Source organism: Pecten maximus, chromosome 16 (genome assembly GCF_902652985.1).
Source record: "Pecten maximus chromosome 16, xPecMax1.1, whole genome shotgun sequence".
Taxonomy (NCBI): domain Eukaryota; kingdom Metazoa; phylum Mollusca; class Bivalvia; order Pectinida; family Pectinidae; genus Pecten; species Pecten maximus.
Genome location: NC_047030.1, coordinates 25,547,728 through 25,686,817, shown reverse-complemented (window position 1 = coordinate 25,686,817; position 139,090 = coordinate 25,547,728). Strand labels below are relative to the sequence as shown.

Here is a 139,090-nt window from a genome sequence, read left to right as displayed (position 1 = left end):
TAATAGGGTCAGAGTTCTTCATAATGTATGATAAGAGCATTTTTGATGATTGAAATGATTCCCTATACACACCAGAGTAAGGATTTAAAGGCTTGTCAAATAGTATTTGATATGCTATTAACATGAGGCTTAACCTATACTACAAATTAACGTGCATATAACTGTGTAATGTACTTCTTTACATTGGATATGTTTGGGGGGGGGGGGGGGGGGGGGGGGGTATTTTGTATTATTATTATCAATTTTTCTTTCAGTTTTTTTTTAAATTTAATTTGATTTTTCTTTCATTTTACCTGTTTGCATAAAACATAAATCATGTCTGTACTTTATCGATACCGAGAGAAGAGCCAAGGTACACATCTTCAAACTTCTGTGGATCTTTGTGAATGTGTTAGAGTTGGTCCGTCTGTGGCAGAATGCGTTAGAGTTGGTCCGTCTGTGGTAGAATGCGTTAGCGTTGGTCCGTCTGTGGTAGAATGCGTTAGCGTTGGTCAGTCTGTGGTAGAATGCGTTAGAGTTGGTCCGTCTGTGGTAAAATGTGTAAGAGTTGGTCCGTCTGTGGTAGAATGCGTTAGAGTTGGTCCGTCTGTGGTAGAATGCGTTAGCGTTGGTCCGTCTGTGGTATAGTGCGTTAGCGTTGGTCCGTCTGTGGTAGAATGCGTTAGAGTTGGTCCGTCTGTGGTATAATGCGTTAGAGTTGGTCCGTCTGTGGTAGAATGCGTTAGATTTGGTCCGTCTGTGGTATAATGCGTTAGAGTTGGTCCGTCTGTGGTATAATGCGTTAGCGTTGGTCCGTCTGTGGTATAATGCGTTAGAGTTGGTCCGTCTGTGGTAGAATGTGTTAGAGTTGGTCCGTCTGTGGTATAATGCGTTAGCGTTGGTCCGTCTGTGGTATAATGCGTTAGCGTTGGTCCGTCTGTGGTATAATGCGTTAGAGTTGGTCCGTCTGTGGTATAATGCGTAAGTGTTGGTCCGTCTGTGGTATAATGCGTTAGCGTTGGTCCGTCTGTGGTATAATGCATTAGTGTTGGTCTGTCTGCGGTATAATGTGTTAGAGTTGGTCCGTCTGTGGTATAATACGTTAGAATTAGTCCGTCTGTGGTATAATACGTTAGCGTTGGTCCGTCTGTGATATAATGCGTTAGAGTTGGTTCGTCTGTTGTATAATGCGTTAGAGTTGGTCCGTCTATGGTGGAATGCGTTAGCGTTGGTCCGTCTGTGGTATAATGCGTTAGAGTTGGTCCGTCTGTGGTATAATGCGTTAGAGTTGGTCCGTCTGTGGTATAATACGTTAGAGTTGGTCCGTCTGTGATAGAATGCGTTAGAGTTGGTTCGTCTGTGGTATAATGCGTTAGCGTTGGTCCGTCTGTGGTAAAGTGCGTTAGCGTTGGTCCGTCTGTGGTATAATGCGTTAGAGTTGGTCCGTCTGTGGTAGAATGCGTTAGCGTTGGTCCGTCTGTGGTATAATGCGTTAGCGTTGGTCCTTCTGTGGTAGAATGCGTTAGAGTTGGTCCGTCTGTGGTATAATGCGTTAGAGTTGGTCCGTCTGTGGTATAATGCGTTAGCGTTGGTCCGTCTGTGGTATAATGCGTTAGTGTTGGTCTGTCTGTGGTAGAATGCGTTAGAGTTGGTCCGTCTGTGCTATAATGCGTTAGAGTTGGTCCGTCTGTGGTAGAATGTGTTAGAGTTGGTCCGTCTGTGGTATAATGCGTTAGCGTTGGTCCGTCTGTGGTATAATGCGTTAGCGTTGGTCCGTCTGTGGTATAATGCGTTAGAGTTGGTCCGTCTGTGGTATAATGCGTAAGTGTTGGTCCGTCTCTGGTATAATGCGTTAGCGTTGGTCCGTCTGTGGTATAATGCATTAGTGTTGGTCTGTCTGCGGTATAATGTGTTAGAGTTGGTCCGTCTGTGGTATAATACGTTAGAATTAGTCCGTCTGTGGTATAATACGTTAGCGTTGGTCCGTCTGTGATATAATGCGTTAGAGTTGGTTCGTCTGTTGTATAATGCGTTAGAGTTGGTCCGTCTATGGTGGAATGCGTTAGCGTTGGTCCGTCTGTGGTATAATGCGTTAGAGTTGGTCCGTCTGTGGTATAATGCGTTAGAGTTGGTCCGTCTGTGGTATAATACGTTAGAGTTGGTCCGTCTGTGATAGAATGCGTTAGAGTTGGTTCGTCTGTGGTATAATGCGTTAGCGTTGGTCCGTCTGTGGTAAAGTGCGTTAGCGTTGGTCCGTCTGTGGTATAATGCGTTAGAGTTTGTCCGTCTGTGGTAGAATGCGTTAGCGTTGGTCCGTCTGTGGTATAATGCGTTAGCGTTGGTCCTTCTGTGGTAAAATACGTTAGCGTTGGTCCTTCTGTGGTAGAATGCGTTAGAGTTGGTCCGTCTGTGGTATAATGCGTTAGAGTTGGTCCGTCTGTGGTATAATGCGTTAGCGTTGGTCCGTCTGTGGTATAATGCGTTAGTGTTGGTCTGTCTGTGGTAGAATGCGTTAGAGTTGGTCCGTCTGTGCTATAATGCGTAAGTGTTGGTCCGTCTGTGGTATAATGCGTTAGCGTTGGTCCGTCTGTGGTATAATGCATTAGTGTTGGTCTGTCTGCGGTATAATGTGTTAGAGTTGGTCCGTCTGTGGTATAATACGTTAGAATTAGTCCGTCTGTGGTATAATACGTTAGCGTTGGTCCGTCTGTGATATAATGCGTTAGAGTTGGTTCGTCTGTTGTATAATGCGTTAGAGTTGGTCCGTCTATGGTGGAATGCGTTAGCGTTGGTCCGTCTGTGGTATAATGCGTTAGAGTTGGTCCGTCTGTGGTATAATGCGTTAGAGTTGGTCCGTCTGTGGTATAATACGTTAGAGTTGGTCCGTCTGTGATAGAATGCGTTAGAGTTGGTTCGTCTGTGGTATAATGCGTTAGCGTTGGTCCGTCTGTGGTAAAGTGCGTTAGCGTTGGTCCGTCTGTGGTATAATGCGTTAGAGTTGGTCCGTCTGTGGTAGAATGCGTTAGCGTTGGTCCGTCTGTGGTATAATGCGTTATCGTTGGTCCTTCTGTGGTAAAATACGTTAGCGTTGGTCCTTCTGTGGTAGAATGCGTTAGAGTTGGTCCGTCTGTGGTATAATGCGTTAGCGTTGGTCCGTCTGTGGTATAATGCGTTAGTGTTGGTCTGTCTGTGGTAGAATGCGTTAGAGTTGGTCCGTCTGTGCTATAATGCGTTAGAGTTGGTCCGTCTGTGGTATAATACGTTACCGTTGGTCCGTCTGTTGTATAATGCGTTAGGTTTGGTCCGTCTGTGGTATAATACCTTAGCGTTGGTCCGTCTGTTGTATTATACGTTAGCGTTGGTCCGTCTGTGGTATAATGCGTTAGAGTTGGTCCGTCTGTTGTATAATGCGTTAGGTTTGGTCCGTCTGTGGTATAATGCGTTAGCGTTGGTGCGTCTGTGGTATAATGTGTTAGAGTTGGTCCGTCTGTGGTATAATACGTTAGAGTTGGTCTGTCTGTGGTATAATGCGTTAGAGTTGGTCCGTCTGTGGTATAATGCGTTAGAGTTGGTCCGTCTGTGGTATAATGCGTTAGCGTTGGTCCGTCTGTGGTAGAATGCGTTAGCGTTGGTCCGTCTGTGGTATAATGCGTTAGCGTTGGTCCGTCTGTGGTATAATACGTTAGAGTTGGTCCGTCTGTGGTATAATGCGTTACCGTTGGTCCGTCTGTTGTATAATGCGTTAGGTTTGGTCCGTCTGTGGTATAATACGTTAGCGTTGGTCCGTCTGTTGTATAATACGTTAGCGTTGGTCCGTCTGTGGTATAATGCGTAAGAGTTGGTCCGTCTGTTGTATAATACGTTAGCGTTGGTCCGTCTGTGGTATAATGCGTTAGAGTTGGTCCGTCTGTGGTATAATACGTTAGAGTTGGTCCGTCTGTGGTATAATGCGTTAGCGTTGGTCCGTCTGTAGTATAATGCGTTAGAGTTGGTCCGTCTGTGATATAATGCGTTAGAGTTGGTCCGTCTGTGGTAGAATGCGTTAGCGTTGGTCCGTCTGTGGTATAATGCGTTAGCGTTGGTCCGTCTGTGGTAGAATGCGTTAGCGTTGGTCCGTCTGTGGTATAATGCGTTAGCGTTGGTCCGTCTGTGGTAGAATGCGTTAGTGTTGGTCCGTCTGTGATATAATGCGTTAGAGTTGGTCCGTCTGTGGTATAATGCGTTAGCGTTGGTCCGTCTGTGGTAGAATGCGTTGGAGTTGGTTCGTCTGTGCTATAATGCGTTAGAGTTGGTTCGTCTGTGCTATAATGCGTTAGAGTTTGTCCGTCAGTGGTATAATACGTTGACGTCCACTCCCTTTTATAGCATTGCAAAAGAGCCTGATGATTCCATTGTCAATATGGAACCAGGATCTTGTCTGCGGAAAAACGTAATACATGAAATGACTTATTTGCATATTTAAGGGTCATTAACAACTTATAACATGTAACCCGGACGCTGTATAGACGTCAGAACCCCGACGTTATATAGACGTCAGAACCCCGACATTGTATAGACGTCAGAACCCCGACATTGTATAGACATCAGAACCCGGACGTTGTATAGACGTCAGAACCCGAACGTTGTATAGACGTCAGAACCCGGACGTTGTATAGACGTCAGAACCCCGACGTTGTATAGACGTCAGAACCCCTACGTTGTATAGACATCAGAACCCGGACGTTGTATAGACATCAGAACCCTGACGTTGTATAGACGTCAGAACCCCGACATTGTATAGACGTCAGAACCCGGACGTTGTATAGACGTCAGAACTTCGACATTGTATAGACGTCAGACCCCCGACATTGTATAGACGTCAGAACCCGGACGTTGTATAGACGTCAGAACCCCGTCATTGTATAGACGTCAGAACCCCGACATTGTATAGACGTCAGAACCCCGACGTTGTATAGACATCAGAACCCCGACGTTGTATAGATGTCAGAACACCGACGTTGTATAGACGTCAGAACCCCCGACGTTATATAGACGTCAGAACCCCGACGTTGTATAGGCGTCAGAACCCCGACATTGTATAGACGTCAGAACCCCGACGTTGTATAGGCGTCGGAACCCCGACGTTGTATAGACGTCGGAGCTCCGACGTTGTATAGACGTCAGAACCCTGATGTTGTATAGACGTCAGAACCCCGACGTTGGATAGACGTCAGAACACCGACGTTGTATAGACGTCAGAACCCGGACGCTGTATAGACGTCAGAACCCTGACGTTGTATAGACGTCAGAACCACGACATTGTATAGACGTCAGAACCCCGACGTTGTATAAACGTCAGAACCCTGATGTTGTATAGACGTCAGAACCCGGACGTTGTATAGACATCAGACCCCCGACATTGTATAGACGTCAGAACCCCGACATTGTATAGACGTCAGAGCCCCGACGTTGTATAGACGTCAGAACCCCGCCCTTGTGTAGACGTCAGAACCCCGACGTTGTGTAGGCGTCAGAAACCCGACGTTGTATAGACGTCAAAACCCTGATGTTGTATAGACGTCAGAACCCCGACGTTGGATAGACGTCAGAACCCGGACGTTGTATAGACGTCAGAACCCCGACGTTGTATAAACATCAGAACCCCGACATTGTATAGACGTCAGAACCCCGACGTTGTATAGACGTCAGAACCCTGATGTTGTTTAGACGTCAGAACCCCGATGTTGTATAGACGTCAGAACCCCGATGTTGTATAGACGTCAGAACCCCGACGTTGTATAGACGTCAGAGCCCGACGATTTATATTATAATAGAAAATATTGATACGTCCCTCAAATAAAATTTTATAGACCAAACTGACACTCATATAATGCCCTGTACTTACAATTTAGAGGGAAGTGCAGAAAATCTTACATTTTTAGGTCACCTGAGATAAATTCTCAAGTGACCTATTCTAATCCCCTTTTGTCCGTCGTCGTGCGTCGTGCGTCGTGCGTCCGTAAACAATTTACATTTTCGACTTCTTCTCCAAAACCTCTAAACCAAATTCAATGAAATTTGGCTGGAAGCTTTTATGGCTAAAGGTTAACCAAAATTGTGAATTATATGGTTAACATTATCATCATGGGATGACAGTTTGATGGCATGCACATGTTGGCCCTGACTGACCCCTAGGGGTGATGGGTGGGGTCAAAAAGGGTCAATTAAATTAACCGAAATATTTCAAATCACAGGTGACCGTTAAGACCCATGGGCCTCTTGTTATACTTAATTTTATTGGTTATATTTGTGATATGACAAAACATAAATGAAATCAAGAGGATTATTTAGCATTAATAAGATACGAGCAATGCCCTGATAGCAATAGAAATCCGAACATAAAAAATCGTCAAAGGCTCTGAATTACCATTCCATCAACGACAATGACAATGACAACGACAATGACAGAGCCAATTACAACGACAATGACAACGACAATGACAATGACAATGACAACGACAATGACAATTATGTATTCTCGTTAACAGTACAGTGCAGGGAATTTGAACATTAACAGATGGATAACAATATTACATGGTAAAACATGATGGACATCAGCATTGTGAATAAATTAATAACAAGTTCTGAAATTTTAATTTTCAGTATCTAATGTAAGTTTTGTTTGTCTTATTATTTGTTATTTACGTCCTCGGAACAGAGGTCATATGCAGACGTCATCCATTGGGTGACAGTGCCTCTGACGGACGGTTGACATATAGTGTTATCACACTGGAATGTAACAACATACTTGGTCAAGGTCGCATAACACTCCGTCTGGGCAGGTTATACATACAAAGGACAAACAAGTCCTCACTACAAACTGTTAAAACTGACTGTCGAGAAGACAGACGTATGTACCAAGGCATTAGAAAAATTAAAAACAAAACCAGGGACTCAATCACTGACATACAACAAATGGTAACAGAATATGTTCAATCTCATACACGCAGTGGTATTGAATGCTGATATTTATATTACACAAATTACTGTAATTTTCGCCTATTTCGCGAATATTAATCGCCGCGAAAAAGTTTCAATCGCAGAGGCCATTTTATGACTGTAAATCGCGAAATTAAACCGCCACGAAAATATGTAGGTTTGCAGTAAAATGTGTTTCCGATATACAACCAGTGAGGAGAATTCTTAGTCAATTTATCAATAGTGATAGAAAACATAGATACAGTAAGAGTAGTGTTTTTGATAGTAGCTGAAATAACAACCATGAACCCTTAGGCTGACGGTCCACGCCAGTCACAGATATCACATGTTTCTCACCACGCAATTTGAAGTTACGGCGCAATTTGTAATCGTTGGGTTTTGGACCATTAATGTAAAATATTTTTTCCATCTAGGCAACTAAAGATAAAAAAAAATCTTACATGAGTCTTTTTTTTCAGAAGAGTTTACAATTAATGAAAACAAATGGCTGCTGATGAGGGATTTAAACATAAATATAATTGTACGCAATTCCTTTTAAAAACTAAGCGACGTCTTTGTTTGCTACAACGTATGGGGACTGTATTCAAACACATTCTTTAATCACTCTTAATTGTTGATAATTGCAATACTTTATTTTGACTTAGTAAAGGTCCTCAATAATGATCGGTCTTGACCTCTGAAAAATGTATATACATATACGATATAAAATGAAAAAAAGATGTGTCCTCGTGGAGTTGGTTAAATAAAAATTTATAGGAAAAGTAGCAAACTTCGACAACCAACTTACAAGCAGCTTTCGCCCTTTTCGTGGCTCTTCAAGTCCCGAAAAGGGACGACAGATCCCGGAAAAAGGGCGATAAAGACCGGAAAAGGGCGAAAACTGCTCGTAAGTTAGTCGTCTAACCGTGTTATTGTTTTCTGTAATAATCATGATAATGCACTGTATATACATATACTATATATAGATATATATGTCCGACCAAATAGGAGTCACTTTCATCCTTCTTCGTATGTAGTGATTTAAATATCACATCTAAAATGTCTTAATCTGATGAAAGCTTGGAATAGACAGAATGACACGATGTGATAACAAGACAGTTGGTGGACGTCGCGTTGGTTTGCTGCGGCCACAAACTAATAATTATCACATTATATAAATTCTCTCCTGTTTATCGCAAAGAAATTCCTCTTTCGATAACATTTCATCTTGAACAACAAAATATGTGAATAACAATATTTTCTATGTGCGATTTGATCAGGTCCGAAGTTTTTTGTTTTTGTTTGTTCGTTCGTCATTCTTCTTTTTTTCATGCATCAGTATTATCCATTATTTTCATTCGGTTTCAAAATTTCACCATTAATCCGCTAATCTCTTTCTAGATCGTTGAAAACCAGATCACGCCTTCGCAGATGTTTCGGAGAGGTTGTGTTACTTTAATTCCGGTATCTCGCTGTATATTATATTTCCTTATTGAGTCTGTATATGACTGTCAAAATTTACGGAATTGGTTGAATAATTGAGTTTACGACTACTTAAGACACGTTATGTGTATTTGGACTCCTACTGTCTCTTTGTCTCTAGAATGTTAAAATTATTAACAAAATTGAGCTTTATGATTTTGGTCTCTGGGATATGATATGTGATTATACTTTTAATCAAATGATGTAAGCTAGTATTGAATTCAGCTGAGCAATTCTTTACAAAAAACTTGGGCTGGGGAGCAATATAATGTGGACACAACCCAGTGTGTTTAGAACGGCAAACCGTTGTGGAAAAAACATACATTTATTAATATGACTCATTTATTGATATTAATACATGTAATTCATGTATTTATATCAATAATTCATTTATCAATATCAATGAAAACTGGTATTTCTTTTATATTTCTTTTATTTTTTTTTTTTAAATATTTTGCATGATAAACAACAACAGGTTACATTTCACAAGTACAATTATATAATTACTCACTCACAATTTTCTTCATTTTCTCATTTGAACAGTTTACTGATCACACTAATACTTATGTTAGATCCAACCCACCTTACATTCACACTCGCATACAACAAGAGGACATATAGAATCGGTACAAAACACAAAGAAACAGCAGAACAAAAACATAACACATATAAAAAGAGCTATAGCGAAAGGAAGAGAGAGAAAAGGGAGGGCAGGGGGGGGGGATGATGGGGTGATGGTGATGGTGTTTCTTAATACCAATAATTCGCTTATTGATATGAATAATAAATGAATTGACATAGAGAGGGTCCACCCACCCCGTGTTCCGGGCCAGCGTCGGCGAACAAAACCAGGTAATCGTTTGGTATTTTTGTTATTTCAAACTCTCAGTCAGCTTCAGACCAAACCCATGTCCGTCGGTTGTGGAGGAGTCTAAAAATCAAAAACCAATCAGCACTTTGTGTAAATGTAAGAGAATTTTTTTTTTCATATTTGTTAGTAACTTATTTCTGGATGAGTTTTTAGCTATGTTTGTCGAAATAGAGCTTGTGTTGCGCGTGTTATGCATATTCGACAGTAAATAAAGATAGTGGATGACCTGTAATTGTCTGGAAATGACAGTACTGGGAGTACAAGAAACACCTTTTAGAACGACACATTTAAAATTGTAGGTGAAAGACATATTTTTAAGAATTATTTTTCTTATTACTGAATTTCCAATTCATATCACATTGTCATGCAGGTGACGTTTTTACTGTCAATGAATGAAAATCTGAGATCTCTGTTGACATTTTCAAACAGTAAAAACAGTGACGGATTTAAAAAAAAAATTATCACGATTTTTTAATTTTTTTTTTACATGTATTGAGAGTAAAAAGCTAAATGAAATACTAAAACGATGCGTTCATCTACGGAAACATCTTACTACAGATCAAACAACGTACGGTACATTATAATAAACATTCTTTTCCGGAAAATCTGGTGTTATTAGTTTATATACTGGTGTACGTTTCCGGTTTCTGTGTAAACAATATGGCGGCGCCCTGGTAGAGTGGCATATGAGAATATTATGAGCTAGAGCGTACTGACGAACAGGACTTCCACGTAGGCTCATTCTTACCACCGGGATAGCATATCAAGTGTTACCATGAAAGGTGTTATATTCCAAAGACTGAACTCGAAATGCATGCCGCTAGCATTGTGCCTCGGTCGAAATGTCACCGGAATACATTGTTACGTAAGAAATTTTGCAGACATTTTTATAACCTCAATCGCTTGCTCATGTATGCACCAACATACCGGTATATACAGTTCTCTTTCGTCGACTTAGTTACATTCAGACTGAAAGTTACCGCTGTCGTATAAAATAAATATATATGATCACTGAAATAATTTTGAAGAACGTAGTTTCTTTACGATCGTCCTTGAACAAGCACTACTTGCTAAAATGTATATATAACCTAGAATGTAGTTCAATACACAGGTGACAGAGAACGAAAATAACAGGAGAATAGCAATCACAAGTATACCTGTTAATTAATCATGCTGGAGTCCTAGTATTCATAATGTTCTACAATATTTTATTAAACTTAGGATTTTAGAGAGGCAAATAAAAAAAACAATTTAAATTTTAGACCTATATTTTGACCTTTTCATACTAAAGCAGTCCGTCTTAAGTTAAGCTTTTTTTTCAACACTCTATGACCATCTGGAACTCTCCAAACCTTGTCGCTCTTTTTTCTGACTCTGAATGATCATGACTTCAAAGCAAGGCTTCGTGGTGCCTGTCATAAAGTTCTTGCCTAGAAGTTGTCAACATCTAACAGTTCTGCTGAGGTTCCATTGGCCATTTTCTTGATACCTGATGTATGTCTTTGCACATCAACGCGTTGTAGATACTCACATTGTCAATGGCAGTTAAAACCTGGAGTCAAGTGTTCAGGGAAAAAATGTTACTGGTTATTTATTACAATCATATGAGGCCACAGTATCAGTCATCAATTCTAGGGTTACAAGAGACATCTTCATGCAGAGTTGTTTGAGGGAATTACTGGTTATTAAGTGCAGCTGGGGGTGAGTTCAAGATTCAGGCATTATATTGCCCAGGTGTAGCCAACAGGATGCCAGATATGTTGTAAAGGCAGGGAACTAGACACACTATAGAAATTAAAACTATTTCCAGTTTTTAACCTTATTTTCATATTTAAGCAAAATGTCCTCTGTTTGGTCGAGAGCTTCAGACTTAAAGTTTCTCATTTTAATTGATATATATTTGTACTTCTCTGATAATATAAAATCTGTGTCCAATATATATTTATACCCCCGCAATGTAAGAGGATTACACGGCAAGAATTTGTTATGGACGCCTTGTGAAGTTGAAAAAATCTCCCTAACCCAGAAGGGGACAAAAGAAATATTACAATATGTGCAAAAAGAAAACAAGATCTACATGTACATGGATGTATAGTTTCATGCACATGTACAAATTAACAAAATTTTATTTAAAACAGTATTGATAAACAATTTCACCTGTGAACTTTGATGACCTATATATATGGTTAATGTTTAGCCAAGAATGCCTGTGCAGCGGACCTTATTCACCAGAAATACGAGCCTGCTCACAAGAGTACTGCTGAGGACACCGAAGACAGAGATACGAGGGGCAGCTACTGAAAAGAAAGGAAATGTAAGTCAAAGCTGAAGTGTAAAATTAGGAGAAATGGGGACCGAACGGAAATTGGGTACCGAAGGGAAATTGGGGACCGAAGGGAAAATGGGGACCGATGGGAAAATGGGGACCAAAGGAAAATTGGGGACCATTAGTTACTTCTATTATACGTACAGGGGCAATACTGATTTATCTTTTGTTGTAAACTCGTGTTATCTGTAGGCTGTATGGCTACATGTAGCCATGTAATAAAGCCACATGATCTAATAACAAAGTCGCAATGAATAGTTTGTTTTTTGTTTGCTTTGCTTATTGTCCTGTGAACAGGCAGGGTTATTTTGAGGCAGTCTTCTTGTAGTAGTTGGTGACTACTTCACAGAACAACATACAGGAGGCCTGTCGCATGCCATCCAGAGCAATTATATATAAGGTAAAGTGTCTTTCCGAAAGACAACCACTACAGCACAGGCCGCGGTCAGGTTTTACTGACCCCTTATATAAAATATCAATATCTTCCATACCCTCATATTTACAAATTTATTATAAGAGTCTTTAGAATTTATGTCTGCATTTAAAAAAATACCAGATGAGAACATTTTTATATTTGTCATTGCTTCTTTGGAAGAAATACTAAGTAAACAGCATGGTGAAGCTGTTTCGCCTATATTCGGACCCAAATGTATAGGCAGGAAAAACACTGTGGACTGTCAAATGTCTACATCCATAGATATTGACTTTTTCATCAAGCATATGGTATCGAACTGTACAGTATATTAGAAATATACATCAACTGACATAGCAACTTTATAACATATACATGAGTGGTTGGATGACACAGTGGTAACAAACCTCCTGAGGGAGGAAGTGGATCATGTATACCAAGTTTGAGCATGATACAATAAATTAGGGTGGATGATTAGGCTGGTCGGATAGTAACAAAATTGCCTTTCACCTATACACAGCCGGGGTTTGATTCCCCATTCGGATGTGAAAAGGTATGGGGTCACCTGCCCGACCACGTGGGTTTTCCCCGGGTACTCCGGTTTCCTCACACAGTAACATAAGACCCTTCATGCACTTCCATCCGGGCAAGCATGATTAATATAAGTTTATATAACTTGTTTTGCAATTGATTGTAAAATATACAAGAATTACATTTTTGCATTTTACATTTCAAAACTTTATAACAGTGTTGTGTATTTTAATATATGAATACAATTTAACACCTGTAATAATCTAATTAATTAAACTCTATACATTTGTATTTCACTTTCATTTTTACTAACAGAAAAATGTTGCCTGGGCTGTGGCACTGGCATTGACTGGTGTATGTGGCATCGCATTCTACGTCATGGATAGTATGGATCAGAAAAGAAAAATAGGTAGGAGCTAAAAACGGCGAGTCCAACACGGAGATTCATTCATTGATCCGATTTATCAGAGAGCATTGTTTACATGTTTCGGCTATAGGGTATACGTAGCTGTCATCAGAACAACCATCATTTCTGATGCAGCTGCCCTTCACCCGAAATACGTCAACAAAAATCTCCAATAAATCGGACCATTGAATGAATCTCTGTGTTTGGCTTCATTTCATTTAAAAAGATTCTTTAGTTTCTCTGTTTAATAGGACACAAAATAAAATTATTTACAAAAAAAAAAAAAAAAAAAAATTGATTGATTGAAATTTTGGAAACAGGAATACCGGTATCAACAAAACACAAACCATATGATAATTTGAATTAAAAGGTGCTTTTACAAAATTCTGATTATATTTTGTTAATACATGTATGTGCTTGTGTAGTTCTCAGGAAAACCATCATTGGATACCCACGGGTGATTGCACTATGCAAAGCTATACTGTAGTACATGTATATAGCATAATTCATTCAACCGTGGGTATCCATCGATGAGGAAAACGGATACCAACTGTAACCACCTAAAGATGTAGTATTCCTTGTAAGCTAACATACAGCTAAGATAAATCTTTTTTTTTTCTTTTTTTTTTTTAAAGGTAAAATAAAGCAGAATATAGAGAGCAGTGGTAATATAGAAATAGGAGGAAAGCCCTGGACACTCACTGACCACAATGGCGTGGAGAGGACAGATAAGGACTTTTTAGGACAATGGGTTTTGTTCTACTTTGGGTTCAGCCACTGTCCCGATGTGTGCCCGGAGGAGCTGGATAAGTTGGCTAAAGTAGTGGAGGCCTTCAGTAAGTATACAGATGATTGGAATCAGAAAATAAACTTTGATTTTAGATATATGGATTCAGTATACTATTCCTAGGGCTATACCAGATATAGTGGTGAGGCCCATTTGGAGGAAATAGATGAATCTGACATTCATGACTGAGACTGTAATTTCAAGGGCTATACCTGAAATAGTTGTGAGGCCCATTTGGGGGAAATAGATGAATCTGACATTCATGACTGAGAAAGTAATTTCAAGTGCTATACCAGATATAGTGGTGAGGCCCATTTGGGGGAAATAGATGAATCTGACATTCATGACTGAGACTGTAATTTCAAGGGCTATACCTGAAATAGTTGTGAGGCCCATTTGGGGGAAATAGATAAATCTGGCATACATGACTGAGCCAGTAATATTTCAAGTGCTATACCAGAAATAGTGGTGAGGCCCATTTTTGGGGAAATAGATAAATCTGGCATTCATGACTAAGACAGTATAATTTCAAGTGCTATACCAGAAATAGTGGTGAGGCCCATTTTTGGGGAAATAGATAAATCTGACATTTATGACTGAGGCAGTATAATTTCAAGTGCTATACCAGAAATAACAGAGGTACATACAGGCTTGCAGATAAATCTGACATTAGCACAGTGCTTCAAAGGCTTAACCAGAAACAGTTGACAGGCCTTTTTTTGGCAAACACAACCAGACATACAGTCATATAAATCTGACATATAAACAGTATTTCCGGGCCTTTACCAGAAATTATCGGGCCCATTTCAGGAAATAGTTTGATAGATTTAATATAGATATAGTATTTCAGGGTTAATAACAGAAATAGTGGTGGGGGCCCATTTGGGGGCAGTACAGTCTAATAAATTTGACATTATTTTTGGCAGTATTTCAGATACTACACCATAAATGATGAGGCCCTTTTGGGGAAATGCGGTGTAATATATTTGACATTATTGCAGTATTTCAGGCGTTCTACCAGAAATAATGGTTTGGCCCATTTGGGGAAGTATATATGGTTTAAATAATTTTGAATCTTGTTTGGAGTATGTCGGACAAAAGTTGATATGTGGTATGCCCGTGTGTAATTTTCTCTGTATGTGTTAAGTTTATAGACAAAACTTTAATTAGTCTAATTAATGCAGAAATAACCTGATAAGACTGATAGACTGATGCATGTATGTGTTCCTCTTAAATATTTGATACAGTAAACCTGACTTTACTGACCTCTGACTTAAATGACATCTTGTAACATCCGACCCTATCCACTAGAATGGTGACATGCTTCACTGTCATAGCCGACACAGTCCCATATAGTGTCGTAAAGTCAGATCATATTTCGTTTCCAAAACTGTTATCTAATGATCTTCTGATTTCACTGATATGTTTAATTGGATTTCACTGTCTGTATATATAGATATCCATCAAATGATACAAAAATAACAATTTCGCTTTATTTTCCGTTGATGAAGAGTTTAAGCCTTGTATTTTAATGTTCCATTTTGTTGATGTTTACAGATGAACGAAGCGATCTCCCAAACATCCAGCCTTTGTTTGTCACGATTGACCCGGATCGGGACACACCAAAGGTCATTAAGAAATATTGCAAAGGTAGGCTTGATATTAATCCACCTAGTGTATATATCCATGTAACTGGGTAGCTTGGTAGACTATCACTAGTATGTGTATACTCAGAGACAATTTTAGACACTGCATGGATGCCATGCAATCTGGTACATTAGTAATGGCTTAACATGATTTAGAGGGAGAAATTTTTGAAAAACGTGAGATTTTGTCTCACGCCATGTGAGAGGGGTCTTTGTGAGAGAAAGCTTTCAATATCATGAGTCTCACACCGAGAACTTGAGAGGTGGCAACCCTGTCCTCTCCCATGTTGTGAATGATAGTTGTGTTATAGTTGTGAGTGATCACAATCGCTGTACTGTACACTAGCCTTTGTATCTATCCAATCCCCTCACTCCACACCTGACGGCCACCCAGCACGCACCTGGCTCGCTGGTAATAACTTATTCTATATTTCATAGATGTTGTTCAGCTAAATATAATTTATTTCCATTTCATCAGTTTTTTTTTAATTTATTCTATCATTTCGTACATTATAATGTACTGATTGCTAAGCAATACATTGTATTGCAGGTTCCTGTTTAACTGTGTACAATTGATACGTATCGATGAACCATATTGTATCTGCGACAGCTACAAACACTTTATTTGATTGTACATTACCTAGTTAGGTAAAAGGTATCTAAAAAATAACCTTATTAGATCAAACAGAAAACAAACATCTGCTTTAATTTTATGGCTTCCATGTAAACATCTTACTTTGTTCAGAAATACTGTGTAAAAATCAAATGCCACATGACCTGTCCACCATCCAAAATCAGATGTGCATAAACTTTTCAAATTTCAAACTTCTCTAAGTTTCACAAGTAGGATTGATCCTGAGATGGTGCTGTCCAAGTGTTCTTATATTTGGGTTGATCTTAAATCCAAGATTGCCATCATCTTAAAAACAAAGTTTAAACTTCTTGTAAAGTTCCACTGGTGCCATTGAGCTTAAAATTGGTTAAGAAAGAGAAGTGGACACAAAGTTCTTCACTTTTGGCCTGATCACAAGTTTAACATAACAGTCACAATGGCCATTTTGTAACATGATTGTGCAATCATGGGTTTCTTAATCAAAATCAGTAGACCATGATGTTTAATAGTCATTGAGACACATAGGCATCTTGTTATGTCTCAGCAAGGGATCCATAGGTCTCTTGTTCTTGACACTGCTATGTCTCGGCCAGGGGTCTGTAGGCCTCTTGTTATAGATACTGGTATGTCTCGGCCAGGGGTCTGTAGGCCTCTTTTTAGCTCACCATCATCAGATGGTGGGCTATTCAAATCGCCTTGCGTCCGTGGTCCGTGGTCCGTCCGTCCGTCCGTAAACAATTCTTGTTATCGCTATTTCTGAGAAAGTGCTGAAGGGATCTTTCTCAAATTTCATATGTAGGTTCCCCTTGGTACCTAGTTATGCATATTGCATTTTGGGACTGATAGAAAAACAACATGACCGACAGGCAGCCATCTTGGATTTTGACAATTGAAGTTTGTTATTGCTATTTCTGAGAAAGTAGTGAAGAGATCTTTCTCAAATTTCATATGTATGTTCCCCTTGCTCCCTAGTTATGCATATCGCATTTTGAAACCAATCGGAAAACAGCATGGCCGACAGGCAGTCATCTGGGATTTTGACAATTGAAGATTGTTATCGCTATTTCTGAGAAAGTACTAAAGGGATCTTTCTCAAATTTCATATGTAGGTTCCCCTTGGTCTGTAGTTATGCATATTGCATTTTGGGACCGATCGAAAAACAACATGGCCGACAGGCAGCCATCTTGGATTTTGACAATTGAAGTTTGTTATTGCTATTTCTGAGAAAGTACTGAAGAGATCTTTCTCAAATTTCATATGTATGTTCCCCTTGGTCCCTAGTTGTGCATATTTCATTTTGGGACTAGTCGGATAACAACATCGCCAACAGACCGTCATCTTGGATTTTGACAACTGAAGTTTGTTATTGCTATTTTACAGAAGGTACTGAAGGGATCTTTCTCAAATTTCATATGTAGGTTCCCCTTGGTCCGTCGTGATGCATTTTTGGACCAATCTGAAAACATTGTCGACAGACAGCCATTATCGCTAAATCTCAAATTTCATATATAAGTTTCCCTTGTTTAAAAAGCACTGGAGAAATGTTTCTCAATTTACACAGATTAGTTACAGGAAGGGTAAAAAAAAGAGAAAAGATCAATCTGACATGGAACCTATAAAGATCATTCAATGGTGGGCGCCAAGATCCCTCTGGGATCTCTTGTTTTAGGCTCTGGTATGTCTCCCCCAGGGGTCTGTAGGCCTCTTGTTATAGACTCTGGTATGTCTCCCCCAGGGGTCTGTAGTCTCGACCAGGGGTCTGTAGGCCTCTTGTTTTAGAGACTGGTATTTCTCAGCCAGAGGTCTGTAGGCCTCTTGTTATAGACACTGGTATGTCTCCGCCAGGGGTCCGTAGGCCTCTTGTTATAGATACTGGTATGACTCGGCCAGGGTACAGAAACCCAAAACCTTCATCACAGAGGCAAACACTCAACTAAAGGCCAAAAGTGAGTCTGTGTTGAGGGAGATACGAGGAAGAGAAAGATTATTTGGAAGAAATAGAAGTAAAATGATCCCAAATTAACTTGTCTCTTATGAAACAAGAGTTAATATCCACATAACTATTGGTTGGGGAGCAGGGGGTATAAGTTTGATCTGTCCTGTTGTCCCATTAATCACAGGTTTTATGACCTATGACCTTTATTTCAGAGTTTACACCAACACTACTTGGTTTGACTGGAACACCAGAACAATTAGAAAGTATCAGAAAGACCTACAGAATATTCTTCTCTACCGGACCAGTAGACGAAAATGGAGATTATCTGGTAAGGGTGTATAATAATTCAACAATTAGGACTCAACAAGGTACATATAACATACAGGTAGGATTCAACAAGGTACCATACAGGTAAGATTCATCTAGTCAGCATACAGGTATACGTAGGATTCAACAAGTTAACATACAGGTAGGATTCAAACAGGTAACATACAGGTAGGATTCAAACAGGTAACATACAGGTAGGATTCAAACAGGTAACATACTGGTAGGATTCAAACAGGTAACATACAGGTAGGATTCAAACAGGTAACATACAGGTAGGATTCAAACAGGTAACATACAGGTAGGATTCAAACAGGTAACATACAGGTAGGATTCACCTAGTCAGCATACAGGTAGGATTCAAACAGGTAACATACAGGTAGGATTCAACAAGGGTCAATAACAAATGATAACTTGTTAAAAACAACTTTCACTCTACATAAACATGTTTGCATGAAGTATTTAATATGTTTAATGTAATCAGTTTGTATCTTGTCTTCAGATTGACCACAACTTTCACTCTACATGAAGTATTTAGTATGTTGTAATCAGTTTTTATCTCTTCTTCAGATTGACCACGCCATAATCAGTTACCTTGTGAAGCCAGATGGATCGTTTGCAGATTATTATCCAAAGCGAGTAAATCAGAAGGGAATGATCCAACAGATTGAAATTCAGATGAAAAAATATGAAAAAGAAAAACAGAAACAATAAGTTTAGCTTTAGATTTCAAAACGGAAAAGAAAATCCAATTAAATTCAATTCAAGCAGAGCTTGAAAAATAGAGAAAAGACAAAACAGAAGTGAGAAAAAAACTGGACTGCTGTAAAAATTATGAAAATGAAATATTATTAAGATAGATACTAAATGTACCTACCTTTATAAAGGGTTATAAAGATATCTTATTTGCATAATAATGTAATATTATCATTACATGGAGTGTATTCATATATTTCTGTACCATATTTTCAAACTTTTTCGGATATTTGTAATTATGTTAGAGAAAGTCAACATCATGCATAAAGTCTGAGTTTGTAAAACTGGTTTATAATTTATGTATGTGTCAATTAATTTAAGCTCCTGCTGTTAAGTGTAAGATCTAATGTTATGGTCACTGTCAGAAGCTACTTTCCTAAGCATATACAGAGTTATTGTCATACTTTGTTTTGTAAATATATCTTAGATTATGATAATCTGCGTGACATTTCTTAATCTGTCTGACTTTGTATTCCATTGCTTTTATAGGTGTTTAATATAAACAGAATATCCGAAATATGAAATGCATGATACATGCATGTGTGTCTTTGTTTTTCAAGAAGATTTTAGTTGTATGGAAGATAATGGCCACTTTGTCATACTTGTGAAAATAAATGAAATGTATTTTCTTAGTTCCAATTTGTTGTTTTTACTGAAAAAGATTAGAAATAGATTAGAAAGAAGCAGAGGAATTTGATACAAATTTCCTTACTTAACATTCTATATATGATTATAACCTTGGTAAATACAAGCCGCGATATACCAATCGCCTAGAGAGATTTTATCTGATCTTGATCAGTTGAGCGTAAGATTGATACAGTTATCCCGAGGTACCAGGTTTGATCCCTAGCTGAGGCAGTGATATAGATTTAATTAATCATTCACTTTGTTTCATGATAATTGTTATATCTCTCTCTCCTTCGAATGGAGGGAGACATATTGTTCCAGTTCTTCTGGTTCGTCTAATAACTTCTTGCCCAGTCAACAACTTCTAAACCAATAAATATATCTTGACCAAACTTGCAATACAATTGCATCACATGAAGCTGATGTGCAGTGCACTGCTGTAAGATCACTGTTCAAAGTTCAAAGGTCAAACAGGTGTATTTTTTTCCAATAATTCTTGTCCGGGTGATAACTTTTGAAACGTTAAAGATATCTTAGCAAAAAATGCTGAATACTTTTATCATCAACTGACAAAGAGCTCTGATATTGCATTAATGCTACCTTCACCTCAAGGTCAAAGTTGACATAAGTGTTTTTTCCCCAAGAATATCTCCCGGCGATTACTTTTAAACATTCAATATATTTTACTGAAAGTTGCTGTTTACCTTGAACAGCCAGTGAAAAAGTGCAGTGCTTTGTCTTTAAATCATTGCGACCTTGACCTGAGCGTCGAAGGGCTACCTTGACCTGAAGATTAAAGGGCGACCTTGACCTGAAAGTCAAAGGACACATAAGTCGAAATTTTGTCCAAGCCCCAACTCCTAAACTGTTGAAAACATCTTTACAAAACTTGCAGTATACACGATGTACTTGTATCGCAGCTGTTTTTTGCAATACTTTGATCCTTCATTTTCAGGTAAAAGGTCAATTGAGTCAAAAATATTAAAGCCTAGCTAGTAAATGAGAAGGGGAGACATATATGTTGTAGTTATAAGATAATTCCATATAGATGTGATATACACATTACATATTAAAGGGTTCCTTTGTCGTTAAATGCTTGTCACATTTTGATATTACTGGGCTTTTCAAATAATCTATGTCCATGGTCTGTCCCAAATCCGACCGTAAACAATCTTACAGTTTGTCGCTATATTTCTTAAACCTGATATATAGGATCCACTCAGTCCTTATTTGCGCCCATAGGATTTTGGAAAAATAATATGGCCGACAGGTGACCATCCTGGATTTTGACAGTTGAAGTTTGTTATCGTTATTTCTTGAGAAGTACTGGAATGATATTTCTGAAACTTCATGTGTATGTCCTAACTGTTCAATTTTGAGACTGGTTAGGAAAAAGAGGAATAGTCGACAGGCAGCCATCTTGGATTTTGACAGCTGAAGTTTGTTATCGATATTTCTGGAGAAGTGTACTGCTCTTGTTCCCTTCAGTCCCAAATTGTGTTCATTCAATTTTAAGTTTGATCAGGAAAACAAAATGGCCGACAGGCATGCAGCCATCTTAGATTTTGAGAGTTGAAGTTTGTTATCGCTTTTTCTTGTTCACTCAAAGTTCTTTGATCATGGGCTTTCTTACATCTGTGTTCCATTGTTATCAAATGATTAAGTGGAAATTAGGAACGAATGGAAAAGTTGAGAAAAGATCAGTCTGACATAGAACCAATAAAGGTCATTCAATGGTGGGCGCCAAGATCCCTTTTGGGTGAACTTGTTTATTTGTGGGACTATTGCAGCTCCCCATCTTGTATTTTTTCATCTATTTTAAGTTGATTCCATCGCCGAATGGGTAAATGTATCAATAAGTTAGGTCATTAGTATCACTGACGATTCCTAAAAGAACGAAACAGCTGTATGATATCCCTAGCATTACTGCAGAGTCCTAGAAAAACGAAACGGCTGTATGATGTCCCTAGTATCACTGACGAGTCCTAGAATTGCGAAACAGCTGTATGATGTCCCTTGCGTCATAGAAGGACGAAACAGCTGTACGATGTCCCTTAACATCACTGACGTGTTCTAGAAGGACGAAACAGCTGTATGATGTCCCTTGCGTCACTGACGAGTCATAGAATTGCGAAACAGCTGTATGATGTCCCTTGCGTCACAGACGAGTCCCTAGAAGGACGAAACAGCTGTATGATGCCCCTTGCGTCACTGACGAGTCCCTAGAAGGACGAAATAGCTGTTTGAGACTAGACAGCATCGTCACATTCCATTTAAAAGTTTTCTTTTAGATCCTTGTTCATTGTGGACATTTCAACACGGCTTTCATTTACTGAATTTATCTGGATTTTACGGTCAGTTGATTCTGGAAGTTAGGAATGCTGGGGATTTGGACTTTTCAAAGCTCAAAAAGTGATCGCTGTTATCACAACAAAGCCCAGAATACAGTTGTAGTGTTGTAGGATTGCGTAACTTTTATTATTATCAAACTTATCATTTAGTGTATTTTGTAGTGGAAATCCTCCCATTTCGTGAAACTGACGTCACATCTTATATCTCCCTTCATTATTCGTGTCTTTCTGAAGACTGGTGACGTTGAGTATTCATTTTAGGATTATTAAGTAATTTTGAAATTTAATAAAATGTTCACAAAACCTCAATCATCCATTACAAATATAAACCAATATAAAACAAAATTTTGATAAATCATTACAAATATAAACTATCCGAAAACAGACGAACAATCATCTATTTCAAATATATACAATTAATGCATCAACCCAAAAACCTTGCCATGGCACCAATACGCGAATTTTAACTTTATAAAACAAAAAAATTTGACTCGCACCAAAGCACGCCGGGGAGTTGCGATTGAAGCAAAGCCATACGTTAGAACTTCTCCTCACCAAGTGTTTCGGCTATTAGGACGGTTTCTTTTGCTATTTAAAGAGAATTTAAGTCACAGACAAGAGTATAAGAGGTGGTCAAAGGTGATTTCGAGGTCATCTTCCAAGTGACCTCACAGGCGTCCCCGCGTTTCTGTCTGGGGATTAAGTATATGTAGTAGTACCGGGCACCCCCCTTTAAGTAAGATTTTAGTATTAGTAGCTACATATGTACGTCCCGCGTGCAAACTGGATCTGTATAGATTGATGGATTACATGGAGGGGTTATCCATGCGGTATTTGTGCAGCTATATATATATGTATACAAGCAATGCATTAAAAAGCTCGACATCTTCCGTTACACATCTGATGCACAGCGACCTGAGAATTTGTTACAGTCTACGTATTTTTGGATCTTCCCTCGTGTAAATAACATATAATCAGACGTTTTTGGGGCTAAATCTAAATTCTCTAAAATTGACACCCCCGGTGTTCATTAAACCAGGGCTGTCAGTTTTACCTAATTTTAATCTAGCCCCCCTGTTGTTTATATTGGATACTGGGGCTGACATTTTTACCTAATTTTAACCTAGCCCCCAAAACGTCTGAAAATGTTCTACACACACTATATCCAAATACACGTAGACTGTAATAAATTCTCAGGTCCCTGTGATCTGACGTAGCTACTTACCAAGTAAGTCTGACACAACCTAAAATATCCGTATAAATAAATACATGTACATTTGTATATGATACAAAACACATGTATCTAATTCATTGATTTATAGCATACAAAGATAAATACTTAGTAATTAACTCTCTACATTGTACGTTAATGAAAAACGGACATTTATCAACCGCAAAATACAGTTGGACGTCGGCATCTTCTCATCATTCTTTAAAATTATTATCGTTATAAAATTTAATCATAAAAGTCTCAATATTGCTGCCCTTTATCAAATCATCATTGTTGTGTCGTCCTGTTCCCAGGAAGTCAACATAATGGCGATGGTAGCCCCAATACTACATTGAACTACCGATTCGGTGCTTGATAAAACTGCGTCACATACATGTACATGTAGCTGTTCCACTCGTCAGTACAATTCCTTCCTTCCTGGATGTCTCAGATCGAAATATTGGTACAGTAGGTGACATTGATATGTTTAACGTTCGTTTCCTACAAGTTTTGTACTAATAGATATATTAATTTATCTTCCTGATATGATTTACCTGACAGTTATATGACCTTGGTCTGTCGTACCTATACCAACCATTAAAGCCCCATACTCCCAAAGAAATACATATGTGTTTTGACCTCTTTACAGTTTCCAGACTTAATATATACAGTCCGGCTCACAATTCCAAATTTACAATTACAAAAACAGGAATAATCGCGAATCAAAACCGGAGGAAAGTGTGTATTTATAAGCTTTAAACAGTATGTAGAATTCAGAGTCATATATTCTATATACCCTAGTCTGACAAAATGATAGGTCTAATTTCTCTGTGTAATGTTCGTGTTCTATCTCATGTTAGTAGATATAGGTTTGCAGTTACATGTTTGCTTGTAAAAGTATATTAAAGCCACATACTCCCAAAGAAATAAACAAATGTTTACATTTTGACCTCTTTACACATTTCAGACTTAATATATACTTAACAAACTATCGCGAATCAAAATCTGGACGAAAATGCGTATTTATGAAAGTATACCGGAAATTCCCAGAAATAATATCTGCGTCCGACGGAGCAAGTTTCCATGCAAGTTAGTCCCACAATGCAACGGGTGGGTTATCAGCCAACACAAAATGGCGGAACGCCGAAAGCGCGGGCCTACCAAAACGCAGACAGATTCTGCCATAAAGAAACGTAAAAGGAACTTGAATCGGCAAAACCCCAGGATTTCCTTAGGAAAAGAATTGATTTGCTGTAACTTAGCAAGAAAAAAAAGGAATAGACTCATATTCCGATTTTGTCGGACGTCTATTGGATTGCTGGTGTATAGCTTTTTCCGTAGATCAGAATTTATCGGTGTTTTGTTGTATACATATGGTTGTATGTTTGTTTATATAGATCAGTTAATAATAACTCGTAATATTACGAGAATGTTTTGGTAATATGTTCAAATGAAAGCATTATTAGGCAAATCCACGTATACTGGATATGTAAACAACGGTCATGTGTGTAGTTTATGTGCATGTAGTGCCTCGTTCTCGGTTCCGTGACAAATCTCGCGAAAAAAATAAATGCGACGAGTTATTTTTATACACTGATATCACAAGGATTTCCCCGGTCAAGCGTCCAGTCCAACGGTCATTTTAATGTTAGGCCAGCGTGAATGAGCATCTTGGATTGCCTTTAATATATGTGTGCAACTAGAATTTTTGGTTATGTGCGAGTATGCGGCTTTAATTCGCTGTTAAACGGTCACTTACCTATATTGTTATCGCTCACAGAACCGGTTGGTCAGAGGTCAGCCACATATGGTACCAATATTATTTCAATTATATGATTGATATATGTATCCCTTTTAACAATGGCGAATCGTCGGCTCCCTTGTAGAGACGCCACGGTTAAGTGGACTTGTCAAAAGCTTGAATTCTTTTATGATTTGATGGCAGACATCGCTATTGGTACCATCAACATCCAGGATTAACACTGTCATTATTATATGTTATCCTTCAGACAAAACCAGCTAGATGACATGTGAGTGTACAAGTCATATTGTAGGAGTGTTTTGTTAGAGATGAAAAAGAAATTACGCGATCGCGTAGCTGTCAAATTGGCGGGATTTTTATCAATCTATAATCAGCATAGCGATTGGTCAGTTTTTGATGCCCGAACCGAAGTTGAATTTCATTTTGGATTCAGCCAAACAAAAAGAAAATACAATACACAATACGTTACAAAATACAATGCACAATACAATACAATACAATACAGTACAAAATACAATACAAAATATGATATACATGTAATACACATTACAATACGATACAAAACAAAATACAATGCAAAATACAATATAATAAAATACAATACAATGTACAATATGTTACAATTCAAAATATAATATAATACAAAATACAATATTTTACAATACAAAATAAATTACAATACAATATACAATATGAATATGATACAATACAAAATAAAATACATCGCAACACAAAATTCAATACAATAAATTTTATTAAACGTTGGATATCTAAAACATACAATATTAATGATTAAAAAATGTATGAAGGGAACGTATATAAATTTCAAAACGAAAGGGGAAACATCATGAATGCAAAACCGGAAGTGTGATCAGTAGGCCAGAAAGGGTTTGTTCCCAGTAACACTGACGATTTTTGATTGACTTACGTGTAACTTTTAAGTGCGGTATACATAGCTGTAATACAGACCAGGATTAACCGAGTTTTCTGATGTTCGTCTTTCTCAATATTTAATGAAAGGGTACTTGTTTACTTCTTATTTCTAGTGGCTGTTTTAGACCGGATATGGATAATGCTGTTGATTACAAACTCGTGACGAAAGCTAGACAGGGCAGGGACTACGTCATAGTTTACTACAGACAGGTGTGGCTGGAGGAAAAGGCACCGAAACCATTTTAGATCGAGGCTCGGTACCGAATCCACCCAATTGAAGTGTCTGACAAGCTATCACTAATCTTGAACTAGTTAAACAATCTTCCACATTAAATTATGCATACAATTTCCAACTTTAATTTTGATTAAGTTGGTGCGGTACATGTATAAAAGAAACTTCATCTCTAAGAGATGCTATATTAAAGTAATGGATTGATAAATTCAAATGATATTCAATCTTTTTTTCTTCTTTTTTTTTTCGTTGCATATAATATTTTATTTTGATATTTTCGAGATTACCATCGTCAATAAAAGTGTATTATGTTGTAAAATATTCATAATTATCACCAAAGGAAAATGTATGAAAACACATTTTATCTAATATATAATACAAGTTATGAAACTGGATTAACCTAGCATTACTTGTAGAGGGTGGCGTACGTACTTTAAAGCGATGTCACCAACATCGCGCGTAACGTCGACATGTTTTCATCGAACAGATGACGGATGCGATACTGTACGGCAGTACAGAAAATAATACTCCCTTTGAAACATGTCATTTCATATTCGGATTGTAGCCTTAAGTATGTTTGTACCAATTTGACTTTGTACCGTATGACCTTGGCTGGCCTTGGTTTTATCAACTATCCTGATCCCTTACTGAAGCAAACGAAAGCATTTATGGATTTACGGGGGAAATCTCAATTAAGGAACTTCTGAAATCAATTAATCCTATGGTCAAGCCTTAGTTAAATGATTTCCAGTTACGAAACATTGATGAAACCGAGGCCAGGCAAGCATGACCATTAGCCCGAGTTTCCTCTGGCCCGGACAACACGTCTGGTGTACTAGACATGGTGTCAGGGCCAGAGGAAACTCGGGCTACATGGCCATCTGTGTATCCTACCTGTATGTATATACATGTCATCGGTAAGGTTCAGGACAATTTTCATAAAAATATTTTCAACTTAATTAATTAAATTAAATTAATTTCAGCAATGAATATTTCAATTCTAATTTGTTAACTTGTTATCGTGGTGCCATTTTATAATGCACATGGTTAATGAAATCTAAACATTTTCAAAAAATAGTGCTGTTACGTCATAGATTTAATTAAATGGTCGCCGCTCTGCTTTGTGGATATGCTTCATATTTCCTACTTTAGCCGTATTCTAATTAAATACGAATTCGATAAACACAATAATCACAAATTATTATCTCTATAATTTCATGTTGTTTCTCTTTAAACTAATTCCATACTGGTAATTTGTGTTGATATACGAACGGATATTATTCCAAGGCTGACCTCTGAATTCATCGAATGTTGAAGGATGAGAGAGATGGGCTCGATAGTCAGAAGTGGTTCGGTTATAGAACCTAGGGGGGTGGTGGGCTTTCTGACGATCATTACTGACTCATGTATATTCCTGTTTCAGAGACATAATTTACTCTCGCGGTAACCACAGCGTCGACATATGAATATCCCTTTGAGATTTCACAATCTCCCCTGCTGTCCTTCAAGTGCTCGACTGTAAAAGCTGAACGAGTTTTACCTCCGTTTGTATAATTAGTACTGTCAGCGACGGAGTGCCCAGTACATCAAATAGCCGGACCGTTAAATGAATACTCCAAAAAATGCCTGAATGAACTATCATGAAATATTCAACTAACGGGTTAAATGTTAGCAGAGCTATATATATTGCTGGAAATGGGAAAGTCTAACTCCACGTGGAATTAAATAACGGTAAGTTTATTATTATTATTATTATATATATAAGAAAAGGAATTTGAATTATCAACTTTTCTGACATAGAAAGTCTTGCATGTGTTTTATATAAGTTCTGTTTTACCGGGTTTTCGGCGAGGTAAAATGAAAAATTATTCACGCGTGGCAGAAATATCATAAGAAATTGAACATTCTATAAGATGTTTTTATCATAAAAACAAAATTAATATTTATGTAAATATGTGATTTTTTTGTCGGCTGATCTAGAATATAAAATATCAACATTTTGCGGTACCATGCAATCATTTCCATGTGTCGCCATACCGGAAGTTGATATATTGTGCGCTAAAAATGATAGAAAAATTAGCCATTCATAGTTTATGTAGTAGGATTCACTGTTATTAAACGTACAAATGTATATTGATCAATATGATTGATAATGTAACTGGGTAGTACGACGTCTTTTTAATTATTTCAGATGACCGTATCAGGGTAACGATCGCGAGATATAAGTACATTGTCCGAGGAAAATTATATCTGTATAGCAGTATTGCTATCAAGTCAACTTTGTGTATTTCTCATTGCCACAATTTAGACAAATATAATCGTTATTTTCTTTTTGACTTTCACCATAAAATGGGAAAAAACGTTTTCAGACATTTTCCAAATGTTCTTTGATATTCTAAGTCCATTTTATCTACGTGCCCTATAGACAAGGTCAACTTGCAATGGTATACTTTGTAGATGAATGTTATGATGACCTCCGTTGTATAAGTAAACCCTGTCCCACGATATCTACACGTGTCAGATGACCCAAGCAGATAGCTTGTCAGATTCCATTCCAATTATCCCGTAATCTGCTGAACTTTCTGCGCATGCTGCTGTGGTAGTCGACGTAAATCTGGCTAGACATTTGTGAATGTGTGACAAATAAGCCCTTATCATGGTTACTTTTTATCCCCATCTCAGTGACAGACAAGGCACTCACGATTTGTTTCTTAAAGAAAATGTATCGAACAACAGCAGTGGGTCTATCCGACTTTGTACTTCCGTTTTAAACTCCCTGACCCGGTCGGCCTGCCTCCCCGGTTCATACCTTCTTGGCTTTCTACTTCATTTCCTACCACTTTTTTGGTTCTGTCATCCCTGGTTTCTAGTTTCTTGTTTTCTGCGTCCTTGGTACCCCCACCTTTGCTAACGGGCCCTATGTTGCTGTCTTTAGTTTCCGCTTCCTGAGCCCCACCCTCTTTGTTTCCAATATCCCTGGTTACTACAAATGAACTTCTTTATTCCGGCATCTCTAGATCTGGGTTCCTCTCTCCTGTCATCCCTGGTTCCTACTCCCTTTCTTCCGGAATTCCTGGTTTCCTTTCTTCTGGTATCCCCTGTTCCGACTTCCTCTCTTCCGGCATAACTTGTTCCTACTTCAATTCTTCCAGCGTTCTGGTTTGTGTCTATTCAAGTATTCTGTGGTTCCCGCTCTAGGTGACGTCTATGCATTGAAATCAGACTACCATGCAATCCCTGATGAAGAACTAGGCTCGAAAGCTTGAAATTGAGTGAATATTATTATTTTATTATCATAATGATTGAAATTAATTCAAGATGGCTGTTTGTTGATGTTTTATACAGGCATTAATATAGTCTACTTATTTGACAAGTTTGGAAAATGACAATTTTGTACACTGGGCAGTTGTATGTATGAGGAGATGTGTTTCTCCCACCATTGACGATACCTCTCCATCTTATTAGTTAGTAATTTATCTGTCAGCAAACTCCAGGGTATAACATATTGCACGTGCTGAACTTCTGAACCGAAAGTTAATGACGTCACATTGCGCATGTGACTTGAAAGAAAAGACACCTTATAGATATCTTATAAACTTTATAAGATATCTTATATATTAAATGAGATATTTTATATACTTTTCTTTGTAAGATATCTTATATAATATATAAGATATCTCATAAAAGATATAAGATATCTTATAAAGAAAATTTAAAAAATAAGATATCTTATATATTATATGAGATATCTTTTAAAGGAAATTATATAAGATATCTTATATAATTCGATTATAAGATATCTTATAAAGAACGAGATTTGAATTTGAGATAACGAGCTCTCCCCCACACGATGAAGGAGCCGAGATGAAGCTGAGACTACATAAAATGGTTTAAAACAGATTTATAATTGCCATATATTCATGTTTGCTCGAACACGACATCTGCACCGTGCCTAGCCGATCGTGCTCGCGACAGAGAGTTGATTATGAATGTTCCACGTGCCTTCAAACAAAACGGAAGTTACCTTACAGAGGGATCAGTCATTCTCGAACTTTAATGTTTTGCCGGTCTCATGAGAGTCTCGTTCTTTATAAGATATCTTATAAACTTTTCTTTATAATATATCTTATATATTATATAACTTATATCTTTTATGAGATATCTTATATGCTTTATAAGATATCTCATAAATAAAAGTGTATGAGATATCTTATAAAAGATATAAGATATCTTATATAATATATGATATCTTATATATTATATAAGATATCTTATAAAGAAAAGTGTATAAGATATCTTATATATTTTATGAGATATCTTATATATTATATAAGATATCTCATTAACATATAAGATATCTCATAAACATATAATATATCTTATATAATTTGGTAAAATACTGGATCAACATTGCTCCGCGAATAAATGACAACTTGGCTTACCATAAGCCCAACCCCTGATGATGATACCGTAAAATATATTCACAAAAATATGTACTCTACACGAAGAGAGAAAGATGAGGTACGACTCTGAAATGAGAACGTTGTGTTATCTTCAATTTACTTTTACATTCAAATTGATGTCTTACAGATTCAAGTCACGTTAAACTCGTCGACGCCGTTGTCTGCTTTCTATATTAGACACTGACATTTATTGCCGGAAATACGTCACCAAGAGTGGGATAGCGATGGGGCGAAGCTCATAGTCGGTTTCATCGGAAAACATTGTAACCACATATCTTGGAGCACGTTTTTAACGAAGTTCTTTTAAAGATATTCTATTATTGTGATACCCGCAGTTATGTTGTAACTTTCAATATTCAAATTTCTAATATAAAATATGGTACTAACCGTATCAATCACTAAATAAATAATGGAACGAGTAAATTTGACGTTACGATGATACTATTTAAACTATTGGTATGACCAAAACTTTTGATGTACATATTGTTTGTTTGCTGGGTATATCGCTCCGTGAACTGTCGTGGTCATTTTGAGGCGTGGTTTCCTTGTAGTAGTTGGTGACTACCTCACTGAGCAACATAGGGAGGCCCGTCGCATGTCATCCAGAGCAATTAGGGTAAAGTGTCATGCACAAGGACACAAGCATGGCAGCGAAGACTGGCCTGTGCCTCAGCTTCCCGCGAAACACAAACCTTGAGTAGGGAGAGTCGAACCACGCACCTCAGATCTTCACCTGAGGTTACGTTGTCGGCGCTTTAACCGGCTGCGCTATATGTAGGGAGAGAGATGGATCGGTACTCTGCAATATAGATGAAAAGTGCTTCAGAGAATTCACAACGTTTAATTTAACATATCTACTATAAACCGAATAGTTTATTCATATTTTTCTCCGTTAATTGAATTAAATCATCTCAAAGTGAGACTTTGGAAAGCTTTTAAAAAAAATAATTAAAAAAATGTGGGTAAGCGTTACGGCCTTTACATCAACAAAAAGAATGACGGCGTAGGAATTATGACGATAATGTCAACCATAGTGTCGCTGGTGAAAAAAAAAAAAAACTAAAACAAAAACACGAAATATGTTTCTCCGAATATCTAGAATTGTGAACGTTTCAGTATTGATATTCCAATAGATATCACCATGCTGAAAGAATGCTTTATACCAGGTCCTACAAATTGTTGTTAGATTTCAGGGGGCGATAATTTCGCGACTATCCCAGCCGGAACTAGTTTTAGGGTAATACATTTCGCGGAACACCGCCTTGTAAACTTTCTGCAGCACAATTTAGCAGCCTGGGTATTTATTTTCACGCAATATCATATCCCCACAAATATTATCTACTTTACAGTAATCCAAAGGAAAGAGTTAACACGTAAATCGCCTACCTAACTGTAACCTATGTCAAGCCAGGTTACCATTTAAAGCTGAATTTATCGATATTTTATTCACATTAATACATTTTGTACTTTCTACATTAAAAGTTGACGTATTTGATAAACGTATTACCCGTTCAAAATTGTGCAACGTAATACACATGTACGAAAGGAGCTAAGTTCATTATAGAGGATACCATAGGATCTCCCAATATAACTTATTATATTATATTGACAGTTTTGTATCAGATGCCGATTGGTCAACATCCGATCACGTGTTATGCTACTGAATCTAACATCGAATCGCACTCTGCGTAAGGGGCCGCGGTGGCCGAGTGGTTAAAGTGTCGGGACACTTTATCACTAGTCCCTCCACCTCTGGGTTGCAAGTTTGAAACCTACGTGGGGCAGTTGCCAGGTACTGACCGTAGGCCGGTGGTTTTTCTCCGAGGCTTTCCTCCAACTTAAAAACCTGGCACATCCTTAAATGACCCTGGTCGTTAATAGGATGTAAAACGCACTCTACGACAGTTCTAAAACATCGTATCGCGCGTACAAGTGTTCTATGACGTCACGATATTGCAGCTAATCAGAAGTGCCATACATATCCCGTGAAGTTGCGCGAGAGTGCAATATGATGTTCTACCAATGCAAAGATGCGATATTTATGACGTTGTGGTGAATATTATGGGATAAGATGCTGTTAAATGGACTTGGATCATATCTTTAGCATTCTGTGCTTTTCAGACAACCAATATCGACCGAGGCCGGATTGGTCATCTTTGCTGCATAAATCATCATATCTATAGAAACAAAGTGTACTAATGTTAAAGTACGGAGTATACCTACTGTAAATTAGATTAAACGAAGTTTTAAATTACATAATGTTTAGTATAAGAGAAAAATATCGCTAAACAATAAACCTATTATTAATCATATTAAGACGACTCCAGAGAACTTTTCCTAGTGATTCTTTTTGAAGAAAATATGATAAAAGTATTATTCTGTTTATAGTGCTAAATATGGTGGCTCGTTAGGGCCAAGTTTCAAATCTCGCATTCTCGCACTCTCGACCTTAGGTCGAAAACGCGAGAATGCTAAAACGCGACGGCGAGGGAGCGAAAACGCGAGAATGCGAAAGAGCGAAAACGCGAGAATGCGAAAACGCGACGGCGAGAATGCGAAAATGCGACGGCGAAAACGCGAGATTAATCTCGCACTCTCGCCGTCGCGATTTCGCACTCTCGTCGTCGAGTTTTCGCATTCTCGCGTTTTCGACCTAAGGTCGAGAGTGCGAGGAATGCGAGATTATGCTTTAACGGCCACCCTCGCACTCTCGCTTCCTCGTGTAAGGAACATACATAATGATATACATTACGTTGGTAATATATATTCATATGCGAGGAAGCGAGAGTGCGAGGATGGCCGTTAAGGCATAATCTCGCATTGGATCATTGAACCAAATACACATACAAAGTGTCTTCATGTCTATTCATGTCAATTTCATGTGAACATTTTTAGGTGAAATTAGCAAAATATTCAATTTATGTCAAGAAATTGACCTGAAATTGACATGAATAGAACATGAAAAAAATAATTACTGTCAAATTCAGGTCAATTTTAGGTCAAATTCAGGTCAATTTCTTTTTGGTCAAATTTACCTCAAGACATCCTATACCTCGGTATACAAGACAAATTTCCGACCGATAAGAATCTGAAGAAAGAACTATAGATAAAATTTGATTTACTTTCTCCGTTGCAATACTTAAAAGACTCTTTTTTGCTTTTCTTTCCTGTGTTAATTAGCGTTGTCTCCCTTGGTGCCTGCCTTTTTAAGTCCTAGCTAGGGTATTAAAGGGTCGTTAAACTATTTACCAAATCAATCCGTTCACGGAGTGTAGTAGGCGTGTTACAATTCCACTATAACGTATGTATGCTGGAGTTTGATTGATGTGGGAGTTATCAAGTACGAGGATTTGCTCTCTATTAGTATGACGTGATTAGAGGTTGTTTTATCAACAAAACACCTTTATTCCGTGTTGAGTAAATTATATGCGTCAAACTGTTACCTCTACACCAAATTTCGGTTAATTAACGTCCATGGGTAATATACATAGACAGAACTATATGATTATTATCCATTGCGAGCGTGAGAAATATTGGAGTATTATCACGAAATGATGGCAACACTATAACTTGTATATTTTCCAATTGTTCAGAGACCATTATTTGAAATTACAAAGATAGATTAATCACAATATCTGGCAGATTTAAATTTAAAAATTAAAAAAAAACAAACAAACAACAAAACAAATAGGTTAAACGTGGAAAGGTATTAGCTGAAACATGTTTTTGAAGCACTGTATTTAATTTCGTATACGTACAATAGTAACATATTAGTTTATTAAATATCAAATAACACCTCGTGAAGAATTAGAATAAGAATAGGACCAGGTATTCCGGGTGGTAAAGCTTCCTCTGCTTCACAAACGACACTCGCTACGCTATGTCAATATATGTATAACACGTTCTCAAAGTGAGAACCGCCGTAGTAAAAATAAGAACCACTAGGCATATCAACATATCATGTCTTATTTCACATGGCACAATGAAAAAAAAAATCCAAACGTGATCATTATACGTGGACCATAAAACTATCCATGGGCTTCAAGATATATAAAATTAGGTCACCATGAAAGTGGAATTAGTTTTTTTTTGTTTTTGTTTTTTTTGTTTTTTGTTTTTTTTGTTTGGTGGGTTTGTCAACCAGAGTAATTTTGAGAACGGAACAAAGGTGTACTTGTAGTAGCTGATGGCTACCTCCTCACTGAAAAAAAGGCATGGGTGGCCCGTTGCATACCATGCACAATCAAGAAGAATTACAACATAAACCCTATGCAAGACATTATTTATTATACATGTACATTTAAACATATTGTTGATGATTAAGATGTTGTCAGAAACACGCTAAGTAACCGACAAGTATTTATATAGATTTCATGGCTGCATTTGAAAAATGAAATTATCGCTCCCGCTGTAATTGGTCAATGTTTGCAGACAGGCGCCCAACATAAACAATTGACGAATAGGAATTCCATTGTTATTTTATTTTGATTGTCAAAGAAACTTAACAAGATATGTATATATACCATATATCTTACAATATAAGTATATTTAGGCATTTGATTTGTTTTTGTTTAACGTCCTATTAACAGCCAGGGTCATTTAACGACGTGCCAGGTTTCGGAGGTGGAGGAAAGCCGGAGTAACCGGAGAAAAACCACCGGCCTACGGTCAGTACCTGGCAACTGCCCCACGTAGGTTTCGAACTCGCAACCCAGAGGTGGAAGGCTAGTGATAAAGTATCGGTACACTTAACCACTCGGCCACCGCGGCTCCATATTTAGGCATGATAACACTAAATCTAATTGGCCTGTTAACTGCCATGTGTATAGAATAATTCCCCAGTCAGACGATATCACTTGATTATGTTGACCTATTGACCTTGTTAAAATCTAAAAGATTATACTATCTTAATGAAATAGATATGTTTGGGTTTTCACCTTATCGTAACATCAAAGCTATAAGTCTAATACGACACTTAGGCGGGGAAGCGACGGCAGGATATTAGCAGGAAAATATTCACTTGAGTTGTACCTATACAAGCTCTAAATCTCAAATCGTCAAAAGTTAAAACGCAAAACTCGTATCAGAGCAAGCACTGTTATAGATAAATTCGTCCGTAATGATGTCAAATATTATTCATATACCACATGTCTTTAGTTGTTACACAAACTTTCCGAAGAAGTACATATATGATAAGCTCACAAGCAATTTATCAGCGCCTGAATAAACATGAAACAATACTAAAACATAAAAAAAATGATGAACAATGATAATTTGGATGTTGCTTGATGCCATACAACGTACTCTTGTATTGCATGCAAAAACGTTACTCTGTAGTCTCCACCATACTGGTAAAGTGAAAATCACATGTAAATGGCGACAAAGGGAGAGGGGGTGACATCTATCTCGTAGTTTTCTCATTTCCAAATACCTTGTAATGCCATTAATCTCAAACCAGATAAGTTGCTGCGAACCCGAGTTGAAAAGACCAGTCGGCCCATCTCTTAATTTTACTCGCCCTCGTCACAGTCACAAAATGTCTACATATACAATTCACACTACTTCATCCGAAAAAAAAATAAGTACCCGCGTGTAATTCTATCTATGTACCAGACTGCTATTCATTTTCAGCGCACATGCTGTTATTCAAAACTATATATACAAACACGGTTTCACTTCATATTTACGTATATTATAACATCAGTTTACCTTGCACGTGCACTGAATAACAAGATATACATCTCCACGACAGATTCACACATTAATCTTCTTCTTTTCAGATAATAAAACTTGCGAAAAGTTGCGAAAATGGCTCGAAAAGAAAGGATATTTTCCTGTGGTTAAATGGGTCCAAGAAAGGGCTCACAAACGCATTAAAGGCACAACAGGATGAAATATTCAAGTAAATGAAACATGTTGTGAAAATGACGATATCAAAGTCCTCCTTGAGCCTACAAATCCGTTACGTAAGGCATAACAGTGATACGAGTTCAATGTTTTCCGTTATATATCTATAACGCATTGTGGATTGTGTGGAGGTCAAAGATATTCGCCAATTGTACGTTTGTTTGCATTCTTTATCAGGCAATTAACAAATGTAATAAACAATGTGTGGGAGAACATTTCATCTATCATATAACTAACAGTTTTGCAAGCATAGTGAGGACTTGTTATCGTTAATTAATCCACAGGCGTCTGCATCTCGATAGTATTTATAGAAAAAAACAACCATATTAGCACCTATCCCTACTCAGGGGTCGTTTGAATGACCAGTACCTGTAAAACAATATTACAGTTTTCAGACACACATTGTTATACACAGACACACAGTGTTACACTCAGACACACATTGTTACATCAGACACACATTCTTACACTCAGACACATATTGTTACACTCAGACACACATTGTTACACTCAGACACACATTGTTACACTCAGACACACATTGTTACACTCAGACACACATTGTTACACTCAGACACACATTGTTACACTCAGACACACATTGTTACACTCAGACACACATTGTTACACTCAGACACACATTGTTACACTCGGACACACATTGTTACACTCATACACACATTGTTACACCAAGGCAGCAGACATACTAGTAACTAATCTGGAAGCCATTTTTTACGTTTCTGTACAGATTATCTCATTAAAAGGTACACTGTGTCTTCCAGCGGTACATTAAATACGTATAACTTCTGCGGTGTGGAATTCACCTTTGTCATCATTTCATGTTCTATTCATCATGTTTGATAAATAAGTATCTTAATTATTCCGTTAGAATCAGCTAATCCCTCTATAATTTGTTAACCTTCAGATAAACAGGTATCGGCCTTACTGCACCCGGTTAGTACCTGTCGTTGATTCTATATTGGTTCCTAGATCGAATTTTATAGCCGTGGATACCGACATCCTCGTCAACTTCAGAGATATTTGTAATCAAACCGATAGCCATTTTGTTGTACTGTTACCATATTTCCATCGTTATATATATAAAAGTATGACCTAGTTTTGAGCAGACATTTTGTGATTATTTCAAATGATATAAACGATATGCTTATTCATCAATGATGAATTTAGAAATGATTTTATTAAGATAACAATACTTTAATGGACTCCGTAGTTCCTAAGTAGGGTTAACACATTAACAGACGGCTTAGCGTTCATACTCAGCTTCCTGCCTCTAAGCATATCTATGAAGATCCTTTTTTGAAGATTATATTTTCGATTAAACTTCTAACACACAAAAACTGCGGACGTCATAGCCAGGTCTCGCTATACCTATACTATTGGACTGTTTTTATCAGGAAATGTGATTTTAATGTTCTTAAATTCGGGGTCAGTACGGGAACACACAGAAACGCCAATTAGCTACATACGTTGTCGACCCCAATCTCTCCCAGAGTGCATTGCGGTTCCCTTCATGAACCGCAATGGCCTCTGGGAGAGATTGTGTCGATCATTGATCGTCGGCGTAGGTTACGAATACCCAAATGCAACTCACTTTAATAAGTTTGTACTCTTGGGTTAAGTCAGTCAACATACATGTATTGGCAGGGTTATCATATCTTTCTAGAAGTGAGGTTATTAAACGAAATCCTTATACATTTGTCGATGGTAAATTATAACCGAAAAAACAAGGATTTGGCCGAATGCCCAATTAACAGTCCAAATATCATTTAACAACACTTCGGAAACAAGTTATATCAAGTTATACTGATCACGCTTGCGGGCCCGGAGGGCCCGGGGGTCCTAATTGTTGGAGGTTGGGTGCCGTGGCACAGTGGTAACACACTTGCCTTTCACCTATGCGGCCGGAGCTCGATTCCCCGATCGGACTTGAAAGGTATGGGGTCACGTGCCCGACCACGTGGGGTTAACGTTTCTCCGTGTAGTCCGGGTTCCTCCCACAGTAAGACCTCTCGCGCGCTTCAATCCGGGCCAACAAATGTGATTAATATAAGTTGATATAACTTAATTAACTTGCAGTTGTTGTAAAATGAATAAAGCTTATATTGTCGGAGGAAACCCGAGTATCGGGAGAAAACCCACGTGGTACTGCATACCTTTTTATACAATTTACATATCATATAGGTTGAGAACGTCCCCTTTGGTTATTATTTTTCTTCCGGGTTGACACAACATCGCATTGACCTCATCAATGGTCCATAATTGATAGATATAATATGTGATACCTTGCAATAAACAAAACTTCAAATGCAAAGATTTCTGACCCATTTCATCTTTACCAGACGCTATATTCAATTTAGATTGACTCTCGGCACAGGATCTCGACACAAATTCGCGACCTTCTGTTGAGATTCCATACCACGCCCCTGTGCTACAGGGAACAGAAACGTCTCCGAAACATCTGCGTCAGTCTATAGGTATAGAATACACGTGTACTTCAAATGATAGGTATCGCTAGATTTTTTTTTTTCATTTCTTTATAGATAGTGTCTTCCCTTTGAGACAAAATTGAATAAGTGGATCACTTTACTTAAGACATGGCAATCATTAGGATGGTATGGTGTTTTTAATCATCCCACCTAACAGATAATTACGACAGGTTTGTTTTTTTTGGTCCAATTTTGTTGGTGTGATGGATACTAGATTATACTTAAAATATTTAACCCTGTAATACACTGATACAGTTAACAGCTTACAATGGTACAGCCATAATGAAGAGAGGGGAGCTATGGATGAATTCGATAGTTAAAGAGAAGTTTGTTTTCCAAGGTAATCTCTATTACGCGACAGGAAAGGTAAGATAATTAGCTCGAATACCGTAATCTATTTTATAAGAGGACTGATTTATAATCCATTTGGGTTTATGAGAAAATCCTGTCTTTGTTTAACCTTGGATCATTTATTTTACGAGAGATGAATCCCGATAGAGGACAGAACGCAATATTTTGTCAAAAGGTGTCAGTTTGACGAGAAAATTAACTTCAATGGTTTGATGAAAGACGCTATATAATACTGACTCGGGTTCGCCAAATTACGTCAACCTGCTCGGTATGTTAGACATTACTTCTTTGTATTTTATAAACAACTCCTGCAATCGGAACCCCTCGTCATTTCAACGTTGGCAATCGGAACACCTCGCCTCTGTCTGCGAAGGTAGGAAATGACGAGGGGTTCCGATTGCAACGTTGGTATACGGAGGCGAGGTGTTCCGATTGCAACTCCTGCTAACAGGTATTTCGAATGTATCTTACTTTACCCAAAATATCTTAATTACTGTAAACGTACATATTTTAGCGGTAACCTTATTTTAGCGGTAACCTTATTTAAGCGCTTTTCACTCTTGAAGAATTTCGCTAAGTTATGATTGTGCTAATTGTAGTTTATCTACCTTGGTTTCTATGGAAATCTTGTTGGTGTCGCTAATTTATCATTCCCGGCTAATCTGTTTAATTTGGCTTGCGCTAAAATTCGATTGCGTCAAATATAGTACATTTAGAGTGTGTATTTGAATTTGAGTAAAATGTTATATTTATATATTGTTATTAACTATTGCTTGTCAAACATACAATGTATACCCCAAACTCTCTAAAATAAGACGCGGCTCATTTATTTATTTTTTTAAGTTAGCAAATACAGGCCTATATTTAGGAAAGGCTTATATTCGAATGAGTGTTGAGAATCGACCTTTTGATGCAGTTTATATGGTTAATGATACAATATAGCTTATTTTGTGTCTTATGATGAAAAATGACAAATCCAGGATTCTTACACTCCATGAAGTATCTATTGCCATCATCATCAAATGTTTTGGAATAACAAAGGACACATTATCTTTTCGAACCAGACCTTCTGCACAATATCGAACATTGCATATTCTATTTTTTAAAGAAAGACATATTTTCTTCTATTTTTTTTACTGAATATCTATATCATTGGAGAAATCTAGACCATTTCGTGTTCCATTCGGATCACCCTCGGGTTGGCTGCACCTACCTGTATTTTGAAAACAAAAAACCGAGAGTTCCGGATGTTTCGTGTTCCAGAATTGATGACTATTGATTGTTGCTATGTTACTTCATCGTACACTGACCAATCTAAATACATTAATATCAAATTTGATTCTTTGTTCCCTATAGCTGTGTTTCATTTGTTTGTAGAGTTAACATGACGTCACTAGTACTAAAGGGACTTTAATGTTTGTAGAGTTAACATGACGTCACTAGTACTAAAGGGACTTTAATGTTTGTAGAGTTAACATGACGTCACTAGTACCAAAGGGACTTTAATGTTTGTAGAGTTAACATGACGTCAGTATTACTAAAGGGACTTTAATGTTTGTAGAGTTAACATGACGTCACTAGTACCAAAGGGACTTTAATGTTTGTAGAGTTAACATGACGTCACTAGTACTAAAGGGACTTTAATGTTTGTAGAGTTAACATGACGTCACTAGTACTAAAGGGTTTTAATGTTTGTAGAGTTAACATGACGTCACTAGTACTAAAGGGTTTTAATGTTTGTAGAGTTAACATGACGTCACTAGTACTAAAGGGTTTTAATGTTTGTAGAGTTAACATGACGTCACTAGTACCAAAAGGACTTTAACGTTTGTAGAGTTAGCATGACGTCACTAGTACCAAAAGGACTTTAATGTTTGTAGAGTTAACATGACGTCAGTATTACTAAAGGGACTTTACTGTTTGTAGAGTTAACATGACGTCACTAGTACCAAACGGACTTTAATGTTTGTAGAGTTAACATGACGTCACTAGTACCAAACGGACTTTAATGTTTGTAGAGTTAACATGACGTCACTAGTACTAAAGGGACTTTAATGTTTGTAGAGTTAACATGACGTCACTAGTACTAAAGGGACTTTAATGTTTGTAGAGTTAACATGACGTCAGTATTACTAAACGGACTTTAATGTTTGTAGAGTTAACATGACGTCATTAGTACGAAATGGACTTTAATGTTTGTAGAGTTAACATGACGTCACTAGTACGAAAGGGACTTTAATGTTTGTAGAGTTAACATGACGTCACTAGTACCAAAAGGACTTTAACGTTTGTAGAGTTAACATGACGTCACTAGTACTAAAGTGACTTTAATGTTTGTAGAGTTAACATGACGTCACTAGTACTAAAGGGACTTTAATGTTTGTAGAGTTAACATGACGTCACTAGTACCAGAGGGACTTTGATGTTTGTAGAGTTAACATGACGTCACTAGTACCAAAGGGACTTTAATGTTTGTAGAGTTAACATGACGTCACTATTACTAAAGGGACTTTAATGTTTGTAGAGTTAACATGACGTCAGTATTACTAAAGGGACTTTAATGTTTGTAGAGTTAACATGACGTCACTATTACCAAAGGGACTTTGATGTTTGTAGAGTTAACATGACGTCACTAGTACGAAAGGGACTTTAATGTTTGTAGAGTTAACATGACGTCACTATTACCAAAGGGACTTTGATGTTTGTAGAGTTAACATGACGTCACTAGTACTAAAGGGACTTTAATGTTTGTAGAGTTATCATGACGTCAGTATTACTAAACGGACTTTAATGTTTGTAGAGTTAACATGACGTCAGTATTACTAAAGGGACTTTAATGTTTGTAGAGTTAACATGACGTCACTATTACCAAAGGGACTTTGATGTTTGTAGAGTTAACATGACGTCACTAGTACGAAAGGGACTTTGATGTTTGTAGAGTTAACATGACGTCACTAGTACGAAAGGGACTTTGATGTTTGTAGAGTTAACATGACGTCACTAGTACGAAAGGGACTTTGATGTTTGTAGAGTTAACATGACGTCACTAGTACGAAAGGGACTTTAATGTTTGTAGAGTTAACATGACGTCAGTATTACCAAAGGGACTTTAATGTTTGTAAAGTTAACATGACGTCACTTTTACCAAAGGGACTTTAATGTGTGTAGAGTTAACATGACGTCACTAGTACCAAAAGCACTTTAACGTTTGTAGAGTTAACATGACGTCACTAGTACTAAAGTGACTTTAATGTTTGTAGAGTTAACATGACGTCACTATTACCAAAGGGACTTTAATGTTTGTAGAGTTAACATGACGTCAGTATTACTAAAGGGACTTTAATGTTTGTAGAGTTAACATGACGTCAGTATTACTAAACGGACTTTAATGTTTGTAGAGTTAACATGACGTCACTAGTACCAGAGGGACTTTGATGTTTGTAGAGTTAACATGACGTCACTAGTACCAAAGGGACTTTACTGTTTGTAGAGTTAACATGACGTCACTATTACCAAACGGACTTTAATGTTTGTAGAGTTAACATGACGTCACTAGTACTAAAGGGACTTTAATGTTTGTAGAGTTAACATGACGTCAGTATTACTAAACGGACTTTAATGTTTGTAGAGTTAACATGACGTCACTAGTACGAAAGGGACTTTGATGTTTGTAGAGTTAACATGACGTCACTAGTACGAAAGGGACTTTAATGTTTGTAGAGTTAACATGACGTCACTAGTACTAAAGGGACTTTAATGTTTGTAGAGTTAACATGACGTCACTAGTACGAAAGGGACTTTAATGTTTGTAGAGTTAACATGACGTCAGTATTACTAAAGGGACTTTAATGTTTGTAGAGTTAACATGACGTCACTATTACCAAACGGACTTTAATGTTTGTAGAGTTAACATGACGTCACTATTACCAAACGGACTTTAATGTTTGTAGAGTTAACATGACGTCACTATTACCAAATAGACATTAATATTTGTAGAGTTAACATGACGTCACTAGTACCAGAGGGACTTTGATGTTTGTAGAGTTAACATGACGTCACTAGTACCAAAGGGACTTTAATGTTTGTAGAGTTAACATGACGTCAGTATTACTAAAGGGACTTTAATGTTTGTAGAGTTAATATGACGTCACTAGTACCAAAGGGACTTAAATGTTTGTAGAGTTAACATGACGTCACTATTACCAAAGGGACTTTAATGTTTGTAGAGTTAACATGACGTCACTAGTACCAGAGGGACTTTAATATTTAGTAGCGGTGTCGTGGTAGATGTGTTTTGCTAACAAGGAATGTCAGAATTTTTCTACCAAAAAGGCCTCACTATTTAAAATTTTAGATATTTTACAACAATTGCGAAACAAGTAATACCAACTTATATGTATCACTCTTCTTGAAGCGGACGGAAGAGGGGTCTTACCGTGGGAAAATTGTAGTACCGGAGAAAACTCACATGGTCGGGCATTCCTGTCCACTACCGATCGGGGAATCGAACCCCGGCCGCCTAGATGAAAGGCCTGTATGTAACAACTGTGCTACCCGACCAAGTTTTATTCTACACCATGTTTGATCACCCAATACGCAGCTGGTTGGATTTAGTGACACACAAACACGCGTGAATATACATCTACACACATAACGTAACTCCAGTATTAGTTTACTACATAATAAATAATGTTTATAAATAGCAATGCCCTCATCGTATCTTATCCATAACGTGTATGTAGAGGTCGTTGCGATCGCACATTAAAGCTAGGGTTAATTCAGAGATTAAGATAATTACCACGACATAAAATTTAAGCTCGTAATCAATTCATCACGAAATTCATCAAAATTACCCTAAGAAATATTTCCGTTCGTTAAGCTGATGATTTCCTCGTAATCTTGATAGATACGTTCTTGTTAAATTTTTGCCACGGTCATCAACTAGAGTAAACCCGTCAGAAGATCAACTCTGGTTTTATTAAAAAAACTTTTATAGAGATCAGCAACGTATTTTTTGTGTGTTTACAGTGGTATAAACGCAGTAGAATATAAAGATATACTTATTTTACGTTGGTGTCCCCTGGTCTCCCGTTCCCATATGATCCCTGGTTATTGATGTCCACATTGACACCTGTTCCCACGTGATCCCTGGTTATTGATGTCCACATTGACACCCGTTTCCACGTGATCCCTGGTTATTGATGTCCACATTGACACCCGTTTACACGTGATCCCTGGTTATTGATGTCCACATTGACACCCGTTTCCACGTGATCCCTGGTTATTGATGTCCACATTGACACCCGTTTCCACGTGATCCCTGGTTATTAAGGTCCACATTGACGCCCGTTCCCACGTGATCCCTGGTTATTGATGTCCACATTGACACCCGTTCCCATATGATCCCTGGTTATTGATGTCCACATTGACACCCGTTTCCACGTGATCCCTGGTTATTGATGTCCACATTGACACCCGTTCCCATGTGATCCCTGGTTATTGATGTCCACATTGACACCAGCTCCCACGTGATCCCTGGTTATTGATGTCCACATTGACACCCGTTCCAATATGATCCCTGGTTATTGTTGTCCACATTGACACCCGTTCCCTCGTGATCCCTAGTTATTGATGTCCACATTGACAACCGTTCCCATATGATCCCTGGTTATTGATGTCCACATTGACACCCGTTCCCATGTGATCCCTGGTAATTGATGTCCACATTGACACCCGTTCCCACGTGATCCCTGGTTATTGATGTCCACATTGACACCCGTTCCCACGTGACCCATGGTTATTGATGTCCACATTGACACCCGTTCCCACGTGATCCCTGGTTATTGATGTCCACATTGACACCCGTTCCCATGTGATCCCTGGTTATTGATGTCCACATTGACACCCGTTCCTACGTGATCCCTGGTTATTGATGTCCACATTGACGCCCGTTCCCACGTGATCCCTGGTTATTGATGTCCACATTGACGCCCGTTCCCACGTGATCCCTGGTTATTGATGTCCACATTGACACCAGCTCCCACGTGATCCCTGGTTATTGATGTCCACATTGACACCCGTTCCCATATGATCCCTGGTTATTGATGTCCACATTGACACCCGTTCCCACGTGATCCCTGGTTATTGATGTCCACATTGACGCCCGTTCCCATATGATCCCTGGTTAATGATGTCCACATTGACACCAGCTCCCATGTTATCCCTGGTTATTGATGTCCACATTGACGCCCGTTCCCATATGATCCCTGGTTATTGATGTCCACATTGACACCAGCTCCCATGTGACCCATGGTTATTGATGTCCACATTGACGCCCGTTCCCACGTGATCCCTGGTTATTGATGTCCACATTGACACCCGTTCCCATGTGATCCCTGGTTATTGATGTCCACATTGACACCCGTTCCCACGTGATCCCTGGTTATTGATGTCCACATTGACACCCGTTCCCACGTGATCCCTGGTTATTGATGTCCACATTGACAACCGTTCCCATATGATCCCTGGTTATTGATGTCCACATTGACACCCGTTTCCACGTGATCCCTGGTTATTGATGTCCATATTGACACCCGTTCTAACGTGATCCCTGGTTATTGATGTCCACATTGACACCCGTTCCCACGTGATCCCTGGTTATTGATGTCCACATTGACACCCGTTTCCACGTGATCCCTGGTTATTGATGTCCACATTGACACCCGTTCTAACGTGATCCCTGGTTATTGATGTCCACATTGACACCCGTTCCCACGTGATCCCTGGTTATTGATGTCCACATTGACACCCGTTTCCACGTGATCCCTGGTTATTGATGTCCACATTGACACCCGTTTCCACGTGATCCCTGGTTATTGATGTCCACATTGACGCCCGTTCCCACGTGATCTCTGGTTATTGATGTCCACATTGACGCCCGTTCCCACGTGATCTCTGGTTATTGATGTCCACATTGACACCCGTTTCCACGTGATCCCTGGTTATTGATGTCCACATTGACACCCGCTCCCACGTGATCCCTGGTTATTGATGTCCACATTGACACCCGCTCCCACGTGATCCCTGGTTATTGATGTCCCCATTGACACCCGTTTCCACGTGACCCATGGTTATTGATGTCCACATTGACACCCGTTCCCACGTGATCGCTGGTTATCGATGTCCACATTGACACCCGTTCCCACGTGACCCATGGTTATTGATGTCCACAATGACACCCGTTCCCACGTGACAGATGGTTATTGATGTCCACATTAACACCCGTTCCCACGTGACCCATGGTTATTGATGTCCACATTGACACCCGTTTCCACGTGACCCACGGTTATTGATGTCCAAATTGACAACCGTTCCCATGTGATCCCTGGTAATTGATGTCCACATTGACACCCGTTCCCACGTGATCCCTGGTTATTGATGTCCACATTGACACCCGTTCCCACGTGACCCATGGTTATCGATGTCCACATTGACACCCGTTCCCAAGTGATCCCTGGTTATTGATGTCCACATTGACACCCGTTCCCACGTGACCCATTGTTATTGATGTCCAAATTGACAACCGTTCCCACGTGAACCCTGGTAAATGATGTCCACATTGACACCCGTTCCCACGTGATCCCTGGTTATCGATGTCCACATTGACACCCGTTCCCACGTGATCCATGGTTATTGATGTCCACAATGACATCCGTTCCCACGTGATCCCTGGTTATTGATGTCCACATTGACGCCAGTTCCCACGTGACCCATGGTTATCGATGTCCACATTGACACCCGCTCCCACGTGATCCCTTGGTTATCGATGTCCACATTGACACCCGTTCCCTCGTGATCTCTGGTTATTGATGTCCACATTGAAACCCGTTCCCTCGTGATCTCTGGTTATTGATGTCCACATTGACAACCGTTCCCATATGATCCCTGGTTATTGATGTCCACATTGAAACCCGTTCCCTCGTGATCTCTGGTAATTGATGTCCACAGTGACACCCGTTCCCACGTGATCCCTGGTTATTGATGTCCACATTGACACCCGTTCCCACGTGATCCCTGGTTATTGATGTCCACATTGACGCCCGTTCCCACGTGATCTCTGGTTATTGATGTCCACATTGACACCCGTTCCCTCGTGATCTTTGGTTTTCAAACTTTCTATGATCGAAATTTTGCCTACTTTTTAATTAATTCTACAAATTTTCAAAATACATGTTAAACAAAATAAAGCACAATTTTTCAATATCATTTCTAAAATGGCTTATGGAATTTCATGTTGTTCAGTTGATGATTATTTCGTTATTTCCTGTAAACACTTATTTTACTTGGTTAAACTAAGCAGATGCTGATGAAGGAACCTTGATTGAAACATACATTTTTTATCTTTACAGAAATGAACCAATGTTCACAGTGTTATAGTGTCAGAGATTAATTGTCTGAAATAATCTATTGGGATACATCTGTAGTCTTCAGCATACATGACCTTGCTTACAGCTATGGCCGTGTATCAAACAGATTAATTAGAGATAAGCGTACAGGAAATCGTTTGTTTAATGCATTTGATGTATAGCTTTGTAAAAGCTATTTACTTCTTAACATCATATTTATTTTCTTTGGCAATCAAGTATTGACGAAATGCACGACAGCTATTAATTTTTTTTTTTAATTCTATCAAAGTGATACGACATTATGATTCAAGACGTCATTCGTCAAAAGACATTGTGAACTGCTGCATGGGAACGTTTGACACAGATGTAGCGTTATTACTTGTACTTCAAATGTGACGATGATATTTATTGACGTGCCAATATTTATCCATATCTATAATTTTGCGGTTAGAATCGACTCAGCAAAGTTGTACAGTATTTGTTTTGTAGAAAGTTTCCTGGTGGTGGAATGGTTTGGCTTGTTGTCGTGTTTACCCCTGCCCCCCCTTCCTCCTATACCATACAAGAAAAGATAATTAACCTCAATATATGTTTGATTTAATAACGCTTAGTGCATGCGCAGGTCAAGGTCAGTCATTACAGGGAATATAAAATCTTACCACATTAAATAACTTCACACAAGATGAGGCTATTCCGCTGAGGAAGCACGTGTTTTGCATACTCCCGTTTTCCTCTGGATTATACAGGTTTTAGCTTAACATTTGGTGGGCATGCGCACAGGTAAGCGACCGAGTTAGAAATGTATCCGAACACCAATTTGAGATACCCCGGTATATAGATTTCGACATTTCTTTCCACTTACTGTAAACATTTCTATTTCAGCGTTAGTATTATTTTAGCGGTAATCTGTTAAAATTCTGTTATTTATGCTAAAATGTGAGTGCCCCAAAATACGTTGGCCACGTTGGACGATTCAAATATGTGTTTTGTTCTAATATCTGTACATTAGAACTTTCAATTTGTATCAAAATGCCACTATATCTTGTGTGACAATCTTTTGACATCATTGTATAACATAAAAGTAAATACATTGTTTTTGTTGTTGTTGTAATAGTTGGATACAGATTTGATTTGTTTTAATACTGTAATATACTTAAACACAAAGGATGGGTTCGTGTTTTCAGAAATACAATAGTTGTAACGATACAGATACGCAGTTAAAATGTGAGATAAGAAAATAATCAATTGGAAGTAACTCTCAAACCGGACTACCTGTTTTGGATGTTTGTTGATCTCATGTAGTCAATTTAAAATTTCATAAACTTATATACACTTTTTCAATGCTGGCTTATTTTCTTATTTGGTCATTTTGTCATTTCAAGATTCCATGGTATTTACTCTAGGAATTGAATTTTGTTTGCAACACTTTTTTTTTCATTTGTGTGTTTATTAAGTTTATTTGTTTATTGTTTAGTAAGTGGTACATGTAGCTGTTTATTGATAATAATCTTCGGTTTGCGGTTTATACATCGATAGACGTGACTCCACAACCAAAGTGTATCTGTTTGCCAGACAATCTACATCACAGAACTTACACTCCACAGTTAGCAAACATCATCAGACATTTACAACCAAAACTACTGCACAAAGATTAAGATTTCTTAGTTTGTCAAATGAGTTGCACGATTTTCTATAATTTGCTTGACCAAAATTGCCTCTGAACATCTAATGAGCAATTGTTAATCAAATAAGCTCTTCAACAACGCATTAAACATGTCCCAAATAATAAAAGATATTCTCCACTCTTCTTTTGCAGAGGAGGTTTGGACTGGAGGAAAATCACCTGTTACATACAGTATTGTCGTCAAAATCGATAGAGGTCAAACAAGACCGGTAAGTTGTTTACATAAGGTTTCTAAATACATGTAAATAAATAAATTAAAAACTAACAATCCATGTTGAGTTAATGTTGCGTCCATTCTGCTGATCATTAAGGGAATAGGGTTTTGCAAAAGATACTCTGAACCCATGGCCTATAAATATGCATTGTAGCTGTAGGTATGTATTTTACATATCTTTATAAATCTATAATATATAATACATAATTATGTATATCAGTATATTACTTTTCTAATGATTGACGTCACCGAAGCATGAAAATATACCTTAGTATAAGATATATGGACCGCGGGTTGGAAATCTCCTCCTTTTGGTCATTAATGTATTCAAAGACAATCATATTTGCAGTTTCACCAGACTGTGGTTGACATTTTTCAATGTTGGTATCAGCTATGTTACATCAAATTGATGAGATGATCTAAATTACCAGATGTAAATGTAGATTAATCAGCTTCACCAACTTGCGTACAAGATACAAGAAGCTTTATTTCACGTCGAATGTGGCAATGGCTAACATATGATCTCAGGAGCTTGTACATGTACTTGCATTGTGTCAGTCAATATAGGATTTATAGTATCATTATTCTACCATCATAGCCATGTATAGTTATATAATCCATCAAGAATTTCTAAAGACGAAACTAGTCTTACGTGTATCTTGTAATAGAGACGTTCCCTATGTAAGTATGCTTTAATTGAAGAGACAAAAATCATTTTAAAACTTCATATCGAATGGTATTAGGCATTTTTTTCACCGCAACAATATCTAGATATGCCTTCTTTAGATATTCCGTATGCACAGCTTTAGGATAATAAGTATGGTTTCAAGCCAAAATAATATCGATGTAAGAAATTTGCTACATCTTGGTCTCACGATATTAGCAAATTTCCTACATCGATACAATGGTAGACAGTCAAATGGCTACTGATCAGATCTTGGTCTCAAGATGTAAAAAAATGTCCCACATAGAAGAGTCAAATACCACATGAAAAGCAATTCCAATGTCCTGATTTTGATGATTTAATGTTGTCGCTATTTGTTTTTTGGCATTTCGTCACTGCATAATGTATTTATACCTTAATTTCCAGAGTCACCTTCTGAAATGAGCATGGAAGATATTTCCGAGGTACCTCATGATACTGATGCTGGGTGTATTCCGCGGCTGTCCCGTCCCCTCGGGCCCCTGGAAACCATGTACCATCTCTACCACCAACGGGGAATGGACCTTATAGTGCAACTCATGTCCCTCAAAACAAGCGCGCCTGTGACTCAACTCATTGTCAGACAAGCGCTTGTATTCCTGATGAAGAAACACCCTATACTGCGAATGTGCATCAAGCGAACTGGTAACAGAGATCATGTCGGGTATATTTTTCAAGAAATGTATAAATATGCCATGGACTTACGAGTAACTAGTAATACAAACCATGAAGACATTCTTGCAGACGCTTTGCGCTTATCATTTGATTACGAGAGTGGGCCTCTTTGGAGAATAATTTATGTTGAACAGGACGTTAAAGAGCGCATGAACTTGCAAAACTCCCGACTTTCCCATAGTTTAGTGTTCGCATTTAGTTGTCATCATGCTATCGCAGACGGTATGTACCTAAAAAGGATATATACCGACTTTATTGAAATTATTCACTTTATTCAAAATGGATACTTCTGTGCATTATCATCCATGAAGAAGTCATTGTTTTTGCCACCAATCGAAAATATTTTACCTGTAATATTCCCCGATGGCAGACAAGAACGGCGTCACAGATTAAGGAGAAATAGTGGTCTATTTATGACAACTGGTACCGATACAAATATGACGACAACGCGTGGAAAGGCTATCGAAGCCTTGGAAGCTTATAACAGCAGCTATCTTTCTGAAATCGCTAATCTCAACACTATGCATAGACAATCCACGGGGACAATCAGATTCAAATTTACAGAGGGACATTCCAGAACATTTTTACTCAACAACAAGGAGAACCACGTGACTGTGACGTCATCCTGCGTCACTGCAGCTTGTATGTCCCTTGCCCGGTTGCTGGAGCCAACTATTCCGTCTGACGTCGACCGCCTGATAGTTCCTGTGGAAATCATGGTCAACCTAAGGCGCTACGTCACAGATCAAACACTGTTTGAAGACTACCCCGGATGTGCCGCCATTCATATCCCTTTAACCATTTCCGTTCCGTTACGACAAACGCACAATAATAGATCCTCGACTACGAGTTTCTGGAATCTTTCCCGGGAATGTTCAGACAAAATCTCCGATATTGTGTCATCAGGAAAACCTATTGAAATAATGAAGGAGGAAGCTGAGAATGAATTGAACCAGCAGCCAGTTAAAGGGAAATCCCCTTTTGTGATATGCCTTACGAACTTGTCGAGGGTTGATGACATGGTCAAACCTGAACTGAAGGAGAATTTCAGACTGGCGGCGTTCCCGAGTCTAACAAGGATCGCTGTGGATGATATGCCGATTTTCTTCATCAATGTATTCACTCTGAGTAAGGAATTAAACGTAAACGTTGGTTACTGTGCTAGCTATACCTCCGGACAGACGGCAGCACGGTACGCCTGGTTCTATAGCAACGCAATACGCCAACATAGCAGACTGTGATTAAAGACATGTATAGACATATTTCGTAGACTTTGTGTTTTCGCTTTTTATCCCTTATCTTTATGTACCTATTTCGGATAATCACATTTTACAATAGCGGATCAGTAATCGGCAATTTCCCCTAGAGTGCATTGCGGTTCCCTTCATTTAAGCAATGAACAGTGGTTTTAATGTTGTTATAGTCGATATGGCAGCAAGATGTATGTGGGCAAATGGCACGAGAACCCGTTAGGAACCAACGCAAAACAATCCCGCCTTTTTTAATGTGACATGACCCACTGGGTGTTATAGCCCTAGTCACTGGATGTTATACGCGTATGGTGGCAACTGCCTCTTAGCATTGTGTCAATGGGGGAAATGAGGAGGAAATGTAAATATAACACTATGAAGGGAACCGCAATGCACTCTAGAAGATATTTCTTCATCGCAGTCATAATCGAAATCTCAGACATGCGCATGCAGATTCATAAATACGATGGATACAGCTTTCAAAACGAAAGCAATGTCTTTTTTAGTTCAGACTAAAACTAGCCTAATAATATGATTTTTTGTCAAAATGTATTTGATTTATTTAAACAACTACTGTTTTATCAAACGGTGCCAACCTGCTAACTTATTGAAAACGTATTTTCAGCGGTACGTTTAGTATCGCGCTTTTCGCACTAGAAGTTTGGTGCTAAACTATGAGAGCTTATTTCTTTAGAAAGTTATTTGCCAACTCTTCTTCATTGATCTGAGCTATTAGCATTTTGAAATGCACTAATATTCGAGAACGTCAAATACTTTTACAGTAGTTTGTCAGCAACAACAATGCATGTTAAAGGAACAATATAGACAATGGAAAGAAAAATGAAGATATCTGCACAAAAATCAAATATACAAAGGGCAGTAACTTGCAAAAAGTACTTTATGAGAAATACCGATAACAAACTTCAATTGTCAAAATACAAGATGGCCGACTGTCGGCCATGTAGTTTTTTTTTGATTGGTCCCAAAATGCAATATGCATAACTAGGGACCAAGGAGAATCCACAGGTACTTGGGGTCAGGAACTAAAGTTATAATGGAATTGTCCAATTTTAATTTGTAACATCATTTCTTGTTAACAACCAGAAACGGGTGTTTTTTTAAAAGCGCTTTATAATCGATTCCAATGTTGTATCGGTGCATAAATAGACAAGAAATGATGTTACAAATTAAAATTAGACAATTCCATTATAACTTTAGTTCCTGACCCCAAGTACCTGTGAGGAGAATCATCCCTTCAGTACTTTCTGAGAAATAGCGATAAGAATTATTTACGGACGCAGGGCGATTTGAATAGCCAAACATCATCTGATGATGGTGGGCTAAAAAGCTACTGATGTGATATCAACCTGGTGGTTTAAATAAGTATATTTTCTCTTTTGAATTTGAAATCAAGGACACTGCTGACTCTTCCAAATTGATTAAGCTTATAAACACAGCAGAAATGCAACTTACGGGTTTAACTGAAATTACAAATCCACACAAACTTGATCAGATTAATATTTTTTAATCAATCCACCCTTCACACACTGGTTAAAGGTACAAACAATTTAACAGCATTTTCTTATTTCTAGAAATGAACGCAGGCACTCCAGCAATCACTTTTATTTTACAGATTTCTCTCGTAGACATATCTAAACAAGGAAAATGTCAAATCATCATGAAATAAGGAACTTCCCTTAATGTATTGAATACACAACTCATTATAATAATATGATGAAAGCATATTGAACTAGCTCTTTACAAATACTAAAATATAGAGAGAGCCTATATAGTATTTCTGGTGACATTATACATGTACACAGGTTCAATAGCTGAATCATTTTAAAGAGATGAAAAATATTCCCAATGGGATCTTGGCGCCCACCATTGATCTTTATTGGTTCTATGTAGGACTGTTCTTTCTCTTCTTCTCCATTTTTTCTCTTAAAATCTGATAAGGAAAAACTATATGTATCAAAACTAAGAAAGATCCAAGAAATAGTGATCTCGAACATCACTTGTCAAAATTAAAGATGGCCATATATCAGCCATTTTGTTGTCCCAGTTAGTAGTTAAATTAGATGGGCACAACCAGAGGACCAAGGAAAACCTACAGGTGATGTTTGAGAAACGTCATGATGTTTGAGAAACATCCCTTCAGTACTTTTCAGGAAATAGTGATAACAAACTTTATTGTCAAAATCCAAGATAGTCGCCAGTCGGCCACTTTGTTTTTCATTATCAAATCAATATCGAAAGGGCACAACTAGAGACCAAAGGGAGCCTACAGGCAAAGTTTGCAAAAAATATCCATCTAGTACTTTTCAAGATATAGCAATATCAAACTTCAACTGTCAAAATCCTAGATGGCTACCTTCAAACTTTAACTGTCAAAATCCAAGATGGCTACCTTCAAACTTCAACTGTCAAAATCCAAGATGGCTACCTTCAAAATTTAACTGTCAAAATCCAAGATGGCTACCTTCAAACTTCAACTGTCAAAATCCAAGATGGCTACCTTCAAACATTAACTGTCAAAATCCAAGATGGCTACCTGTCCAGCTGTCATTTTGTTTTTTTGCACAGACTCAAAATGAAATCAGGACAAGGGACCAATGGAAACCTGCATGAGAAGTTAGAGAAATATTCCTCCTATACTTTTAAAGAAATAGCAACCCAGATGACAAACCGGACAGAGGAGGATTTGTATATATAGCCACCATCATTGGGCTAACAATCAATAGCTATAACTGATTCACCCTTCTATTCAGTGAATGATGAAAAAAAAAACTTTTTACACTGATTAACATTTTTTCTTTCAATATAATTAAATAATAAAGCATTGATTTGAAATTGAACTACAGATAATATAACTTGCAATATACATTTTATGAAAAGTGCAACACAAAAATAAACACCAATTCCCCTATGATAAAATGAACTAAAAATCCGGCCACAGTCCCTCTTTTGCTTGATATCTTCTGTATACATTGTATACCTATAGCCATAATACTATTTTTGGCAGTTTGAATCAATTCAAAAAAGTTGAACATTCATTGCATTGAATTTGTGGACAGTGTATATATAGATTATTTATCATATTAATCCTACTGACTGAGATTGGCATCAATATCTGATTCAGTGTTCTAAACTTCACAATGATGGACCATTACAAAATTTGTAGAACAGGAAAGTATGGGTTTTTCATTTTTAAAGCATTATCACATCCTAAAACTGTATAACATAACATCTAAGCACTGGCTACACTTAGCAATTTGGTTTTAAAACATTTTCGTGTCCTACAACTGATATAACATAATACTTCACAATGAACACTTATCAATTCGGTTCACTCCATCAATGTTAACTGTCAATAATAGATGTAGATCAATACCAAAGAACAAAAACTTAACAAATATAATGTTACTAATTCAAATAAAATATTTCGGGCAACTACGAGTATACCATTTCCACTGTGGAGAATAAGCCAACTGGCAATTTTAACTACATGTACCTACATGAAGCGTTACAACATGCTACCTTAATATAGAAAAAAAACATATAAAAAACAAGACTCTGCCTATTACTTAGTTTCGTCTTTCTAACTGTAGTCAGTGTTCTGTTGGCGTTAGTTAGTTACTGGTTTACCACCTACATGACTCTGCCTATTACTTAGTTTCGTCTTTCTGACTGTAGTCAGTGTTCTGTTGGCGTTAGTTAGTTATTGGTTTACCACCTACATGACTCTGCCTATTACTTAGTTTCGTCTTTCTAACTGTAGTCAGTGTTCTGTTGGCGTTAGTTAGTTACTGGTTTACCACCTACATGACTCTGCCTATTACTTAGTTTCGTCTTTCTAACTGTAGTCAGTGTTCTGTTGGCGTTAGTTAGTTACTGGTTTACCACCTACATGACTCTGCCTATTACTTAGCTTTGTCTCTCTGACTATAGTCGGTGATCTGTCAGCATGAGGGAGTATATAGACCTCTGTTTTTCAACCGTCTGTCCTGTAACAAGTTTGTGAGTAAAGTTTTAGAAGACGGTCTACGGTCTTAAAAAGTGTCTTTCCCTTTCTTTACCCTCTTACATGACTGCTTTTCTATTGGTACATATTAGGTAGAATTGTAGAAATATTTATACTACCAAACACTTTGGTTTTTATTACATGAATGATATTGCTAGATTTCCACAAAGTCAACATTGTTTCTTATAATGACTTATCAAGTTATCTGCAACTGAAATATTTTTAATGGGACCACGATAGCTCAGTCAGTAAGAGCGCTGGCCACATAACGTCATAACATGACACTTTTATTTTGTCAGAAATTCAATGAACACATGATAACCAATAATTTACATGTGTATGTCATCTATAAGATAGTATATAACCATATTGTCATATTGCAAAAGAAATCTAAAGCATTTGTCCAATCCTCCAGCTGTGATTTTTGATATTCTGAGACTTCACTGATAATATAAAGTCAGGCGCAGGTAATATAACATCACATGCAAATTGCCACATGGCAGACAGTATTCCATGAAAAATACAGTCGTTACATCAATAATTATTTGGTTGAATAAAACATTATGTTTTTATATATGATTTTCAGCTTACTGTTAGCTTTCGTTCAAAACAGGTTTTGCAGTATGACAAATTTGTTAAATGGAAGCTTTTGGTTTGTTTTTGTTTAACGTCCTATTAACAGCCAGGGACATTTAAGGACGTGCCAGGTTTTGGAGGTGAAGGAGAAGCGGCCTACGGTCAGCATATGGCAACTGCCCCACGTAGGTTTCGAACTCGCAACCCAGAGGTGGAGGTCTAATGTTAAAGTGTCGGGACACCTTAACCACTCGGCCACCGCGGCCCCAAATGGAAGCCAAAGGAAGGCTTGTGAAATATGAAATTCAGTCAGGTAATATGAGACCATACTACCTACCTAAAACCTAAATATTATAATCACATTCCTAAAATTTGATAATGGAAAACAATTAAAAGCTGCTGTGTATGTAATTATGCTTCTCGAAACTGAACACATGATTGGCCAAGTAAATATAAAATTAATGGCACAAATTGCTTTAATACCAGCAGTTTCTTTGTACCGTATACTGAACACCACAACTTCACATTATTTCTTATTATTCTAACAGATCAGGGGTTTAATGTATTGGAATTTACAAACACACAAAAAAAATCTCTAGATATTCAATTAATATTTTTGTGATTTTATTCCATCAACGATAATAGGTAAAATATATCTACGTTTTGTGTCTTTAAGATTAAGAATATCTTTAATGTAAAAGTGGAGAGTTTTAGGTCATTATGGTTATCTCAGACTGGTAGGAATTTCCCCTTAGTATAATGTTAGGATATGTCTGTCTGCTTTAGAGAGTGAGGGTTGATAGCTAAGAGTCTCGGTGTGAGTACAGTATTCTAATTACCCACAATTCCTTTCTATTACAGTTATAACAAGTCATTTGATAATATATTAATATGATACATGACACCTTCACACACTATAAATAGCAGCCCAAACATTACAGGTGCTGACAATCCCAAGTAGAAAGCACATCTGGGTGATAATCTGCCCTAAGTACGGTCAGAGACATATGCCGTAAATCAAGAGATTCTTTGTGTAATGTAAGAACCATAAATCCAGATTGAAGAGTGTCCAGTTTAGACACTAGACTGTAAACAATATATTTCATTGTGTATAGTAGATTCTAAACAACAAATGCATGTCTATGTAAGTACCAGGTAAATAAGACATCAACTTTTAACATACTTAATTCACTACAATCCGATTAAAATCAATCTTGATATGCGCTTCAGTTCTGTAACAGTAGTTTACAGAATGGGTGTATAGATCAAGATATGATTTCAAACAAGTTCTAGATAAAATTCACTTAATGAGGTTGTCATGAAATGCATTGGTTATTGTGTGTCTGCATTAAGATACACAGACTTTGATTGAAGCTTACATCTAACACACATAGCACACCCTCGAACACACTACAAATGTCACATCATCAAATTTACACACATCAAACCATAGACATAACAAGAGGCCCAATGGGCCTGCATCAGAAAGTGGGTTTAAGGTGAAACATTTACTTGTTGTGGTATTGTGAGTTTGTTTTGTAAAGCAGAATTCATTGAGAGTTGATTGTTGTGGGGTTTATTTATACACTGATTTAATTACATACATGGTAATACATGTATACTGCATGAATGCAGTTGGCAACAATATTCCATATTGTATGGAATATACCTTGGTCTTTTGGTTATTTAAATATCATACAAATATTTGACTTCTGAGACCTTGAAAAACATGAAGTTTGAATATCAATACCCTAGGTCGATAGCTGTTCCTCCCAGTATTTCACAGGCCAAATGTCATCACTTCAATCTTTTCGATGTTTTCAGAAGAACTTGTTTAATGGTTTTAAATAAATTTGACCCCTGTGACCCTGGATAAAGAATAAGGTCATTCATTTAAACATATCTGGTAGCCCTTCATCGCAGCATATGCCACAGGCCAAATATAAAGTCAAAGGGCCTCCTGCTTATTGAGAATTCTGAATAAGAAAGAACACATTCCTGTCGAGTGCCCCGACAGGAATCGAACCCTGGGTCTCCGGCATGATAAGCCAGGGCTCTACCTCCTTAGCCAAAGAAGCATGATCCTTTACTGGAGTGACAGAGACCGTATTTAACACTGTACAAGCCACACTGACCATCCCTTTAACAAGAAAAAGGTGTTTTTTTTATGAGATATAAATTTATTTTACCTCTGTGACCTAGAAAAGGTCAATTTAAATATGTTAGCATAATATATATATTCGATCCATGTGACTTTGAATGAAGGTCGAGGTCATTCATTTCAACAAACTTAGAAGCCCTTCACCCCAGTATGCTACAGGCCAAATATCAGGTCTCTGGTCGGCCTCTTGGTTATTGAGAAGTAAGACAGATGGACAACGGACAACAGACGATGCCCTTCAGGCCAGGTGAGCTAAAAAACACCAGGAACACTTTTATTTGGGTGCTCAAAACAATGTTAGTACATTACAGGATGATTATTAGTGTGTTAATACTTACATGTATTCTTAATACAAAGAAATGATTTTGTAATTATTAAATGGATTTTCATTTTGTAACAATAGAATATATTGAATTTTATTTACATAAAGGTTGAACAACTTAACACAAGTAAACATGGCACTGTGAAAATTGTCCCCCTACCATCTCCTTCACCACACAAGTAAGGCAGGCATGATAATGTATTTTACTAATTCAGTTGTGATGTTATTACGCTAAATATAAATGGAAATGAATAATGAAAATTGCAGATAGGAAATAATATATATTGCATAATAATTTAAAAATAATAACAAAAACAAGTATAAATACAAAACAAGAGGCCCATGGGGCCTGTATCGCTCACCTGGTTGGATTAGACCAAATGTCGAAATAATGTTCATATTCAATTTGTTTTATTTGTAAAACTCTAACAATGCTATATATGGTTGTAGTGTGGGAATCCGAACTGCTTTGAAGATTAATGAAGTCCAGACTCTCTAAGGTCTGAAAGACCTCAACAATTGTTTATAGAACATGCATTCATCACTTTATGACTAGTAGCGATTTAAAGGAATTACCTCTATTTCCCCTATTGGAACCCACCCCTTTGGCCCCTCCGGGGTCAGAGCCACCATTTATGCAAAATCTGTTCCCCTTCCTCCAAGGATGTTTCTGACCAAATTGGGTTCAAATCCATTCATAACTTTATGACTAGTAGCGATTCAAAGGAATTACCTCTATTTCCCCCACTGGGCCCCGCCCTTTTGGGTCAGAGTCACCATTTAGGCACAATCTGTTCCCCTTCCCCCAAGGATGTTTCGGAACATATTGGGTTCAAATCCATTCATAACTTAATAACTAGTAGCAATTTAAAGGAATTACCTCTATTTCACCTATTGGGCCCTGCCCCTTTGGCCCCTCAGGGGTCAGAGTCACCATTTATGCAAAATCTGTTCCCCTTCCCCCAAGGATGTTTCTGACCAAACTGGGTTCAAATCCATTCATAACTTTATGACAAGTAGCGATTTAAAGGAATTACCTCTATTTCCTCTATTGGGCCCCGCCCCTTTAGCCCCTCAGGGGTCAGAGTCACCATTTATGCAAAATCTGTTCCCCTTCCCCCAAGGATGTTTCTGACCAAATTGGGTTCAAATCCATTCATAACTTTATGACTAGTAGCGATTCAAAGGAATTACCTTTATTTCCCCTATTTGGCCCCGCCCCTTTGGCCCCTTGGGGGTCAGAGCCACCATTTATGCAAAATCTGTTCCCCTTCCCCCAAGAATGTTTCTGACCAAATTGGGTTCAAATCCATTCATAACTTTATAACTAGTAGTGATTTAAAGGAATTACCTCTATTTCCCCCACTGGGCCCCGCCCCTTTGGCCCCTCAGGGGTCAGAGCCACCATTTATGCAAAATAGGTTCCTCTTCCTCCAAGGAAGTTTCTGACCAAATTGGGTTCAAATCCATTCATAACTTTATGACAAGTAGCGATTTAAAGGAATTACCTATATTTCCCCTATTGGGCCCCGCCCCTTTAGCCCCTTTGGGGTCAGAGCCACCATTTATGCAAAATCTGTTCCCCTCCCCCCAAAGATATCTCTGACCAAATTGGGTTTAAATCCATTCATAACTTTATGACAAGTAACAATTTAAAGGAATTACCTTTATTTCCCCTATTTGGCCCTGCCCCTTTGGCCCCTCGGGGGTCAGAATCACCATTTATGCAAAATCTGTTCCCCTTTCCCCCAAGGATGTTTCTGACCAAATTGGGTTCAAATCCATTCATAACTTTATGACTAGTAGTGATTTAAAGGAATTACCTATTTATGACTAGTAGCGATTTAAAGGAATTACCTCTATTTCCCCTATTGGGCCCCGCCCCTTTGGACCCTCGGGGGTCAGAGTCACCATTTATGCAAAATCTGTTCCCATTCTGCCAAGGATGTTTCTGGTCAAATTTGGTCAAAATCCAATAAAAACTTTTTGACTAGTAGCGATTTGAAGCAAATGTTGACGGACGGACGGACGGACGGACGACGGACGCCGCGCCATGGCATAAGCTCACCGGACCTTCGGTCCAGGTGAGCTAAAAAACTATACACATAAATACGTCAATTCTAATCAAACAAAAGACAGTTTTACAGTACGCAAACAAAGAATATTTCCTTAGGAAAATTAAAATATGTCTTTAACCACTCCAAACAATATACAGGTGCTGTAAAATCACTTTATTTATTAATAATTTATATTGTATATATTTAATAAATACCTTATTTGGCAAAATAATACCCCTTCAAACACATTCACAAATACATTTTTTTTTCAAACACTGATATAGAAACGACTTCAAATTTGATAATGATAAACCTTAGAGTCATGGACTACCCAAGACTCATAAATCCATAACCAATAACTTGGCTACCATCAAGGTGTTATCTTCGGTCAAATAATTGCAAAGCATTTGAATTTACAATAATTGATACTCCTTTCGTAAAAATGTGAAAATAAATCCCATATGAAAAATAGGTGATTTACAGTATTACTAACAAATAAATCTAATGTCAAGAATGAACACAATGGAAAAGCATTCTGTACCTTGATGGACAGGATAAAGACAATTGTATATAATCATCCAGGTAAAAATGTAGATTACTCTAGAACCTTGTTTTGTACTGTTTCATATGTCTTACAAACTGATAGCATCGTAATACTTTTATTTTGATTTTTCCTTCATTCATTTCCATTGAAGAAAAAAAAACCTAACATTTCGAACATTCTTTTTTCAATTTCAAACAGTCTACTTTAAATAAATTCTGTTTCCAACTTATGCATAGAGTTAAAATATCATAATACTGATTTTCTTATAGTTTTTTCCTTTTCAGGAAAAAGAGTTACATTTGAATGTATTGTTTTCATTGATAAACAATTTTAAGTCAAATTTCTGTTGTTTCATGGTCACATGAAATTGGACTAGAGAGCTAGACAAAATAAGTCTTACCAAAACGTTTTAAAAGCTCTGGGATTTCAAATACATTCTGTGCACATTACTCTGCAATATCAATAATGCTATGTGCAAGAACATCAAGGTACAAATATGGTGTCTAAAACAATTACTCTCTCCACTCAAACCTAAATACAAAATCTATCGTCCTCGGTAACCAAATCGTTACTGATAGACCCACAAATCAGCTTAACACAATGCTATATGCCCCGACCATGGTTGGAGCATATATTAAATTATTTGAATTTATCCTCGCATTTACTTCTAATCCTTAAACTGGACAGTTTAACTTTGGTCATTGTAAATGCAATTTTGTTTTAAAGCAATAAGTAAACGAAATATATATCACAACTGTAAAATATACCCCATAAAAGTGTAAAAGTTATACACATGTAAATATGTATGTCTGTGATGCCATATGATTATGTAATAAACTTTACATAGTATGCCCAGTTAAAAATCTTCACATTAAGCTTTTCATTATATGTTAAATTCCACTTATATTTGTATATATCATAGGGAATATTGTACTTATCATAGCTACCGTTGTGAATATCCTATTATAACATTTATAAAATGTTACCTTCTGTCGGAATATCATTTAATACTGTACACGTGTGTCTATAACCCAAACGTTTAAACATAAATGACCCTCCTACTATCGGGCTCCTTATACATGTACATAGTTTCAGACCTCTTTGTCGACCTGATATTCATTTATTTATGTAATTAATCCATATATACCCTGCAGTTGGACAGAGCCGAATCTATATTTCAGAAACTGGCCATCCTAAAGATTTGATTTCTGCCAGATGAACTGATTTTCAGGACTTACTGAGAAATTGATGGAATTGTCATAATGTGATTTCATTAATGTAATGAAAATTTACAGCTGAATTATCAGCATTGAAACATGGTTCCAGAGTTCATGTTGGAGTAACAACCAACTAAATACAATGTTAACTGTATTGGTTAACAGAAGGGAAGAAGGGGAAAATACAAAGGGAAAAGAAAAATGAAGAGAAACGAGGGGATGAGAAAAAGGAAAGGAAATAACTAACAGCAGTGCTGCAGGCCTTTGGTAGAACAATATTTTCCCTATTCAATGCAAAACAGAGATTCTTGTATCAAAATGTATAAAACATCAAAATGTAACAATCTACTTATAAAAGTAACTACATTGTATATCTACATATCATGGTAAAAATACTACAAATTTCCATCTGCAGCAGTTTAAAAGAAATTCAAAGTCAGATCATCTCAGAATGTAGAGATCAGTATAATAGATTTCGGACTAGGATTGAAATCAAAGCGCCAAGGTCGCTGATGGACAGTGAAATTATGTTTAATCAGTGACTGATATTGTAATATAAACAAGCCGGAGGGGAGGTGTTTCAGTGTCACTGTAATAGTTATACATGTAGCTTGACAAACTGGCCTGTGGACAGCAGACATCTAAAAAAAATTTTAATCATTACCATCCTAGACTGATTTTGTAGTTACAATATAATGTGGATATCAATTGGGGAACATCCGCTCGTAGATATTATATCAAAAGAAAGGATCGGGAGAGAGAGAAAGAGAAGAAAGAGAGATTGGATCAGGATCAGCACAGTTGAACGATTCGTAGAACTAGTGGAGATAACTTAATAGACAAGGGATATATTTATGGCATGGACACTAAACATAACTAATGTAATACTTCAAATGCTTGTGTCATTGATAATGATATGAACAAACTCGTTATAATTCAGCACCACTTCTGCAGATCATTGTAACATTTTGATTATAAACAGAACAATCTGAACAGAATATCCAAATAGTCTTACTATATGAATTAGGATTGTCTGTATGGTTTCTACTTTACAAGTAGGAGATTCAGTTCTTGACTAAGACTTAAGAATTGGTATAAAACTGATTTGAGTGGGGAGGCTACTCATGATAAACAACTGATATATGTAAAAATAAATAAGGACTACAATGACAAAGAAAATATGAATTTGGTCAATAAATCAATATTAAATAAAAAAAAAAAAAAAAAAAAGGAAAAAAAATAATGGTTAAAATGTTTTCTGATTCAGAAGGTATGAAAATATCCATATTAAGACATTTCAGATTAAAAGCTGGTAAAAAAAAATGAAAATAAGCCAATCATAACATTGTAGAATAAAAATGGAAAAATATTATTTGAAAATAAGCAAATCATCTCACATATTAAGACTAAAATGGAATAAAGTTTCGGAAATATGGAAAAATATAGATCTGAAAAAATCATGACTATTTAGACTATATCAGATTATACCTACAACTCAGGCAGACTAACCACACTGTAACCACACACACCAGACACAAGCTCTCTGTATATTGGACAGTTATGTGATTTTTATATAAAGCTAAAATGGTCTGGAAAATTATGTACATAACCTTGATATGCTCTCCGTAAAATAAATTAATTTGTAAACAGACGTACAATAAATGGTAAGATTCAGCAGGAGCATAATGTTTCGTAACTTTTGAGTCATTTTCTCGATTCGTAACGACTAGTTAAAAGTTTCAGACATACAGTAATTCATGACAGGAGAATCCTCTCTAAATATGAAAGGATTACGGATATCACTTTTAAAATTGCATTATGTTGCTTATATCACATAATCATACACCATTAGCGTTGTGTACATTACCTAAAGGTGCTAAATCGCCGACAAAGAGTTGACATTATCGATTGAAACAAATTTGAAGCTGTATTTTTTAAAATAAAATGCCAAAAGATATATATACTTTTATGCTATCACCAGCCTCCAAAAGGTTTTATTTTGTCTGTTGAATTAAAAATGGATAAATAATTAACTGCATCCCGAGGAATTTTTTTACTGTGCTCTGCTTCCATATCTGGTATATAAAGTTTGGTCATTTGTCCAATAACTGATCATTATAAAAGCAATTTTGGAATTTTGTTTTTTGTGTTAATTAGATAAAATTCTATACCCTGGATGCCATTTTCAGCATCTGTCGGCGATCTAGCATCTTTAACAGTTTTTTTTTTACAAAAGTGGATCAAAGTATGAAGTACAATGTTATATAATCTGTACTGTTTGAGCCAATTAAAGCTAATATTCATGAGAGCATTCAGCAGTAGTTGTAATCATGTAGTGTGGCCTGTGCTAGGATCCCTCAGTTGAGCTTTGTCTTAGCAATGGCTGCCCAAGGTCAAACTGACCACTCACATTGTCCTCCTCCATTAGACAATCGTCTACACTAGATACAGACTTGAGAGGGGAGGAGCTCTGAGACTTCAGACTGATTGTGTCCGTGTCCGTGTCTGGTGGTAGGATATGGTCGTTATCTTTGGGGTCGATTCGGGACAGCTGACTCTCCAGCTGGACATAACCGGTGGACAGACTGTTCGAGGAGGGACTCACCGGTGGCCAGTCTGGACATGCGTCTATTTCCTCCTCAATTTCAGTGTAGCGATGAACACCAAGAGTCAGCCACTTTTTAGCGTAATAGTTACATCTCTTTCGTACGAATATGCTGTCAAGCACAAACATCTAAAAAAAAGAATGGAGCTTTTTCAAAAACATGGAACACACAAGCACTGTATCAATTTACAAAGCAATGTGAACACAAATCAATAAATTTTTGGTTGATCAAGTGGTAGATGTTCAGCATTAGAAAGGTTAATAAAGTTAATCTTGGTTGTTTTTTTCAATTTAAAAAGACTTTTCCTGTATAATATCTACCCAACAAGAAGATTCCAGATACCTGTTTGCTCATGTAGACAAATGAGTTCGTAAATGTTTTAATGGAACATATAAATAATTTATATTGACAGACGTTCATATGTTGATACAGGCTTTGAAAGTCTTTGTCAAGGTTAGTCCTAAAACAACATAAAGTAACAAGGTCTGTCAATATTTCTTAAACATTACATTTATATTTGCAGATAGCATCTATATTGAAGATGTATTGCCTGGCTTTGGGAAAATACCACTTGGGAATTTTTGTGCAAATAAGTGTTAAGTAGAGGGAAAATGGGTCACATAATTTAATATTAGATTGCCGTTTTTGCATCGTCTCATAAATAATACCAGATTTACTGAACTGGGAACATTTTCATTTGGAAAAAGAAAACACGGATGGAAATTAGACCTAAATTTAATTTGGACCCAAATCATACATATATACCAGGTACCTTTTTAATTAATCAACATTACCAAGGTACTGTATGCATACAATTTATCATCTCAAAGATGTCTTAAGATTTTTGTTATGTTTCAGAAAAATGGACTTGCTTAGAACTAAAATCATGATTCTTTCTTTTGATTACATTATCATGGTGTGTTGACAACTTACCTCCAGCAAAATGGACAGGATAAGATTTGCAGCAGCGGCACCCACATACAACAGACGATACGGGATGGATTCTGGTGGCATCAACTACAACAGCAGTCAAAACGGTCTTAATTAACTAATTTAAAATAATTAGGAGTAAACGACATGACCTACACTGTCACTCCTAATTACCAGCACATGTATCGCTGGGTATGCTATATAAGCTGTGCCTTGATGACGGCCTGTCTAAAGCTAAAATATGTTGGGGTAAGCGACACGACCTACACCGTCACTCCGACACGACCTACACCGTCACTACTAATTACCAGCACATGTATACCATATAAGCTGTGCCTTGATGACAGCCTGTCTAAGGCCAAAGCATGTTGGCACCCAGTTGCAGAAGAAAAAATTAGAATAATTATACTGATAGGAAAAAGGAGGTGCTCTGCTTTTACTTCATTTGATTAGAAATAACGTTATTGACAAACATCATTTATTAGTTTTAACGTCTAGAAAAGCACCTGTTCTGACTGTCTTGGTGAGAGTGTATCATCTACTCAACAAGCTGTCTAGTGAGATCAGCAGACAAACCAGTTGTTACAAATTGAGGTTTGCACTTTACTAGAAGTATGATATTTTTCTGTCCTACATCAAATTTTTTTTTAAACTGCTTGTCATGATCTATGGACATTACAAATGTTATAAAACAAAATTTGCATGACTACTAAAACAAATATCTACATGTTATTCAAATTTATGCTATAAAAATTCTCTCAAGACATGAAAATCTAGCAAAACCTACTGCAAGACAAACTGTGCCATTCTTTTTAGTTCAATAGACATGTTTTTATCATTTGATTTTATATTGATTTAAATAAATCATTTAAAACCTAACTAATTAGGATGTCAATACAAACCAGCTTTCTCTTAATATTTCACTTGCCTCAAGGAACTCTAGAGCTCCCTCTGGTGGGTAAATTGTCAACCACATCGTTAGCAATGTACAGGTGATGATATTCCCTAAAAAGAAATCTGAAAAAAAACAACCAGAAGTACAATTATAATAAGAGAAGATAAAATAGAGTGTAAACTATGTGATGTTTTCCCCCCAAATAATGAAATCTGACCTTTGACCTCTAATCTTAATTTGACCAATGACTTTCACTACCAAACTCTTATTAGTAAAACTAATGTTAAGACACTTTAGTGTGAATATGTATTAAATTGGTTGATTCTGTTCATGCAGTTACTTGCAAACAAGATTTGTATTTCAGAAATGGTTTATACATGAAGTATCTTGTACACAATCTTTGCATGGATAGACGGAAGAACAAACAAACAAGAAAAGATAACTCCTGATGAATGCCCTTACAGGAATCATACTTGACCCGCATAATTCGCAGCTATAAGTACTGAGTTTTCATTTTACATCAGTACGATAATGGTTTGATAAATATGGATCCTGCTCTTAAGGAAAATCAAATTTTAAGTGAGAGACACTTTCTGTCTGAGAAAAGTAAAATAATACAAAAATGTACATCAGTGATCAACTCACAATTAGTAAAAAGTCGCTTCCTGTATGGTGGTCCCTTGGCAAATACTATGGCCAAAATAATATACTGGTAGGCAGAACCGTAGAATACTGCTGTGTTCTCGTAACTGGTGTAGTTATCATCTGGATTCTCCTCGTATGGTTTAAACCTGGTCAAAATCAAACAATATCTTTCTCAAATGAGAGAAAAGACCACTAAACTGATTTCTATCCTGAGTAAAACAATAACTTATTTCCACAGAAAAGATTAGTCCCAACTATTTCAATAAAATTTATATCCAACTAGAGCACTCCAGCAATAATGAAATTCTATGAGCACCTAGCTATTATAATGAAAGTGTTTAAATCAAATAATTTCTATGGGTGGTCACTGTTTGGGAAACCTGTAGTCCTCCAGTTGGGTAGGAATTTTACTTGAACAAGAGGCCCATGGGCCTTAACGGTCACCTGATTTTTGAAATATTTCAGTAAATTTGAATGAAAGAATGAATTTCAAAACAAATAAAACAAATGATAGTCAAAAATGTGATTTCCCTATAACTATAGTAAAGTTTATCCCCTCCCATGGGGCAAACGCAAGACCCCAGGGCTAGGAAATTCACAATTATGGTAAAGCACCTTAAGACCCTTCGATCTGTGAAGAGTATTTAATTCTACCTTATTTGGGCTGTAAGAAGAAGATTTTTAAAATTTCTGTTAATTTGACCCTTTTTGGCCCCGCCCATCAGCCCCTGGGGGTCAGTCAGGGCCAACATGTACATACCATCAAACTGTCATCCCAAGCTGATAATGTTAACGAAGTTAGAATGAATTCCAATAAAAATTCAACAAATAATAGTCAAAAATGTGATTTCCCTATATAAACTATAGTGAAGTTTACCCCCTCCCCAGGGGCAAACATGAGACCCCAGGGTCATGAAATTCACAATTTTGGTAAAGCACCTTAAGATCCTTCCATCTATGTAGAGTATTTGATTCTACCATATCTGAGAGTAGAGAAGAAGATTTTTGAAATTTTAGTCAATTTGACCCTTTTTGGCCCCGCCCATCAGCCCCTGGGGGTCAACTAGGGCCAACCTGTACATACCATCAAAGTGTCATCCCATGCTGATAATTCGATACAAGTTAGAATGAATTCCAATACAAATCCAACAAATAATAGTCAAAAATGTGATTTCCCTATATAAACTATAGTAAAGTTTACTCCCTCCCCAGGGGCAAACATGAGACCCCAGGGTCATGAAATTCACAATTTTCGTAAAGCACCTTAAGACCCTTCCATCTATGAAGAGTATTTGATTCTACCATATCTGAGAGTAGAGAAGAAGATTTTTGAAATTTTTGTCAATTTGACCCTTTTTGGCCCCGCCCACCAGCCCCTGGGGGTCAACTAGGGCCAACATGTACATACCATCAAACTGTCATCCCATGCTGATAATTTGATACAAGTTAGAATGAATTCCAATACAAATCCAACAAAAAATAGTCAAAAATGTGATTTCCCTATATAAACTATAGTAAAGTTTACCCCCTCCCCAGGGGCAAACATGAGACCCCAGGGTCATGAAAGTCACAATTTTGGTAAAGCACTTTAAGACCCTTTCATCTATGAAGAGTGTTTGATTCCACCTTATCTGAGAGTAGAGAAGAAGATTTTTGAAGTTTTAGTCAATTTGACCCTTTTTGGCCCCGCCCCTCAGGCCCCTGGGGGGTGGGGACCATATAATTCACAATTTTGGTTCACCCTCAGCCATGGAAGCTTCCTGTAAAATTTCATTGAATTTAGTTCAGCAGTTTTTAAGAAGAAGTTGAAAATGTAAATTGTTTACGACGCACGACGCACGACGCACGACGCCGGACAAAAGGCGATTGCAATAGGTCAACTGAGACTTCGTCTCAGGTGACCTAATAACCCTGTATAGAAAGAGAGTTATACTTGATAGTTTGTCTGTAACTTACCTTGGCTGAGTTTGTATGTGTTACGTACCATGGCTGAGTTTGTATGTGTTATGTACCATGGCTGAGTTTGTATGTGTTACTTACCATGGCTGAGTTTGTATGTGTTATGTACCGTGGCTGAGTTTGTATGTGTTACGTACCATGGCTGAGTTTGTATGTGTTATGTACCGTGGCTGAGTTTGTATGTGTTACGTACCATGGCTGAGTTTGTATGTGTTACGTACCATGGCTGAGTTTGTATGTGTTATGTACCGTGGCTGAGTTTGTATGTGTTACGTACCATGGCTGAGTTTGTATGTGTTACGTACCATGGCTGAGTTTGTATGTGTTATGTACCGTGGCTGAGTTTGTATGTGTTACGTACCATGGCTGAGTTTGTATGTGTTACGTACCATGGCTGAGTTTGTATGTGTTACATACCGTGGCTGAGTTTGTATGTGTTACGTACCATGGCTGAGTTTGTATGTGTTACGTACCATGGCTGAGTTTGTATGTGTTACGTACCATGGCTGAGTTTGTATGTGTTACTTACCATGGCTGAGTTTGTATGTGTTACGTACCATGGCTGAGTTTGTATGTGTTACTTACCATGGCTGAGTTTGTATGTGTTACGTACCATGGCTGAGTTTGTATGTGTTACATACCATGGCTGAGTTTGTATGTCTTACGTACCATGGCTGAGTTTGTATGTGTTACGTACTGTGGCTGAGTTTGTATGTGTTACGTACCATGGCTGAGTTTGTATGTGTTACGTACCATGTCTGAGTTTGTATGTGTTACGTACCGTGGCTGAGTTTGTATGTGTTACGTACTGTGGCTGAGTTTGTATGTGTTACTTACCATGGCTGAGTTTGTATGTGTTACTTACCATGGCTGAGTTTGTATGTGTTACTTACCATGGCTGAGTTTGTATGTGTTACGTACTGTGGCTGAGTTTGTATGTGTTACTTACCATGTCTGAGTTTGTATGTGTTACTTACCATGGCTGAGTTTGTATGTGTTACGTACCGTGGCTGAGTTTGTATGTGTTACGTACCATGGCTGAGTTTGTATGTGTTACGTACCATGGCTGAGTTTGTATGTGTTACGTACTGTGGCTGAGTTTGTATGTGTTACGTACCGTGGCTGAGTTTGTATGTGTTACGTACCGTGGCTGAGTTTGTATGTGTTACTTACCATGGCTGAGTTTGTATTACTTACCATGGCTGAGTTTGTATGTGTTACGTACCATGGCTGAGTTTGTATGTGTTACTTACCATGGCTGAGTTTGTATGTGTTACATACCGTGGCTGAGTTTGTATGTGTTACGTACCATGGCTGAGTTTGTATGTGTTACGTACCATGGCTGAGTTTGTATGTGTTACGTACCATGGCTGAGTTTGTATGTGTTACTTACCATGGCTGAGTTTGTATGTGTTACGTACTGTGGCTGAGTTTGTATGTGTTACGTACCGTGGCTGAGTTTGTATGTGTTACGTACCGTGGCTGAGTTTGTATGTGTTACGTACCATGGCTGAGTTTGTATGTGTTACTTACCATGGCTGAGTTTGTATGTGTTACGTACTGTGGCTGAGTTTGTATGTGTTACGTACCGTGGCTGAGTTTGTATGTGTTACGTACCGTGGCTGAGTTTGTATGTGTTACGTACCATGGCTGAGTTTGTGTTACGTACCATGGCTGAGTTTGTATGTGGTAGAAGCAGAAGACCTGTACAGACATCTGTATTCCTATCTGTATGACCAGAGACATGATCGGTAACAGACTGGTCAGTCTAAATGGCGGTGGCTCCTTGGCCAGACTTTGGTGAGCCTCGGTCCTTCCAACTGTAACAGAATATTACCTAGTTATGTCACATGATGTTAGATCAACCAATCGGAATAGAATAATGTAAAGACATCAGCCAATCTGAAAAATGACTCCACAGAAGAGGACGAGTCGCCTGCGCAGAAAGTTGGATGATTAGAAGAGTTATTGCATAGAAATAGATTATCTATTCAAAGTAAGACAAATTTGCTGTTTTTAGTAACAGTGACCTTGACCTCTGGACCTGAAAAGCAATCTCAAGCAAGCACTTGTGGTAAGTAAGATCTGCATGAAGTTTGAGGTTAATTGGCCCAAGGGAACTTTGGTTAACGTACGGAAACAAATTTTCTATTTCACGGAAACCTCTGGACGACGTTGCCGCCGCTGAAGAAGTGATACATATATGTCGCCTTTTTTTATGACGACACAAAAACGGAAATGACAATATGTAAGTGATAATACCAACCAATGAAAATAGAATAGTAATTAAGGACATGATCAGCCAATCAGAAGAAGGGAAGATGATATTAAGTGATTATATCAGCTTCTAATTAATGTAAAGGAGATAGGATGTATCATTAGCCAACAGATGGAGTTTTGTGTAATGTGATACCATATCAAACATCAAGAGGAAGGGAAATTATGATGACATGCATGATTAACCAATGGAAAGAAAGGATTGCATCATGTGATCATGATGATCAACCAATGGGAGGAAGGAGAATACTTACATGTAATACTGAGTGTGGATACCAAAATTAAATCCACGTACAAAAACTCAAAATCTGTCATGTTGGCCCCGATCTGGAAACAATTAAAACAATTGTAATCTGCAATCTAGTTCACATGATATGTTCATTTCAATTACTGTGGAGAGCTTGAAATTATTTCAAGGTCAAAAGAAACTTGTTATTTGCCAAAGGTTTTAAGATTATCCCTACTGTTTTATGTATATTGTGAACAACTTAATATTTCCTTTAAATATTACTGGCCTGTTAAAAAATCGATGTCTTCTATATATCGCTGGACTCATGTTTACGACAATATCAGTACTGTAATAAAGGATGCCACATATCCTTAATGACAACATTAAGGTCTATGTTGTGTAAAATGTTCTAACTTGTGAAAATGTTAAGTAATTTTACTACTTACCCAATACAGTAAACAGACAGATATAAACTGTGTGAGACTGTAACAGGCCATGTACTTGAATATCCCAAAGGACGTCACTAAGGCAGCTCTTCCCTGACTGTAACACATAGTAATTATTATTTTTTTTAAGTCAATCATATCCCATCCAGACGAATTAGGGTAAAGTGTTTTGTCTCTGACTGCAGTGCTCATGCTAGTAAAATATAATGTATCTAATTACTTACAGGTTGTAGTACTGCAGTTTGAGTTGTGCTAATAACCTGTTATATTTCTTTTCAGTGACTCATTTAATCCATCAAAAGACAGATTGACGAATTTAATAAATATAAGGCTATTTCATATTGTTTCATTAGAAATGCTAGTAAATCACAAAACACATACGCTATAACTGTGGGCACACATCGGATGTTAGGAGTCTTAGATGTAAATGGAGATGCTACGGATGCTTCAGCCTCAGAAAGGGAAATTCCGGTGTGGGCGGTCTTCAGAGCCCCACAGTCATTAGCTCCGTCACCACACATCGCTACATAGTACCTGTAATAGAGATTCAAATATTTAGGTCACATTTGTCAAGGTCAAGGTTGGTAGTCTATGCTCAGATGACAGTCCCCACAGCAGGCATGCAGTTCAACAGTTCAAGGTCAACAAAGGGAAAGTGAAGTGTATTGTCAATTGTCCAGATAGTTATATCAAAGGTAAATCTATTCAAGGTCAAGGTCGAAAGTCAATCAAGCTAAGCTCAAGGTTGTCGGTCAACACATTGACAATACAGTTAAAATTAAAAACAAGGATTGCAATTAATATCATAAAAGTGCAATGTACACAAGCAGACAAAACATTTTAGTGATGAAATGTTCAGAGAGATAAATCAAACATCAATCTAGCCAGGGTCAAGGTCAGATGTCAATCTAGCCAGGGTCAAGGTTGGTCTACAGTTGGCATCCTGACAACATAGTTCCTGTAACAGACAGGAGAATAGTAAGAGGTCAGCAGGGAAAGATTATGTCAGTATTGTCATGGTCTAAATATGTAGGTCAAAGTTCAATTGAAACTGGGTTTTATGTAATCATCCAGTATGCCTACCCCACTTCCTGTAGTACTTCAACAAGCTGTGCCTTCTGACTGGGAGACATCCGAGCAAACACTGACCCCCTCACTACAATCTACAACAGATTCACATAGAACCATCAATTATGCTGTACATCAATAACTGGACGAGAGTACATCAGATATACAGTAATACTAGGTACCATCAATTATACTGTACTTCAATAACTGGACGAGAGTACATCAGATATACAGTAATACAAGGTACCATCAATTATACTGTACTTCAATAACTGGACGAGAGTACATCAGATATACAGTAATACTAGGTACCATCAATTATACTGTACTTCAATAACTAGACGAGAGTACATCAGATATACAGTAATACAAGGTACCATCAATTATACTGTACTTCAATAACTGGACGAGAGTACATCAGATATACAGTAATACTAGGTACCATCAATTATACTGTACTTCAATAACTGGACGAGAGTACATCAGATATACAGTAATACAAGGTACCATCAATTATACTGTACTTCAATAACTGGACGAGAGTACATCAGATATACAGTAATACAAGGTACCATCAATTATACTGTACATCAATAACTGGACGAGAGTACATCAGATATACAGTAATACATAGAACATCAATTATACTGTACATCAATAACTGGATGAGAGTACATCAGATATACAGTAATACAAGGTACCATCAATTATACTGTACTTCAATAACTGGACGAGAGTACATCAGATATACAGTAATACAAGGTACCATCAATTATACTGTACTTCAATAACTGGACGAGAGTACATCAGATATACAGTAATACTAGGTACCATCAATTATACTGTACATCAATAACTGGACGAGAGTACATCAGATATACAGTAATACAAGGTACCATCAATTATACTGTACATCAATAACTGGACGAGAGTACATCAGATATACAGTAATACTAGGTACCATCAATTATACTGTACTTCAATAACTGGACGAGAGTACATCAGATATACAGTAATACAAGGTACCATTAATTATACTGTACTTCAATAACTGGACGAGAGTACATCAGATATACAGTAATACAAGGTACCATCAATTATACTGTACTTCAATAACTGGACGAGAGTACATCAGATATACAGTAATACAAGGTACCATCAATTATACTGTACATCAATAACTGGACGAGAGTACATCAGATATACAGTAATACTAGGTACCATCAATTATACTGTACTTCAATAACTGGACGAGAGTACATCAGATATACAGTAATACAAGGTACCATCAATTATACTGTACATCAATAACTGGACGAGAGTACATCAGATATACAGTAATACTAGGTACCATCAATTATACTGTACATCAATAACTGGACGAGAGTACATCAGATATACAGTAATACAAGGTACCATCAATTATACTGTACATCAATAACTGGACGAGAGTACATCAGATATACAGTAATACTAGGTACCATCAATTATACTGTACATCAATAACTGGACGAGAGTACATCAGATATACAGTAATACAAGGTACCATCAATTATACTGTACCTCAATAACTGGACGAGAGTACATCAGATAAACCATAATACTGAGTATGAAACAGAACATTTGTATCAAGGGAGCCCTTCACATGTCCAGGTAAATTGATGTTTAATTTTTGGAAATTCTGGTAATTTGAGCAAATGCAATAAGATTTTGAAGATCAACGAAAAAACCAACAGGCATTGGCAACATTTTTCATAATTTCATATTCTTTCAACATTGTACCATAACTTTATAAAGACACTAGAAAGAGACGTATTGTGTGTTACCTTGGGTAATACCTCCGGGAAATGCTGACGAAGAACACTCCAGGATTTCCCCGTGACTGCAAAATGAAACTTGTCATACGGGTCATCTATCTGGATGGTCATGTCCTGGGAACAAAGAAACAAAATGCTTTATGTTAACTACAAACACATTACAGTTAGATAGCTTGAAATATTTTTAAGCCAAGGCTTTTTACTTTATGTGGTCATCTGATTCTGGATAAAAAATTTCTAAGCTAATAAAATAGTTGAACATTTCATTCTGATTAACATAGTGTGCCGAAAATCAATACGGGGGTGGGTGGGGGGGTTGTTGTGGAGAAACGTAGGAACCCAGATGAATCTGCCGTGGATACAGGTGTATAAATGATTTTATAAATCAATTTATTATATTATTACTGTTGGTCTGGATGGAAGAGCATGACTTGTCTGAGGGAGGAAACCGGAGTACCCAGAGAAAACTAAGGTGGTTGAGTCTGTGACTCCCATACAATTTCATGCCCAATTAATTGGAGAGTCAAACCCCTAGGTGAAAGGCATGCATATTCCTGCCTAGCTACCCCTATCTGTACCTCTCCTAGCCACCCCTATCTGTACCCCTCTCCTAGCCACCCCTATCTGTACCCCTCTCCTAGCCACCCCTATATGTACTTCTCTCCTAGCCACCCCTATCTGTACCCCTCTCCTAGCCACCCCTATCTCTACCCCTCTCCTAGCCATCCCTATCTCTACCCCTCTCCTAGCCATCCCTATCTCTACCCCTCTCCTAGCCATCCCTATCTGTACCTCTCTCCTAACCACCCCTATCTGCACCTCTCTCCTAGCCACCCCTATCTGTACCTCTCTCCTAGCCACCCCTATCTGTACCTCTCTCCTAGCCACCCCTATCTGTACCTCTCTCCTAGCCACCCCTATCTGTACCCCTCTCCTAGCCACCCCTATCTGTACCTCTCTCCTAGCTACCCCTATCTGTACCCCTCTCCTAGCCACCCCTATCTGTACCCCTCTCCTAGCCACCCCTATCTGTACCCCTCTCCTAGCCACCCCTATATGTACTTCTCTCCTAGCCACCCCTATCTGTACCTCTCTCCTAGCCACCCCTATCTGCACCTCTCTCCTAGCCACCCCTATCTGCACCTCTCTCCTAGATACCCCTATCTGCACCTCTCTCCTAGACATCCCTATCTGTACCTCTCTCCTAGCCACCCCTATCTGTACCTCTCTCCTAGCCACCCATATATGTACTTCTCTCCTAGCCATCCTTATCTGCACCTCTCTCCTAGACATCCCTATCTGTACTTCTCTCCTAGCCACCCCTATCTGTACCTCTCTCCTAGCCACCCCTATCTGTACCTCTCTCCTAGCCACCCCTATATGTACTTCTCTCCTAGACACCCCTATCTGTACCTCTCTCCTAGCCATCCCTATATGTACCTCTCTCCTAGCCACCCCTATCTGTACCTCTCTCCTAGCCACCCATATATGTACTTCTCTCCTAGCCACCCTTATCTGCACCTCTCTCCTAGACATCCCTATCTGTACTTCTCTCCTAGCCACCCTTATCTGCACCTCTCTCCTAGACATCCCTATCTGTACTTCTCTCCTAGCCACCCCTATCTGTACCTCTCTCCTAGACACCCCTATCTGTACCTCTCTCCTAGCCATCCCTATATGTACCTCTCTCCTAGACATCCCTATCTGTACCTCTCTCCTAGCCATCCCTATATGTACCTCTCTCCTAGACACCCCTATCTGTACCTCTCTCCTAGACATCCCTATCTGTACTTCTCTCCTAGACACCCCTATCTGTACCTCTCTCCTAGCCATCCCTATATGTACCTCTCTCCTAGCCACCCCTATCTGCACCTCTCTCCTAGACACCCCTATCTGCACCTCTCTCCTAGACATCCCTATCTGTACCTCTCTCCTAGCCACCCCTATCTGTACCTCTCTCCTAGCCACCCTTATCTGTACCTCTCTCCTAGCCACCCGTATATGTACTTCTCTCCTAGCCACCCCTATCTGTACCTCTCTCCTAGCCACCCCTATCTCTACCCCTCTCCTAGCCACCCCTATCTGTACCTCTTTCCAAGCCACCCCTATCTGCACATCTCTCCTAGCCACCCCTATCTGTACCTCTCTCCTAGCCACCCCTATCTGCACCTCTCTCCTAGACACCCCTATCTGCACCTCTCTCCTAGATACCCCTATCTGTACCTCTCTCCTAGCCATCCCTATCTGTACCTCTCTCCTAGCCACCCCTATCTGTACCTCTCTCCTAGCCACCCCTATATGTACCTCTCTCTTAGCCACCCCTATCTGTACCTCTCTCCTAGCCCTCCCTCCCCCGCCCCCAATCTTAAGAAGATTTAATAAACTGACCTCTCCAGTAAATATTTCCTCAACTTTCCTGTTACGGTCATCAGCATACACAAATTCTAGCTGTGGGTTTGACTGTGTGTTATCCCCAGGAAGGTAAAATGCTTCAGCCAGGATAATTTTGTCCGGTGCGTCTACCATTCCACACTCTCGTGCCACACTCAGGGCTGTCAGTATGTTGTCTCCTACACAATATTCACAGGCAAGGTAAGAATCAATTTAAATGTAAATAAAAGAAAAAAAGAAAGAAGAAAAAAAAAAAAACTAGAAACAAGCCCTTATTTTTAGTTTGCTTATTTTTGTTCTTCATTGGTCAGGAAAAGTTTAATCAGTTCCATCATATGTTCTATTTTTTGTCAGTCAACAATGTTAACTGACAAAAAAAAAATTCATATGTTTAAATAAATTTTTACTAGACAAGAATTCTTGACTTAAATCTATATTGTTCTTCTTTGAATATTGCCAAAAAAACTTCAGTTAAAGTATGCACAAAAATATAGGGTCAGTAATGTTAGCGAAAACACAGATATCTTTTTTAGGCCTAGTTAAACAATACAGGTAAAGAACAAATCAGAAATTACCAGCCCTATTACAGGTAAATTATGTTACTGAATTTTATTATGTTAACTTACCTGTGACCATGATAGTTCGAATGTTTGCCTCACGAAGCTGACAAATGACTGGCGATGTCTCTTGTTTTAACTTGTTTTCCATGATGAGAAGTCCAAGAAACAGTAGATCTTTCTCTACTTGTTCTCTGAAGAGACAATCAAGATAAAGAAAAACACTCACAAGCATTCTAGAAAGGTGACAGTCATTTGACACAAAACAGTCTTCTCACAAAGCTATTTAACAGCCAAACATATTAAGTTGATGAAAAAAAAAGAAAAATTGAAAAAAAAAACAAAAAACAAAAAACAAAAAAAAATAGAAAATTAGAAAGAAAAAAAAGGGAAGAAAATTGCTATTTCTGTATCCCAGACTACTTCTGATTTTTTTTATACTACACTTGATGATTTGAGAATTTGAGAATTTCTGACAAGTTATGAATTATTTATATCAAGATCTAAGAATTCAGATAGATTCTTACCTCTGCATCCTCTGTATTTTAACATAGTTTATTTTAGAAGAAAGTGGTTTCCAAGCCAAAGCAATCACACGGTAACCATGTTGGGTATATGAACTCAGTACACTTTGGAAGTTATCAGGCACTGGAAATAAAAAAAGGAATTTTATATAACACAGGTGATAAAACAATTCATGGAAATATTTGTTTAAATTTTAACATTTCCAATTCAACATAATATTTTTATTATCAATACTAAATTAAATATTTGGGAGCCAATTTATACAAAATAATTATTCTATAAATCTAGAAGCAAATTTCCTAAAATGAAACTTTCGATGAAGACGGGCTGAAGCAGGATTTAACTTCTGAAATCAGTGTAAAGATTTCCATCAATTATTAATTTTCCAATTTCTTACAGGATCGATATTGATGTAAAAAGATATATATATGGTCTAGTAAGTAATAACGACGGTATAAACCAATATAGGTACTGGATCCTAACAAACCAATGTTGGATGCGTATTACTAGAAATAGATATATGTCAAGTAGTAATAACGACAGTACAGACAATTAAATTGTCGAATTTTCCAGGCAATCTGGCCCTTTATCAAGACACGGGTAAATTACATTATATTTATGTAACTGTTCCATGTTCTATGTCTATATGTGATCGTATATAATTTACCTGTGTCTTGATAAAGGGGCAGATTGCCTCGAAAATTTGACAATTTACTTGTCTGTACTGTCGTTATTACTACTTGACATAGATATATATATATATATTCTCAGTTTTCAGCAAAACAACTCTTAAGTTGAATTATATATCAATTAAATGAATTAAGAAATTCCTTACATTGTTTTATTTTCACTCTCATAATTGTTGAGAGATATTTTACAACTGTTATTTGCCAAATCATTATTACCATACTGATAATAATCAACTACAGATTTTCATTATACAAACATTGCATTTCTCACATAATTCTCAAGGCACAAAAATCATTTTTTCATTCCACATCACTGGTAAATTAATAGACAATGTTTTTGTGTGGAAATATCTTAGATCCTAATTATATATTTAAAGGATGCAGATCGAGACTTTTAATTATAACAATGTAACAGTTGGTCTAAACTGGAAACTATTTCCCTTTAAACAACCAATTTAAATGCTCAAACTTATTATTTTATAATAACTTTCTTTAAAAATTACTACAGTTACCAATGACAAGGATACCGTCAGATATTTGATGATACATTATCACATGGGTTGCAAAACATTAAATACTGATTTTCAGGTAAAGCTTGTAACTAGATCTTGTCATGGTGTTCACATTACCTGTGTTTGGTCGGCAGAGGCTGGCGATCATCTCGGGGGCGCCTTTACAGTAAAGTTCAAAGTTAGGCGACTGGAGCTGTCTAACGATGACCGACATTCGTTGTAGGCTAGAACTGAAGGTGAACTGACGCAGGATTCCATACTCCTCTTTTTGGTGTGGGTCCACCTGTCATATATAATGTTAAGTGCAAGTTAAAAACGTTTGATGATGGATCTAATTGTTCAGGGCTATTACGCGTTATACTGTCACAGTAAAACACATGGATGAAATTGATGGAATCTCAAAATACTGATTCAGTTATTTTTGCAAAAAATTAACACTGACTTTGGCAAAATATTCCGGAAATACTGAATTACGTATAATAATAATATTGAAAACTCGCCAATCAAAATACAATTATATCCTATGGAAGTACAAAAAAAAAGATATTATTCTTTGCTTGCTGGGTGCACGTGCTTATCAGGAGAAAATGTGACCGTAATACATGCTTCTGTTTGTCCATGAGTTAAATTACTTGTTGGTCTCTGACAAACTTGGGGGCTTCCCATTTGGTAGATATTCTACTGGAATAGCACTTATTACATGACAGATGATCAAAAATTGTTACAGTAATTTTTATAATATTGCCTTAAAGTTTATCTTCATAATATTGTCCTGTAACAATGACTTTTACATACATATCATGCCATGACTGAGTTAAGCTACGAGTCCACATCCCCCTTCAAACTGTGGTGATGATAGCAGTAAATGACGAATTTCAGATCGTTAATTCTCCCCAAGACCACTGGCTCATAAAGATGTCTGTACCTTATCAGCAAAGTCGATAGTTTCCTTGAGCACATCCGGTGATTTAGAGGGATACACAATGGTTGGCACCATCATATCAAATCTGTTAGCCTCCTCCTGGCCCGGCTCCTCCAGGTCCTGTCAACAGTAACACAGGCTTACCATTAACAACAGATCACTGTTGATTCCATACACTGAATCATAGGCTACACTCAATGAAGACAGACACTACTACATGATTATGTAACTCAATTAGCCTTTCTTGTGTAGGGTAAAATATGTCTGCACCAAACATCTCAGCGATCAAGATATTTGTTTAGGATTGGACAGATTTTCAGATAATATCACACTTTGTATATAATACAGTAGTTAAATACAGATTTTGTTCTTTGGTCTAGACATGTAGTAAGTATATACAACTTTTTTTTAAAGAAGATCTTGCTATATTAATTTTGTACAATGATCTGCTATTATATGCTGTACAACTACCTCATGATAATACAAATCAGCTTAATAAAACCAAATTATACTTAATCTTCACAGGGTTAGATCTAACAGCAAAAATATGTTAACAAGTGGCACAGGGGCCTTAAAAGTCACCTGAGTTCTGATGTGTACACTGATAAAATAACCCAACATCAAACACACCTCAGGCCTGTGACCTTGAAATAGGTCAAGGTCATTCAATTGAACTAACTTAGTATCCCATGTCCCAGCATTCTACTGGTAAAATATCATGACCCTGGGTCTTTGTTATTTATTTTTTGTTTAACGTCCTATTAACAGCCAGGGTCATTTAAGGACGTGCCAGGTTTTGGAGGTGGAGGAAAGCTGGAGTACCCGAAGAAAAACCACCGGCCTACGGTCAGTACCTGGCAACTGCCCCACGTAGGTTTCGAACTCGCAACCCAGTGGTGGAGGGCTAGTGTTAAAGTGTCGGGACACCTTAACCACTCCGCCACCGCGGCCCCAATTTTTACTGAGAAGAAGCCATTTAAAGATTTTAAGACATATGACTCCTGTGACCTTGAAAAAAGGTTAAGGTCATTCAATTGAACAAACTTGGTAGCCCTTTATCTGCTACTGGCCCAATACCATGACACCGGGCCTCTTGGTTATTGAGAAGAAATCAAAAATGTATTTTGTTTACTCACAGACGATGCATGACAAAAGGCGATTGCAATAGATCATCTGATGTCTCAGGTGACCAAAAACTAAGTTCAAATACAAAGCCTGTAAATTCAAATCGTAACATATACATAATGAGCTAGGGTTAATCCTTACCCAGCCTACAGATGAGAACATAATGAGGTCGAGGGGATCTCCACTGAGGACACCATCTATCTTAGTCAGCGAGTGGCACGTCGCCATACACACTAGCACCGAACCCTTGGTAACATCGGACATATCCCGGATCTCATCATGGAAACTAGAAAGAAGATTTACTAAATTAATAAATTAATGGAAAATTTTGTTGGCAGCAATGATCATAAAGGCAAACATTTGGGTGATACTGAATCATGACAATATAATGTCTAATATAGGTTAAAAAATCTACACCTGGTCAGAAGTTAAATGATCTAAGATATTTCTTCACAAAGACATTGTTAACTTTAATTGATGTAACAGATTCTACGCTGTCTGCAATCAAACTTAATTTAACCTCAAATATAACGCAAAAAATGTGAATTTTGTTAGAAAGTGGTAGTTAATTATTACCGGTGCAAAAGAAAAACTGAAAGATACTCTGCCCACATACATGTGATCTTAGACTGACCCAATAGCTACACGTGCACCTTTTAAGCGTGAGGCAAAATTGAACAATAACCAGACTTTAGTTTCTAATATCCTTTCAGAGGTTGACACCCCTTCAACCTCTGAAAGGATATTAGAAACTAAAGTCTGGGAGTTGAACATATGGGAGTTGTCTTTCTTCACACAGAAAAAAGACACTTGTCATACTTCACAACTACTTACCAGGCATCTTCTGACGGTACCACACCCTGCATCATGAGTCCATCTTCTGTCAGAGTACCAGTCTGCAACATAAATCTCAGACTGTACCAGTGCAGGGTTCATATGGATTATGTCAAACCTAATTCGAGGCCATTTCAAGGCTTTTTCAATGTCTTAATTAAATATCCAAGGCCCATTTTACCCGTCATCTAAGTCATCTTGAGAGGGAACAAGAGAACAAAAAAGCAACTTATAGCTATCCACTTGATCAAAATACAACTTGACATGGTTATTATAAATGTTTGTAGGGGAAGCTGCAACGACAAAGTTGAATCCAAATGATCAGTGGCCAGGGTTTCATTTATCCTAATGAACCTTTAATATTCAAGGACTTTTCAAGGCTGTAAACCAATTTTCAAGGCTTTTCAAGGCCCGGAATGATATTCAAGGATTTTCAAGGCCCAAGGTGAAATTCAAGGCTTTCTCAAGGCCCGTGCTAACCCTGCAGTGATACTGCGGTGATTTGTGCCCACATTCTGCACCATTTAGGACAATTTCTATGTTGCGAAAACATATGCCTAGGGGCCTGTTTATTATAAGAGACAAACAGGTTTATCATTTAATTTAAATGTATTTTTTTTACACGTCAATCCAGACAGCCTCGCAGACATTAATACTGGCCATCAAAGTCTTTATCAAGTCAATCTCATCTGAAAGCAACATGGTTAAATCACTAGGCCTGTCCGATTTTCATAACAAACAACCCTGGTCCAACCGTTTGGACGTCAACAAATGAAAAAAGCCCTAGATATATATTTTTATAAAATTAGAAATAAAATTAAAAGTTATAATTCCATGAGATTATTCCTTGTAAGCAAATGAGTGACAGAATATTACAAACCTAAAATATCCATGATACAGTCTTACAGGAACACAAAACTGCAACGGGTTTTGATTTTGTTTTAAGGCCCGTCAACAACTGGAGTCACTAAGGACTATTCCAACAGGTAGGAAAACTCTAATAACAGTACATACCTTGTCAAAGCACACAGCATTCAGACTACCAGCGATGTTGATGGCCCGTGGACTGATGCAGTAGATACCATGAGACTTAAGACGACGCTGAGCGAAGATGATGCCCACAGTGAGGGCAGCTGGTAGTGCGGGCGGTACGGTGATAGTAATGATGTCGAGGGAGTGAAGGGCGATGTCTTTTGCATCCTCACCGTACTGGATCTACAACAGGTCATATCTCAGTAAACTGTCATATCTCAGTAAATTAACACATGCCAAATCATCAGTATTAACTTCAAAGTTTTTTATTATAGTCGATCAGGATTAACTCACTTTCCTATAAATCTTAAACTTTCTAGTACAAATATGCAATATCAGGTCACAAAAATGGATGATGGCCACTTCAAATCAACTTTAGTAGTTCTTTTGGAATTGGAATCTGTAGTTCTAAAATAATACAACAAAATGATACTTCTGTGTTCGACTTGTACATTAAATATGTCAAACACTTATTATAGGTATTATTCTGCTGTATTTGTATTATTCTCCCGTATTTATATTAAGATTGTTGCAAAGCAGGTCTACAGGATAATTTTTTCATATTAAATTAGGAAATTACGAGGGATAACATATGATTGCTCTGTTGCTCCCTACCTCTAATATAATGGTGTAAATGAAGCCTAAGGCTGCGATTAAAGCCAGCACACCCACAAAAATGTAGGTGTCTCGCTCAAATTTGAAGTCGACAGGTTTGGGATACAGGATGGAGCGTACAAGTTCACCTTTGGCTGTAGAAAACCCTTAAAAAACAGAAATCACACACACGATTCAGTCAAATTCTTAATACACAAAGCAATCAGGATAGAAAAAAGCTTAAATGGGATATTAGATTTTTAGAGTTCAGCATTTATCGACAATGTGCTACAGTCATGGGATTTTTTGCATATCTTTTTCAAGTGCATAATACTGTATACATAATTGTTAAATTTCATGGGGTTTATATTTTGTGGCTTTGGAGTAAGACCTAGTTGACAAGGCTTTCTACCACAGCCCAGACTCTCTTGTTACCATAGTAATTTATCTGTCCTAACTACCAAAGCCCAGACTCTCTTGTTACCATAGTAATTTATCTGTCCTAACTACCACAGCCCAGACTCTCTTGTTACCATAGTAATTTATCTGTCCTAACTACCACAGCCCAGACTCTCTTGTTACCATAGTAACTTACCTGTCCTAACTACCACAGCCCAGACTCTCTTGTTACCATAGTAACTTACCTGTCCTAACTACCACAGCCCGGACTCTCTTGTTACCATAGTAACGTGTCTGTATGATATGTGTGCCACAGAACAGGACATGCCGTGCATGCTCTTTGATGTCAAAGGTCGTTGTTAACTGTTCACCCGGTTTCACAAGCTTAGGGTTTGGGAGAGGGGTCTTAGTGACCGGAACACTCTCTCCTACAAAATAGAAATACAGCAATTTACATTACATGTAATACTTTAACATTACCTGTGATACATTATTGTATTTTTTTTGTTATCAGTATTTTTCATAATATGCGAATGTACAGTGTATAATCAATGTTTGTTTGCTGGGTTTATCGCCTCGTGAACAACCATTTTGAGGCGGGGTCTCCTTGTTGTAGTTGGTGACTACCTTACTGAACAACATATGGGAGGATTGTTGTATGTCATCCAGATCAATTAGGGTAAAGTTTCTTGCCCAAGGGCACAACCACAATAGCACAGACCAGCCCGTTTCTCAGCTTCCCTAGAAGCAAAAACCGACACAGGCAGGGAACGCCAGACCACAATACAATCAATTATCATGACAATTTTTGATTACATGAAATAAAGAAAAGTTCACATCCATGCATGTAAAGTGTGTAAATATTGTAATTCCTTAACGTTAAATGACCAACTAACTAGTAGTTGTCACTCCTGATTTACTGGCCATGGGCTCTGAACCATAAACAAAATATACTTTTAATGTCATCTTATTTGACCTTAACATTGAAACGTTGCTTATTTATATCATGAAGGTCAGATGGAAGCAGAGCACACAGGACATATTTTGGGAGACTTCAGAGTTTGTTTTCATTCACTCCATGAATAAAGACTTCTACTACAATATCTATATCTATAAAGATCCATAAGAAAGATACCATTATAGTAAGGTTTGCTGGTGACAAATTGATATTTCTTGGAGTTGGGATGCTTCCAGTAGGTTTGGCAATAGTTTAAACCTACGCAAATCCCTCTAGAGCACGAGAAATAGCAAAAGAAATTTTTTCTTGATCGGTAGCACTTTGGATAAGTAAAAGGTTATATCTTACACAATCAAGTTATTGCTAGTGTCCTCTCCATTACATATCGTTCTGTTATCTTCCTATACATAACCAGTGCAGCATGTGTACACAGTGTACAAGGCATTTTGGGTGTCAATCTATCTAGTATTTGGTTTGATTTATTTTTGTTTAACATCCAATTAACAGCCAGGGACATTTAAGGATGTGCCAGGTTTTGGAGGTGGAGTAGTACCCGATGAAAAATCACCAGCCTACGGTCAGTACCAGGCAACTACCCATTCCATATGGGTTTTGAACTCACGACCCAGAGGTGGAAGGCTAGTGATAAAATGTCGAGACACCTTAACCACTTGGCCACCATGGCATTTTGTGAATGATATTTATAAAACATATACTATCTGCTATTTTGGCATCTCATTAATTGTGAATCTCAAAATTGATACACAGCTGAAATATGGTGGAATGCAATCCCTATGAGGCTAATTTGATATTATATATTGTAATGCAAACAAACACGATCTCATTTTATTATCAGAAGCTTGTGATTACATGTCACAACACCTACCTGTGAGCATGCTCTCGTCAACAATGCAGTTTCCAGCGACGAGGACAGCATCACACTGCATGACACAGCCATGGCGCGGAATCTCTATAACATCTCCCGGGATAAGGTCCTCTGATTGGATGTTACAGGCTGCAAACAAAGACTCATCTCATCAGGGTTTATATCAGTCTATAGATTAGGTTGGCAAACTCATTTATTTACTTTACACATCATTTGGCCAGGAGGGTATTATCCACATAATATTAAAGTATTAATGACATTTATTTGTTCGTTTGCTGAGTTTATCGTCCCGTACAGCCAGGGTCATTTTGCTGCGGGGTCTCCTTGTAGTAGCTGGTGACTACCTCACCAAACAACATGCGGGAGGCCCTTGACACGCCCTCCAGATATCAGGTATCATAGACCTACACCTCCTTGGACCAAACTGGAGTTATCAGTTTACATATCAGCAATTTATCAATATAGACATTTCAGCAATTTATCAATATAGACATTTCAGCAATTTATCAATATAGACAGTTTTTTATTAACAAATGCTTTAAATTTCCAAACCAAATATATAGAATAGTCAAAATAAACCCTTATCATTATAATCCACCTTGGTGCAGATGTCTATTACCAGGTTTAAGCAATAGTGAATTAAAGTTGTAATACTAAGTTGAAGGCTGAGTTTGACTTACGTTCATCATCGCCACGGAAAACTGTCACTGTCGTAGATGATTGAATGGTGTTACGCAATGCTCGCTGCATCTGTATATTTAGATGTATAATGTATTAAACATTTAGAGGAACATGTAATGTGGGTATTGTTAAGTAATAAAAGATACATGTATAAAATATGAATTTATTTCAGTTTAAGATATTTAATATTTATCCAAAATTAAAAACAAACAAACATCAATGATCACTATTATTTTTCTCTTAGAAATCATTGTTTTTTTTCACATCATATTTTATTTTTTACATTGTGGATTAGACATTCAAAAGCATGAGATGGGCTTATTCACGAGTACGATTGCAGAGAAAATGTCAAAAAATTAGGGGGGGGGGGGGGGGTCTTATTCCTGAGCATGCATGCTCTACTTTAGTAAATATGGAGCTTGAATAATACTCAGATTTAGTTTTGTAGATATTGAGCTCAAATAATACTCACACAGATCTGGTTTGGTAGATAATACACACAGATCTGGTTTGGTAGATAATACTCACAGATCTGGTTTGGTTGATATGGAGCTCAAATAATACTCACAGATCTGGTTTGATAGATATGGAGCTTGAATTATAATACTCACAGATCTGGTTTGGTAGATGGAAGTAGTGATGGAGATGGTTGTTATCAGGAGGATACATGTGGCATAGATGTAGTATTCATCGGAGTACCACACACACATACTGAATACTTGGAACACATAGAACGGAGACAGCACCTAAAGATATAGGAGAAACATTGAATGTTAAAGTCAGTGAAATCAACATTAGACTATTCTCCTCCAAAAGTCGTCAATTAAAATACACTGTAACCGGAATTTCCAGAATAAAGTTTTGTTCAAAGGATCAATATATTTGTTATGTTAGTGCACTGACATTTATAGAAGTATGAATCAATCTTGATGTAAAATGATCATTCCAATTAAAGGATCACACCAATTAATGGAGATCCTAAAACTGATAGCACATTACACAGGTTAAGCCACACAAGACCTAAACTTGCCATCCTTAATACAACTATAAAATATCATTGAATTTACAGGAATTGGGTTTGAACACTGAATATAAATTTGAACTTTGACCTCAAAACTTTAAAATGAAAATTGAAAGTGATATATGACAAAACACCTATCCTTCACAATGTACACTGTAGTTGTTTTATCTACAAATTAAATTCATAGCTAGTATATGTTCAGTAAGTAAGAGTTTACAGCCTGGACAATGAATTTGACCTTTGACCTCAATTTAACCTTGAAACCTTAGGCATAGAAACCCAAAATTGATAGGGAACATACATGTATTGCTTTTAATCTTTGACGAATAGACGGTCGTACTGATAAATTTAAAGAGAAGCCAATATGTAATTTGGGAACACCCCCCCTCCCCTAATATTGATAACTTACCTCTTTGATAAGAAGGACAACAATCGGTGTTACACTGACTTGGATAGAGTTGATACCATACAGAATACTCCTGGAGAAAAAGTAAATATACAAATATTATTATTACACATGGGTAAACCGCAATCATTTTTCAAAAAAAAAAAAAAATTAAGAATAATGTTAATACATGTACGCAATTATAGCTAATATGGCTGATTATTTTTAAATACTGTACAGTAAAATCTCATTATTTTAAATTCCGATAAATCAAAGACCTGCTTCATTCAGTTACGACGATAAAAAAAAACCAAAAAAAAACAACAAAAAAACTTGGTTACTTAATTATAAACTGACAGATACCTTATAACAAAATTTCACTGTATTTGTTTTAGTGTTAAATTTGTGATCAGTATAGCATCGAGGATGTAAAGTTTATGGGGGCATATTCATTACATATCATGCATAATTAAACACCCAAGCATTTATCAACCAATGATAACATATATATACTGTCAGTTAATACCTCTCTTCCAGTTCATCAGATGTCAGTCCCTGGGTTTCATGGAAGTATGAACACAGTGTACCTTCATCAAACCCTCTGTAATATATATATAAAACAATGAAGTACATGTATACATACATAAGAAACATAACAAACTCTATCCTGCTCTTAATCTGTATTTTGTACGAGACTCTCCTAGAGTCTGATAATTTTTAGGATGGGGTTATATTTTTCCTGTTTGCTATTATTTCTTTACCATACATGACTGTCATTTCATACATTTTGTAACTGACCGCTGTCAGCAGCTGTACCATCTTTATATGTTTTACTGTTTTCACAGACGTTATTTGGAGTAACAACGGGGACGTTGGGCCCCCTACCAACGTCCCTTTAAGGGGTTTGTTTCCATAGTGCACATGTTAGGGATCCTAGGTGGATACTTTATATAGATGATGAGCAACAACTCAAATTAATCTAGCATTTAGTGGTGTTGTCAATCTTAATAGTTTTTCTTTTATTTGTGTTTCTATCATGAGTAATTAAAATAGGGCAATGGGCTCTTCCACAAGTTTGAGATTTCAGATTCTGTCGCAATTATTATTTTTTTCTTCATATACATGGTACTGGTACATGGTGGAAAATGTATAATAACATAACTGCTGTCAGGTCTGGTTTAGGAATAAACCAGTAAGTGCTAGCTGTTACTTATAATAGATAGGCTATTGTCACAAGCGATCCCAGAGGGGTCTTGGCATCCATCATTGAATCATCTTTACTAGTTCGAAGTAAGACTGATCTTTTCTCTACTTTACGAATATGATAACTAGGAGAACCTACATATGAAATCTAAGAAAGATCTGAAAAGAAGAACTTAATGTGAATCAGAAATAGCAATTATAATAAAATTTGACAGTTAGATGTTTGGTTTTCTGGAGCAGACACAAAATCAAACTGGCACAACTAGGGACCAAGGGGAACCTACATTCAAAGTTGAAGAAATATCATCCCTTTAATTCTCAAGAAATGGTGATAGCAAACTTACAATAATTGTCAAAATCAAAGATGGACGTCTGGCAGCCAATTTAATTCCAGGATCAGACTCAAAATCAAATGGGCACAGCTAGCGACAAAGGGGTACCTACATAATTAAGTTTGAGAAAATTCCTTCCACTACCTCTCAAGAAATAGCAACAACAAGGATTGTTTACTAACAGGTAGACAACCGACTATAGATGTAGGGAGATTTGATTAGCACACCATTATGATGGTGGGCTAAAATCCAACACATTTCTCGACATGTGACTTACCCGAGTTTTTCAAAAGTTTGATGATGACGGTTCCATAGGTACTTCACTTTCTTCACCATGAAATATCGTATAATACTGTCGTCAGTCTGAAATATTTATAACATGTCATGAAATGATCGTCTTCGTGATCAGAATCTGTCGTTAGGAGATACAGTTAAATTAATGCCTGTATATACATGTACACTGATCTTCACCAAAATCAGAATCATATTTTTGCTCTTTGTTTTTAATCTGTGTACGGCAACTATAAGGAAGAAATATACATTGCTAAATGATGATAAAAATCAAAATTATATTTACACCAAGAAAACCACAGAACTTTGATGCTTGCTAATTGACTCTCAAATGTGAATTTAACAAATTTTGCTATTATACCCGGTATGTTAAAATTATCAGTCATTGAACAGAATAACACAATTTAAATAGCAGACCTGAAGATTATTGAAGGAGTGTTATTATAACCAGTTACCAATTTTTTTCCTCCTACAACTCTTCCTAATTCTGAATATTTTCTATCAATTCTTAAAACACTTTCTATGGAATGAGTAGGAATTTTCCATACTTAATAATTTTGTTTATTGAAGATGAATTGTAATTACCTGTATATAAAACATTTTAATTCAATTTGAATATTTTTTTAAGCATTTCTTGCAAATTTTCAAAATCCACCATGATCATAATATGTTATTCACACAAAAATCAAATAAATTATAAATTAGTATAATTACGCATGTTATCTGTTTTGTTTCATTAATTTTCCTTTTTGAAAATAAACTAGATTTAATTTCTATTAAAATATTGTATTTTTCTTTTGTAATCATTGAAGGCATAGATCACATGGCAATGAGTGAGATATTAATTAAATTATGCCATCTTCTACATGTCCGTACAGGTATTACCTTTATTTCTACTATTGGGCCTGCCCCTCTGGCCTCAAGGGAGCCATGCTCTCCATCTTTGCAACAATGGTTCATTCATCAAATGAAGCTCCAGACCAAACTTGATCAAAATATATTTAGTCACTCAGGACTAGAAGCAATGTGAAGGATTTTTTACTTCTATTTCCCCCTTTTGTTACCTGCCCTTCCAGACCCAGAAGAGTCACACCTTCCATTCAATTGGATCTCCTGCATCCAATAATCCTCCTGACCAAATTTTATCAAAACTCATCCAGAAATTAATTAGAATATTTTGTGATTTAAAGGATTTACTTCAGAATCTATTTTGCCCGTTTATGGCACTTTCTGCCCCAGGGGATCCACAGCCTCCGTTTATACAACATAAGATGACCTTCATCAAATTGATAAAATCTATTTAGCTGTTCTGTGAGGACTTTTAGCGAATGAAAGGAAATGTCGACTGATGAAGGATGCTGTGCCATGGCAGAAGCTCACTAATCCTTGGGACCACACATTCTATTTCATTGGGCTTATCATATATACAGGACAATCAACAGGAGTACATTGAGGTTATATCCTTAAAATCTCAATCCATCTCTTACTGTCTGTGTGGTATAGTGTAGAACAAAATAAAAATGATCTTGTAACACAACAGAGCATGCATTGTGGTGACATACATGTGCTTCGGGACGGGAAAGGAGAGCTTCAGCAACATCCTTATCATTGTCGGGAATCTACAACGAAACACAACGCACACGGGTAACAATCAATACAGACTGTGACAAAGGGAGGACGGGAGGTCAAGGTCAAAACAGACGGTGACAAAGGGAGGACGAGAGGTCAAGGTCAAAACAAACTGTGATAAAGGGAGGACGGGAGGTGAAGGTCGACGTCTGATTAAGAGTCGAGTCAGGAGCATTGTCAAGGTCACAGAGGTACATGGTAGGTTGATGTCAAGGTCAGATAAATAGATTACTCAGGGTTTCTTGTCAAGGTCACAGAGGTACATGGTAGGTTGATGTCAAGGTCAGATAAATAGGTTACTCAAGGTTTCTTGTCAAGGTCACAAAAGGTACATATCAAAGTTGGTGTCAAGGTCAGACAAATAGGTTACTCAGGATTTCTTGCCAGGTCACAAAAGGTAGAGGTTGTTGTTAAGGTGAGTCAACTATATATGTTTAAATCATTGGTGATAATGCTGAGGATCAAGGTCATGATAGCCGAGATGTTCCAATGATCAAGAAAGGAACTTGAATGTCATTTTAAGTGAGATGACCAGTCTAGGATGATGAAGTTGATGAGTTGAAGGTCGATGTTGGCTAACTTGATGACAAAAGTCAGTTTGAAGGTCAAAGCAAGGTCTAGGCCAAATTTTGAGTGCACCAATGCAATACAGGTTTGTTCATAGTAAACAAGTTAGGATAGCGGTAGACTGATGACATCAGAGTTGGGATAAAAAACAAGAGATCCCAGAGGGATCTTGGCGCCCACCATTGAATGATCTTTATAGGTTCCATGTCAGATTGATCTTTTCTCTACTTTTCCCTTCCTCTAAGTCTTACTAATCTGTGTATTTTCATAAACAGCCCTCTATAGCTAGTACATTTCAAACAAGGGGAACCTATATATAAAATTTAAGATTTAGCGATAATGACTGTCTGTCGGCCATGTTGTTTTCGGATTGGTCCCAATATGCATAACTAGGCACCGAGGGAAACCTACATATGAAATTTGAGAAAGATACCTTCAGTACTTTCTGAGAAATAGCGATAACAAACTTCAATTGTCAATATCCAAGATGGCTGCCTGTCGGCCATGTTGTTTTCCGATTGGTCTCAAAATGCAATATGCATAACTAGGCAACCAAGAGAAACCTACATATGAAATTTGAGAAAGATACCTTCAGTACTTTCTGAGAAATAGCGATAACAAACTTCAATTGTCAATATCCAAGATGGCTGCCTGTCGGCCATGTTGTTTTTCCGATTGGTCTCAAAATGCAATATGCATAACTAGGCAACCAAGAGAAACCTACATATGAAATTTGAGAAAGATCCCTTCAGTGCTTTCTGAGAAATAGCGATAACAAACTTCAATTGTCAAAATCCAAGATGGCTGCCTGTCGGCCATGTTGTTTTCCGATTGGTCTCAAAATGCAATATGCATAACTAGGCACCAAGAGAAACCTACATATGAAATTTGAGAAAGATCCCTTCAGTGCTTTCTGAGAAATAGCGATAACAAACTTCAATTGCCAAAATCCAAGATGGCTGCCTGTCGGCCATGTTGTTTTCCGATTGGTCTCAAAATGCAATATGCATAACTAGGCAACCAAGAGAAACCTACATATGAAATTTGAGAAAGATCCCTTCAGTGCTTTCTGAGAAATAGCGATAACAAACTTCAATTGTCAAAATCCAAGATGGCTGTCAGTCGGCCATGTTGTTTTCCGATTGGTCCCAAAATGCAATATGCATAACAAGGCACCAAGGGGAACCTACATAAGAAATTTGAGAAAGATCCCTTCAGTACTTTCTGAGACATAGCGATAACAAAATTCAATTGTCAATATCCAAGATGGCTGCCTGTCAGTCATGTTGTTTTCCGATTGGTCTCAAAATGCAATATGCATAACTAGGCACCAAGGGGAACCTACATATGAAATTTGAGAAAGATCCCTTCAGTACTTTCTGAGAAATAGCGATAACAAACTTCAATTGTCAAAATCCAAGATGGCTGCCTGTCGGCCATGTTGTTTTCCGATTGGTCTCAAAATGCAATATGCATAACAAGGCACCAAGGGGAACCTACATATGAAATTTGAGAAAGATCCCTTCAGTACTTTTTGAGAAATAGCAATAACAAACTTCAATTGTCAAAATCCAAGATGGCTGCCTGTCGGCCATGTTGTTTTCCGATTGGTCTCAAAATGCAATATGCATAACTAGGCACCAAGGGAAACCTACATATGAAATTTGAGAAAGATCCCTTCAGTACTTTTTGAGAAATAGCGATAACAAGCTTCAATTGCCAAAATCCAAGATGGCTGCCTGTCGGCCAGGTTGTTTTCCGATTGGTCTCAAAATGCAATATGCATAACTAGGCACCAAGGGGAACCTACATATGAAATTTGAGAAAGATCCCTTCAGTACTTTCTGAAGATTAGCGATAACAAGAATTGTTTACGGACGGACGGACGGAGGGACGGACGGACGGACGGACGGACGGACGACGGACCACGGACGCAGGGCGATTTGAATAGCCCACCATCTGATGATGGTGGGCTAACAAAACTGAGCAAAAGCAAAAACTGATTGACATCCACATGCAGCCAGCAATTTGGTTGTAAAATACATGCAATTAAAATAATTTCATAATTAGTTAAAAGAATATTAGTGTCCTGAATATGTAAATTACTTTTATTCAGAAGTGCATGACATTATATATAGTTTAAATGCACACAAATTAAACCATTAAAATAAACTGGAAGAAGCATGTAATTGGTCAACCATGCATGCATTAATGTACACTAAGCTTGCTGGGGTATCTTAATAATTTTCCTGAAAACGGTATGTTAATTACTTAAATTATCAAAAATACATGACATGCAGACAAACAGTCCTATACCAGTAATGAAAACTGGGTGAAACATTTGATTGGTCAACCATGCATGGATGCACACTGAGCAAATTGCTGGGGTTTCTAAGCACAACAAACATTTAATGATAAAAGTAGACAATTAATGCCATACACCAAAAACCAGTACATTAAATCTAGAATGTATTTATATTTGTTGAGGAAAATCTGTCCAATCCAAACTTAGTTCATAAGCTGAAACTCATCTAAGCCCCGTCTCTATGGTAATACAGTGTGTGTGTCATGTTGTACTTACTGCTGCGTCGCGTACAGTTGTACATGCAGGGTTGTTCCGACGTCTTGGCTGGAAGGAAATCGACGGAGATGATTTCACCTCTTTGATCCTGTAACAAACAAAATTCAGCATATATATAAAATATTGATTTTACATAGTGATGGGAAAAAAACTCTGACACATAATCAAACTTTGAATGACTACAAATTTTTTAAAAAGGCTGAGTTTCGTTAAACACAAGTTATAATTACATACCTGGTGCCGTGCTTGGTTGTGAGGAGGACTTTCGATACAAACCACTGTTTGTACTGGTCCTACAAAACATAAATGTACAGCATTGATTTAAAAATCTGGGGTGGAATAAGAAATATTTATTGAAAATATGAGCATTGCACTTTAAAGATAATATTTGTTTGTTTGATGGGTTAACGTTTATCGCCCCATAAACAGCCAGGATCAGTTTGAGATTGAGTCTCCTTGTAGTAGTTGGTGGCTACCTCATTGAATAACACCAAAAGGCCCATTTTATTTTATCAAGAGCAATTTGAGCATTTAACCATGTCTTGCTTAGATACAAAACTACAACTGGAATGCTTTTAAATGTTACTGTTCAATGTTCTGTCACCATTAATTTAGGCCATTTACTACACTGTGCAAGCTATAAAGACAGTGCTGACTTAATCAGTTGAAGAGTTATGTAACATTTTAACATTAATTAATTGCCTACAGTAAAGCAATGATATTATACCCTCAAGGAGGCTGCTTTTTTAAACAAGAATTCCACGAAAGTGGATGTGTCGCCTGTGCAGAAAGTTATATTTAATTAGGTGATTATAGAGTTACTCTACGGAAACAATTTTTCTATTTTAAGTAACAGTGACTTTGACCTTCGGACCTGAAAAGCGATCCCAAGCAAGCACTTGGGATAAGGAAGATCTGTGTGAAGTTTGAGTTTGATTGGCCAAAGGTAACTTGAGTTATCACTCAGAAACCTCTATGTGGAACCCACCGCCAACCAAGTGATACTTTCGTGTCACCTTTTTTTTAAGGCCTTTGGCGACACAATATTTGCAGGAGACACTAAGATATACTTTAGATGACATTTCACTTTTTGATCACTTTGTGGGGATGGCTGGTACAATTTTTATGCTCTTCTTGCTGGACATAATGATTACCAGGTAGGTAGGGAATTGATTTCCACTTTAAATTTATTATATTGTCCAATGTATGAAGACAAGTATAGTCATACATACATACACCTGCTGATCTTAATCAATTAACAACAATAAAAGGACCCAACAGCTGCTTAATGGGACAAATTTATGTATACACCAAATGATGGGTGCATACATTGACAAATTTTGAAGCTATGATTCACTATCTTTAAAATGAAAAATGTTGCATATGGTAGAAAATTGAAGCTCTCCTTTCATGTTTCTCTACCTCAAAATTCCTTCATTTCCAGATTTAGTACCAATTCATGATGCACATTTTTTTTTTATATATATATTTGGCTGGATAACTACATTGCAGCTGTGTTTTATAATTTTAAAACAAGCAGCCCCAGTCAAAGTGATGACTAATCATGAGCCTCCAAATATATAAATAACAATCACAATCAGTATATACATGAAACATATGTACAGCCTTCTGAGGTTAGATCTTCAGCTGGTCTGTATGCATATAGATTTAATCATCTCTTTATTCTTATAGCCTAGCTAGAGAAATAATAGGATCCAATCCAATTTAGAATTTCAATTATTTCCTTTTTCCTCCATGAAAAGATTTAGGGATGTATATACCTGTCCGGTAATTGATATACCTGGCATAGAATTTTTGTGTAGTTATTTAAACAATCATGAATATATGACATTTGGAAATGTTTTTTATATATAGTTTGCATATTATTCATCCTGACAAGCTAAAAATCAAACTATTAACTCATAATTATGTATTTGTATAACTTTAGGCGACTGAAAAGTAGTGTCAGACATGCAGATCCACTGGATCATTACTGTGCTAGATTTTAAATAGCCCAATAAATGGGCCAATATGAAGTAATTAGCTGATTAATAAAATCAATATATTTGCCATGGATCCTATTACAATACTTCAGTTCAGGTATATTATATACACTTGTATATGGCTGCAGCTGGTTTGACACGAGGTTAGACAAAATTTGGAGATGCCCCAATCATACATAGCAGAGTTTTATTATAGGCATGCGCATCTCATGATCAGTTAAAAAATAAATCAATATCACAAATAATTACTGCTATAGGCCTCCTATACCTGGAGTTCGAAAAATAAGTTTCACAAATAAGTGATAAATTGCAACAGCTGTGTGCATGTGACACCAAGAGGGTTATGAAACCCGGTTCAAACTATATAGTGTATGGGATATATGATCCTATACTACTACTAGATTATTCATTAAATATATCCAGTAATACTTAAATTTCTACAGAAACAATTATTGGTTGGAAACAAAAGTATCATAAATGGCACAAGATATATGTGTATATTTAACATTAATCTGCATTCTGTTTCAATTGCTAGGCATATGAATGCACACTGCATTTCAGGAAAATAAAACATGAACAGCTATTGTGGTTCATGCTATTTTCAGCTGTTCAGTTGAGCCATTGTTTGTTTACATTAATTCATTGCACGATCATATGGTTCATGGTCTAATGAAATGAATCAGACTGTGGTTGGTTCATATAGTGACAATGCAACACAAAATATGTAAATATTGATACACCAGATGGCACATCCTAATACAGATTAACATCAAGTCAAGTAATATCTGTTCTACATGTGTTGTACCAGTATGTATATCATTATCATTTGATTAGTTTGCCATGTAGTCCAGATCTACCATTAGGTCTACAAGCATGTAGTCCAGATCTACCATTAGGTCTACAAGCATGTAGTCCAGATCTACCATTAAGTATACAAGCATGTAGTCCAGATCTACCATTAAGTATACAAGCATGTAGTCCAGATCTACCATTAGGTCTACAAGCATGTAGTCCAGATCTACCATTAAGTATACAAGCATGTAGTCCAGATCTACCATTAGGTCTACAAGCATGTAGTCCAGATCTACCATTAAGTATACAAGCATGTAGTCCAGATCTACCATTAAGTATACAAGCATGTAGTCCAGATCTACCATTAAGTATACAAGCATGTTAAGCCCCATCATTAAATCAATCAACAAAATCAAAGGTCCAAGGATGTAAACCCCATCAATCAATCAACAAAATCAAACAAGTCCAGATCTACCAGATAAATCAATTTTACATTTGTTTATGCTTTGAAAGCTTGCATGTCATTTAAGGTGCCTTGTGAGGCACCACTTAACAAGGTTTCAAAATATTTTTTATCTTTGTACAACTATGATATGGAAGAGATGGAATGGCTAAAGCATTAGCTGAGATTGTCTAATGTTGTATTTATAACAAGTGTTCATAAGCAACACAGCTATATATATGTTTCTCCTGTTATGAAATCCGAGATATTAATATGATTATAAATGTGCCAGGCTGGGTTTCCAACGTTTCAATTGCAACTTGCATGTGAAATTTGACAATAATCCTGCCATACTTTAATCCCGAAATATATATGCATGATCAAAGTAAAAATTCTCATATAATAAACTAAACAAAAGAGATGATCAACATACAAATCAACTTCAACTTAACATCAGAAAATGTTCTAAGAACAGTAAAGAGTACAATGAAAGTGTTCAGAAGATATTATAGAAAGATGGACAGTACCAATACTGAATGGCTTAATACCTTGAGGAACATGAACAAGAACTTATATATTTAATACCTTGAGGAATATAAAGAAGAAAGAAGGACAAAAAAGAATAGGAAACAGAGTTGATATTATTTTTTTGACAATTTCAAGTTGGAAACCTATTCTTTATTCCTGTTTTGATTAAGATAAACTGTGAAATAAAAAGTTTGTTACTTATTCCCATTGAAATATTTAGCATACCCATGCTAGCAATCTGCCAGGTGTACATGTTAAGAAACTGACAGGTAATCATATCACAAATACATGTACTAGTAATTCTTTGGACTAGAAAATGGTACATCAAAACTACCACCTAAATGGTATGATTTATGTAGCAGGTTTGACAATGGTTAGGTTTTGTATTGTTTAACATCCTATCAACAGCTAAGTATATAAGGTCATTTAAGGATATGTGCAGGTTACATGTAGTGTATTGTGTGTTTTGTAAGGCTGTGGTACATAGTATGTATAGTCACCAAAATATCTACATGTATTACAGAATTCATTAAAATGTGGTTATGATTTGTAAATCAATTGGACAAGTGCTGCTTTTACATTAATTTATCAATGTCTAATTATAAGGGTTTTTTTCACCCAAAAATACAGCAAAAAGGTAAAATGTGTAGGATGTGTTTAGATGTCCACAATGCCACTTTAGTCCAGGTTTTGTTGAAAATAACATTTGATACTTTAAATCAGAAACCAAGCTTAACATGAAACTTTAAAGTCCAGATTATCAGCATCTGTTATTTCCAGAGTCACTGGACCATAAATTATGGATGATAGTCTGTAAATAGGGTTTGGTTTGGTTGATTTTGTTTAATGTCCTATTAACAGCCAGGGTCATTTAAGGACTTGCCAGGTTTTGGAGGTGGAGGAAAGCCGGAGTACCCAGAGAAAAACCACTGGCCTACGGTCAGTACCTGGCAACTGCCCCACGTAGGTTTCGAAATCGTAACCAAGAGGTGGAGGGCTAGTGATAAAGTGTAAATAGGGTGTTGAGATGTCTGCTATTGATATAATAATACACATATAAAGTTTGGTTAATGTACGTTGGACTTATACCTTGGAGCAACAGATCTAAATACAAAACTTTAAATTGAAATGTTGACGACATAGCCATCACCGGCAAAAAATTAGTAACACCATTGTATTGCTCTTCATGACAGTCGTATAGGAGACAAAAACTGAATTCATTTTATAAAGACTATCCTCAATGTTACCGACATAGGTTTAATTAAGCTCAGTCATTTACAGAAGATCTAGAATAGCTGGTCCGTATTTCATGAACCTGTGTATTTTGCCAGGTATTTTGGGAATAGGATCCTGTCTTAAATTGAGAGTTTTGTTGTCTTAATCTAACTATAATTAATTTTTCTTTGTTTTCATGGTAAATACTCAAATGTGATTGGTCGAAAAATTCTTTTCATTCTTCTATGAAAGAAATTCCGAGAATGGCGCGAAAAATGTGACGTCACAATACGACAATTGACGTTGCGCATTGATTTGAGAAAAAGAATCCCATTTAAAACCAGTAAAATTGTACATAAAACATGTTTTAAATTAGAAAATCATTTTCAAAAATTAATTATAAGCGTTGATGTCAATTGTTTTTAGTTTCATCGGGGTATGAAACACCCCGATGAAACTAAAAAAAAATGACATCAATGCTTAAAAGATTGTGAAAAAATCAGTGTTTTTATGGTTTTCAATCAATGAAAAAAATATGTGAAAATTTAACAAAGCATCTCAAGCTTTAGGAATCCCCTTGCTTTTAACATTGATGAATTTTGATATGCTACAAATTAAGGATAGTAATATTGAATTGTCTAATCACAATGCCATTTGGTAAAACACAACTTAACAAGAGATAAGAGTTGTAAGTAGCAAATTTAAAACTATCTAATAACTAACAAAGTTAATACAGAGAAGCAAGGATCACAGAAATCTATTTATAGGAAGAATGTTTTAGGATAATCAGATATTAATAATTAATAAAGAAGGCAGTGTGGGGAGATGTCAAATATCAATTTATAGTAACAGTGACCTCATTAGAGCAAAGACATTGAAAATCTCTTTATTATTAAATAGTAACAGTGGCCCCAATAATGTATTGACCAAAGGCTGGTAAAACAAACTGGTACATTCACAAATGACGGTTATAAGTAAGTGAAGTTTCGGCTTTTGGCTAAAACTGAAACTTACAATTACCGAGTATTTATAAACAAAACAGTGGCTACTTTTAACTAGGAATGGGACCCAATATCGGACCCTACACACCTTGTAAATTAGTATTGTATTTTTTCAAACTCAAACAACACCACTTTGACCAAGGAAAACTATACCATTTAAATACTTACCAAGAGAAGTATAGACTCTGCCTCTCCTAGAGGGCAGGGCGAATGTGTCCACTGCAGCAGCCAATGGGGACACCAATAGAACACGAGTCGCAGGAATCCCCCCGTCACCACACAGGCTAGGTAGGTAAAGGCTCGCTTCCATTTGTTTAGTCTGTATCCCTCTATAGCCTGTATAAACAAACGATACACTTAAAATAAACAATCCAAACAAGAAATATCTTTAAAAAAGATAAACAACATAGTTTTAATGCTGGTGGTTATAATGTTAAACTGCTGGTGAAATAATTTAACGATCTAATGCGTTTCAGCACGGATAACAAAATTATATCAGTTTGAATCATTTTTTGAATCAGGAAGGTAATTTTATTAATATATCATTTGAAAAGATTCTTCCACTTATTCAGCTTGCAGTCAATCTTAACTTTGTTTCGGTTTTAACTGCACATCTGCATTTTGCATTTACCGCTACATTGACCAATCACATATATATACTTCATCTTGACCAGTACCGCCACCTGTCGCGTCATATCCGAGGGAAAAAGAAAATTATACGGCTATGCGGAAAAAGTTTCCAGTCAGTTCCCCGGAAAATATGAAATTTTTGTAAGTAATTTTTGCAGGGTATGTACATGTGTGTATCACCATGAAGGAGTAAAATCATCAATATGTTATACCTACAAATTTAATGTTTCTCATGTAGCAAATTGCAACACATGCCAGGGCTCAATGTGGCACCTATTTTAGTTGTCACGGCGCCTTAAATTCACCATTGGCGACTAGTTATTGACCTATAAGGCCACTAAAAAATTGTGTAAATTTGCGATTTGGTTAATCTGTCAAAGGTTGTAGTCAATGCTAACTTGACGTTCACAATTGAAAAAGTTACAGAGAGATGTTACACTGAACTAAAGAATTAAAAGACTTTCTTTTTTTAAATGTAAGACAACTTGGCAGGGCGACTAAAGTTTCCCATTGGCGCCTTTAGCTAGATTGTATGACTTGGTAGCCAAATAGGCCACCTGGTAAAAGTATCCAATTTGAGCCCTGCATCATGGGTGTAAAAATTCACTAGACCAACATCTGCACCTTCCAAATTTTCAGCTTGGGTTAGTGAAAATTACAGATATATACTAGAACTAGCCTGGAGCATGCGACTTGCCTGTGATGTTTCAGCAGATAATCATTTAAAATCAATTCTATTTATAGCCCTTGAAAAAAATTAGATGGAGTCAGACCAGGTGTTTCAGAAGAGTAAGCAGTAGTGCGATCATTGAGGAAATGTTGAGGCTTACCATCTGATCTTCAGTGCCAGGATTGACATACTCTTTGTTGGAGTCCATGACAGGGGGGCCTGTCACATAGCTACCACTCTTCTCACCTAAAAATATTAAAATATTTACAATGACTAGCCACATGCAATAACCTTATATGCTAAGGCCTAAAAAAATAGCTTTGTTTTCGGTAACCCAACCCTCCCTATTTTTAACCGCCGACCCTGTAGTTTTTATTACCAGGTAACTAAAATACATAATGAATGAATCCGGCCCGGAAATCCGGATCCTATTTGAGAGATTAAGACAATGCCAGTAAAAGTATCATCTTGATGCTTTACTTGTACTAAACGGCCCATATGCAATTCAAGCATCTTTAGTTACTTAGATTGTGTAAAACAATCATGGCGGGAAGCTATCTAAATATAGATATAAAATGTACATTTACATGTAACTTACATTATGCATATATATAACATCATATTCCCGTGTTTAATTAATCAAATTTAAGATACGAAAAAAAGTGAAATAAAATAAAAAAGTATTTCCGACCTACCAACCCAATTTTTTTTGGCACGTTAAGTGGAAACACAGCTATTTTTTTTTTTGGCCTAGGCTAGTCAAGTTACCAATTCAACATACCTGGAACTTCTATGAAAGAGTAAAAATTGTATACATGTACTATAAATGCATGACATAATATAGTGTTGTTTTGACAAACACATCAACATATAAATTATTACATTTTGATCAATGCTCTAGTCTAGGTATAGTCATAAAGCTACAGTATCGGTCAGCTGAATGGTCAATGTGAGTGTGACCACATATTACTATACTACGTACATTGTCATGTGTAATTATCCCATACTGGTCGAACCCTGGAACATTTTTTTAAAAATCACAGTAACATTAGCTGATAAGAACACAAGCGCTTTAATGTAACAGACAGATCATGATAGTTTATCTGGATTTTTTTTATGAATGAAAATGATTATAGTTTGTTCCAGATTTTTCATATATTTCCAAAATCAACCTCTTTTTAATACAGGATTTTGATGGTGTCCAAATGCAACATTGTGAAAGAAACTGCAGCACAATATTAAATACAGTTTGTACAGCACGATATTAAACACAGTTTGTACAATCATAATCGCTCATCATAAGGGGGCTTGGATAGCTAATTAGATTAGAGATCCGAGGTATGTGGTTTGATGCTCCCTACCAGTGTCGGTATCTTTCTCAGGAAGCTGAGAAACTAGCCAGTCTGTGCTGTCGTGCTTGTTTCCTTGACAAGGAAACTTAACTCTTATTGCTCTGGATGGCAATTGATGGCCTCCTGTATGTTGCTCAGTGAGGTAATCACCAACTACTACAAGACAACTCCACCTCAAAATGACCCTGGCTGTTCATGAGGCGATTTTAAAACCCAGCAAACAAACAAAATCACAAACAAACAGAAATTTATGCTAATCTTGTGATCTGGTAGGGTAGGTATCTTCAGTGCTGCATCAATGACATTGACCCCTACCTTGCAAATCTGGGACAAATCCTCGAAACTAAAACCATAATGGTGAGAATGGAACCACTAGGTATATATATGGAAGGAGCACTGTATGAATGTGTCATACTTCATATCATATAACACATGGAAATCCCAATAAGATCATTATGTCAAACATGAAAGGCATATATATCATTAATATTCTTATATGTCTCATTTTCAGACATTAACAACGTCACTGGGAAAGCAAACTAGACCCAATAGGCTTCCAGAGAATAAAATTGAAAAATCAGTTCCAGGAGAATTAAAGAACATGTCTACACATCATTGGTTCCTCCGGATCCATCCCTTGGGTATACTTATCTCCTGTTTGGGACCCTCCCCTGAAGTGTGACATTGATAAAATAGAAATGGTACAGAGAAGCTATAGGGCACCAACGAGTTCTTTAACTACGCTAGCGTCAGTGACATGTTTAGTCAATCCCAAACACCGTCTGGTCGACGGACATGACCGGTAAAATATTGACATACATGTCTGGTAATATATTTCGGATTTCCGGACCAGGTGTCTGGTAATTTTTTAGAATTAGAATTGCCCGCATCTCGGTTGGAGAAACGCTTCCAACAAAAGTAAAGTATGATGTTATTTGATCTCGGTTGTTGCAGTCTTCAGGCCAGACATAGGGATACACAGCTCTATATGTTATACAAAATTACACACATTTAACAGGCCAGACATAGGGATACACAGCTCTATATGTTACACAAAATTACACACATTTAACATAGTCTCAGTCCAGCAAAACAACCTCACACCCCAAGCATACTCCTACCGAATCTGGGTTTTTCCGACGTAAAAGCAATCCGACCTATGGTTTTTTTCCAACTCTAATGCCATTTCGACTTAAGTTTTTCTGACCTACTTTTTTTATTGCAGTGGTAATGTTGTTATCAAATAGGAACGTTTACGGTATTGAAAGTCGTTTTCAATCAAAATATCGTTATATTTATCAATACACAAACGAGGTCCATCTTTGAATACATGCTAACATCTTCAGTGTTTCGACCTCCCATAACAGGGAGGCTGACCACTTTGCATGACACAATACAGTGACAAATGAACACACATACAGGTCACACATTCACCTTGTAACAAGTAGGTCGGAAAAATTTGGGTCGGATTGGGAATTGGTATTAAAAAATATATAATTAGGTCAGAACTTTACTCCAGAACTACATTGTACACCTGAAGGCATGCACATCTTCCCCAGAACTACTGTGCATCTGCAATTGGAATAAATTGCTCACTATTATAGTAGAGTGCAATGCAGTTAATTCATTCAAAGCTACATACCATTCTAACTACTTTTTACTAAAGACTATTTTTTTTCTTATTTTTTTTCAGTGATCACTCCCCATATATTCCATCACAGATCTCTGACGTAATTTCAACTTGATGAAGTAGGTCATTATATGATAGAAGTAGAAGAACATGTCGAAGATATAATATAATCACTGGTTGTTTCATAATAATAATATGTCAACAACTAGGAAAAGAAGCAGTTCAATCAAGTAAACAACAATACACAAACACAAAACTGATTATCCGGAGATAATATTGATGAAAATGGAAACCATACCTTTCCTACAGATCATTTTTCTTCTGTTTCAATACGAGTTTATCAAATTAACCCATAATATTCACAGGGTAGCCCAAATATATAGAAATATTCTGGAGTCAAAAATTGTCTGGTCGCATGTGTAGTCTCAACCACATGTGTATCTGTTGAGTGGGTGGTGGTGCTTTCATATAAACGGTTGAAACGATCACAATAGTTAGATGATAACGATAATACGGTGGATCCGAATATATTAGGCAAATTAGAAAATTATATCAATAGACCTACAATTCTTTGCTATTTCGTTTATCGTAGAAAACTCAAAAACAGTGTATTTGAGTCCTACTTGTTATTGTACTTATATCAAGTGCGATTGGTATTGAGGTATACCGTTTCAATCGTGTTGCCCAATGTATCTTTTTTCACTTCAATGCGCATGTCACTTAATATACCGGATCCAGTATGGAAGTTGTTCGCCAACAAGTACATGCGTTAACAGCCGAAACGAAAACCCATTTGAACTTCAACTAGGCCTAGACTATGTAGAGTCATTGGAACTTTTAACAGCAGAGGTAAATATATTTACCACTGTAGGCAAATGTCAACGTGTAGCCATTTTTTCACCACTGACATGTGCTTAGTTATGACTTTCTTTCGTTTTGATAGTTGCAGCAAGTGGTGAAATAGCTGAAGTTAGTCTGCACATTTCATAATATTTGCAAATGTTTATGACATGCTTTGTGACTTTCCGTTCACATTTGCTATTGCGAAGGAAATGGAAGCTTGCACAATTTGTGGCAGTCCAAACAGTTAAAGGAAGAGGATTAGTATTTTCGGTAAGCAACCAGTGTTAGCAATGCTCAACCATTTTTTCCCTTAATATGTTTATATCTAAACTGTATTTTATTTTGTTTATCTATGTTTTCTGATTGTAAAACAGAAAACGGATTGAAAATCGGTTGAAAAACAAATTTTCTATGCGATTTATAAAAAAAAGAAAATCCACTGTCCTAAAATGGCATTTTTTTCAAATATACAAAAAACGCGTACTCCGTGGATCTTGATAAGTTGAATATGATTTTGTTTGTATAAGTGGTGTAAGAATTGGCCAATTGTAATATTCAAACTTACTAAAAACAGAGCATTCTTCCATTTTTATGTAAGTAGGTGTTACCTCGTTGAAGATATTTGAATCTATATACTTTCAGTTTCACTTTTTATAAATTGGCCTTTTTAAGTGGAAGTTACTCCCCTTCTTAAATTTTTAAAAAGTGAAACTGGAAGTATATAGATTCAAATATCTTCAACGAGGTAACACCTAGGTGTAGCTATAACACAATTTAATTAATTGTGTTTTTTATATAAACAAATGATAGTAATGTTGGTATGTGATAAACTGCAGTCTACACAAAGAATAAGTTACTGTAAATGCGTACATTCAAAACTAGCTCAAGTTGACTTCGACATACGTCGAGTCTTCATCAAAGAAATGGTGTGTTCATCTGTTATTGTAAACGTTTCATTTGTTTAATATTGATGCTTAAATTTATTTGCTTTGTTTTTGAGTAATTCAAACTAATGGAATCCATACAAAACTACAGAGAAAATGTGTGTTGTGTACCGCCTAGATCGGGGTCTCTCGGCGCTACTTTCGACCGCCATCTTTGATTTTACGATTTTGTTCAGAGACCCCCGTCTCGAATAAATGACATTTTCACGTGTTTCCCGGGATTGTCATGCATATTTTTATATACCAAAAAAATCAGAAATGACTTAAGTAATACAGCCAGTATGGTCAAGTTGTTTGACTCGGCCGGAATCACGGTAATATTCATGTTTCAGTTTTTCAAAAAATCGGCATTCCTTACCCTTCTGCCATTTTTACCATATGAAATATAGTTAAATCAATAGGATTCCTTATGGATATTTTTAGGTAATTTATGCGTTTGTATAGAATGATAAAGACAGTTAAACCCTATAATCGGGGTACATGTTTTGAGGCGTTTCTAAGATATCGATACAAGTTACCTGCCCTTTGCTTGAGCATCACTACCAGTGTGGTTTCTGTGTGAACGGGATTGTGTAGAAACTCACCAAACTGTAGTCATTCTGCTTGAGCTTCTAATTAATTGACCTACTTCATTATATTGAAGATAGTGTCAGTAAAGAAAGCATGTACAGGACAAGGGGAAATAACACACAACACAATGCAAGATATACCATATCTTAGGATATCATCTACAGTCGAGTGTAAGCTAACCTTTACACCTAGTGCACTAGGGTGCACTGGTAGTGTACTACGTTTAAACTACAGGTAAACTAGTAGTGCACTACGTATACACCCTAAGAGGTGATGAACAGCAAACCCCCCCCCCCCCCCCCATACAGGTAATGGGGAGTACCCAAGGCTACCTGTGATTTTTACCTGTACTGTATATATAAGGCTATCTAGCAGTTATATTCAAAGAGTTATTAAAAGGTTTGGAAGTTTAGTTTGATGTTATATTTCAACCTTTCTATTCTTGTTGATTATACACTGTCACTAAGTTAAGACAAATTTACTTTGTAATCCTTTAACTAAGTTAAATTGTTCAAGCCAAGTTTCATTTATCTTTTGGTTCTTTATATTTTGTATTGATTAATCAGTTATATATTTCACATGTTTAATTCCAGTAATTTTGTTTTCATCACATGAAAGTATATAATAAAACATTTGAAAACAATTATCATTACTTGATTTAATTTATATTGTAGTTTAATTTCAGATTGAATTAAGCAGCATATTCATAATTTCATTTTTGATGTGGTATTATGCTTATTAAAACCTAATTCAGCCCATAATATATGTTGTACATTCTATGTGTATACATCCTATGCTTAAAATGAAACCTGAACCATAAAGAAATTAATTAAACATTGATTTAACATGTAAAGAAACAGATTCTTTGAATGTACTGGTAATTCATTGATCATAACAGTTCCACATTTCAAAATGTTAAGTTTATAAAAGGTATATGTTACTTGTTTTAAACCTTCCATCTTCCTTAACTGAAATAGTTGAAATTTCTGTACATGTACCCGTGTGCAGGTATCAAATACTTTGAAGATCTAATTACATATTGGATCTGATTCCAGGTACATGTATCAGTTACAGGTAACACAGAATGAGATAATGGCCTGAGGGAACAATTAATGTCATTTTTGTTATGAAATACATATATATACTGGCAAACTTGGGGAGGGGGAGGGCAACAGTTTTAAGATTATATAACACACATAAATGTTCATGTATCTTGAGCTGTACTTGTCATACAACACTTGAATAAATTGGTAGCATGAATAAATTTGTAATTTCATCATTTTCTTCTGTAAAGTTACCTGCTAACAAATATATTATATACACATGTGGATCATGTGTGTAATAAGCTAACTTTTTTTTACAGTTCACTCTTACATGTTTTTTGCAATATCAGGGCATCCAGTAGACCCTTGAGAGTATGTTTTTGACTCCCAAAATTGAGATCTGACTCTTGGGTTTGAAGGGATATGTCTATTTGACATACCTATGTTTTGACCCTTCAGATTTCTCAGAAATAGTGATTTGACTTCTGAAATTGCTAAAAGTCAAGGGTCAACTGGATGCCCTGAATATTGTTTAAAAACAAAATTTTGGGATACATTTTGATCAGCATTTAAGTGTTTCACTATTGCATTAAGAAAATGATTAATTGCTCTTTACCTTAAAATGTATAACTGCGATGGGGATTTTACCTTTTGTTGTAATTAAAGAAAATCAGCATATAAACTATATTTATTGAATATCTTTATTGTGAAGAAAAATTATATAAAAATTAATTATTTTTTGATGATTCGCAATAAGAAAAACCCTATAAATTTTTGAAAAACATCCACAGGTAGATATTATATATGGTAGTGTTAGATGCTAATTACAGGTAGGTAAGGCAGAGAAGCCTGGCACAGCATGCTATAAATGGACCCCTGGGGGGTAATTGGGGACTTGACAAAACTATAGCCAGGTGTTAAAAAAGGCACACCTTAAGACTGATCCTCATCTGATACATATATATAGGTAAGGTGTTATGGAGGTCCATAAGATGGTGGTAAGGTAGGGTTTGGGCCCTGGGGCCCAGGTGGCCATGACAACAGGCATGTCCTGAGAGTACCAATTATACATACATACTGTACGTGTGCATGTACATAACTTGTTGTGTAGATATGTAGAGATGTCTCTTACAGAATATAAATGAGAATATTCGAAACTTTTGATTCTTGATTCTTGATTATGTACTATGAAATGATTCCATGGTTGAAATAAAAGATATTATAGTGACGTAACAATACATTGAATTCAAAAATATTTTTGTCTGAAATAATAGATATTAAAATATATGCACATATACAGTGTACTTGAGAAAAAAATCTACAAACAGTCATCAAGGCCTAAGGTAGAACTAATCATTAATATAAAATGTATATTAATTACATCTGAAAAAATAAATGAAAAGCATCAAAATTTTGACATGTTAGAGCGTACGTCGATCTAGAGTTCAGAGGTCCCCAGTTAGAATCCCTGTCTAGTTTTTACATATTTATATTAATTTCTTCTCCTGTTGAATAAAGACAAAGATAGAAACTCAATAATTCCCCATAATTGTCTAAAATCATGAATGCCAGGCCAGTTTATCAAGTCATTCTTTTTTTTTCGTTGATTGTTAGTTTTATATAACTTTAATGCAGTCTAACAAACATAATGAATTACTACATTTCAGAATATAAAATCAAAAAGCATCTATTTGACTATTTCTGAGAGTTTATTGGAATTCTAATGGGCCTCGAGTCGAAATTCAACAATGGAATAAAGCTTCAAATTGTGTTGTGATGCAAAAATCAATTTCAAGGGAAGTAACTGTTAATTACGTTTACAAAATGTGCACACAAATTCCGCACATTGTTTTTATCTACTCGCTTGTTTTGATGCATGATTAAGCAAGAACAGTTAATTGTTCTTAATAGCAATATCCTAACATTGATGTCACTGGCAAAATTATGTATTTTTTCACATTTCAACATACTGATACATGTACGTTTTTTTCTTCCTGAAGAATGTTCGGATGGATCCGTAGATGAGAGTAAAGTTTACTTTCAAATGTAAAAACATGCGACAATGTTCTTCAAAAGAACAGTTTGAAAGATGAATATGGAGGTTGGGTTTACCTTAAATTATTAAAAAGGTAAACCTTGAAATTATCTTAAATATTGATATTCATCAACATAATATCATGGTCTATATTAAATCCACAAGAAAATGGATAGTCCATGGGCCATCTTTATTTCAATTTAAAGGTATTCTTTTCAGTTTTTATTGCATTCATTTTTATATACTTTTATTCTTTTATCCTTTCAGTCACACTTCAACAAAACTAAATCTACATCAAAGAGATTGCTAAAGTCACAGCAACGTATGACAAAAACTATTGAAATCCTGTTTTCAAAATATGAATATCAAAAGAAAGTCTTGTCTGAATCTAAAGTGATATCTAAAAGAACATCTAGTACTATCCAAAGGATAGCTGCTTCAGAAGAAGTGGATAGTAGTTCTAACGAAATAGAACCTAGTTCTAACATCAGTGAAGACAACAGGGGTTTACCTGATGTCAATGACAGTCTAACAATGGAAGGTCAAGAGAGAGGTGCAAAGCCTAAAAAGGGTCAAGGTCATAAGCAGAGAGTTTCATCTGCCAGGAAACAGAAAGGTCAAGGTCAGCACGAGGGGGCTGAATCTGCAAGGACACATCAAGGTCAAGGTCATCATGAATCTACCAGGACTCATCAAGGTCAAGGTCATCATGAATCTACCAGGACACATCAAGGTCAAGGTCATCATGAATCTACCAGGACTCATCAAGGTCAAGGTCATCATGAATCTACCAGGACACATCAAGGTCAAGGTCATCTGGAGGGAGCTGAATTTGCCATGACCCCAGGGAAGTGCAGAGCTCAAAGTAATACAAACAGAAATAGAAATGGTAGAAGACCAAAAAGTGACACTAAGGTGTATAATTCACCTCACTCATCGTCTGGTTATCAGGTTAGCAGACATTTTGTTACTGTTTGTTGGATAGGATACATATGTCTTGGTGATCACTAAGAAGCATCATGGTGATAGTAAATTACTTATGCTTCACAAATGCCTTTTGTTCAGTATCTTATATAACTTAATTAGGAAACTATACTATCTTCCCTTAGTTCGAGATTACATTTATATCTTTCTATCGGTGTTTAAGAATTTTGAGGAAAAAAATGGTATTAAAAAAACATCATTGACATCTGAAATTTGAATAATAGAAAGTCTAAAGTATATATTATAAATATCATTGATTTTAATATAGCTTGAAAATAATTTTCAACATATTGAATTGTCAAAATAGATTTTGTGAATTTAAACTCAAATATTACTTAAATAATTTCATTGAAATCTTACGGTAATCTTCAACATTTCTATATTTTAAGTATTCAGGTTTTACTGTTCCAAATTGAAGAATTAATGATAGTTTCATTTCAAGTGAAGTATATTTGGTTAGGGAAGTATATATATGGGAGAATATGTCACTCATCATGTAAGACAAAGAGAGAATGTGTTGATGACATATTAATGATCGGCCTTGTATCTTACAATAGAACAGGCGACAGTTCACCAAAGATGTACAACCAGGGATGAAACATCAGAATATGTCCAAGGAAGAGATAGAAGCTGGAATAAAGTCTGGAAACATCATACAGGTAAACTATATATAAATGTACTGTATAAGCCCCTGTCTATAAATGATTCAACACTCCTACCTGTGTCGGACTGTGTTTCTTGGGAAGCTGAGAAACAGGCTGGTCTGTGCTGATGTAGTTATGTCCTTTGGCAAGACACTTTACCCTTTTTGCTCTGGATGGCATGTTATGGGCCTCCCGTATGTTGTTCAGTGAAGTAGTCACCAACTACTACAAGGAGACCAACCCTCAAAATGACCCTGGTTGTTCAGCGGGAGGGGGGACCAAGAAAGCAAAACAACCTACCAATAAGCAGACTACTCTTCTTCATTTTTTTACAGAATTATCAGTTTTGTCTATAATAGGCGTAAAAGAGTTCACAAGTAAGCCCTCTCAGAACTTAAATAGTTATTTCAAGATCGGTAAATTTAAAGATATTAGAAAGTCATAATACAGGTAGACAACATGACTCTTTTAGATTTATTACAGAAAAGGTTAATGACCTGTAAAAATGTAATGCATGTAAGAATTAATACCACATATATATATTATATACATATTGATATAATCTTTCTCTAAAGGGTAAAGGATCAATAAAATAAGGAATGTGAAGTATCAAAGGGTATATTATATATATATATATATATATGTTGATATAATCTTTCTCTAAAGGTAAAGGATCGATAAAATAAGGAATGTGTTACTGTAATATCAAAGGATTCAAAGGAAGAATTTTACCGTTTCCTGTGCATAACGGTTTTTATTTCTTTTAGAAATACTGGTGTTTTCCATTTCAGGGTGAACTAAGAGTCAAAATGAGAGATTACAAAACTGCCTATGTGTCTCACCCGGTAAGTTACAATGTGTCACACCAAGTAATACTAGTAACAAAATGATTCTGTGTTTGTGTCTCTTCCAACAAGTTACAATGTGACCGGCATGCCAGTCTCACTTAATGACAGAGACATTTGTGATGTTATTTATTCATGACGCTGTAAGGTATGACATAGCATTACATGTACAAATGTATAACATGGTGGAATAGGTTGGTCATATAATAAATTGATACTCCGTGCTATTCCAGTAAAATATAAACCCAAAGGAAGGACTCCAGGTTTATCAAACAGGGACCTCCCATAGACACGACATTATCATTAAAATAAGCTGTGTTGTCTCCAGCACTCACCATGCATAGAATTTCTCCCGTAGGATATAAGTGTTACTGGAATAGCTCTCAATTTAGTCTGTTCAATTTGATATCTTTGGACCCATTGCAGGGCTTTTCTGGGGAGCTTTTTGGGGCCGTTATGGGCCCCATTCCCAATTAAAATTATTTCATATTAAGCCAAATTCCCAAAATTTTCAGTTTACTCTTGAAAAATTCTTTCCCAATTTACCAATTTTCTTCCCAAAATGAGACAAAAAGGCCCTTTCTCAAATCAGTGAGAAAAAGCCCTGCAATGACAATAATGAACATTGGTTAAAATGTTGTCTGTTAAATTAAATATCTTTGGACTCATTGACAAGAACATTGGTTAAAATGTTGTCTGTTAAATTCTATATATTTGGACTCATTGACAAGAACATTGATTTCTTAAAGAGCAATGCGTCTTCCTCTCCGTGCTGAAGAGGACATGCATGCATACAATTATCACTGATCATGAATACATTTCATTTTATACATACTAGTTAACTAAAGCAAGGACAATTTTATTGGACAAGCATGTGTATCATACATTAGCTAAATGTCAAGGCCTACAGGTATACAAGAGGATGGTTTCCAATAGTACACTTTTCATTTGACAGGACGGCGGTTCAGATGTAGTGATTGAAGGATTAGAGTACAGGAAACCTGCACTGACCGGTGATGTGGTGGCAGTTCAAATATTTGAGGATCTTAATGTACAGGTAATACATATAATGTACAGGTAATACTTACAATGTACAGGTAATACTTACAATGTGCAGGTAATACTTACAAAGTGCAGGTAATACTTACAATGTGCAGGTAATACTTACAATGTGTAGGTAATACTTACAATGTGCAGGTTATACCTACAATGTGCAGGTAATACTTACAAAGCACAGGTAATACTTACAATGTGCAGGTAATACCTACAATGTGCAGGTAATACTTACAAAGTGCAGGTAATACTAACAATGTGTAGGTAATACTAACAATGTGTAGGTAATACTTAAAATTTGTAGGTAACACTTATAATGTGCAGGTAATACTTACTAAATAAATCATGGTTTTGCTCCCATAATTAAGTGGCCTGAGGCAAAATATGCTGCATTTCAACCATCAGTCTGTCACAAATTTGGTCAAGAAGTTTTGCAGAATTTATAATACATTCAATATATTAGAAATTAATAGTGATGTGATAATGTTCATTCTCTTGGTGTTATTAGGTCATCTGACCCGAAGGGTCAGGATGACCTATAGTCATCATGCTTCGTCCGTCGTCGTGCGCCGTGCGCCGTCCGCCGTCCGCCGTGCGTAAACTTTTCACATTTCAATCTTCTTCTCAAGTTCCACCAGTGGGATTAAAATTTTAGTGACATATATCTGCTAAGATGGTCTCTGACGCAACTTCTTATTTGTTCGGGTCAGTATCCAAATTTCAAAATGACATGCTTATACATACATAAAAAATGAATGCATAGTGAAATTGCTGCCGCCGGTGAGCTTTTGCAATCATCAATTGCACTTGTATACATACTAGTTTACTAAAGCAAGGACAATTTTATTGGACAAGCATGTGTATCATACATTTGCTAAATGTCAAGGCCTACAGGTATACAAGAGAATGGTTTCCAATAGTACACTTTTCATTTGACAGGACGGTGGTTCAGATGTAGTGATTGAAGGATTAGAATACAGGAAACCTGCACTGACCGGTGATGTGGTGGCAGTTCAAATATTTGAGGATCTTAATGTACAGGTAATACTTACAATGTACAGGTAATACTTACAATGTACAGGTAATACTTACAATGTGCAGGTAATACTTACAATGTGCAGGTAATACTTACAAAGTGCAGGTAATACTTAAAATGTGCAGGTAATACTTACAAAGTGCAGGTAATACTTACAATGTGCAGGTAATACTTACAAAGTGCAGGTAATACTTAAAATGTGCAGGTAATACTTACAAAGTGCAGGTAATACTTACAAAGTGCAGGTAATACTAACAATGTGTAGGTAACACTTACTAAATAAATCATGGTTTTGCTCCCATAATGAAGTGGCCTGAGGCAAAATATGCTGCCTTTCAACCATCAGTCTGTCACAAATTTGGTCAAGAAGTTTTGCAGAATTTATAATACATTCAATATATTAGAAATTAATAGTGATGTGATAATGTTCATTCTCTTGGTGTTATACAGTATATTATTGACATATTCTGGACCTATCTTTTCATGATTGAAGTGTGAAACTGATATTTTGCTGTTGTTAAGAAGTCAGGCATCAATGTGTAAAATGTGAAAAATAGTAAAAATTATGTCAAAATGTAATGATTCAATTTAAATTCAAAGATTTTCAATCTTTCAAGTAAATTTCATGTCTTCAGGTAAATTGTAAATTTTACATTTAGCCTCAATGCTTTTTCTTTTTTTTTTGAATCAGGAAGCAGATAAAATGGATAAGAAAAAGGGTCCTGAAAAGAACAAGAAACCAGTGCAATCTGTTGAACAGCTAGAATCAAAGTGTGCTGCCCTGGACTTAAATACAGATGTTCAGGCCAGCTCACAAGTTACCGCACCTGAATGTGGTTCTGACACTCCTGATGTGATAATCGAGGAGGATCAAACTACAATTGTAAAACCAGAGGTGCCAAAGGAAAGTGTTGCACCTGTGTCTACCACAAATGATGTTCCTTTGAAGAAAAGACAGCGTAAGGGAAAGGTAATCTATATATTTTATATAAGATAGTTAAAATCATTATAAGGGCTATTGTTTCCATATAATAAAATAATGTGTTCAGTAAAATCAAAAATACAGATCAGATTCAAATTGTTATTTTAATATTTGAATTTTTTAATTGAACATGAGAAATATGCAAATTCGAATGACAAAAATCTCAAATTGGACTGACATGTTCCGTTGTACGGCAGAAATCTCAGATTGGACTGAAATGTTCCGTTGTACGACAGAAATCTCAAATTAGACTGACATGTTCCGTTGTACGGCAGAAATCTCAGATTGGACTGAAATGTTCCGTTGTACGACAGAAATCTCAAATGGTACTGACATGTTCTGTTGTATGACAGAAATCTTAGATTGGACTGACATGTTCTTTTGTACGACAGAAATCTAAAATTAGACTGAAATGTTCTGTTGTACGACAGAAATCTCAAATTAGACTGAAATGTTCCGTTGTACAACAGAAATCTGAAATGGTACTGAAATGTTCTGTTGTATGACAGAAATCTTAGATTAGACTGACATGTTCTTTTGTACGACAGAAATCTCAAATTAGACTGAAATGTTCCGTTGTACGACAGAAATCTCAAATTAGACTGAAATGTTCCGTTGTACGACAGAAATCTGAAATGGTACTGAAATGTTCTGTTGTATGACAGAAATCTCAAATGGTACTGACATGTTCCATTTTATGACAAATCTCAAATGGAATGACATGATATATTTTGAAAATTATTTACAATAGTATGACTGTTTCACCAAACCAACTGATGATGATTTATCACAATACATAGTGTGTAGCAACTTTAGAAGTTAGCCTTTTAAAATCTGCTGAATAATAATCGTTTTAATGAAATAAATGAACTGTTAATGGATTTTTAGCCATTTGCCACTATTACCAATCTCTTATACAGGTAGTGACAGTGCTGGAGAGGAAACATCTTCGTATATGTGCAGGTCACATTAAGCCCCTGAAGACTAATGATGGGGTGTTGTTTAGTCCAACAGACAATCGACTGCCTAGAATACTTGTATCTCTAGACAGCTGTCCTCCAGGTAAATGTTCAAGTAGCAGTATTCTACACTGTCCAGCTTCAACAGACAGACTAGTGCCACTAAAAATACATGTGTCAGTAACTGTAGATGATTGTCTTACTGTCCTCTCTGTCTGTCTGTCAGGTCTCATCAGACAGACCAAAGCCATTACAGACACATGTGTCAGTAACTGTAGATGTTTGGCCTCCTGTCCTCTCTGTCTGTCTGTCTGTTTGTCCGGTCTCATCAAACAGACTAGTGCCACTAAAGATACATGTGTCAGTAACTGTAGATATCTGTCCTCCTGTCCTGTCTGTCTGTCTGTCTGTTTGTCCGGTCTCATCAAACAGACTAGTGCCACTAAAGATACATGTGTCAGTAACTGTAGATATCTGTCCTCCTGTCCTGTCTGTCTGTCTGTCTGTTTGTCCGGTCTCTTCAAACAGACTAGTGCCATTATGGACACATGTGTCAGTAACTGTAGATGTTTGTCTTACTGTCTTGTCTGTCTGTCCGGTCTCATCAGACAGACCAGTGCCATTATGGACACATGTGTCAGTAACTGTAGATGTCTGTCCTCCTGTCCTGTCCTGTCTGTCTGTCTGTTTGGTCTAATCAGACAGACTAGTGCCACTAAAGATACATGTGTCAGTAACTGTAGATGTCTGTCCTCCTGTCCTGTCTGTCTGTCTGTCTGGTCTCAACAGACAGACTAGTGCCACTAAAGATACATGTGTCAGTAACTGTAGATGTCTGTCTTTCTGTCCTTTATGTCTGTCTGTCTGTCCGGTCTCATCAGACTAGTGCCATTACGGACATGTGTATGAGTAACTGTAGATGTCGTTCGGTCCTTTCTGTGTGTCTGGTGTCAAAAGACAGATTGCAGTAATGCAGTAACTCCATCAATAGGTAGAGACATTATGTAGACAGTAAACTAGTAATTAACAAAATTTCTCTTTAACAGATATTCTCACTAGACCAGCTAGTTACTCCAGCATGCTGTTTGCTGCCAAAATCCAGGATTGGACGCATGATTCGGCATTTGCAAAAGGGTATGTGATCCTTGTTAACCTACTCCATGTTTTATTGAGAGTGAATCTGATTTTATTAAACTTAGAATCAGTTTTCTCTTTCAATTGGTTTACTTTACTGTTGGGTTGACTCTCAGATTAGAGATTTTGTTTTAGCTCCATTTTTATCAAAACAGGAGCAGGGTAATGTTATAATGCTATTCTGTGAACAATATTACACCCGACCGATGAGAAAATGTCAACAGTTTCTAATAAATATCCCTGGCTTTCCAGAGTGCTGATCCGTGAAATCGGAGAGGATAAAGACATGGAGCCAAGGATAGATGCCATTCTCTTGGAGCATGGTGTCGACGACTCAGAATTTTCTCCTGAAGTAAGAGAGAATTGCTTTATTTTGTCAGCAGTGTATAAATATAATATATATATTTGTTGGTCTATCTTGTACATGTGTGGCATTAGCAAAATTAAACTATGTATGTAGGAATGGGATATTCTACCAAAGGATGGGGGAATATATTTCACAACCTGACAAGTTAATAAGATAATGGTTTTTCTGGGGGGTCGTCTTGTGGTTGATAATGGGTGCAATTCCCAAATGAAATTATTTCGTCATAAAACTAAATTCCTAAGATCTGCACTACCTTTTTACTATAAATTTCAAATCAAGCTCACCAATTTTCTTCCCATAAAAAAACCCCAACAAAATTGCCTGTTCCAAATGAACAAGAAAAAGCCTGGAAATTGGTTGTATCAGACGATTCTGTCAGCTTATGATGTGTCTTTGTTTTACAGGTTCTGGAAAGTCTTCCCATCCAGACTCTGCCATGGACAATCCCGCAAAAACAATTAGCGAAACGTAGGGACTTTAGAACCCAGTGTGTATTTACTATTGATCCAGCAACAGCCCGGGACTTGGATGACGCCCTTTCTATAGAAGAACTTTCTGATGGTAAGATGGAAAGCTAAGATGTATTCTAGCCCAATATCCTCAGGGCTATTCCATTGAAATATCTTCCTGACCCCAGGACTCCACAAATTGCACAATAAATCACTTCTATCCATGGTTGGATTTTCTTCATATTACCTCTAAATAATTATTAGATGAATTCTGTGGGTGGTACCCTTAAACAAAACCTGGAGTCATGGGGTGGGTAAATATTTTATTGGAATAGCTATCAGATGTTTGTCCAAGGATTATTACAAGGTATTCATTTCTAAGAAGTTGCTGAAAGTTACATATTTGATGGGACATGTAAGCAGGCCTAATTAAGAGATAAATTGGTTGTCCCAAGGAGTAGTAATAGTAGTAAGTAAATTGTACCTTAATATAAATTTCGCCTATCATCTTGACTCAGTAAGATAATTCTAGAAGTATTCCAACCAGATAAATTCTCGTTTATTAATTAATGTACCAAAACCAAACATTCAAACTTTCCAAGTCTTATGATTAATAAAATCAAAACAGTGTTAATGGAGCGTGAAATTGTATTTTCTGTATCATCTGAAATGTACCATCTTATTCATGAGTTCACCTCGCCCTTTGTATGCCATGGTATGTCGTACCTCAATTGTCAACTTTTTATTTTTATACAGCCTCTCAGTAGCTCAGTAGCCTAGGTTGAGTGATGTTTAGCCAGTAGCATGCTGGGAGGAATTACGTTCATTCATTTTCAAGGTCACAAGTCAGATATATATGTTAAAATTATTTATAAACGTCTTCTGAATAACCAAGAAGCCTAAGGATGACGGTATTAGGCCAGTAATATGCATGCTGGGAATCCGATTCTTGGGTTAATGCCAGGGCAGCAATACCAGCCCATTGGGCCTCTTGTTGGAGTGTTTGGCTCTGGTGTAATATACCATTCTCTACTACAGGCACCTTTGATGTAGGGGTACACATTGCTGATGTCACCTTCTTCCTGCAGGAAGATACGCAGCTAGACAGTGTAGCAGGAAAGCGAGCTACTAGTGTCTATCTGCCTCATAAAGTAAGATTATTTAACAAAGAAACAACATAACATATTTATAAGAAAATGATATACTTAATGTTTAACACTGATTCCTCGGGGAGACCGCATGTCTCTGGAGGTCCAACTTTACAGAGACCTCACAAATACGATGGGAAATTCCAAGGGAGATAATTCAAACCAACTGATTATACATTGTTGGTACACAGAAAAGATTAAACTTTCTGTCTTTCCATGTATAACTCAGTTTGTATGTTCTCATATTTTCTGAGATTTCAGAAGACCAAAATTTTGGACATTTTACATTTAAATCTGCTACATGTATGTAATTTGTAAATGGGCAAATCAGTCTCTTTGTGCCTTGGTCATAGGGTCAAAATTCAAGATCTAATTTTGTGTCTTGATATTGTAGAGTAACACTTTGGTCAACCTCACTATTAAATTGAGTTCGGACACAGGTCAACCTCCCTATTAAATTGAGTTCGGACACAGGTCAACCTCACTATTAAATTGAGTTGGGACACAGGTCAACCTCACTATTAAATTGAGTTCGGACACAGGTCAACCTCACTATTAAATTGAGTTGGGACACAGGTCAACCTCACTATTAAATTGAGTTCGGACACAGGTCCAACTTCACTATTAAATTGAGTTGGGACAAAGATCAACCTCACTATTAAATTGAGTTGGGACACAGGTCAACCTCACTATTAAATTGAGTTCGGACACAGGTCAACCTTAAGTATTAAATTGAGTTCGGACAAAGATCAACCTCACTATTAAATTGAGTTGGGACACAGGTCAACCTTACTATTAAATTGAGTTCGGACACATAGGGTGGTCCTTTGTGCCAAATGAGTCAGAGTCTTTTAAGAAAAGTAAATTAAAAAAACCACTACATAACTTGTTGATTTTAACTGAAAATCTAGTCCAACAGATACTACAATAAAAGTGTTTACATTATTTCTGTATTTCCTGACAGGTGATTCCGATGTTGCCACGCATTCTCTGTGAAGAACTTTGTAGCTTGAATCCAGATGAGGATCGTCTTACCTTTTCTGTCGTCTGGAATATGTCAGCAGAAGGCGAGGTAAATTTGTAGTCATTCCCAGAGCAGGCTGAAGGCCTAGAGAGGTAAAATTGTAGTCATTCCCAGAGCAGGCTGAAGGTCTAGAGAGGTAAAATTGTAGTCATTCCCAGAGCAGGCTGAAGGTCTAGAGAGGTAAAATTGTAGTCATTCCCAGAGCAGGCTGAAGGTCTAGAGAGGTAAAATTGTAGTCATTCCCAGAGCAGGCTGAAGGTCTAGTGAGGTAAAATTGTAGTCATTCCCAGAGCAGGCTGAAGGTCTAGAGAGAGGTAAAATTGTAGTCATTCCCAGAGCAGTTCTGTTTGCTCAAAAGTCCTCAGTCAGCTGTAAGACATGCATAAATCTACAGCTTGAATATGCCAGTTTGTATGTTGAACAGATCACAAAAGGCTATATAATATATACAATGTATATATATATGTATTTTGACTGAATGAAACATTTGTTATTGTACATAATTGATATAACATTGTTTTATGTGAATGCAACAGTACAGCTTTACCCAACATTTCTCTGTTACAGATCTACCATGAGTGGTTTGGGAGATCAGTTATCAGGTCCTGTACGAAACTCAGCTATGACCATGCTCAGGTAAGTGTTTATAATGCTAAGATATGATCACGGTCACACAGGTGTTTGTATTGCTTTAGGTTAAATTTAGTCATAATAATGCTAAAATATTATCATGGTCACACAGATGTTTGTATTGCTTTAGGCTTGGTCATAATAATGCGAAGATGTGATCATGGTCACACAAGTGTTTGTATTGCTCTAGGTTTGGTCATAATAATGCTGAGATATGATCATGGTCAAACAGATGTTTGTATCGCATTAGGTTTGGTCATAGTATCTGATCAGTGTTTGTAATGCTGAGGACTGGTATGGTCATGATCAGGTCATACATGTAACTCATTCCTTATGGTTTGAGAAGAGATATGTATTTATGAAATAAGGATGGACCTGATGAATTTTAGATAAGGGAAAGTGTGCTTCTGCACATTTCATTGGGAAGTCACAGAAGGAAATGTATGATAAGAAATTTCAACAGGAATCTTCACAGGGAATTCTCTTCTTGGTACAGGTATGTAAAATTGTCCATTTCTTTTCTCAGGGATTTATTGATGATCCTGATAAGGCCTGGACTACTGAAGAATTTCCTCCAATATCATCCAACTTCACTCTAGAACAAATAAAGAAAAGAGTGCTGGACCTAAACAAAGTGAGTACATAATAATAAGTACATTTTGTATGTTGAACAGATCACAAAAGAGCAGTAATCTTGAAAATCAGTACCAGGAAAAAATGTGAAATGTGTGGTATTTCTAACCTAGCAATATGTGTATACTTTAATGTCAACCATGCCATTGATATAATACAAGAAAAGGGAAATTTATCCTGCTGAACATTCTGATATTGATAGCACAAATACAGTAACATAAAAATTATTTATGTAAGAAAAAATAAGGAAGAAAGATGATACCCCACCAACATCAGATGACGTGCTAATGAAAGCCATTTTTAGGCAATGTCCATGGTTTGTAAGTTGGTTGTCTGTTCTCAAATCCTTTTTGTTGATAATAATTCTTAGAATGTAGTGTTAGAAGAGCTTTCTGAACTTTCAAATTATGCTCCTCTTACATGCTGTTACATTTTGAAAAGTTTTTATAATTCTCAGAATGTGATGGAACAATCTCACAAAATCTCCACATGTAGGTATAAGTATATGTATGTTCTTATGAGTGTGCAGTGGACCAACCATTACTTGGACATCAATAACCTGGAAGTCTCTATCCTAACAGAAATGATATCTATAACATTATTATAGTTCCCTATCAGTGAAACCGAGGGAAGGCCTATAGGTTTCCTGGTTGTCTGCCTTGTACGTAACACCAAAGTTTGTCAGCGCTCTAGAAGATTCATTCCTTGAGGGAATTTGATCAAATTTCACATAATGATAAAGGACAAAATATCTTGGGCAAGTTTGAGTTTCAGGATTTTTGAGTCAAGGTCAAGGTCACTGATACTATTTTTAGTGAGGGGGGTAGGGGACATGTATTGCTTTAGCAATACCCTGTAAAGCAATACCCCAGTATGCTTGTTTATAGAAACCTGACTCAGTTGTGAGTTGAAATTATTTGAATGAGTAACTACATGTATCTTGTTGAGTATATATACACTTATGATACTTATGTTATCAGATAGCTGTGAATCTAAGAGAGAAGCGGATGGACCACGGAGCACTCGTCTTGAACATGCCCAGGATGTCTTTCAATTTAGATGACGAATCTGGCATGCCTAATGGATTTTATCTACCTCAACAAAAAGGCAGTAATCGGTCAGTATAATAGTTCAGTTGTGTTGGGATAATTATCTAGCTTGGCATTTATTTTGTCTCCTGTTAGAGTATTACTGTTTCAAGGTCAAATGTCATATAGTTTATGGTTTATCATTGTTTAATGTCATAACAGCTAAGGTCATTTTAGGACGACCTTCCATGCGTGCGACATGCATGGGTGTAGTGATCCCCGTATGTGTGTTTTGGGAGGCTGCAGTACATTCGTGTTAAGTCTCCTTGTGATAGTCAAGAGCTTTTTGCTGATTTATAGTGCTACCTCACTGAAGCATACAGAACTGCTGAAGACACCTGGTCACATTATACTGACAGCAGGTGAACCAGTTGTCCCACTCCTAATAATTTGAGTGCTAAGCAGGAGTAGTGACTACCATTTTTATAGACTCTGATATGTTTCAACTTGGGGACAGAACCCAAAGCCTTCCTCACAGGGTTGAACACTAAGCTAAAGGCTAAGTGGTTTAAATAGAAAGGAGGAAACTATAAGATCCCAAATTCAGTCGCCTCTTACGATCATGCAGTGGGGGCAGCAGGTACAATCCTTATGCCCTACCTGGAGGACAGTCAAATGTCACAGGAGTGCAAAATGTTCAATACAAATTTGGCTTAGGCATAGATTTTCACTGATGACTTGCAGAATTTGAAATAGCAACTGGTGCTCTGCAGTATAATATAAATAGATCAATGTGACCTGCATTTAAATTTAAAATATATCTTGATATCTTGTCTTATCTTAAAACTACACTGACTTAATTGATGCAGGATCCAGTTGTTGTATTTTGATTAATACCAAATTACTGATGACTTTTATATACCTGGTATATATGCATTTACAAATTTTCCATTAATGATTAAATCTAAAGTAATCAATACTTTAGATTTAATCATAAATGGAAAATTTGCAACCAATTGCACCAAACCACACAAAATACACAATCTTATCAAACAGAATAAATGTTGTCCCTTTGGGCCTCTTTATATCGTTTGTTTGCTATTTTATTCTTTTCTTCAGGCTTGTGGAGGAATTCATGTTATTGGCCAATATGGCTGTCGCTCATAAGATCAACAAATGTTTACCAGAGACAGCACTACTACGACGCCATCCGACTCCCGACCAAAGTTCTGCTGAGGAGATGGTAAACTTAGCTCCATTGTCAACACCCTGTTGTTCTCATTTCAAGGAATAAATTAAAATAATATCATCTGATGCAGCAATTGACCTAGATTTGTTTGTTGAGTATCATTGATGAAAAAGAAGATGCGTACCATCCTGGAACATGTGGTTCGATTCTTGTACTTTTCAAGGATTTCCATGCAAATCTCTAATTTGTTCATATTTTGCCCATTTTTTATCGATTTCCATCCAAATCTGTAATTTGTTCATATTTTGCCCATTTTTTATCGATTTCCTTGCAAATCTGTAATTTATTCATATTTTGCCAATGTTCTATTGATTTAAGTTTGAATTACAGTTTTGTTTGAAAGTTGGTATATGTAGTGTGTTTTTGACTACTATGGTAGTTCAATGTAATGATGGAAAAAAATTTTTGTTTACAGGGGAAGCTGAGTCAAAGTCTTGGGGTGCCATTGGACTTCACAACATCCTTATCACTACAGGTTTGTAATGACACGGAGGGCAAAATATCGCTGTCTCTTCCTCTCCCTAGTGGAACTATATACAGAGAGCAGATATCTACTAGATGGCGAGAGAGAGTTTATTTTCACTCAGCCATACTTTGTGTGGAACAAGAGGTCACACATATACAATGCAGTGATTCAGATATTCTTAAACATTATCTTTGTACATATGGTAAATACAATTGGCTGTGTATTGTGTGATTGGCCAACACTATTATATAGCACTTATTAACAACATAGGAAATTACCATGAAAAAATATGAAAGATCCCCATGAAAAATCCTGAGGAAAAAACATAAAACACCACAAATTCATGACTATCAATGTCCAAGAAATCCTTGAATTCAAAATAATTCTTTCCGTGGTGACACATATAGAGGATATCTAACAGTGTCTTCAGTAACACCAAATATATTTCACGAGTGGGGCTAATATTTTGATATTTTTCACGAGTGCGCAGCACGAGTGAAAAATATCAAAATATTAGCCGCACGAGTGAAATATATTTGGTATTACTGAAGACACTGTTAGATATTCTGTTTATTACATTTTTTATCAACGAAAAACCTATCCCGTATGCTAACTAGGCCTAATGTAAACAAAAAAAGTAGTTTCCCCTGTCCAGGTGCTGACATATATGTCGGGCTTTCTGATTGGTCAATTATTTTGGTATTTTCTAATCATTAATTTGATTGGTCAAATCAGCAAAATATGATATTTTTCACTAGTGAATAAAATATCATTTTATAGAATGAATAATTTTTGATATTTCACTGGTAAAAATGTAATAAATAGTATCATTTGAAAAAAGAGTAATAAAAAGCAAACAATAATATTATCAATTTCATTATTGCCACTTATTTTGAAAACTGTTTCAGTTTTGAAAAAGCTGCTACTGGAATATTATTAAATTGTCCTTTTCTATTGGCTTACAACTTTGTTTAATAAGAAATGTTATTTCAGACTTCTAAATGTGTTTTATAAAATGTTATAAATGTTACAGAAAAGCCTGAATGCTATTGCTGTAGAAAACCCACATGATGTTGGAAAACTGACCATACTTTCTGTGATGTGTTCCAAACCAATGCAGGTAGGTTTTCTTATCACAAGGAGCAAGTGATGATTAAGCTATTTATTTAGAGTATATATCTAGTAGTGATAATTGAATAAAAGAATCTTACATCGGTCTGTTCCTTGATAGGGATATCTAAACCCTCGTGTAAGAGTTTGGCTGGCCAGCACAAATTTTTACATAAGGGTTGAGATATCCCTGTCCATGGAACAGACCCATATTTGATTATTTTTCTCGCACATTTATCATGCCATCATCAGTGTCCCATGAAATATACGTCAAAATTGATAAGGTTATCATTTGCGACATGGTTATGTTATGTACAATGATGGCACTACCCTTTTGTGAGAAGTGTAAAAGGGCGTGTCAGCTGTCTTTCCCTACCTTTGTCAGATAGAGTTACCCCGTCCCTAGCAACCACCATTTGATTGATGTGGAAATAAGATGTCCTTTTATAGGTTACGTATCTCTTGTGATGATAGTGTAGATATATAGAGGCCATCTAGTGAAGAAAGAGTAGGATATATAGAGGATATCTAGTGAGGACCGAGTAGGATATATAGAGGATATCTAGTGAGGACCGAGTAGGATATATAGAGGATATCTAGTGAGGACCAAGTAGGATATATAGAGGATATCTAGTGAGGATCATGTAGGATATATAGAGGATATCTAGTGAGGATCGAGTAGGATATATAGAGGATATCTAGTGAGGACCAAGTAGGATATATAGAGGATATCTAGTAAGGACCGAGTAGGATATATAGAGGAGATCTAGTGAGGACCAAGTAGGATATATAGAGGAGATCTAGTAAGGACCGAGTAGGATATATATAGAGGAGATCTAGTGAGGACCAAGTAGGATATATAGAGGATATCTAGTGAGGACCAAGTAGGATATATAGAGGATATCTAGTGAGGACCAAGTAGGATATATAGAGATCTAGTGAGGACCAAGTAGGATATATAGAGGATATCTAGTGAGGACCAAGTAGGATATATAGAGGATATCTAGTGAGGACCGAGTAGGATATATAGAGGAGATCTAGTGAGGACCAAGTAGGATATATAGAGGACATCTAGTGAGGATGGAGTAGGATATCTAGTGATGATGGAGTAGGATATATAGAGGATATCTAGTGATGATGGAGTAGGATATATAGAGGACATCTAGTGATGATAGAGTAGGATATATAGAGGATATCTAGTGTGGACCGAGTAGGATATATAGAGGATATCTAGTGAGGACCAAGTAGGATATATAGAGGATATCTAGTGAGGACCGAGTAGGATATATAGAGGAGATCTAGTGAGGACCAAGTAGGATATATAGAGGATATCTAGTGAGGACAGAGTAGGATATATAGAGGATATCTAGTGAGGACAGAGTAGGATATATAGAGGATATCTAGTGATGATGGAGTAGGATATATAGAGGATATCTAGTGAGGACCGAGTAGGATATATAGAGGATATCTAGTGAGGACCAAGTAGGATATATAGAGGATATCTAGTGAGGACCGAATAGGATATATAGAGGAGATCTAGTGAGGACCGAGTAGGATATATATAGAGGAGATCTAGTGAGGACCAAGTAGGATATATAGAGGATATCTAGTGAGGACCAAGTAGGATATATAGAGGAGATCTAGTGATGATAGAGTAGGATATATAGAGGATATCTAGTGAGGACCGAGTAGGATATATAGAGGAGATCTAGTGAGGACCAAGTAGGATATATAGAGGAGATCTAGTGAGGACCAAGTAGGATATATAGAGGATATCTAGTGAGGACCGAGTAGGATATATAGAGGAGATCTAGTGAGGACCAAGTAGGATATATAGAGGAGATCTAGTGAGGACCAAGTAGGATATATAGAGGATATCTAGTGTGGACCGAGTAGGATATATAGAGGATATCTAGTGAGGACCAAGTAGGATATATAGAGGATATCTAGTGAGGACCGAGTAGGATATATATAGAGGAGATCTAGTGAGGACCAAGTAGGATATATAGAGGATATCTAGTGAGGACAGAGTAGGATATATAGAGGATATCTAGTGAGGACAGAGTAGGATATATAGAGGATATCTAGTGATGATGGAGTAGGATATATAGAGGATATCTAGTGAGGACCGAGTAGGATATATAGAGGACATCTAGTGAGGACCAAGTAGGATATATAGAGGACATCTAGTGAAGAAAGAGTAGGATATATAGAGGAGATCTAGTGAGGACCGAGTAGGATATAAAGAGGACATCTAGTGAAGAAAGAGTAGGATATATAGAGGACATCTAGTGAGGACCGAGTAGGATATGTAGAGGATATCTAGTGAGGACCAAGTAGGATATATAGAGGATATCTAGTGATGATAGAGTAGGATATATAGAGGACATCTAGTGATGATGGAGTAGGATAAATAGAGGATATCTAGTGGGGATCGAGTAGGATATATAGAGGATATCTAGTGAGGACCGAGTAGGATATATAGAGGATATCTAGTGAGGACCAAGTAGGATATATAGAGGATATCTAGTGAGGACCAAGTAGGATATATAGAGGACATCTAGTGAGGACCGAGTAGGATATATAGAGGACATCTAGTGAGGATAGAGTAGGATATATAGAGAATATCTAGTGAGGACCAAGTAGGATATATAGAGGATATCTTGTGATGATAGTGTAGGATATATAGAGGATATCTAGTGAGGACCGAGTAGGATATATAGAGGATATCTAGTGAGGACCAAGTAGGATATATAGAGGATATCTAGTGAGGACCGAGTAAGATATATAGAGGATATCTAGTGAGGACTGAGTAGGATATATAGAGGATATCTAGTGAGGACCGAGTAGGATATATAGAGGATATCTAGTGATGATAGAGTAGGATATATAGAGGACATCTAGTGAGGACCGAGTAGGATATATAGAGGATATCTAGTGAGGACCGAGTAGGATATATAGAGGATATCTAGTGAGGACCGAGTAGGATATATAGAGGACATCTAGTGAGGACCGAGTAGGATATATAGAGGATATCTAGTGATGATGGAGTAGGATATATAGAGGATATCTAGTGAGGACTAAGTAGGATATATAGAGGATATCTAGTGAGGACCGAGTAGGATATATAGAGGACATCTAGTGATGACCGAGTAGGATATATGAGGATATCTAGTGATGATGGAGTAGGATATATAGAGGATATCTAGTGAGGACCAAGTAGGATATATAGAGGATATCTAGTGAGGACCGAGTAGGATATATAGAGGACATCTAGTGAGGATAGAGTAGGATATATAGAGGATATCTAGTGAGGACTGGTAGTGATCTATTAGGAGGATAGATATCTAGTGATGATGAGTAGGATATATAGAGGATATCTAGTGAGGATCCGAGTAGGATATATAGAGGATATCTAGTGAGGACCGAGTAGGATATATAGAGGATATCTAGTGAGGTAGCCAGTAGGATATATAAGGACATCTATGTAGTGATTGAGATTCAGTGATGTGATAGATTTGAGTACTGTGATGATGGATGTAGGATATATAAGGATATCTAGTGAGTGGAGTAGGATATATGAGGATATCTAGTGAGTGACGAGTATGTATATAGAGGATAGTAGGATATATAGAGGATATCTAGTGATGATGGAGTAGGATATATAGAGGATATCTGATGATTGTTGAGTAGGATTCCTGTAAGATCTTCCTGCAGCATATCTTGTTACAATGTATTTCTGATTGCAGTTGGCTGTATATTTCTGTAATGGATGTCTAGAAGATGAAACGTTGTTTCGTCACTTTGGACTCAATGTTCCCCTGTATACCCACTTCACTAGTCCGATCCGTCGGTACGCTGATGTCATGGTTCACAGAGCACTTTCATCAGCGTTGGGTATGTATAGAATCTCAGGATAACAAATTGCATAGCCAAAAAATTCTGCAGGGAGAATATGTTTGTTGATTTGCAAGTCATCACTACAATTGTTGAAATAATGTTATTAATATTGAACATGTATAATATAATGTAATGAGCATACGCTTTAATCATAATCTGGTAGTACAAGAATTGAGTAAGAATTTATAGAAATAACATAACATGTTTGATAGACCAGGCTTGTTAGATAGGAGAATGCCAGAAAAAAACTATGTTTAAATATCAATGCACTTTGGTATATCAAAACCATTGTATAATGTAGTTACTGAAACATCACGCTCAAATCTGACACTGGTTGTGATACACCCAAGTCCATACACATTGATGCTTACCAACCTGAAGAAGATGGTTTGTAATAAGCCTAGATTATAATACTATTTGGCCCATTTTACCCAAGTTATTTTGCCACAATGAATATACCTCATTCATATGCACAAAATAGCTGGACCACTCTCGAACATGCTCACTACGTTATACAACTTGTCATGATAATTGACACAGAACATGATATACCTGTATTGTAGGAACTTACATAAGATCACAGGTAAACAGAATTGATATTAATCAACTAAGTACTTTTTAAGACCTAAACAGGCCCTTTTGGACTTTAACCATATATCTACAACTTCACGGAGGGTAAATTCTAGCTAGGAATAATAGGCCATGCTTGCTTAATTAATTATGAGACAGTCTACGGAAACTTAACATTTTATTTAACGTGTTTAAATTTATTGGCCATATTCTTATTACTTTTGCAGAAGAATCACAATTGAACAATGACAAAACAAAGTTAGACAAAATTTGTGGTGTATGTAACGATCGGAAGAAGGCAGCCAAAGATGTATCAGAGGATTGTGCAGAAGTCTTCTTCTCTGCTTTTATACAGGTAAACTGATCTGAGACATTGATGTTAAAACAATGGCCCATTGACATTCATGACATTGATGTTAAAACAAGCCCATTGACATTCATGACATAACTGTAACAACAACTGTCCATTGACATTCATGACATTAATGTTAAAACAATGGCCCATTGACATTCATGACATAACTGTAACAACAACTGTCCATTGACATTCATGACATTGATGTTAAAACAACTGTCCATTGACATTCATGACATTGATGTTAAAACAATGGCCCATTGACATTCATGACATAACTGTAACAACAACTGTCCATTGACAATTCATGACATTACTGTAACAACAACTGCCCATTGATATTCATGACATTACTGTAACAACAACTGCCCATTGATATTCCTGATACACGATAATTTTCACTCTTAATCATGTTGATCATTTCTTATTATCAATCACACTGGTTTACAATGTTCTTTAAAATTACAGGAAACAGGACCAATGGAAGCAGTTGCTATGGTAACAGGTGTCCTGGATCATTCTGTAGATGTCTACTTTCTCAAACTCGGGTTCAGTAAACGGGTCTACGTTGAAGTAAGTTGAACCATCCCTTTGCTGAACTATATCGCAGAGAAACATCATTTATCGAGTCTTAATATAAGTCTTTTAAAGTCATTTGTTTTCTGTCAACTTAAAATCTGGATGAAGATTAAATCAATGGATGAATAGATTAAATATTGGTACAACAGAGGACAAAAGGGACAAAGAGGCACGGGGGAAGAGGGTGGAAACTTTGAAATCCTTCTTCTGTTTGTATTATGGGATCAAGGTCTGAAACTATTTCTTTGGTGAAGGGACTAGGACTCGATGTTGCATAAACAGGTCTGGGATATAAAATTTGTATATTCCATTTAACTGAAACTGTCATGAATCGTCTTTGGACGGCGAAATGAAATGCTATATAGAGGGAGATGTCATCTCATGGTTGTGGGAGGAAGAGCCCAAAAATTGCAAAAGTTTGTCATATTCTAACAAATTAAATTGTTTTACGAGTAAAAGGGCTTTCGTTTCGTGAATATTCAGAAGAAGGTAAACAATAAGAATATATTTATTTTACAGAATTTACCACTGAAGACAGCTACCTACATGAACGGAGAAAAACTAATTCTGGTTTGGAAGCAAGTGAATGGAATGACAAGGGAGATAAGTCAGACGTTGGCAATCTTCTCCAAGGTCCGTTGTACAATTACCAAAGGGAAGCTACCTCTGTCATGGATGGTGAGTACTCAGTAACGGTGTTTCTAACTGATTTAAAATTTTGCAGATTTTTGTGAGTACAGAGCAACCCGCTTATTTGCATACCCCTTTTTCCACGACAAAATATGCAAATAACCGGAGTATTCGTATAGGCGGAGTTGGGTTTTGGCCCCTCTTATACACATGTAGATCGTCAGGTCGGTACTCAAAATGGGCGCTTTATGATTGTTTACGTTATTTGCATTAAAAATATATTTAAAAAAAAAACATTATTTAAAATATAAGAGTAAATACGAAATACATGGGTTGTTATTCTTTGTAAATGTACAAATATTTGCATACACTTCATCGTTTACTACTTGTCACTCCGAGTCTCTGGGTCCGATATCGGTCATACGCGCGTGGGTTGGCACTACGATGTACAATGTCATCGTTTCAATTTACATTCATTATCGTCTCGAGATGCGTTGTGTTCCTGCTATGAGTATAATAGTTGTTTGATCATAGATGATGAACTGCTGAAGCAATAGACTGTCTTAAATGACCGTGACATGTTATTGTCGTTTGGGTTTGTTTTGGAAAATGGCGCACACACACAAAGAGTTGTCGTTCATTACACATATGCCCCCACAATGCAACGCGCCTAGTAAACAATCATGGCGATCGCAACCTGCCTCAGCGAGTGTTTAAGTGCACAGAACACAGGTTTGGATCGATGCTATAATAAATAAACAAATCTCATCAAAAGATTAGGCCTATACATATTTTATTCAGTAATTCTTCTGCACATTGCTACTGATATGGTCTGAATAATAACTTAATGTCGATATCGATGCATCGAACGTAACCTGTAATTACGAAGTGTGAACCAATGATAAGATAACGTTGTACATCGTGTCGAATCAATATGTAAGTTAAAACACATTTCATAAAACTTTTATTACGGGAAAATCACAAAAATACCCTAAAATCAATTGAAATTTTTCGATTTTTTGGAATTTTTATATGCATATAAGCGGGAGTCGGTGTTTTAGTCGATGCAAATACACGGGATTAAAATACAAAGATAAAGAAGGAAAAAATCGGGACCTGAGAATTTTATGCAAATAAGCGGGATATTCAAATAACCGATATGCAAATAAGTGGGCTCCTCTGTATTTATTATACTCTCCACAATGCAAGTTAAGGGGTATACTGAAAGTAGGTCAGTTAGGGGGTAAACTGAAAGTAGGTCGGTTAGGGGGTAAACTGAAAGTAGGTTGGTTTACATGGTAAACTGAAAGTTGGCTGTTGGGGGTATACTGAAAGTAGGTCTGCTAGGGGGTATACTGAAAGTAGGTTGGTTAGGTGGTATACTGAAGGTAGGTCAGTTAGGGGGTAAGCTGAAAGTAGGTCGGTTAGGGGGTAAACTGAAAGTAGGTTGGTTTACGTGGTAAACTGTTAGGGGGTAAACTGAAAGTAGGTCTGCTAGGGGGTATACTGAAAGTAGGTTGGTTAGGGGTAAACTGAATGTAGGTCGGTTAGGGGGTATACTGAATGTAGGTCTGTTAGGGGGTAAACTGAATGTAGGTCGGTTAGGGGGAATACTGAAAGTATGTTGGTTAGGGGGTATACTGACAGTAGATCTGTTAGGGGGTATACTGACAGTATGTTGGTTAGGGGGTAAACTGAAAGTAGGTCGGTTAGGGGGTACACTGAAAGTATGTTGGTTAGGGGGTAAACTGAATGTTGGTTAGGGGGTAAACTGAAAGTAGGTCGGTTAGGGGGTACACTGAAAGTATGTTGGTTAGGGTGTAAACTGAATGTAGGTTGGTTAGGGGGTAAACTGAAAGTAGGTCGGTTAGGGGGTATACTGAAAGTAAGTTAGTTAGGAGGTATACTGAAAGTAGGTCTGTTAGGGGGTAAACTGAAAGTAGGTTGGTTAGGGGGTATACTGAAAGTAGGTTGGTTAGGGGGTATACTGAAAGTATGTTGGTTAGGGGGTAAACTGAAAGTAGGTTGGTTAGGGGGTAAACTGAAAGTAGGTTGGTTAGGGGGTAAACTGAAAGTAGGTCGGTTAGGGGGTGTACTGACAGTATATTGGTTAGGGGGTAAACTGAATGTAGGTCGGTTAGGGGGTAAACTGAAAGTAGGTCGGTTAGGGGGTATACTGAAAGTAGGTCGGTTAGGGGGTATACTGAAATTAGGTTGGTTAGGGGGTATACTGAATGTAGGTTGGTTAGGGGGTACACTGAAAGTAGGTCAATTCATCACATTTGGACAGAAGTATTTCGTATGGATCAGTCTGTACATCTGTTGTGAAGTATTCTGGAGATTTCTAAGTTTGTAACAGATCTTTTTGAAACTTGGTATGTTTTGTTGTGACATTAATATATTCAGTGTTGTGTTTTCCTTTTCATTGATTTGAAACATTTTTCTGTATTTTATCTTATCCCGAGATCTCTCTCAGTTTTCAACTCTCTTTGATATTCAGACAGTTTTATCATGAAATTGATTCAGAATCTTTATGTAAAAATAATTCATTCTGAATTGGTTTGGTAAGATAAAATTAATTGATTCCGATTAGTTTGTGAAGATAAAATGAATTTTTGTATACAGTAAGAGTATAAATGCAGATGTATTCTGAACAGGTGTTTCTACATACTGATGTCAATGTATTTCCTATCATTTGTCTAATTTTCAGGCAACATTAAACCGACCTGAAGATGATTCAGTAGAATGAAGGTGAAAAGTGGAGGCGATTTTGTCTAATGAATGCGGGGACACAATCAAGTGGTCCGGTCAAATGTATTGGTGCAACACTTCGAGCTGGTCCAGTTAAATGAACTGGGGTGATACAGGAGGTGATTTGGTTGAATGACCTGTCATAACGCAAAGAAATAATTTGGTGTTATGAATTGGCGTAATAAATAAGTGGAGATGATTCGGTTGAATGAACTGACAACCAAAAGATACAATTCCGAATAACATATGTAGATACATGTAGAGGATCCGGTTGAATGAACCCTTGCAACACATAATGTTTCTGTCAAATGAGCCGGCCTGGTGTAATTTCATCAAGTCCATAACAACAGAAAAGTCTCTAACTTCCATACTGAGAAAGACGTTACATTTGATTCAGGGGAAAATTCTAGTTTTAGAAACTTTCTTTAAAATCTGTGATAATTTCTTATAGTCTATTAAAGAATATTTAAGTTCAGGAATTTTTCTGAAGTTAAGGAATATTGATGAAACTCTAATGGCCAAGTATAACACATGGAGGCGATTCTAGTCATAAATGCTCAGTATAATATTAAAACAGTGAAATTGGGGTGGTTATACAGTAGTGCTAGCTATAGGATACATACATTGGCAGTTGTGTCCAATTATTAACGACCTCCATAGCTACGGAAGGCTTGAAATGTCTTCGTGATTTTCCTGAGAATATACACAAATCCCTTATATAGAACACAGAGTATTGTCAGTCTATCAGACGACCTATTTAAACTCTTTGTAGATGGTTGTGTAACAGACCAAAACTATTTGTTTGAAAAAATGTCTGAACTTTTATGAAATTACTCATAAAATTTTCCAAAATCCTAATTTCTCTAGCAAGTAATTGTTGTGCAAGTTCTGCCCTCTCTAATAACCAGAAATAAATATGAACATATTTGCTTGTACATGTAATTTGTAAGGGAAATTAAAATATGATTTTAAGGATGACAGACTTTAACATGTAACAGTGACTGTCTCTAGGTTTATGCATGATTCTTTGTTTAAAATGTTTGAAATTATCAGATGAGTTCCTATAAGAATTGAGAGGGCATTTGTCTAACATTCAGTTTAGTGGAAGTTATGATGCCAAACCTCGATTACTTCAATTTCTCTTGCAACCATTCCAATCATATACTTGTCTGTTATAGTATTGACTAATGTCATTGAAAAGTTGTTGAATCACCAGCATTGAAATACAACTTGTGGAATATGTTATTTATATATATAAATAAAAGATTTTTAGACACTGTTAAATTTTTTTTTTCTGAAATACTGTCTTGTAATTATAATAATATACAACACAATGAAATTTGTTCAGTATTAAAGGACACAATTTTGATTTGCATGTACATGTATATTAAAATGTTGGACTTAAACATGAAAATAAAACCAATTTATTTTGTCTGTCGTGATGGTATTGTTTAGTCTAGATCTTTGGTCAAATTATTATGTTTTTATCAGCTTTTTTATTCGTCTGGCATTAATTCAATTGATAAGATATCACAATAATTCAGTCTACCTTTGGTCCAAAATATCAAATTGATCATAGACATAAAAATGGCAATTGTCTTGGAATCAAATCATCAAAGACGATTAGTCTGTCATACACCATGTGATGGACATAGAATGATACCACAGGCAGAGAAAAGGACTTCATTCTAAAAAAAAAATCTTTGGCTGAAAAATAATAATTACTTGATTCTCAGGCCTCTGTCATCTGCTTTGAATTAAAAAAAAAAAAAACTTATCTCATGAAGTTTTCCTGGTTGATTAAAATAGAAAATAAAATCTCCTTATAATTCATTATTCTTCGGGAGAAGATTGTGTAGAATAAAGCATCACCAACAATTAAAACTTTTTCCTAATATCCATTATTAGAGCACATGTTCATTAATGTGAAATCAAGACAAAGTACCATAATAAATCATTGTTTCCCACATTTTGAAGCAGTTAATATGAAAATGGATAATGATGGGTTTGAAAAACATTTACATTTTGCACCACAGTCCAGATATCGCATCAAATGTGAATATTATGATGTTACTACTGGTACATTGTTTGATATATAAATTAATTGGTACTAAGTAATATATTAACTGGACATGAATAAAATATTTCAATTACAGCCATTCCTCCATTTGTTTTTCATGTGAAATTCTACGGATATATGACTTTTAGGTCACCTGACCATTGGTCAGGGTGACCTATTGCCATAATCTTTTGTCCGTCGTCATCCTTCCTGCGTCGTCTGTTAACTTTTTCTTGTAAACACGATAACTTTAGTAAATATTAATGGAGTTTGATGAAACTTGGTATGCAGCCTTATATCATTAAGATCTCAGATGAGTTTGAAAAGCAAACCAATCTGATTGTAACTTACAGAGTTATGGCCCTTTGCAGTTTTGTCCATTTACTTTTTCTTGTGAACACAATAACTTGAGTAAATGTAAATGGGATTTTGATGAAACTTCATATGCAGCCTTCTATTATTAATATATCGGATGAGTTCGAAAATCAAATAAATCTGAATGTAACGTACTGAGTTATCACCCTTTGCCATTTTATCCATTTACTTTTTTATGTGAACAGGAAAACTTGAGTAAATATGAATGGGTTTTGACGAAACTTTGTATATATATGCAGCCTCA

At 36.8% G+C, this 139,090-nt stretch overlaps 4 protein-coding genes across 7 annotated transcripts; 3 read left to right on the top strand and 1 right to left on the bottom strand.

Annotated features, from left to right (window-relative positions):
• Positions 1–9,931: 9,931 nt before the first annotated feature.
• LOC117345254 (protein SCO1 homolog, mitochondrial-like) lies at positions 9,932–19,659 on the top strand. Its single transcript, XM_033908289.1, has 7 exons — positions 9,932–10,154; positions 11,487–11,603; positions 12,874–12,967; positions 13,600–13,800; positions 15,309–15,401; positions 18,160–18,275; positions 18,842–19,659. Exons 1-7 carry the CDS (start codon positions 10,065–10,067, stop codon positions 18,983–18,985), a joined length of 855 nt encoding a protein of 284 aa, XP_033764180.1. The 5' UTR covers positions 9,932–10,064; the 3' UTR covers positions 18,986–19,659.
• A 31,109-nt stretch (positions 19,660–50,768) lies between these two features.
• LOC117344524 lies at positions 50,769–52,300 on the top strand. The gene has a single exon (XM_033907291.1). It carries the CDS (start codon positions 50,778–50,780, stop codon positions 52,290–52,292), a length of 1,515 nt encoding a protein of 504 aa, XP_033763182.1. The 5' UTR covers positions 50,769–50,777; the 3' UTR covers positions 52,293–52,300.
• Positions 52,301–65,263: 12,963 nt separating this feature from the next.
• Positions 65,264–106,867, bottom strand: LOC117314679 (probable cation-transporting ATPase 13A3). Its single transcript, XM_033868768.1, has 32 exons — positions 106,750–106,867; positions 103,630–103,715; positions 102,338–102,505; positions 96,423–96,481; positions 96,189–96,276; positions 92,974–93,030; positions 91,398–91,483; positions 90,112–90,186; positions 89,610–89,679; positions 88,791–88,925; positions 88,179–88,248; positions 87,499–87,627; positions 85,900–86,082; positions 85,277–85,422; positions 84,644–84,844; positions 83,630–83,691; positions 82,937–83,081; positions 81,674–81,790; positions 80,866–81,031; positions 79,550–79,670; positions 79,092–79,216; positions 78,463–78,644; positions 76,084–76,188; positions 74,273–74,352; positions 73,571–73,723; positions 73,190–73,286; positions 72,769–72,841; positions 71,907–72,057; positions 68,279–68,424; positions 67,667–67,755; positions 66,742–66,825; positions 65,264–65,936 (listed from the first exon to the last, which is right to left on the bottom strand). Exons 1-32 carry the CDS (start codon positions 106,763–106,765, stop codon positions 65,550–65,552), a joined length of 3,852 nt encoding a protein of 1,283 aa, XP_033724659.1. The 5' UTR covers positions 106,766–106,867; the 3' UTR covers positions 65,264–65,549.
• Positions 106,868–107,099: 232 nt separating this feature from the next.
• On the top strand, positions 107,100–138,567 carry LOC117314678 (DIS3-like exonuclease 2). 4 transcript variants are annotated; one of them, XM_033868765.1, is made up of 24 exons: positions 107,191–107,300; positions 107,395–107,564; positions 112,154–112,837; positions 113,428–113,529; positions 114,306–114,359; positions 115,315–115,416; positions 117,140–117,418; positions 118,351–118,492; positions 119,436–119,523; positions 119,776–119,875; positions 120,295–120,451; positions 121,378–121,490; positions 122,452–122,559; positions 123,079–123,147; positions 123,668–123,775; positions 124,755–124,891; positions 125,922–126,045; positions 126,467–126,526; positions 127,551–127,637; positions 131,377–131,524; positions 132,325–132,452; positions 132,921–133,025; positions 133,551–133,709; positions 136,372–138,567. In XM_033868765.1, the coding sequence occupies exons 2-24, from the start codon at positions 107,451–107,453 to the stop codon at positions 136,408–136,410; spliced, it is 3,207 nt and encodes a 1,068-aa protein (XP_033724656.1). In that variant the 5' UTR covers positions 107,191–107,300; positions 107,395–107,450; the 3' UTR covers positions 136,411–138,567. The 4 variants fall into 4 exon arrangements, with proteins under 4 accessions (XP_033724655.1, XP_033724654.1, XP_033724656.1 ...); XM_033868766.1 differs by having other exon boundaries at positions 107,224–107,300; positions 107,501–107,564; XM_033868764.1 differs by lacking the exons at positions 107,395–107,564; positions 115,315–115,416 and adding an exon at positions 116,352–116,453 and having other exon boundaries at positions 107,100–107,300.
• Positions 138,568–139,090: the final 523 nt, after the last annotated feature.

Excerpts from the sequence above, each read along its gene's own strand:
- LOC117314678 (XM_033868764.1), top strand. The coding sequence starts at position 107,139 with ATGTATCTTTTTTCACTTCAATGCGCATGTCACTTAATATACCGGATC. Across the intron at positions 124,892-125,921 it reads CAACAAAAAGGCAGTAATCG|GCTTGTGGAGGAATTCATGT; the intron begins GTCAGTATAATA and ends TCTTTTCTTCAG. Across the intron at positions 126,046-126,466 it reads AAAGTTCTGCTGAGGAGATG|GGGAAGCTGAGTCAAAGTCT; the intron begins GTAAACTTAGCT and ends TTTTGTTTACAG.
- LOC117344524 (XM_033907291.1), top strand. The coding sequence starts at position 50,778 with ATGAGCATGGAAGATATTTCCGAGGTACCTCATGATACTGATGCTGGG.
- LOC117345254 (XM_033908289.1), top strand. The coding sequence starts at position 10,065 with ATGAAAGGTGTTATATTCCAAAGACTGAACTCGAAATGCATGCCGCTA. Across the intron at positions 10,155-11,486 it reads TCACCGGAATACATTGTTAC|CCAAGAATGCCTGTGCAGCG; the intron begins GTAAGAAATTTT and ends GTTAATGTTTAG. Across the intron at positions 13,801-15,308 it reads TAAAGTAGTGGAGGCCTTCA|ATGAACGAAGCGATCTCCCA; the intron begins GTAAGTATACAG and ends TGATGTTTACAG.
- LOC117314679 (XM_033868768.1), bottom strand. Across the intron at positions 87,628-88,178 it reads TTTCCGTGGCGATGATGAAC|CCTGTAACATCCAATCAGAG; the intron begins GTAAGTCAAACT and ends CTTTGTTTGCAG. Across the intron at positions 65,937-66,741 it reads TCCTGTCCATTTTGCTGGAG|ATGTTTGTGCTTGACAGCAT; the intron begins GTAAGTTGTCAA and ends TCTTTTTTTTAG.